At 30.9% G+C, this 144,179-nt stretch overlaps 13 protein-coding genes across 19 annotated transcripts; 7 read left to right on the plus strand and 6 right to left on the minus strand.

Annotated features, from left to right (window-relative positions):
• Positions 1-4,712: 4,712 nt before the first annotated feature.
• On the minus strand, positions 4,713-76,123 carry LOC115709616 (probable inactive purple acid phosphatase 27). 2 transcript variants are annotated; one of them, XM_061111225.1, is made up of 13 exons: positions 75,984-76,123; positions 11,213-11,523; positions 7,899-7,990; positions 7,649-7,724; positions 7,433-7,555; positions 7,247-7,339; positions 7,028-7,157; positions 6,867-6,948; positions 6,659-6,794; positions 6,367-6,569; positions 6,154-6,279; positions 5,685-5,994; positions 4,713-5,192 (listed from the first exon to the last, which is right to left on the minus strand). In XM_061111225.1, exons 2-13 carry the CDS (start codon positions 11,423-11,425, stop codon positions 4,887-4,889), a joined length of 1,890 nt encoding a protein of 629 aa, XP_060967208.1. In that variant the 5' UTR covers positions 11,426-11,523; positions 75,984-76,123; the 3' UTR covers positions 4,713-4,886. The 2 variants fall into 2 exon arrangements, with proteins under 2 accessions (XP_060967208.1, XP_030493615.2); XM_030637755.2 differs by lacking the exon at positions 75,984-76,123 and having other exon boundaries at positions 11,213-11,541.
• On the minus strand, positions 30,668-36,137 carry LOC115711370 (probable inactive purple acid phosphatase 27). Its single transcript, XM_030639705.2, has 12 exons — positions 35,773-36,137; positions 35,126-35,217; positions 34,926-34,995; positions 34,715-34,837; positions 34,406-34,498; positions 33,759-33,888; positions 33,421-33,502; positions 33,203-33,335; positions 32,160-32,365; positions 31,939-32,064; positions 31,318-31,627; positions 30,668-31,200 (listed from the first exon to the last, which is right to left on the minus strand). Exons 1-12 carry the CDS (start codon positions 35,956-35,958, stop codon positions 30,895-30,897), a joined length of 1,857 nt encoding a protein of 618 aa, XP_030495565.1. The 5' UTR covers positions 35,959-36,137; the 3' UTR covers positions 30,668-30,894.
• Positions 46,179-50,437, minus strand: LOC115710164 (probable inactive purple acid phosphatase 27). 2 transcript variants are annotated; one of them, XM_030638499.2, is made up of 12 exons: positions 49,977-50,437; positions 49,764-49,855; positions 49,604-49,670; positions 49,409-49,531; positions 49,224-49,316; positions 48,618-48,747; positions 48,329-48,410; positions 48,107-48,239; positions 47,809-48,014; positions 47,330-47,455; positions 46,880-47,183; positions 46,179-46,592 (listed from the first exon to the last, which is right to left on the minus strand). In XM_030638499.2, exons 1-12 carry the CDS (start codon positions 50,193-50,195, stop codon positions 46,287-46,289), a joined length of 1,881 nt encoding a protein of 626 aa, XP_030494359.2. In that variant the 5' UTR covers positions 50,196-50,437; the 3' UTR covers positions 46,179-46,286. The 2 variants fall into 2 exon arrangements, with proteins under 2 accessions (XP_030494359.2, XP_060967207.1); XM_061111224.1 differs by having other exon boundaries at positions 49,604-49,855.
• On the minus strand, positions 50,581-53,197 carry LOC115710165 (uncharacterized). Of its 2 annotated transcripts, none has more exons than XM_030638503.2 (6): positions 52,748-53,197; positions 52,327-52,575; positions 52,159-52,194; positions 51,932-52,019; positions 51,042-51,120; positions 50,581-50,937 (listed from the first exon to the last, which is right to left on the minus strand). In XM_030638503.2, exons 1-6 carry the CDS (start codon positions 53,075-53,077, stop codon positions 50,877-50,879), a joined length of 843 nt encoding a protein of 280 aa, XP_030494363.2. In that variant the 5' UTR covers positions 53,078-53,197; the 3' UTR covers positions 50,581-50,876. The 2 variants fall into 2 exon arrangements, with proteins under 2 accessions (XP_030494363.2, XP_030494362.2); XM_030638502.2 differs by having other exon boundaries at positions 52,327-52,578; positions 52,748-53,188.
• LOC115711603 (protein phosphatase 1 regulatory subunit INH3) lies at positions 57,608-60,538 on the plus strand. 2 transcript variants are annotated; one of them, XM_030639970.2, is made up of 2 exons: positions 57,608-57,743; positions 59,984-60,538. In XM_030639970.2, the coding sequence occupies exon 2, from the start codon at positions 60,068-60,070 to the stop codon at positions 60,413-60,415; it is 348 nt and encodes a 115-aa protein (XP_030495830.2). In that variant the 5' UTR covers positions 57,608-57,743; positions 59,984-60,067; the 3' UTR covers positions 60,416-60,538. The 2 variants fall into 2 exon arrangements, with proteins under 2 accessions (XP_030495830.2, XP_030495831.2); XM_030639971.2 differs by having other exon boundaries at positions 57,653-57,743; positions 59,962-60,538.
• Positions 67,595-69,399, plus strand: LOC115711442 (cytochrome c-type biogenesis protein CcmE homolog, mitochondrial). 2 transcript variants are annotated; one of them, XM_030639784.2, is made up of 2 exons: positions 67,595-67,776; positions 68,304-69,399. In XM_030639784.2, the coding sequence occupies exon 2, from the start codon at positions 68,334-68,336 to the stop codon at positions 69,108-69,110; it is 777 nt and encodes a 258-aa protein (XP_030495644.2). In that variant the 5' UTR covers positions 67,595-67,776; positions 68,304-68,333; the 3' UTR covers positions 69,111-69,399. The 2 variants fall into 2 exon arrangements, with proteins under 2 accessions (XP_030495644.2, XP_030495645.2); XM_030639785.2 differs by having other exon boundaries at positions 67,615-67,816.
• LOC115711418 (urease accessory protein G) lies at positions 72,258-74,940 on the plus strand. Its single transcript, XM_030639751.2, has 6 exons — positions 72,258-72,625; positions 73,065-73,125; positions 73,390-73,591; positions 73,896-74,017; positions 74,102-74,206; positions 74,648-74,940. Exons 1-6 carry the CDS (start codon positions 72,360-72,362, stop codon positions 74,729-74,731), a joined length of 840 nt encoding a protein of 279 aa, XP_030495611.2. The 5' UTR covers positions 72,258-72,359; the 3' UTR covers positions 74,732-74,940.
• A 4,337-nt stretch (positions 76,124-80,460) lies between the features above and the next one.
• LOC115711272 (F-box protein At5g50450) lies at positions 80,461-82,230 on the minus strand. The gene is made up of 3 exons (XM_030639607.2): positions 81,886-82,230; positions 81,635-81,797; positions 80,461-81,534 (listed from the first exon to the last, which is right to left on the minus strand). Exons 1-3 carry the CDS (start codon positions 82,041-82,043, stop codon positions 80,806-80,808), a joined length of 1,050 nt encoding a protein of 349 aa, XP_030495467.2. The 5' UTR covers positions 82,044-82,230; the 3' UTR covers positions 80,461-80,805.
• Positions 82,231-91,387: 9,157 nt separating this feature from the next.
• On the plus strand, positions 91,388-94,022 carry LOC115704796 (uncharacterized). 2 transcript variants are annotated; one of them, XR_009686620.1, is made up of 4 exons: positions 91,388-91,854; positions 91,917-91,983; positions 92,705-92,917; positions 93,675-94,022. XR_009686620.1 is itself a non-coding variant. In XM_061111226.1 (3 exons), exons 2-3 carry the CDS (start codon positions 92,750-92,752, stop codon positions 93,843-93,845), a joined length of 339 nt encoding a protein of 112 aa, XP_060967209.1. In that variant the 5' UTR covers positions 91,406-91,983; positions 92,705-92,749; the 3' UTR covers positions 93,846-94,022. The 2 variants fall into 2 exon arrangements, 1 of the variants encoding a protein (XP_060967209.1); XM_061111226.1 differs by having other exon boundaries at positions 91,406-91,983.
• Positions 94,023-100,995: 6,973 nt separating this feature from the next.
• LOC115709996 (ubiquitin-like modifier-activating enzyme 5) lies at positions 100,996-107,702 on the plus strand. The gene is made up of 14 exons (XM_030638284.2): positions 100,996-101,219; positions 101,536-101,604; positions 101,695-101,808; positions 102,232-102,360; positions 102,747-102,815; positions 103,248-103,400; positions 103,521-103,557; positions 103,801-103,883; positions 104,061-104,135; positions 104,361-104,435; positions 104,665-104,751; positions 104,858-104,973; positions 105,264-105,310; positions 105,822-107,702. Exons 1-14 carry the CDS (start codon positions 101,130-101,132, stop codon positions 105,956-105,958), a joined length of 1,281 nt encoding a protein of 426 aa, XP_030494144.2. The 5' UTR covers positions 100,996-101,129; the 3' UTR covers positions 105,959-107,702.
• A 2,640-nt stretch (positions 107,703-110,342) lies between these two features.
• On the plus strand, positions 110,343-112,924 carry LOC115711282 (exocyst complex component EXO70B1). Its single transcript, XM_030639622.2, has one exon. The coding sequence runs from the start codon at positions 110,734-110,736 to the stop codon at positions 112,687-112,689; it is 1,956 nt and encodes a 651-aa protein (XP_030495482.2). The 5' UTR covers positions 110,343-110,733; the 3' UTR covers positions 112,690-112,924.
• A 1,800-nt stretch (positions 112,925-114,724) lies between these two features.
• Positions 114,725-118,164, minus strand: LOC115711284 (SNF1-related protein kinase regulatory subunit gamma-1). Its single transcript, XM_030639623.2, has 6 exons — positions 117,849-118,164; positions 117,391-117,563; positions 116,514-116,693; positions 116,140-116,415; positions 115,885-116,048; positions 114,725-115,251 (listed from the first exon to the last, which is right to left on the minus strand). The coding sequence occupies exons 1-6, from the start codon at positions 118,027-118,029 to the stop codon at positions 114,957-114,959; spliced, it is 1,269 nt and encodes a 422-aa protein (XP_030495483.1). The 5' UTR covers positions 118,030-118,164; the 3' UTR covers positions 114,725-114,956.
• Positions 118,165-126,422: 8,258 nt separating this feature from the next.
• Positions 126,423-129,222, plus strand: LOC115710156 (uncharacterized). The gene is made up of 6 exons (XM_030638491.2): positions 126,423-126,736; positions 127,564-127,609; positions 127,915-128,041; positions 128,219-128,292; positions 128,653-128,756; positions 128,900-129,222. The coding sequence occupies exons 1-6, from the start codon at positions 126,449-126,451 to the stop codon at positions 128,936-128,938; spliced, it is 678 nt and encodes a 225-aa protein (XP_030494351.2). The 5' UTR covers positions 126,423-126,448; the 3' UTR covers positions 128,939-129,222.
• The last annotated feature ends 14,957 nt before the right edge of the window (positions 129,223-144,179 follow it).

Consider the following 144,179-nt stretch of genomic DNA (forward strand, 5'->3'; position numbering starts at 1 on the left):
TTTATTAAGGGACCAGCTAGATTTTCATATTTATCTATTAATTTATTTTCTTAGACAATTATGAAATTCCTAAAAAAAAAACTTGTTTGTTGGTCTGTTTGTTTTAATGAAATTTTTTTCGTTTAGCAAAAAGAAAGAAAAAACTTTAATAGAAAAAAACAAACAAAATAAAAATAAAGCATATTCCTTTTCGAAGTAATGGAGGGGGTAATTTATTCTCAGAATATATAACAACATTGACGATCGATAAGGTCTTTCAAGAAATATTAATATATAATCATTATTTCAAAGACTCAAAACAAACTACTTTATATTAGTGAAACCTGAAATGATAATCACACCCCACAAAATAGGATGATAAAACACTATTATTACAACAAATTAAAAAACAAGACACAACAAAACTTATGGAGTCGAGTTAGAAAGGGAATTAACACATAATAATCACAGATTTACGAGAAAATCATTATATGAAAAATGATTCTAAAGTTTCTTTTTGATAATCACTACAATAAATACATATCTATTCATCATCTTTATTATCATATGTACTAAAGGCTCGTTTGGAACGCCGTATTAGGTCGTATTGTATTGTATTGTATTATATTAAATTGTATTTTATGCAATATTTTTATGTAAAACTATATGTGGTATTAACTTTTATGGACACCTAAATATATAATATTTTAATATAAATTAAAGTTTAACATAGTAATATATAAAAATATGATATATGATCCAATTCAATATAATACAATACGACATAATACGGCGTTCCAAACGAGCCTAAATATGATAAATTATACATATATATTATTATATAAATAATACATATAACTCTATGCATAAAAGTATAACTCTTAAATAATTCTATTGTCAATTAATATAATGTATGTTACTATATAATCAAATATATAACATATATAATATTAATTATATACAAAACTATATATGTTACATATTTTACACATACTTAAATATAATTATGTATTATATACACATAATATTATGTTGTGTGTTGGCCAAATATCAAATCTTTTCCCTAAACTACTCTTGCAGTACCGAATATAACCGAATTAATCAACTGCAAGAGAGAGAGAGAGAGAGAGATTTATAGTGAGTTGTTTAGAAGAAAAGAGATGAGTTGCCCTTGAGTGTTTGTAATGGTGTGATGCATTGTTTGTCATCATCACCACTTGTAAGTCGTTCAATTGCAGAAGCAAAGCTTCTCAAGTTGTGTAATAAGAACTGTTGTAATTTCTCATTAAAGATCAGTTAATAAAGACTCTCTAAGGCCCTTGTTGTGGCTGTTTTCTGGCCGGGAATGTAGGCAAGGTGATTCACTATTACCTTGTTCGAACCTTGTTAAGTTCTTGTGTTCTTTGTGTGTGTTTAATGATTTTCTACTGGTTTATGATTGTTGTCATTATAGTGCATTGTCTTGAATTGGTTTCATTGATTATTATTGTGTTTATTGTGTTGTTACCGAGGTGTTCTTTCACAACAATTGACATCAGAGCTCAGGTTTCTTGAAGTAAGAACAGAATCAAGAAAGTGATCTATGGCTTCCGCACGATTTGAAGTAGACAAGTTCAATGGAGCAAATGATTTTGGATTGTGGAGGATTAAAATGAAAGCAATTTTGGTTCATCAGGGAGTATACCAAGCCATTGACAAGGAAGAATTGAAAGAGTTGGGAGATAACAAGAAGAAGATTAAAGAAATTGAAACAAAAGCACATAGTGCCATCTTGCTGAGCTTGGGAGATGAAGTGTTGAGAGAAGTTTCAAATGAGAAAATAGCTTTGGGATTTTGGGAGAAGCTTGCCTCGATTTACCTGAAGAAATCTCTTGTGAACAAGCTATACCTGAAGAAGAAGTTGTACACTCTCAAGATGGAAGATTCAAGAGAACTCAGAAAGCATCTTGATAAGTTCAATCAAATCATCTTGGATCTCAGCAACATAGGTGTGAAAATAGAAGATGAGGATCAACGTATCTTATGGATCAACTCACCACCTAAATCCTATGAACATTTTGTGGACACTATCCCACATGGTAGAGAGACCTTGACCATGACAGAGGTCAAGGCGACACTCAATTCTAAGGAGATACAGAAAAAGAATGATGAGAGGTCTGATGGTGTTGCAGACAGTTTATTGTCAAAGGCAGAAGTGATTCAAAAGATTTCAAGGGTGGATACAACAAGATAAATTATAAGAACAATCAGAACAAATGACACAATTAAGGGTACAAATCAAAAACAAAATCCAAACCAGGAAAACAGTATTACTACTGTAAGAAGGAAGGACATTACAGAGATGAATGTAGGGCACTCAAGGCAAAATTGAACAGAGAAAAGGGAAAGGAAAGAGGTGATGCAGGCATTGCCTTTGATGGTTATGAGTCTGCTGAAGCTTTGGTTGTGACAAGTCAAGAAACATATGTGATTGGATTCTTGACTATGGGTGTTCATTCCATATGACACCAAGAAAAGAACTGTTTAGTGAATTTAAGAAAATTGAGGGTGGATCAGTTCTGTTGGGGGACAACAAAGCTTGCAAAATCTCAGGAATGGGAAGTGTGTTGATCAGAATGCATGATGGTCAAGTCAAACTCATACAAGAAGTCAGGTTTATCCCTGAACTCAAGAAAAATTTAATTTCAGTTAGTGAACTTATATCTAGAGGTTGCACTGTTAAGGTAGACAATTCAATGAAAGTAATGAAGGGTTCTAAGATAGTAATGAAGGGAGACATCAAAAATGACATTTACTATCTGCAAGAAAAAACTGTTGTTGGAAAAAAAATTAGTTGTTAAGAACAGTGATAGAGACAATACAAGACTGTGGCACATGAGGTTAGGTCATGCTAGTGAGAGAGGTCTCTATGAATTGGAGAAATAGGGCATTATCAAAGGCAAACTTGGAAAGAAATTGGGATCCTGTGAAGAGTGTGTGTATGGTAAGTGCAACAGAGTGAAGTTCACTCTAGGTTTACACACAACCAAGGGCAAACTGGATTATGTGCACTCAGATCTCTGGGGTGCTTCAAGGACTAAGACCATTGGGGGTGCTAGCTATTTCATGAGCATTATTGATGACTACACCAGAAGGGTTTCTGTGTTTCTACTCAAAACAAAAGATGAAGCCTTCAAAACCTTTGTCACTTGGAAAAGATTGATAGAAAACAAAACTGGTAGGAGAATTAAGAAGCTATGAACAGATAATGGTATAGAGTTTTGCTCAGATTAGTTCACAAAGTTTTGCCAAGACAATGGCATAGCAAGACACAAGACAGTGATCAAGACTCCGCAGCAGAATTGAATTGCCAAAAGAATGAATAGAACTTTGCTTAAAAGGGTGAGATATATGCTAAGGGGTGTTGGCCTAGACAAGAAGTTTTGGGGAGAAAATTTGCAAACTGCCAGCTATCTCATCAATAGATGTCCCTCAACAACTCTCAAATCTAAGACTCCTCAAATTGGGCCTCATCTCTTTGGAATGTCTTTGAATCTACCATTGTCACTTATTTCTTCTGGTCGTGTTTTAAGTCTGTCGTTAGTTATTATTCCGAGTTATGGACTCCTATTTTGTCCTTTCATATTTTGTCGTTTTATGCTTTATTTTGTCTTCTTGCAACTTCTCGGGCTTTTTGGTATTTTATCTAGTAGTGGGCGGCTTTGTTTTTTACGTAGGGGTGTTCACAAAGTATCCGATCCAATCCAATCCGCACGATCCAATCCAATCCAATCCGCAAAATGCGGATATCCGCACTTGTGCGGATTGGATTGGATTGAAAAATCTAAAATCCGCACTTGTGTGGATTGGATGTTGTTTGACCTCAAAAAGTAACCGATCCAATCCAATCCGCACTTAATTATATACATTTTTAAAAAATTATAATATGTAATATATATTAATTAAAAAAAAGACACAAACTTCTAATTTCTTAATCTTTTTTAGTAATATATTAAGTTGGTGCATTTTATTTATTTTGTAATAAAAAACACAAGAAAAATAATTCTTATTCACATAGACACAAAGTTTAAATATATATATATACTAGTTTATTTATTTTAGTAATTAGATACATATATATTTTAGTGTAAATCTAAAGATAAGTATATATATATTGATATATATATATGTATATTGGTTTAATTTGTATATAAATAGAGATGGAAATAGATTAGTATTGGAGATTAAGAAACAATAGTCTTTTTTTAATTTTTTTTATGAAATATTAAATAATTTATTATTAAAAAAGTAACCGATCCAAAATAACCGATCCAATCCGCACTATTGCGGATTGGATTGGATTGGATTTAAACTCTTATGCGGATCGGATTGGATCCAAAATATAAAATTCGCACTTATTAGTGCGGATTGGATGTTGTTTGACCAAAAAAATGCAGATTGGATCGGATGAACACCCATATTTTTACATGATTGTTGGGCTTTAACGTTACGGGTATGTCCGATTGGACTTTTGTATCTTTTCATATACCTAATTGGGCCTTCATGTTCTTCTCCATTTTTTCCCCCAAACAATTGTATGAGTGAGTTTTGAAGAGTAAAGGTGTGAGACAGTGAGAGTGAGTAGCATATATGTAATATTGAAGTTACAATTAAAATAGATATCTTCTAGTGGGATTATTTTGCTCATTTACCAAACCCACTAGAAGAGATCTATGCCGCTATTGAAAATTGTCTTTTTCCCAACATTTTTTTTTTCTTGTTGTTGCTAGCAAGTGTTTATTACATATTATGAACTTGTACATCCTTAAGATCACACTTTGTTCATACATATATATTGATATGATCCTTGATGAGACAATAATACACAGCAACAACTTACACCATAATTCATAGTAAATAAAACTGATCTAATTCGCTAAAGTGGTAGGCTCACAACTATCATGGACACAAGCCAAGACATCCTTATACTCCCTATAAATAGTGAAAGAGTCATAGACTTCACCATCACGGCTTTTCTTGTACTCAAATAGAAGTGAGGAGTGATTGAATGCAGTGAGTTTGACAAAGCCAAAGTCATGATCTCTGTACACACTCCAAACTGGGATGAGTGAGCTGTAGTCTGATAAACTCCTACCTCCCCCACCAACCACCACATGGATTGTTCCATTTTGAACCCCTGAATACTGAGATTTTTCTGTGTTTACACATTGGCTCTGCACCAGTACCACAAACATAATCAAGATTAATTAGTACTAATTAAGACTCAAATAATGTATGTACCATATTATACTCTTCTTCTTCTGGAACTTTATTGTAAAATTTCTAAAAGAATCAAATTTCATTCACAACAATTTATGAGGAAAAAAGAAACCATGATGAGAAACTAGGATACCATTCTTAAGACTCTTTTAACATTTCTATTTACCATTTGTTTTTCATTGTATATTAGTGTGTAATCAACTCCTAAGATGCCCCTTGTTGTGGACATTGTCTCACATAGAATAAATAGTAGAAAATTGAACTATAAGAACATGGACTACTCCACTCATTGTAAATTGATTTTAAAATGGAATCACATGATTCTCAACATGGTATCAGAGACATATACAGATAGTGACCACCATGTCCACCCCATGATTCTCAACACCCCCTCAACATAATATTTAAGTTAGGTAACTTAACATCTCTATTCTAAATGTGCATACCTGGTAAATTGGGCAAATCCTTTCATAGTTATGAACATGTCCAAAGAAGGCAATGTCCACTCTGTACTTCTGCCAAAGCTTTTGGAGATCATCCTTTCCTTCGGGTTCCGAAAATGTGCCTTCTCCACCATACCAAGAGTTAGAGGAATATCCAAGTACACGATGAGCCGCAAAGATCAACCAAGGCTGTTTGCGTCTATCTGCTGATGCAAGGCATTTCTCAATCCACTCATACTGTTCTGAGCCTTTCCTCCAGTCATGTTCAGTGTCAGCTATGCAAAACTTGAACATCCCATAATCCGCCGAGTACCTAAGAAACAAAACAACACAACACAAACAAATCTACTTTGTTCAAACTAGCATATACATAACAATCTCAGTCTTAGATTGACTAAGCATGTCCTTAGATTAAATAATGAATTTTATTGGATGGAAAAATACCCCTCCACCTTTTGTTGAAAAGACTTACCAAAACTTAGCTCTATTTTCAGCTGGAACATAGTACATTGTCTCAGCTACAACACCACATTCCCCTCCTGAATCCAAAGGTGTGAAGAAGGAACCCGAATCGGGCCAATCTCGTTCATGATTACCACTGCAAAGAACCAAACCAAAAAGATTCAACAACCAAATCAATATGCATTTTTGGTTGTAATAATTACAATAAATAAACCAAACCAACCTTGCAACCATATAAGGCTTAGTTGATGCAATAGGCTCAACTTGTTCAGTAAATTGGTCCCATTCAGCAAGGTATCCATCTGCATAGGCCATATCTCCAATGTGGAAAACTATGTCATAGTTTTTCAAGTCTCTGACAAGTTGATCAGTGGTGTTAAGTGAACCAGGCTCAATTGAGTACTCATTAGAACCATCACGCTCTGCCTGAAAACACATTATGAAAAAGAAAAAAAAACACACCTCAGCATAAGACATTGACATTATCAATATGGCTCAAAATCTCTATTTACTACCTTTCCCATGTCACCAAATACAATAATTCTCTGTAAAGAGTCTTGTCCAGGATATGGGGAGCCTTTAAATGAAAAGGTCTTCTTGCTCCATATATATGTTCCATTAAATAAACGATGACCCAATCTATATGTGTACCTGCATTGGTATAAAACTACTGTTAATATATTGCTATGGAAAAAGCTTAAAATTCTGTTGAGAAAAGCTTACTCAGAATTTGGCCACAAGTCTTTGAGGAAACTTGTGTGTGTAAAACCAGGATCACGCCACCCAACAGTTCTTGCAGGTTCACCTAAAATATAATCATAATCACATAATCAAAATCATAATGAAAGAACTCAAAAGCTGATATTAGTATATATATTACTTACCACACATGCTGCTCCTATCATATGTCAAAGTCCCAGCTGGGGATCTCACTTTGGATTCTCCCTTAAGACCCCACTCAACAAATGGAACAGCCTCGTCTATGTTGTATCCACTTGTCCAAGTTACTGTCATCTAATTAATATTACCAAAAAACACAAAATTAGACAAAAAAAGACATGGCTAGATTTATAGTTTAGAAGGAAAATTTGAAGTTTACTTACTTCATCCCAAGCCTTCCCAAGAGCAAGACGTGGATAGAGAGGTGCTTTTGGATTGGCAAATGAAATATGGTTTGAAATTGCCACCAGTTTTGGCTGTAGAACCAATAACATATATTATGTTTGTGTAAATTTTAGTGTTATAAATATTAACATAACATAACATAATGGCAAAAGAAAAACACAAACATTTGAAACACCGCCTGAAAACAGAGCAAAAGAAAAGTCTGCCCGCTGATTTATGAGCCGGAATTTCAAAGAAGATTTCCCAGTATTTGCATAATTTGGGTTGGAATTATTAGCGTACTTGAACTGAAAAATATAATAATTCAAAGTTAATTTATTTAAAAAAGGAAACTTTAAAATTTAGATAGAAAATTTAGTGTAAATTAATTAAGAGATCACCTTGATTGGGGCAGTACACATGTAAGGTTTTCCGATTTTCCAATTATCTGGGTCGATGGGTGGACAAGTTGATGAGCTGCATGTATACGTGTTGTGTATATATATTAATACAGTATATAATATATAAGTGGCTTAATATATAGTAAGCTTCATATTCCTTTTTCAACACTATAAATTGGTGAAATGATTAGTATAGATAATATATCATATATGTATAGTTATTAATATATATGTATATATGTGTAGTTACTTGAAATTTGCAGGGGAGAAAACTCCAACCCAATCTCCGGAAGATGGTTCAGGGTGTTCTAACTCCACTGTTACCCATTGGGTATCTTCACCCTGTGTCAACGACATAAATCATTGTAATAATCAGATTATTGCATTTGCATAATTTATTGTCGTTTGCTTAGAAAATCTTGTTTTTTCTGCTTAAGCTGATGTCGTTTAATCATACGCTATTGTTTCAATTAGACGCTTTGCTAATGACTTTGGTGTCCAATTTTTGAATTTTGGTTGGTACAGGAAAAGATGCGAAAAACATACAAAACGACATGAAGTGTGAGAAACGACAGTAATTTTGAAAACACGACAAAAACGTGTAAGACAATAATTTAAAACGACATAAAGACAATGTAATAAATGATAACAGCTTACAAACGACAAGATCGGAAATGACATGTCAAAGTCGAAGGTTTATTACTATTTCACTATTTTTTTTTTGAAAAAAAAAAAAAAAAGAACTATTTTACATTGATTATATTTTCTATCCTCATTACAAGAAATCTCCAGCTTTTTTGGTTATATCTTTTACAACTTTCTATTAAGGTTTATTTTGAAGCATATATAATTATAAAATTTGAGTCAAATATAATATTAATTTATTTTTTAATTATATTTTATATAAAATTTACACCATTCATAGTACTGTATTTTTAATTTGTAATGGTCAATCCAATTCATTTTTGTATATAATATAATTGTTTATTAACTGAGTGGGGGAGTGGGTGTGAGTGGAGTAATTATTTAACAAAAATTTATATAATAGATTAAAAAAAAATTTAAAAAAATTTTAAAAAAAATTACAAAATTTTATTTTTACATTTTGAATTTTTTTATTTATAAAAATATTTTTTTCAATAAAACTAATAAAATTGTTCCTTTCAAAATAAAAATAAAACTGTTTGTTTTGTATTATAGTTGTCATGAAATTATTTTTCTAATTATTTTTTATTATTATATAATTTATTTATAGTTGCTGTGAGATTGATTTATCGTTGTTTTCTAACTTTTCGTTAAAAAAAAATATATTTTTATAAATAAAAAATTTTGAGTCGTAAAAATAAATTAAACATAAAAAAATATATTTTTAAAAATTCCCACTTATTTAAACTATTTTTTTGTTTTATCTTTTCAATTAAAAAAATAAAATTAATTTCAAATAACATATTTTTTATGGAAATTTCAGATGACATTTTTTTTTTTGAAGAGTTCAGACAGATGACATATTTGGTAAAACTACTTTTATATTTTATTTTTAAGATTTTTTTTTTTTTTTTGAAATCCTAAAAATTAAAAATTTTGAACATAATCTCCACCCAATAACATATGTCGAGCATTTCATTTTTCTTTCCAATTTTTTAATAACTTAGTTCATTGTACTTTATAACATTATCTTTGTAAATTTTATGAAAATTTAATTAATTTACTGTCTCACAAATATATTTGAATTTTTTTAAATACACATGGTATTATTGCAAAATATCGAAAAACTTTGCTATTAATGTTAAAATTTACAAAAATAATATTATAGTTATAATAAATATCGTCATAAAAAATAATTGAAAAAAAATTAGAAAAGGGGTTTATTAACTTTGTTGTTAATATAAATGTTAAAAATTGGTGAAAATAGTCGTTTTGTGTAAAAATTTCACAAAAAAAAAAAAAAAACTCTCATAAATGTGATTTTGAGAAAAAAAAAATTGAAATATAAGATTTGATGGTAGGACTCCTTTCAATATTCATTTTATTTTTTTTTTCTCCTCACTTAAATTAAAAACAAAAACTAATAAAATACTTTCAAAATTTCTTCAAACAACTTTTTAATCATAATCTTGTGCATTTGTTTTAGGCTAATTAACAATTTTTTTTCCCGAACTTTGACATGTATTAAATCATGCCCCTGAACTTTTTTGGCCGTTAAAAATTCCCCATGAACTATTAAGATTGTTAAATTTAAGAATTTTTGTCTAATTTTAGTAAAAAAATTCTAACATGGATGAAAATTCAAGGGGCATTATTTAGTACATATCAAAGTTAGGAGGGCACAATTTTGTAGATATCAAAGTCTGTGGAGTATGGTTTAGTACATAAACAATTACTGAAACAGTAAAATTAAATGAAATTAGACAAAAGTCCTTAAATCTAACAATCTCAATAGTTCAGGAGGAATTTTTAACAGCCAAAAAAGTTGAGTGGGTATGATTTCGTATATGTCAAAGTTCGAAAGAAAAAATTGCTAATTAACCTTTGTTTTATCACTTTTTTTCACCTTATTTTCTCTCTCCTCACCTTAAAAAATTACCACATTTTTATTCTTTTTCAAATATCAAAAAACAAAACTATTTTTTTCAATTTCTATTTTAAAATTTATTTATAAGCCTTTGTTATTTTCGGTTTTTTTAGCTTTGTTATTACCTTCTATTTTCTAATTATTACTCCTTTTCCAGAAAAGAAAAAAAAGAAAAAAAAAATCTAATAACTAGTAACATGAAATATTTTTTAGATTAAATTAGACTTTTATATATTAAAAAAATATTCGTGCTAAAGTTCACCATCTTTGTAATTGTAACATAATGAAAATCTAATGTGATTTATGGTGTAAATTAAAAATTTAGAAAGAGAATATTTTGGGAATAAAACCCATTTTTGATAATAAACATACATTCTAAAAGAATTACAGTTGTAGAATCTATAAAACGACAAGATTAATATTTTAATATATTTTAAAAAGATAATATTGTTTAATCTTTTCTTCGATCTCTAATATATCATATTTTATGAATAATAAATTAATAATTATCAGTCAATAATGCTACAAGTAAAACGCCATATAAGAAAGAAAGCAACCTACTAACAAATAATAATAAGTTATAAAATAAACAATTATACCAATAATGCATATAATAAAAAAAATGCATCATTGAAATTAAATATCTCACTCTCCTTCACAAAAAAAAATTAATATACATATATATTTCACTATCTCTGAAAAATAATATGTATTAAATATTAAGTGAGGACCACATTATAAATTATTATTGTGTCATTATATATAAAAAGCGTGCATAGTTAGAGTGTGTCAAAATGATTATTCCATATGAGATATAACGATTAATATGAATAGTTTTTTTTTTCTTTTCAGTGTATTTATAGGATAATAAAATTAAATAATAAAGGTCATAATTAAAGTAGCATATTTACTTATGGTTTGGTTGGTAAATATGGTAAAAATTAATGAATAAAAGAGATATAATAGCACGTGAGTGGTCACGTGGGGGGTACCTTCAAGCCAAGAAGAGCTGGTTTAGCTTCTATAGAGGCAGAGATATGAAGAGCAAACTGGGTTTTGTGTATGGCTATTACGGATAATGGGTGCTTATAATCATCATCTCCATATGATCCACACACACTTATCCCCAAAAACAACACAAAATATAATACTGAATAAACCCTCACACCATCTCTTATTTTTCCTACAAATTCACTCTTTTCCATTTTTATAGAGAGAAAAGGAGAAAAATAGATGAAAATGGAGGAAGAGAGAGACAGTCAATTCATTATTTTGCTTGATAGAGTAATACCATATGGAGTGTCTATATATAGAAGTGTTAATGTGCTTGGTAGATAGAAGTATATTTAGCACGTGGACGTATATATCAAAATAAATATAAGTAGGGCATATATGTGTACGGCTGTAATAATTTTTTTTTTCATAAATATCATTTTAGATTTTGTGTTTTGTAAAAGGTATTAATTGAACATTCTCTTTTGTTAAATGACAAAATAGACCATCTGTTTTGTTAAATGTTAAAAATAAAATTCTGAGCTCAATTTTCAATAATTTATTTTTTTAATATTATCAATTTTAACACAATTTCTAACACGAACAGATACAGAAAATGTAATTAGTTTTGTCATAACATCTTTAGATCGAATTATTATTAAGTTTTATTTTGACAAAAAAAATCAGTTCAGAGTCCTATTTGTACAATTTTAGAAAATACATGGTCAATTTTGTCATTTAACAAAACAGATGGTCAAATTGGTAAGTTTTACAAAATACAGGATCCAAAATGGTATTTATCCTTATTTTTTTTTTAGTAATTTGTTTTATAAATACTTAAGTTTAATTTCGGTTGCATATAAATATTTAAATTTTTAATTTTTAAAAATAATATACATAAGTTATATTTCTAGAATTTCAATTTATAGTGGTTAAGTGTCAAATTAATGGCTAAGACTACGAGTCAATTTTTAATTGGTCCAAGTTATTAAATTTAGTTTTAGTTAAAAATTAATTTAAATATATTAATAAGAAAATAATACATAGATAATAGCTTAACATTTAACGATCGAATATCTACAGAAATTTTAGAAATATAACTTGAGTATTATTATCGTCAAAATTAAACTTAATTATTTATCTGCAACCGAGAGTTAAATTTAAATATTTACGTCGTAAATTATTCTTTTTTTAAAAAATTTTACACAAAATGCTTATAGTGACACATTTTTTTATCTTTTAAATAACTTATAAAAACAACATAGTTGAAACGTTCTATCAAAACATCTATCTATATTTTTATTAAAAAAAAATAAAAACCCCAATTTCTCCGTAAAAATACTTAAAAAATTGTGTTCTCATACGTGTATAAGTATGAATAATGACATTGAGAAAAAATTGGAAGAAAAGGAAAAATCTAAGGGGTTGATTAGTTTGTTATTAAGAAATTAATGGTTTTTTTTTTTAAAAAAAAAAAAAAAAGTAATTTGGAAGCAAAAATTTAAATTTTATATGTGAAATAATGTGATTAGTTGTAGTGTGATTTGATGGTTTTGAATTTTAAAAAATTAAATTTGTGATTAGTTAGGAATTTCAAAAAAAAAAAAACAAAAATAAAATAATTGGAAAAAAAATCCGATTCCATGATTTGAAACATAAAAAATAGTGTTTTTATTTTTCAATCTAAAATTCAAAATAATACCCAGATTTTGTTTTTGAAAATATTTAACTAAATCAAGAATTTTTATGTAGACCCACCTTTTGAGTTTATAAAAATTAACATAAAATTGTTTTCAAATCTTAAATCATAAGAGGAGTCACTCACAATTTTTCTGGTTTTGTTTTTATTGTTTTTAAAATTGTTTAAAATAATGATAATATAAAACATACTTTGAAGTTTTCAAAAAATAAAAAATATTTGTTTGATGTAATTTTCTAAAACAGAAATTATTTATTTATTCTTTCTTTTTTTCTTAGAAAATAAACTTCAATAAAAAAATTAATAAATATATTCATAAAAAAGAAATGCATTTTAAAAGTTTTTTCAATAATAATGAGATAAAGTAATTTGAAAAAAAAATGATGAAATTAAATTCTAACAAATAACTTTTTGGTGTTCTCAAAATTTTATATTTTTTGTAATTTTTTTTTTTTTAAAAAAAAAAATTCTTCTGAAAATATTGTCAAACACTTATAATTGTATTATTAAAAATAATTTTTAGTTGTTAAAAATAAAAATTATTTTTTAATTATAGTGCCAAAACACCATCTAAATAATTTGTCAAAATAAATGTTTGCCTTCTTTTTTGTTAAATGTTGTACATTAATATAAATTTACTAACCTAAATTTAAATAAGAACACAAAATGTTTCTAAATAAAATAATATAAAAAAAAAAATCAATATTAATTGTTATACATAAAGATCAAATGTGAGGTACCATGCACCATATGCATTAAAATTTAGAATTATATAAAGTTACTTTTGAGAAAAAAGAAAAAAATGAAACTGCATTATATGTATTAAAATTAAAATGTTATAAGATATTGATATAAAATCATGGTGCTCATTGAATTAATCCTAATTATTTTATTAGAAATAAAGTAACTATATGTAGGATGTTTGTCTATTTATAGAGATCAAAATATAAGGTACATAGAATAGAACATTACAATTATAATAAATAATAAAAACAAGTTTTTTTTTTATAATATTTGGCACAATACTCGAAGAATTCACGTGACATGTACGATTTTTTTTTTATTTTGGTCGGATCCCACACAACACAAGGAGTAATTATTTAATGAATACTTTGTCATATAAATATTTAAATTTAATTTTTAATAGTAATAATATTTAAATTATATTTTTATAACTAGTTGTTAAATATAAAGTAAATTAGCACGTGTCAATTTCGAATTAGTCAAAGTCATGAATTTTTAATTTTTTAGAAAAGAAAAATTTATATATACTAATAAAAAAAATAACACGTGAATAATGACTTAACATTTAACGGTATTAAATATAAGTATTTATCTACAATTGAGAATTAAGGTTAAATATTTATGCCGCAAATTTCTCTTATTTAATTTGTTTTGTGTAATGAAATACTAAAAATTATCTCTCATTGTAGAGGGGACTCGGTGTTACTATAGGGATGTGCTTTCCTTTTCCTAGCTCTTTCATTGTTGAGAACCATAATAGGAGACTTAGGGAACTTTTCTCGTAAGAAGTTAGCAGCAGTCCTTTGTTTTTGCCCTGCTTGTTTTGGACTTTCGGGCAGTCTTTTTTGTGTTTTGGAGAGTTCCTTGAAGTTATTCTATCTTATTTGTTTACTTATTTTTTGAATTTTAGTTTAGTTAGTTTTTTTGGTGTTGGTCTTTGGATTTTTTTGGAATTTATTCCTTTAAATGTTTCTGTGTGAGTCTTGAGTTTTTTGCTCCTTTCACCATCAGTGTGTAGTTAGCTGTTATTTATGTCATCTCCTAATAAGTTTGTGTTATTCTTCTACCGAACTTGTAAGGTTTTAGTCTTTTTTTTAACTTTGAATAAAGTTCTGTTTTCTTCAAAAAAATAAAAATAAAAAATAAATAATAATAATAAAATAAATTAATTAATTAAATTAAATATCTCATTATAAGATAATAACTTATTATGTTTGGTACGGTGAGTGAGGACATTTTTTAGGCTAACATATATCCCATATATTGTTTTAGCTTTTATCAAATTGTAAATGTTTGGTAAGATTGTTTTATAGGCAGGATCTCTTTGACTTTGATAACGGCTTTGCTTCTTCTTCTTTATTAAATTACTATTAATTTATTACAAATAAAACTAAAATATTAATTTTAAATAAAAATTTATATTATAAATTACTATATTAAATTTACATTTCAAATCATTCCAAAAGTAGGAATATTTTTTTTTTTTGAGTGAAAATACTCCAAAAGTAGGAATATAATAAAATAGTCAATCAAATTTGATTGCACAATTTAATTTAATTCAATCTGCAAAGTGTGGATATTTACACTTGTGCATATTAGATTAAACTAGATTCGAAAATTTAAAATTTTGACAAATTGGATGTTAATTAACGTATAAAAGTAACCTATCAAATTCAATTCACATATATTTGTATAAATTTTAAAAAATTATATATATAATTAACATTTTAATATAAAAATGTATATTTTATTCTTATATATAATTTTTTTTCTACATATAATTTAAAATAAATTAAATATTTCTATGTACAATTTTTTTCTTTAAATTCGTTATTTTTTATTTTATTTATTTTAATTTATTGTTGGAGACATAAAACAACAATAATTTATTTTATTTATTGTTAGTTATGTAAAAAAAATATTTTTTTAATAATTATTAAATAATTTAATATTGAAAAGCAATCAATTTAAAAAAATCGATCTAATCTGTACTTTTGCAGATTTGATTGGATTAAAACTCTTGTACGGATTGGATTGAATTCAAAATATAAAATATGTATTTAATGTTAATGAGATGCACTATAAATAAAATATTACATATTGAATTAAATAAAACCATGTCCAAAAAATTAAAAAAGAAAAAAAAATGTTATTGGTGCTCTAGTCTCTAGACAATTTGTTTTGCATATTATCTTAATATAAGAGATCTCTAACTAATAAGGCATGATTAAAATATTGTATATAGTTCAAAATTTGGCATCATTACACTCTAGAGGTTATAATGGGTTAAGGCGGCTTTGATAAAAGTTTTGCTAATTAAGAATGTACAATATAATATCTTTGTAAAGAAGTAATAAAACAAATAAAATAAAGAGATTTTTTTAGTTGTATACCATACAAGATATATAACAATACATGTTACTAATATTACATTAGTATATATAATCATATAACTCAATTTTAAAATAATTCTTATGTAATCAATACCATTAATAAAGAAACATTCCTTTTCTAATTATATACATGAATTGCAAAGTTTTCCTTTTAGTTTTAGTATTAATATTAAGTGAAGTGATATTATTTAGGAGCTCTCATCTATTTTTTCTATTTTATTATTTTTTATAATTATATCAATTTTTGTTATTATTTTATTATTTAATCACTTAATTAATGATAAATGAAATTTTCACCCCCCAAACTAGGTTGCTTGTAGAGATTTTCCCCCTAAATTATATTTTGTAAAAAAAAGCTCTGAACTATGAAGAAAATTACAAATTTACCACTTCATTTGCATTTCATTTATTTTTGCAACAATTTTAATGTAAGACTAATTTATGAGTAATCTACTATAATTCGAGTGTCCAAGCAAAAATAATTACATAGATGATACTCTAGCTATAAAATTTGGAATTGTGTATCCGTATATTTAGAGTTAATTTGAATGTTTAAAGCTATTATACTTGATTTCAATTACAGTAGAACCTCTATCCAAGAATACACTTATGACCAAGTAAATTATATTCTAATTGGGAAGTTGTAATTAAATAGAGTTACACTAGAAGAAAAAAAATTAAAAAACCAAAAAATATCAATGTAACAATAATAACAATAAATAATTATTAATACTATATCATAATAGAAATATTTTAGAGTAAATATAATTTCATACATGTATTATAATTTAAATAAAATTATTAATTTTACATAAATAAATTTACAAAATACATGTATATATTTTATTAAGATGTAATTATTCTTATATAGCGGTATACTTTGTTAATACGGGACTTAGAAAATGTATAACTAGAGGTTATTCTTATTTATAACTGGCTCAAATCGGGACTTGATTTTCTTATAATAAATTAGAGGTTATTCTTGGATAGACTATTCTTAAATAGAGGTTTTACTATATTTTAAATTAGTTAAATAAATCCTTATAGTGTAACTTATCTAAAAAAAATTAATGAAATGCAACTGAATTAATAATTACAATAATTTAGATAGAATGCTTTACAAAATAAATATGAGGGAAATTTTTAGAAAAAAATTCTTATATGTTTCATTTTAAATTTTATATAAATTGTTTGGTGGGAGAAATCCCTATAATGTTTATTTTGTTGCACTCAAACTCTTATGTAAATTATTTGGTGAAAAAAAATTCTTATATAGTTCATCTTTAGCGGTAAAAATCTCAACTATTACAAATTTGATGCAACAGTAGTACTTAAGCTGGTAATAATAAATGGGCTAACATTGTAACAAAATAATAATATAGTGATTGTTTTTCGCTAAAGATGAACTGCATAGAAATTCGTGTCGCTAAAAAATTTACATAAGTGACTAAGTCATTTTGCCGAAAAGTGAAAATATGAAGTTGTGAATTTTACTTGTCTAAATCATATCTCTCATTTACTATGAAAAACTAGACGAACGTTTGAGACAGGCTCAGAATCGAATAAGTAAAACCCAGTGCATTAAGTCATACGTAAACCTGGTCGCTGGGTGCTCTTTCTGGAGCTTCAAGTATGTCGTTTTGATACTTTCAAGGTTCTTGAAATCGAACACAAGGTCTCCTATCCCATTTTTGACCATTCCAAAGAGAATTCTTAGAGCGTAATTTGCATTTAAATGATCGAAACCAGCAGACCACGTTGATTGTCAACCTAGGCGCTAGGCTCAACTTTCAAGCCCTCGAAATTCCCGTTTTCTCCTCGAGTTTACTTACTTGTATCTTTGTTATTTCTAATGGCGGAAGAAATGCCCAGAATATTTTTTGGAAATATGATTAGAAACAGCCTAAGTTGAAAAAATGTCAACTTGGGAGCTGGGTCCAGTTTCAGGCCACTAGACAACTATGTTTGATTCGCAAAAATACGTGTATCTTAATCTTTGACAAAAACAAAGAATATGCCCAAAAGACTTCTTGAGAAAACACTTTGGAAATGACCCAATTTGACAAAATTTCAACCTGAGCGTTGGGCCCAGCACCAGGTGTGAACCTGGGCGCTAGATCCTCATTCTGGCCTCCAGATTAATCTGTTTCTTCCTTGAAAGCACTTGTTTTCTCATTTTTGACGAAGATGAAGAAAATGATCAGGATTGTTCTTCAGTTTGATGCTTGGAAGTGCCCCAGGTTAACAAAATATCAACTTGGGCGATGGGTGCCTAGGGAACTTGGTGCTCTGAGTGCTCAAAAACAAAAGTGCTCTGAATCTGATTCTAATACCTCAAATATGCTCATGATATGTCTAATTCATATCCCAATACAAAAATTTAACCATTTGCACTAAGACGATCCCAAAAACCAAAACACTAGTTGGGTTGTCAACTTGGGTGCTAGGTGAAACCATATGCGCCCGTGTTGACTTTCAAAGTGTTGTTTCATGTATTTTCAGCTCTTGGGCCTTGGACTTGGATGCTTCATGTCTTCATGGTATAGAATACTAATAGATAGTGAGTTAAAAATAACTTGACAGGATCCAAACACCCATTTCAGAGTTCCCAAAGTCAACCTAGGGGCATGGCTAGGCCTTCCCAGGTCGACTGCTATGACTCAGAATATCTCAATTTCGGGATGTTTTCTTTCTTGCCATGTGTAAAATATTGATGTCCATGTCACCAAGGTCAATTTCCAGGTTAACATTTACCCCCAAGTCAACTTTACACTTGTGAGAGGTTGACTTGATAACGTGAACTACGCCTGTTTCTCTCGAAACTATTAGCTGGGCATCAATTTTGGCAATCTTGAGCATTTTTTTTCCTGTTTCAAACATTCATAATAGGATTAGGATTTCAAATCCCATTCCCCTTAAGGATAAAGAATTCAAAATTTTTGAGTTAAGGAATAGAGGAAAACAATTATTATTTTTCATGTATCTTTTATCTTTCCCTTTAAAACTCAAAATTTTTATGAATCCTAATGATATTAAGATTAAGTAAATTTCCAAGTTTTATATTCCTAGTTCCTTTAGTATAGGCAATTCAAAATTCTAAGTGTAAAAGGAGAAGAGAAGATATGATAATCTTTTACTTGTCATTTATCTTTTCTTTTTGAACTTTGAATTTGCTTGAATCCTAATTGCATTAGGAGTTGAAGTGTCTTTTAAATTTTGAATTCATATTCCTCTTCTAATGAGGAATTCAAAATTTCAAGTAGAAAAGGAGAAGAGAAAAGATAATTATCTTTTACTTATTTTTGATCTTTTCTTTTTAAATTAAAAATTTAAAAGACTCCTTATTACTTTTGGAATAAGGGACTTGGACCACCATAAATAAAGGGAGATCTTCATTCAATTCTCCCCACTTCCTTTATTGCTCCACACACATGTGGCTTCCTGAGAGCTTTGAGTGTTTTAACTTCATTAGTTCTTTGAGTATTCTTGAGATCTTTAGGTAAAAAAGTTTTTTCAAAATTTTGTTCTCTTTTCTCTTGTTGAGTTTGGTTACAGGATTCTAGAACTAATTGGATATCCTTAAACTCCATTGATAAGACCTTCAAAAATCAAAAATATAATTTTATGTGAGCCGTTTGAGCTGAAATCTCCTTTTCCTACAAGTTGCAGTCACCTTGACTTTGTCTTAACAAGGTTGAAAGGAATTGATCTGAGTTGCGATTCAGTTGTTCTTAGTTGAAATAAGTTGAACTTCAAAGCTGCCATGCCTTGTATGAAGAGAACTCGAAGAATGCCTAATGAATGTGACCCACACGTGGCTCAGTTCATTAGGGCTAAGCTGACAATGCCCAGTGCCAAAAATTTAGACAAGGCGCGTGGTGGAAAAGTGATAGCAACCAAACTCCTTAAGGCTGCCATTGAGAGTGATGATCTGGGAGATCGAGCTTTCAAGTTAAGACTTCTCGTCTTTAGTACTATCTCTGAACATCAAATTGAGTTGATCAAAAATGACTATTTTATTCCTCAAATTGTCGTTCAAAAACCTCGAACTGGATGTCCCAACAGTTCCAAGAATCTGTGTTGTAGCGCTTGTCCCTACCCAATAAATCCAAATAGCTAAGAGTTTTGTCAACCTTCTTCATCTTCTATCGTGTAAGAAATTAGTTTGTCCTTACTCCTCACAAGATCAACTCCCTATATGATCTGAAGATAAGTCCTATTCGAAAAGACAGATTTTGTCACTTCCATTAGTTCACTCTGTACATTGAGAATGTGACCAAGAGTAATTGTGGCCTCTACCATCAAGAATACTTTTATACCTCAGTTCTCCCTTCAAGGCACATTCCCTTTCAGAAGGATGGCCCTTTCAAGAGATATGTTAATTGACATGAAGAGGAGAGTAAATGCAATGTTTATTGACATTAAAGTAGTAGAGAAAGATGGGAGGACTTTGTTTCTTTGTTTACCACTGACATCCCCATAAAGTTGGTTTGTTCCAAGCCTCCGCATGGCATTGCCCAAAGATGTTTCACTAATATCTTTGAGGTAATAATCTATAATGTCCTCGCTTCAAGCCTCCATTGGGCCCTTACACTCACGAAATGATGGCTCTTATACACGAGTAAGTCACTTTGGTTGCTTCATGGAATGATGACTGACCCTACAAACCAACACGAGTGTTTCCAGCGTGCTTTGTCCTCACTCGCTTCCTCGGAAAACTTCACAAGAGGTCACCCATCTTGAAACTACTCCAGGTCAAGCACGCTTAACCGTGGAGTTCTTTCGTGATGGGCTACCGAAAAATAAGATGCACCTTGTTGATATAGGTAGTATCAATCAATCCATTTAAGCCTTCTTCAACTGTGTAGTCCAATACCTACACATTCTCAGAATCATCACACTTGACCTTCCCTAGACAATTGCAACAGTCAGTAGTCCCGTGATTCGTAAGAGGAAATACCGGGTAAGCTGTGCAATCCCTCACAGCCTGGGGGACCCACTTCGAGTAAGTTTTAGCTTAAATTCGTAACTCCCTTGAGGACGAAATTTGGACTTGATACCTTTAGAATTGCGATTAGGGTATGAGACATGACTTGATAGAGCATTAAAATAGCTTCAAAACGCAAGTTAAATCGCATGAATCAAATCAATATTGAGTGAATTATGACTGTTTTACTAAATGTTACTCTAATAGCAGGGCCCAGATTGACATCACCTGACATATGATGGCAACTTGGACGTTGGGCCAAGGGAAAAACATGTTGAGGGTGTATTTTTTAAGGCTTAAGTGATATTTTAACATCGCTTAGCTAGTTTTGTGTTTTGGTGAAGCCATTCACCAGTTCTCAAAGATGTTACTATTTCATGGAATCAAGAGACTCGAAACTACCTGATTTACGTCAGTCACTCTGCTGGAAAAGTGAAAATATGAAGTTGTGAATTTAGCTTGTCTGAGTTCATAGCTCTCGTTTACTATGAAAAACTAGATGAACGCTTGAGAAATAATTGTAATCGGATAAGCAAAACCCAGTGGCATAGGTCATACGTCAACTTGGGCGCTCGGTGCTCTTTTTGGAGCTTCCAGTATGTCCTTTAGGGTTCTTGAAATTGAGGGCGAGATCTCCTACCCTGTTTTTGACCATGCCAGAGAGAATGCTCGAAGTAGAATTTTCATTTCAATGGTCGAAACCAGCGCACCAGTTTGGTTGTTAACTTAGGCGCTAGGCTCAACTTTTAGGCCCTCAAGATTCTCATTTTCTCCCTGAGTTTACTTTTATCTTTGTTATATCTAATTACAAAAAAAGTGTTCGGAACACTTTTTCAAAAATATGATTGGAAACAGCCCAGGTTGACAAAATATCAACCTGGGCGCTAGGCCCAGCACTAGGTGTCAATCTGGGCGCTAGACCCAGCACCAGGTGTCAACCTGGGCGCTGAGTTCAGTTTCAGGCCACCAGAAGACTCTATTTGATTCCTGGAAACACTGGTATCTTAATCTTTGACAAAAACGAAGAATATTCCTGGAAGACTTCTTGGCAAAACTCTTTGGAAATGGCCCAAGTTGATAAAATGTCAACCTGGGTGCTAGGCTCAGCACCAAGTGTCAACCTGGGGGTTGGGTCCTCATTCTGACCTCTTAATTGCTCTGTTTCTTCTCTAAAAGTACATGTCTCCTCATTTTTTATGCTTGGATGTGTCCTAGGTTTACAAAATGTTAACTTAAGCACTGGGTGCTTAGGACACCTAGTGCTCCGAGTGGTCGAATATGAAAGTGCTCTGATATGATTCTGATGCCTGAAATATGTTCGTGACATGTCTAATTCATGTCCTAGTACAAAGTTTTGACCCATCTGGACTATGACAGTCGCAGAAACTGGAACCTTAGTTGGGTTGTCAACTTGGGCACTGGGTGAAACCCTAGGCGCCTGTGTTGACTTTTGAGGTGTTGTTTTGTCCATTTTCAACTCTCTAGCATTGGACTTGGATGCTTCATGTCTTCATGGTACAAAATAGTGAAATATAGTGAGTTGGAAACAACTTGGTGGGATCCAAACAACCACTCCAGAGTTCTCAAAGTCAACTTGGGCGCAGGGCTAGGAACCTCTCCCAAGTTGACTGCTATGACTCATGATTTCTCAACTCAAGGATGTTTCTCTCTTGCCACGTGTCAAACATTCATGTCCATGTCACCGTGGTCAGTTTCTGGGTTAACACCTAATAATAATAAGAAAACTTTACATATTAGACCAAAAATTAGATAAAAAAATTACAAAAATACATCAACATGGAAAAAATTATTTTTACGCTTTGAATTTTTTATTTACAAAAATATCTCTTTAGTAAAAATAATAAACTGTTTTTTGTTGTTTTATAGTTTATTTGTAGTTGTATTATAGTTGTTATGAGGTTGTTTTCTGGTTATTTCAGTTGTCGTTTAGTTGATTATTTGATATTTTTTAGTTTTCTTATTTTTTTACTGAATAAAATGTATTTTTTTAATTTTAAAATTTTATAAGTATATTTTTATAAATAAAAACTTTAATCCATAAAATTGTAAATTAAATATATATAAAAAAAGTAGTTTTTTCAAAAATTTTATAATAATAATAATAATGGGCTATACTTTGTGGTCCTTAGTAAAGTTACCTAAAACATAGAGAATTTATTGTAAGATAAATAAATAAGACATCCTCATTGTTTAGGTAACACATTGATAATATGTGCCTAACACTACTTAGAGGTGTTGTTCTGTGATTAGTTAAATATATTCTCTAAAAGTTATTATCTTAAATTAAATGGGAGGTGATACTCAATTATACCAATAGCGATATAATATTGAAGAGAGTACTAAGTATACTGATATATATGTAAAAGCATCTCCAATTTAAATGAGTAATGCAAATGTAAAATATAGCTCACTTTGTTAAAACTCTACTCCAATAGTGTGTCAAATTGTGATACAAATATGTCACATCATAACAAAAAGTGATCTAAATTCAAATCACAACATAGCATGATGTAAAATTTTATTATTAATTTTAGTTAACAAGTTTTTTTACATTAAATGACTTGTATAATTATTATTAAATTTTATATTTATCTTCAAATTATTAGTATTATTTTATATATTTTTTTAATAAGTTATTAATTAGATAGGGAAATTTGAATTTCCATTCTTAATAAACTCATAAATTGGTCCCCTAAACTAATACTATGCATAATTTGTAAAATGGGATAACTTTTTCCTAAACCCCAAAATACCCCTCCCATTTTTCCCAACCGTCCCTCTCTCTTCCTCTTTTTCCAAAAAATTGACTGACCATCGGGCTGGCCCCATCGGACGGGCATCGGGCCCGATTTTCAAAACCTAGAATTAAGCCAAACTGGTGTACAATCGGGCACACCATCGGACGAGCATCGGGCACCCCATCGACGGGCATCAGACCCACATCGGACCCGATTTTTAAAACCCAGAAATAAGCCAAACTGGTGTACCATCGGACGGGCATCAGGCACACCATCGGACCCGACCTTCAAAACCCAGAAATGAGCTAAATTCCATGCCGGTTGATTCTTCAGTCGGTCGGTACGTCGATCGGGGCAGCGTGGACGGTTGGGGCGGTTAGCTGTGGGTGATGCGGGTTGAGGGTTTGGACGGTTGGGACGGTTTGGGTGGGGAATGTTGGGTTTTATGCCCTAAATAAAACTCATTTCATATAATCAGATTTACTTATTAATAAAGATCAGAAATAACATTTTATGTTGCATGGTTCACATGATTTATTTCATGATTATATGTATATAATGTATGAATTCTTTTTAAGTCCAGAACATATGGGTTGGTTAAAGATTATAGTGTTGTCAGCACAGTGGAATATAATCTTAATCATATGTTCAAAAGTTTATTCCCTGATTTGTCAGAACATTGGATTTAGACTGACATGGTATAATCAGCGATAGGTATTCTTACACATTGGAAAAGTGTTATGTCATTTCCAGGACATTGGCAAAGTTTACCAGTATCGGATGTATGGAGTATACATCGGAAGGGACCGATATTGAACTTTGATTAGATATGTTAAAATTTACCGTAATATCTATTCAATTCAATATCACCTGTTGATCCTAGATCACATGATCGTAATCTTGATATGGTTAGGTTCAATCTCAAGAGTGTTATTCGTGTTCTTTGATTTGTTAGTTAAGCCTTCTTCTGAGTCAAGGTAATACGTACATTTTGGGAACACGGTAGTGCAATTGAGTGGGAGCGCTAACATAAATATGGAATCTATAGCTTCTATTTGGCAAATAGAAGTAAAGGATGATTTCCTTCGAGCTTAACCAAACGAAGATAAATGGTGGAGATCTTATTTCACTTAGGTGAAATATCATTTATACAGGGTTAAGTGTTTTAAGGGTAAAATACATTGTAGGGTGTTACGGTAATTTGATCCCTTTACAGTGTAAATCATCTATATAGAGGATCATTGATCACATTAGGGTTATAACAATGGATAACTAATGACGTGTCTATATCGTGGAACATATAGAGCGTTCTATATGACTGAGAGTGCAATTCCAAGTTCTAAGTGTGGATTCAATGAGGAATTAATAAGTTAGGGAATTTACTTGGTAAATTCGGTTCGACTTATTGGAAGCTCGGTTATATAGACCCATGGTCCCCATACTAGTTGAGACCATACTGCTTGTAAGACTCAGTTAATTGATTTTAATTAATCAATTATAATTCTAAAAGTTAGACTATGTCTACTTTATGAATTCTCACAGTTTAAGGATGAAATCGTAAAGAAAAGGGTTTCTAGGTTTAATTATTAATTAAGAGACTTTGCATGTCTAATTAATAATTATTTTAAATGACAATATTATTTAATAATCTATTTTAGTTATTAAATAATTAGTTTTGGCATTTAAATGATTAGAATTGGAAAAATGGTATTTTTGGAGAAATAGAAATAAAATTGAGGAAATTGCAAAATTCCATGTGAGGCCCATATACCCTATGACCGGCCACCTCTTTGTGATTTTCCCAATTATTAGTTTCATTTTTAATTGCCATGTAATTGCTAATCAAAGCCTAGCAATAATAGGAAAGTGGTGGATCACACTAAATAAGGCAGTTAATCAATTACACAGTAAAAGAGGAAACTGTTTATTTGGAAAGTTGTGCTCTCCCTTCTCCCTATATAAAGCAACCTTTGTTCTCTTCTCTTGTATGCTTAAAGCCACGAAATTAAGAGAGAAAATTTCAAAATGCTTGTGAGATGAGTAGTGCCCACACACATCAAGTGGTATCTCAATCATAGTATGTAAGACTATGGAATTTCTGCATCAAAGAAGGAGAAAAGAAGATCCAGGTTCAGATCTTGGTGATGCTCTGCTACAGAAAGGAATCAAGGGCTAGAGATCTGAACGGAAGGAGTCATATTATTCCGCTGCACCCACTGTAAGGTTTTCTAAACTTTATATGTGTTTATTTTCATTGTTTTAGAATTCATATTAGGTTGTTAATCCAACATACTTGTTAGTAAATCTAGATCCTGGTAAAATAATTTCCAACAGGGCGGCGAAGTGATGCCGAGACAGAGAGAGAAATAGAGATGCGAGAGGGGAAAGAGATGGTTGGGGGCGGTCGGTCGGTAAGTCGACCGGGGTTGCATGGAGGGTTGGGGCGGTCGGTGGGTGGGTGGGTGATGATGGTTGAGGGTTGGGGGTGGTTTCCTGCGATGGGGTTTTGGGCGAAGAGGCAAAGAGGCATAGAGAGTTTGAGGGAAGGAGAGAGAAAGGGTTTGAGTTTTTGAGAGGGATATTTTTGGGATTTTGGAAAAGTGGTCATATATTTTCAATGTAGAAAAGTATTAGTTTAAGGAAAAATTTATTTCCTAATGCATGCATAGAAATTCAAATTTCCTATTAGATATTAAATAATATATTAAAATTTACAATTACAAACTGAAATACATAGATATAAAGATAGAGAAATTTGTAAAACTATCCATAAAAATCTTTAAAATTATTTCCTTAAATCTATACCTATTAAAATTGCCCATATATGACTCCATGTGATTTTTCCCCATAATATACCCCTCCCATTTGAAAAACAAAATCAAAAATCAATCTCTCTCCCTCTCGGTGACCACGCAACACCACGCCGCCCTACCACGCCCGGCCACCGACGACCACCCACCACCACCGACAGCAGCCTCCGACCACCGTCCGACCATGCACAACCGAGCTCAGCCCCCCTCTCTCCCAATCGGACCCAGCCCCCTCTCTCTTCCTCTCTTTCAAACTGAAAAAAAAAGAACCCAGGGTCCGATGGTCGGACCATGGATCCGATAGGGGTCCGAACCATCGGACCCATCAGACCCTGGGTTCTTTTTTTTCGGTTTGAAAGAGGGGAAGAGAGATGGTGGTTGGATCCGACGGGGCCGATGGTCGGACCATGGGCCCGATAGGGGTCCGAACCATCGGACCCATGGTCCGACCATCAGACCCTGGGTTCTTTTTTTTTTAAGTTTGAAAGAGAGGAAGAGAGAGGGGGCTGGGTCCGATTGGGAGAGAGGGGGGCTGGGCTGGGTTGTGCGTGGTCGGACGGTGGTCGGAGGCTGCTGTCGGTGGTGGTGGGTGGTCGTCGGTGGCCGGGCGTGGTAGAGCGGCGTGGTGTTGCGTGGTCACCGAGAAGGAGAGAGAATTTTGATTTTTGATTGGGATTTGTTTTTCAAATGAGAGAGGTATTATGGGAAAAAATCAAATGGAGTCATATATGGGCAATTTTAATAGGTATAAATTTAGAAAAATAATTTTAGAGATTTTTAAAGATAGTTTTTCAAATTTCCCTAAAAATATCACAAAACTACACTACAGTTAATTTTCTACATCTTTTATTGGAGATATTCCCTTTAGCAATGAGTTTGAAGATAAAACATGGTACAACGGTTTGATTGGTTGAAATTAAGCTCTGAAAACTGAAAAGGTTTTTCTTTTTATTCATTTGATAATGTATAAATTACCAGTACCACACACATCCACCAAAAAAAAAAAATCTAATAATAATGCAAGCTATGTTCACCACGTGTTCTAATCACGTGGCTCTGTTATGCTGGAGTTCATTCCAATTGGTGGCCTTGTATTGTATTCTATCTACAATTACAAATTTAGAACCAAACAATCTTTACACCTATTACTCCCACATGTTAAATGAATACTAAATTATCAACTTTTAATTTTACCAATAATCATATACGGATTCATTTGTTGCCTCATATTTATTTAGTGGTATTAAATTATATTTTATATGATTTTTTATGTAAAATTATATAAATATATTATTTTTATTAATATATAAATATATACTATTTTAATATAAATTAAAATATAACATAATATTGTATAAAAATATAATATATAATTTAATTTAATATAATATAATACAATATACAGTATACTAAAGGAACTAATCACCAGTACCACTAAAGTGATGTTTAATTTAGTATAACATAATGAGATTGAGAATTTATTATAATATTTGATTTGTTGTTGAAACGAGTATTGTAATTAAAATTTATGATTTTGTGCATAAATGTAATAGAATAAAATATATATGAACTAAAATATCTCTATCACTTTTATTTTTATAAGAGTAATTTATATTACAAATATTTAAGTTTAATTTTTGGTTACAAACGAATACCTAAGTTTAATTTTTGGCGGTAATAATACTTAAGTTATAATTCTAGAACTTCTGTAGTTACCTGAATGTTAAGTGTTAATTAAATTGCTACGTGGCAATCCTTGATTGGTTCAAGTCATTAAATTTTTTATCTTTTTTTTAAAAAAATAGTTTAAATATACAAATAAAAAATGATACATGGATAATGACTTAACATTTAATGGTTAGGTACCTACAGAGTTCCAGAAATATAACTTAAGTATTATTACCGTCAAAAATTAAATTTAGGTATTTATTTGCAACCAGGAGTTAAACTTCGTTATTTATGTCGTAAATTACTCTTTTTATAATTATCAAATATTTAAATGAAAGAATAGAATGGATTTTTGTGTTTTCTTTATTATAATTTTATATTAGCTTTGTGATGAAGTGTAAGAGCAACTCCAATGAGACTTTAAATTTGAGGTTGCAGTAGAAATATCACTCCAACGTAATATTATTTCATCATTATATATGCAGTTTTAGCTACAGTGGAGTGTACTGCATATATGCAGTAGTACTATAACAATTGTATTTTTATTGATATTTTATAGTTGATTTGTGTATATATTCATTATTTAATGTTAAAATATCTTATATTTTATTAATATAATAATAAAATATAATTTTTTAGTGTAAATTTTCGTGTCGTGGTTGAACTGAAAATAGTTTTTGATATTAAATTTGATAATAGTGTGACACTAAATTTAGTATATAAGTTGAAAATACTTTAAATATAATGAGATACAGAATTTAAAAAGTAAAAAGAAACAAAGTAATGGATACTTGATTACCGCTACAATTCTTATTATTATAAATCAAACATCTCCTAATCCCGATGTCTTTTACATTCTTCTTGTTTGATTTAAAGTACATACCATTGTTTTCCTCTAAATTATTATAAAATAATAGCATAAGCTCAATTTTTGCTTTTGCTTTTTTTTTTTTTTTTTTTGAATTTAGGTGGCTAAATCCTTCTAACAATTATTTAACTCTTTAAGCTAGAATTTTGGTAGTAAAGCCACCAAACTATTAAACTCTTAACAAATTTAAAGTATCAATATAAATATATCACGTGTACAAAATAGTATACATATAAACAGTTCATATTGGTAGTTAACTGTGACAAATGGATGTCACAATAAATTTGTTAGCGGTTCAATAACTTTGAGGGTTTTACTACCAAAATTTGATATTAGATAGTTAAATGTAAGTGAAATAGTTTTTGGCGGCTAAATCCTCCCAACTGTTGTTTCACTTGCATTTAACCATCCAAGCTCAAATTTCGGCAGTAAAATTCTCCAAACTACTGAGATGGTAGTAAATTTCAGGTGTCATTCGGTTAATTATCACTATGGACTGTTTATGTGTACTCTTGTATACATGATACGTTCATATTGATACACCTTATATAATTATTTAAAAATTATTTTTAAAATTCATTCTAAAACTAAATAAAATTATAAAAATAAAATGTTTAAAAAAAAATATTATAATTTTTAAAATAATTTCATATTTTTTAAATAATAATATTAGGTGTACCAATATAAATGTGACACATGTACAATAGTACACATAAGCAGTATATATTAACAATTAATTGTATAAAATGAATGACACCTTAAATTTACAAGCAGTAGTTTGGATAGTTTTACCGTCAAAATTTAAACTTAGAGGGTTAAGTGCAAGTAAAATGATAGTTGAGAGAGTTTTGCTGCAAAAAACTTGCAAGCGAAATGATAGCTAGGAGGGTTTAGCTGTCAAAAACTTTTTTTTAATACAACCAACCCAAAGTTATTTCAAGCACCAACAGATAAAAAAAAATGTAACATGTGTAGTCATAACACCTCCAAATCAAGTTATTATTAAGTTTTAATTTTACCAAAATTATTTTTTCTTCTTTTGAAAAGGTACAAAAATTAAATTTAAGTACTACTTTGTACTATATTAAAAAATATAAAATTGAATTATCATCTATTTGATAACTTTTACAAAATATAAAAAGGGTAAATAATATTTTAGACCCTGTATTTTGCAAAAGTTACAGATTGAACCCTGTATTTTGTTAAATGATAAAATAAACCCTGTATTTTCCAAAATAGTAAAAATAGGACCCTTAGCTTAATTTTTGACAATATTTTTTTTTTAATATAATTAACTTGAAAACAATTCTTAATACAAACAGATATAGAAAATGTAAACAATTTTGTCATAACAATTTTAGATCGGATTATAATTAAATTTTATTTTGACAAAAAATCAATTCAGGATCCTATTTGTAACATTTTAGAAAATATAGGGTACATTTTGTCATTTAACAAAACAGAGAGTCCAATTAATAACTTTTGCAAAACACAGGATCCAAAATTGTATTTATCCCAATATAAAATTCAAAATAATATTCAGGTCTGAATAAAATAAATAAATAAATGTATTCAGTTATTACATGCTTCCAAATAAATAATTTTGGCATATTTTATTATGAAGCACGAGTTTCATGCTGTAATAATAATACTTTTCTCTCCACCTAATTTTCACCCACTTTTGTACAAATTATATGAACTGTAATCCTAAAAATAAAAAAGAAAAATAATAAAAATAAAAAGTATTTTCAAATCAAGATGCCAAAGTGGATGGTTCACAACCATCAGGGACACAAGCCAAGACATCTCTGTAATCTCTTGATATTGTGAAAGAGTCATACACATTTCCATCTCTGCTTTTCTTGTATTCAAAAAGCAATGAAGAGTGATTAAAGGCTGTCATTTTGACAAATCCCCAATCATAATCTCTGTATACACTCCATTTGGGTCTTACTTGGCTGAACTCAGACAAGTGACTCCCAGCTCCTCCTACCACAACATGAATAGTCCCATTCACAACTCCTGAGTAATGGGATGTCCCTGTTTTTACACATTGATTCTGTAAAACAAAAACAAAAAACATAGATTAACTTGTTTGTGAAAAAAAATCCCAGATGATGAATATGGTATGGTGAGTGTTTTTGCAATAAAGGAAAACCCAAGTGATTATATGGACCTGGTAGATGGGACATGTCCTTTCATAGTTATGGACATGGCCATAGAAAGCAATGTCAACTTTGTATTTCTGCCAAAGTTTCTGCAAACTTTCTCTTCCCATGGGCTCTTCAAACGAGCCCTCCTGACCGTACCAGTAATCAGAGGAATACCCGAGTACGCGATGAGCAGCAAAGATCAACCATGGTTGTTTCTGTCTATCTACAGATGCAAGGCATTTCTCTATGAACCTGTATTGCTCTGATCCCTCTCTCCAATCATGCTCACTGTCAGCTATACAGAAGTGAAACATGCCATAATCTGTTGAATACCTGTATAGGGATGGAATAACACTTTATGTATTAACTTGATATGATTACTCTTAGATGTGAAATTTACTTTAGTCAACTAATGATGCATTTAGTGACCGGAAAGCAGAAAAATGAGAGCTAGTCGACAAGGCTTTGTAAACTTTTTAGTTAGGTGAGACAACCCCTTTTTGTTGTTTAAATTTTTCATGATGATTTCTTAATAATCAATTTTGTAGGCATCTATTTGTCACGGGAAATTTTGAGCCTCATCCTATTAGTTACATAACAGTATAAATGAATGCAATTAATGATAAACAAGTTAAGAATTTTACCAAAACTTAGCTCGATTTTCCGCTGGAACATAATACATGGTTTCAGCTAACACCCCACATTCTCCACCTGAATCCGTCTTGTCATAGAAGGACCCCGAATTCGGCCAATCACGTTCGTGGTTACCACTAGATTTAACAAACTAGAAAAATCAGTATTCACAATCTTGATTATTTCAAAATACACATGAATATTATACATGCATATAGGATTTCATACTAACCTTGCAACCATATATGGTACAGTTGATGCAATGGGCTCCACTTGTGATGTGAATTGATCCCACTGGGAAAGGTATCCATTTGCATAAGTTATATCTCCAATATGAAAAACTATGTCTATGTTTGGCAAGTCCCTGATCAATTGGTCTGTAGTGTTAAGCGAACCTGGTTGATAGTTACTATACTCGTTTGAACCATCACGCTCTGCCTGAAAGATTCAAACATCATAAGTTTAATTTTCTCAAGTCCTTGTATGTGAATGCAATTTATGATTGGAACACTGGTATACTGTGCCAGTCATGTACAGGTTGTTGTAGCTTGATTTGGGTTGTATTCCAGCCTATTAGCTGAGTTAGTTGCTAGATTATGTGGTTAGTAGAGAGAATAAAAGAGAGTTAATTAAATGAGATTACGTATGTTAAGATTGACAAGAATTATGGAGTAACATATGTTCTTATAAAGACTCAATATGTTTACATTAAATCTATTGTGGGATAATATTGTTCAATATTCTCTTCAAAATGGTGGTTATTTTTTTATCACCAATCTTGAAACACCATATCACAAGTGACCATTTACTCACTTTGTTCGGATCTCAAGTGTCCTTTTGCACTATGCGGATCGCGGATCTCATGCAGCGTACTTTTTTTTTTTGGCTAACTATTTAGATAGGTGTAGATCGAGTGACTATTAGGGATATGGTTTTGATACTACGGGTTCTATTTTAAATCTAATTGGTAATAAATGGAGTAATTCATGTTCTTATAAATAGCTCAATATTTTTACACTTAATATACGTGGAACAATATTGTCTAATAAAAATAGGTGAAAGTAAAAAAAAAACTGGTTAATCCTAAGGCTTTCAATAAAGTCTTCTATTCTACAACGATTTCAAGAAGAGCATAACAAAAACAGATGAGACGAGATAAAAATTGTAGGTCTTAACCCTTAGAGCAAGGTACATTAAGCAATCATAATAGAAACACGGTTCAGGAATCAGTACATGAAAGCTCAAATTATAAATAAGTTTGAATCTGTTAACTACCTTTCCCATGTCCCCAAACATTATAACGCGCTGTAATGAATCCTGCCCAGGGTATGGCGATGACTTGAAGGAGTACATTTTGCTCCAAATATACGTACCGTTAGATAAAAGGTGACCCATCTTGTATGTGTACCTGAGTGACCATCATTACAAACATTGCATGTTAATACTTTATAACATGTAACAAACGAATAAGAACTATCTCTTCTTATACATACACTTTATTAGGCCACAAATCTTTTAGGAAACTTGTGTGTATGAAACCAGGATCACGCCATCCAACTGTTCTTGCAGGTGAACCTGAATACCAATGTAAATCTTATTAAGAATAATGCCTACTTACTACATAATAATATCAAATGCAGAAAAATGGAATGTGTTAAACAGGAAATGGGAAAGGGAAAAAAGAAGCTTAAAATGAAAGTTTGTAGTAATCCGAAATAAGAAATAAACAAGGATTTGCAATTAGCTTTTCTGAGTTAGCAAAGTAAACAGAAATTAATGGAAGAAAGAGTTGATAAACCAATACAGTAGAATCTATAATATTGAATCCTACCACACATGCTGTGTCGACCAAATGTCAATGTTCCAGCTGGGGATCTCACTTGATTTTCTCCCTTCAGTCCCCACTCAACAAATGGAACTGTCTCATCTATGTTGTAGCCACTTGTCCAGGTAACTGTCATCTGCACAACATATTTAAAAGTTGTAAAGATTTCAGCTAGTAACTTTTCTGCCTTCGAATATAATTCTTTAAAAGGCAACTCTGATCGTGTCCAACTGTGAATACTAGCTAGGCTTATCCTCAGTCAAATAATCTCTCTTGTCTAAAGTGGATGTGCTCCTAAAACATATTTATTTGAATTTGATTGAAATGAAGTTTTAGAAACAAAAGAAGGTAACATTATTGAAGGTGTATAAGGAAATTATTCTCTCAGCGCATGTCAAGTAGAGATGGATCCTCTCTATTTCAAAATCAGAAATCATAATTTGATACCTATTACAGGTTACAGTGGAAATTGACTCTTCACCCTTTTACATGCTACTTCAGGATTAAACAATACAGAACTTGGAACAAATAAAAAGAGAAAAATCCGAATCAGACTAGCAATGTCTGATTTCAAGCTCAGAACATTAAACAATACTTCTAATTGTACATGAAAACAGCCTGCCAAGAAGCCTCAGTTAAAATGAAAAACTTACTTCATCCCAAGATTTTCCCTGAGCAAGACGTGGATAGAGCGGTGCTTTTGGATTGACAAATGATATAAAATTTGAAACTGCCACAACTTTTGGCTGCAATATAGTACAAAAAAGTTAGTCATGTGATGGAAACATCAATAGTACAAAAAGTTTTATAATCAAGATGGTACATAGAAGAGAATGTGTGAATGATAAGTGGGTAAGCAAATATCTATCATAGAATTTGATAAAAAAAAATGTAAATAAATCTTCAAAGCTGAGACGAAGAATGTAGATTCAGCATAATAGCAGACAGGGTCACAAGCTTACATTTGACAGCCCACCCGAAAATAATGCAAAAGAAAAATCTGCTCGCTGATTTATCAGCTGGAACCTCAAAGAAGCTTTGCCAGTTTTTGTATAATGTGAATTGGACTCATTTGCATACTTGTACTGAAAAATAAGGCATAACATATCAGTATGTTGTTGTATAAGTTTTCTCCAAATTACTTCAGTGTCAAGACTAAACTTTCTTAAATACCTTGATTGGGGCAGAGCATATGTATGGAGTCTGCTCCTTTGGATCATTTACAGGTGGGCAAGTTGATGAGCTGACATATTAAAGCAGAAATACATCAGTTTTCACCAATGTGAAGCAATATTAACAGTACTTGCCTCATTCAACCAAATCTCGAGTAAATGAAAACAGTTTACAATCAATAAGTGAAAAATGTAAATTACTTGAACTTTGCAGGAGAAAAGACAGCTACCCAATCATCAGCAGCAGGTTCATTGTGTTCCAAATCTACAGTTACCCATTGGGTATCTTCTCCCTGTAGTTGTACAACATAAAATTCATGCATCATCAACTCCCAAGTCTCTAAAGCCCAAAAAACTAGAAAAATATTAAATCTAAAAAGTTCTAGGATAAAGTTAGTGCTACTTATAAAAGAGCATTGCTATTAGCAAGCATCACATTGAGGTAGTGTCCTACAAATAGTTAGTGATTTTTTATATTGATTATTACAATATAATCCTTAATTCTTAATCCTTAATAAATGGTGGTATTAAGCACCATAGCCCTTTAGCATTAATCAAGTATTAACACTATTCTATTGACCTAGGGAGTAAACAATATGCATGCAAAAATAAGCTAATTTTCAATCTGGAATTCATCAAACCTTTTAAATAAAAACAACAATTCATTGCATCATCAAAATCCAACTATTCTACAAAACAAATTTTGACATGATTTAAGTTAAACTAGTCTATTCTCCAACATTCAAGTGTTTGATACCAATTAATTAGAGAAACCCATTTAAAACAAACAAATACATATAAACTTTAGCCAAAAATAAAAAAAATTGTAATAGAAGTAACATTGATACCTTTAAACCCAGAAGAGTAGGGTATGCATTAACAGATGCAGAGTCACGAAGAGCAAAAGTGGCTTTGTGTATGGCAATCTTGGATAGTGGCTGCTCCCCAAAACCATTACCGTGAGCCCAAACCGATCCAAAGTTGGCCAAAACTAACAAGTAGACTAAAATTGAAATTCTACACATTCCCTCCATTCCCAAAAATTCAAAATATGGAATTGAACTAGCAATTTTTCAGTTGAGTATTAGCAGAGTCCATACAAAGTTAAATTTGAATGAAACCAAATTGGAAATCGTGAGTGAGATCGAGTTTTGAGTTTTGACTGGTAGCTGAGTAGAAATTAATTATTGTTTGATTTGGTTTACGTGTTAATTCAAATCAGCCGCATATGCCTTTTATAGATTCCTCGGCTAGAATATAAATAAATAAGAGTCCGGCCAATTAGGCATTTTGTTTTGGTTTTGGCTAATTTGTAATTTTTCACTCCAAATTTAAACAGTAGTAAATTATGCCCCTGAACTTTTTTGGTCGTTAAAAATTCCCCTCGAACTATTGATATTGTTAAATTTAAGAACTTTTGTCTAATTTCGTTCAATTTTATTGTTTCAGTGATTGTTTATGTACTAAACCATGCTCCCCAGACTTTGATATCTACCAAATCATGCTCCTCAAACTTTGATATGTACTAAATCATGCCCCTTAAACTTTCATTCATGTTAGAATTTTTTTACTAAAATTAGACAAAAATTCTTAAATTTAACAATCTTAAATTCTTAATAGTTCAGGAAAAATTTTTAACGGCAAAAAAATTCAGGGACACTATATAGTACATGTCAAAGTTCGGAGAGAAAAATTACTAATTAACCTTTGGTTTTTCTTTTTATTTATCTTTTTTTTTTTGAAAAAAAAAATTAAAATTTAAAAAGGCACTCATTTTTAGTTTTTTTTTTTTGCGGTCGTATAAGACAAACTTTGTAAAAATGTAGAAGGGAAATTTTATTTGCATTTCAAAAAATTATAAATGCACCTTAAATTAATTATTTTTATTTTAGAAGTTTTTTAATTTTTAAATTTTAAAGAAAATTTTTTTGCATTTATAGGAAAATAACGGAATAACAATCCACATCGCAACTTACGCAGCAACTACTGTAAAAATTAAAAAAAAATAGTATATAGGATAATTTCTTTTATTTTACATAGAATATATATTTTTAGTTACATTAATTTTTTTATATATATTTTTCTTCTATTTCATATCTTATAAATATACTTATCAAATAAAAATAAATTATATTTTAAATATTATAACAAAAAATTAAAATAAAAAATAGGGTTTTTTTATTTTTACACTTCAAATCAATTTTTTTTTTTTTTGTATTTTTACCGAATTCTACATAGAATCCTTATTGCAACTAACGGAGCAACTTAAATCGCAACCAAAAATCGTATAATAACCCACATAGAAAGTTAGAAACCACCGGAGAAATCACTTTAGAAATCCAAACCGTAAATTTGAAAAAAAAAATTAAAAAAAAAATAGTATATGGATTAATTTCCCTAAAAAATATGTGAAATTTATTAAAAAAAAAATAAGTTTTACATTATTAAAAAAAATTAAAAAATAAAAATAAAAAATTATTGAAATTAACACAAAATGTGAGAACAAAATTAAAAAATATTAAAACTTATTTTTAAAAATTATTTTAAGCTTAATTTTTTAAATATTGGGGTGTATATATCATTTTGTGGAGTGCGCATAGAATTTCTCAATGTAAAAAAATAAAAATTCTATTTGCACCCCATAAAATGATAAGTACACCATAGCATTTAAAATAATTAAGCTTAAAATAATTTTTAAAAATCACTCTTACTATTTTTTTTTTTAATTTTTTTTCATATTATTTTATGTTAATTTTGATACTTATTTTAATTTTATTTTCACAATTTTTTTTAAATGATGTATAATTTTTATTATTTTTTTCTAATAAAATTTCACATAATTATTTTTTATAATATTTAAAATATAATTTATTTTTATTTGGTAGGTATACTTTTTAAGAATATGAATTGAAAGAAAAAAAATAAAAAAAATACTAATATAATTAAAGATATAATTTATGTAAAATAAAAATTATTAAAATAAGGTGCATTTATAAATTTTTTAGGTGCAAATAAAACTTTATTTTAACAATATAAGTATTAAAATTGTGCCAAAATGACATTTTGTGTAGAAGCCCCCTTTTTTATCTAGAAATATAAAGGGAGAAGTTGAAGATTATCCTTTTTTTATATATTAACCAAATTTATTTTCAAATAAAATTTAATTCAAATATACTTCTTTTTACGAGTATTGTACCCAAATTATCCTTACACACTCACATAATTAAAACATAATTTGAAATAAAATAGATTTGTACTCTTTTGTAGATGGATGTGTAGGCTTGTGGGAAAATTGGGGCCAAATTTTGATTAGAGAAAATAAAAACTATCTTGAAGTGATAGGAGTTAAATTGGTAGAATGATTGAAAAAAAAAAGATAAATAAAATAGATTTAAAAAAAAATGGTAAAAATTAAAGACATCAAGTTAAAAGAGATATATAGTGTAATTTTCTCAAATATAAAATACCCGTTTGGTAGCCATTAAGGAGCAAAATAAATATTGTTAAGTGTGTAGTGATTATTATAGAAAAATTATTAATTTATTTTTGAACATGTAAGATACTATTATGTCATGTTCCTTAAAATGTACAACCTATTAAAATTTATCACAAAACTTTTTTATTTACAGAAATAGGATCATTATGTTAATATCACTATTTTTTAAACACTGATATGGTATTGGTTTTTTTAAGGACTAGTATGGTATTGTAAATTAGTGTTTCTACCGTACTAATTACCACCAAATTGTACTCTTTTTTTTTAAAACTTCAAAAAAATATTTATATCTATAATAAAAAATTCTAATTCAAATCTTAAAAGAACAAGAATATAAAAAATAATAATAAATAAGTAATTTTTTACTGAACATTGTGTCTAATAAAATCATGTCCCTGCATTATTAGCAGTTAAATATTTTCCAAAACTTTGAACATTAATAAAAGAGATTATTTTACAAAAATATAAAAACAACAAAAAAAATTACAAAAATACGGTTTCACAAGATTTTAAATATTTTTACGGATTTTTTGATTTTATTTACAGAAAATACGGTCTTTTTATGTTGTAATCTTGTTAATTTGTTGTTGATTTTTTGTTATCTGTATGTTATTTTTTGTTGTTATTTTTATGTTACTTTTATGTAGTTTTCTTGTTAATTTTAAGTTGTTTTCGTGTTATTTTTTGGAAAATAGTAAAAATGTGAAAAAAAAAACATTCTTTGAACGTAAAAATATAAATATTTTAGAAAAAATTGTGTCTTATGTAATTATTTCTTAATAAAATATGATTCTGTGAAGCCCATGTTAGACTTCATAAGATTTTTGATAAGTAATTAGCAACTTTATCCATGAAATATGATTACTATCATATTCTATCTCTTGAACTTTTACTACTGCCATACTTTTTTTTTTATTTAAGAGTTGCAGTTTGGCAGTAATAAAAATTGAGAGCAAAATATGATAGTAATCATAATTTCGAGAAGCAAATTTTTTAATTTTAGGAAAAATTATCAACCACCAAACACCAAGAGCAACAAGCACTCTATCAAAAAGGAATTGGGGAAAATGCTCTCCGTACGATTGGGAATTTCAATTTTGATTTAAGAGGGAATTGGTATTTCCGTACAGGAATTTCAGTGTAACTTTTGTCGTTATATGCGAAATTCCTTCTGATCCTTGGTGTGATCTAGGGTTTCTCTTGACATCCTTCAGTATCTCTGGGTTTTCGCTCTGGGTTTTGCTGCAAAAAGGAAAGGTTTTTTCTCGGGTTCTTTGCTCTCTCGCTGCTCTCTTTGCTGTTTAAGGGGTGTTTTCTGGTTATTACTGGTTATCTGCTTTCTGTCTGTGTTTCTTTTGTTTTCTGGGGAGATCTTTCTAGTGATGGAGAACAAATCTGAGGAGACACAGGTGGAACAGGTGGAGCTCTGTGGGTTGGAGGATTTCAAGATCTCTTTAGAAGCAGATCATGAGCTTGGGGTGGAGGCCATCGAGAAATCAGTTGTTGCTAAGCTGTACACTAACAAGACTGTCTTTATGGGTCTACTACGCTCGATTCTGGGAAGGAAATGGAAACTGGCCAAGGGGTGGAAGCTTCAAGAAGTGGAGCCAAAAACCTTTATCATAAGGTTAACAAAGAAACAGGAGGCGCTGCAAATCTCCAAAAATGGTCCGTGGCCTATGTGTGATGGTTTTCTGGTGGTTAAACCCATGCCTGAGGACGGTATATGGTCAGCTGCGGACTTAAATTCATCCCCGGTCTGGGTGCGGGCATATGAAATACCTCCTAGATATTGGACGATTAAAAATGCAACAGCGCTCGCGCAGAAGATTGGGACGGTAAACTCTATAGACCGACTATGGAGGAACGGTTTTCCAACTAATGAATACATTAGATTCCAGGTGACTATACAACTGAATAAACCGATTATGGTAGGTGTTTTTCTCCCAATGGAAGAGGGGGTGTGCTTATGGAGTTATTTCAAGTATGAGAATTTGCCATGTGTTTGTTACAAATGCGGGGTTGTTGGTCATGAGGAATCTAGATGCAGACGTAACAGAAGAATGATTGCTGATGATTTTAATAGAACGGTCCCCATGTATGGTCCTTGGATTAGACTGGGAGCCCGGAAAAAAGATTGTTTTTCGGACTATGAATTGTATGAACAGGAAAGGCTAGCACGGGAGTTGAGAGATGTTCGCCTTCAAGTCGAGGCTAGAGACAATCTTATTCCAGGGGAAGGAAACTTTGAGCCAGCGCAGATTGGCACTGACTTGCACATGGAAGCAGTGATAGAGGCGGCTAGAAGGCAAAAAGAAGCCGAACCGGAGACTGGAAATAGTTCGAAAGTTCCGGTGGAGGGTACTGTGGCGGAAGGCAGTATGCCGTCTTCGGAAATTCGAACGTTGGAGGAAGGGCATAAAGGTCCAGGGTTTGGTACGAACGTGCATGGGAAAGATTCCACTGCAGGAGGGGAGGTGGTGGTGCGCAATCATACGGATGAAATTGGTGGTCCCAGCACTACCCACACGTCAAATGGAAAAGGAAAAGAAATAGCTGAGGTGGAAAAGCATCACGTGGATCATTTAGCTATGGTTTTCAAAGCCTCTTTGGGCTCTAATCCAAAGCCGGCCCATAGACCCTCCAGACCTCTTAGATCCAGGAAGGATTTGGGCTCAAATGCAAAGAGTGTTACAAGGAAGGAAATAAGGCCTTTACAAATTGGAAAAAAAAGGAGATTTGATTCTTGTGAAGAAGATTTCTCTAGTTTGGGCTCCTTCTTACCTGGGGAGGAATCATCTAATAAAAAAATTTGCCCAGAAGACAGTCTTAAGTCTTTGAAGTCTCAAGAGCCTCACTCAGGGAGTCAAGGAGTTCCAGACGATGGAGAGGGTATTGGGACGGCAGATCATCCTGCAGAAAATTGCAATGGGAGTGAGGAAAATTTGGGTGTGCCTATTACTCAGCAGGCCTTCACCCAAAACACAATGTCATCGACGGAAGGGAAGAAGAAGGAGGATTTTACCGTGGCCGAGGAGGCGGGCCTTTACATGCCCCCCAAATCCCCATGTTAGTTGTTGCTTGGAACTGCCGTGGGCTCGGCAAACCTGCGGCAGTAAACGCTCTCCGAAGTCTTATTCGGAGTGCCAATCCCGATGTTATTTTTCTCATGGAAACTAAGAAAAATGCATTGGAGATGGAGGGTATTTGGCAAAGTCTGGGATTTAATAATGGAGTGGCAGTGTCCTCAGTAGGGGCCTCTGGTGGGCTTGCTCTGTTTTGGAGACAAGGGTGGAATATTCAGATTATGACTATGGATATCAGTAAAATTGTTGCTAGATTCAGTGGAGACAGAGTCTCTTTGGACTGGATAGGTTGTTTCACGTATGCCCCCCCAAGACGAGAGGATCGCGCTGAGTTCTGGAATGATTTGGGTAATTTTTTTGATGCCCAGGTGGACCCGTGGATAGTGATGGGGGATTTAAATTCGGTGCTTTCTTCTATCGAAAAAGTGGGGGGAAGACCGGTCACCCAGGCGGAAGGAGAGGGCCTAAGAAATTTCTTGTTTAACCATGGTGCAATTGACTTGGCTGGAGTGGGGGCTTTCTTTACGTGGACTAATGGACAGGATGAGGACCATATAATCAAGGAGAAGTTGGATCGAGTTATTGTCTCTTCGGAGTGGTTAACACATTTCAAGAAAGCTGGAGTTCGAAATCTCTCTATCCGTCATTCTGATCATGCCCCGGTTATTCTAGATACCCGTATGGAAAGAGAATTCTTCTCTACTCCTTTTCGTTACTTGGATGCTTGGAGTAGAGATAGCTCTTGCAGAAAAGTAATTGAGGATTCTTGGAAGCTTGGGGTGGAGGGATTTCAAAGCTTTATCCTTTGTCAGAAATTAAGGATCACTGCTAAAGCTCTTGGTGAATGGAATCGACTGGTTTTTGGCTTCTGTCAATCGAAGATTAAGGCGCTTGAAAAGCTTTTGATTGAGGTGCAAAATCGCCCTCCTTCAAAGGATAATTTAGAGCTGGAAGGGTCGATAATGCTTGAACTTGATGAAGTGGAGGATCGTTTAGAGTCGATTTGGAGACAAAAATCGAGAGAAAATTGGCTTCATGAGGGGGATAAGAACTCTCGTTTTTTTCATGCTTCAATTGTGGTGAGACGTAAAAGAAATCATATTTGGGCAATCAGACAGGCGGATAGCTCTTTGATTGAGGATAGAGCTAGTATTGCACACTATTTTCGGTCTAACTTCCAAGCTTTGTTCACTTCTAGTGGGGATAACGTGGATAATGATCTCTCTGACTTAATCACGGCTTCTATCACTCGGGAGGAGAATTTTCGATTGTGTAGCTGTCCTTCGGAGGAGGAAATCAAAAAGATAGTGTGGGCTCTGCCTCCTCTGAAATCACCTGGCCCTGATGGCTTCCCGGTAAAGTTCTTCAAGCAATATTGGGACATCGTTGGGAACCAGGTGGTGGATTTTGTAAAAGAATTTTTCATCAATGGAAAATTTTGTTCTGAGGTTAATAAAACTTTCATTGTGCTCATCCCCAAGAAGTCTCATGCGGAGAGTTTTGATGATTATAGACCAATCAGTCTATGCAACTCAATATATAAGATCGTATCCAAACTTCTTGCGAACCGATTGAGTGGGGTGTTGGATAAGCTGATCTCCCCAAATCAGGCTGCCTTTATTAAAGGAAGGAACATTGCTGAAAATTCTATTATTGCCAATGACATTGTTCATGACATGAAACGGAGAAGAGGAGGTAATGCTTTCGCTTGCATCAAATGTGATATGTCAAAGGCCTATGATAGGCTTGAATGGAATTTCCTCCTAAAGGTGTTAAAGGCTTTTGGATTCGGTAGGCATTTTTGCCAAATGATTATGCATTGTGTGTCCTCTGTAAGTTTCCAGGTGCTTCTTAATGGGGGAATTACAAAGAAATTTTTCCCTAAGAGGGGGGTGAGACAGGGAGATCCTTTATCCCCACTTCTCTTTATTCTTTGTGGAGAGGTTCTTTCTAGAATTTTTCTGGCTAAGGAGGAGGAGGGGTGTCTCAAGGGTTTCCCAATTGGCCAATCGGGGCAGTCCATAACTCACTTAATGTATGCTGATGATCTAGTGGTTTTCCTAAAGGCTGAGAATGATGTGCTGGATTCATTTCTAGAGTCCATGGAGAATTATTGCAGATGGTCGGGGCAATTGATCAATGTTCGGAAGTCAAAAGTCTTTTTTTCCAACAACTGCTCGAATGATTGCCGTGAAGATTTCCTACACAAACTGGGGTATGAAGAGATGAAACGGGGAGAAAAATTCCTGGGAAATCCTTTTCTTATCAAAGGTAGAGGCTCTGTGGATTTTGATTTCATTACTGAAAAAATAAGTAAGAGGCTTGAAGGATGGAGGGCTAGGCTTCTTTCGCAGGCGGCGAGATCGATTCTAGTAAAAAATGTCTTGGCGTCAATACCACTGTACTCTATGTCGACTTTTCTTCTTCCGAGAAAGACGACTGATGCCATTGATGGCATCCTGAGAAAATTCTGGTGGAAAGGAAATGTTCAAGAGGGGAGATTTCTTGCATTAAAGGCCTGGGATTCGATGTGCAAGCCTAAAACCTGCGGAGGACTCGGGTTTAGAAGAAGTGCGGATATTAATTTCAGCTTAATTGCTAAACTGGGTTGGGACATGGCTTCTAACACTCAGTCCCTTTGGAAGTCGGTTCTTCTGGAAAGATACTGTCCTCACTCTGATTTCCTATCTACGACGATCCCCACATCGGCTTCCTTAGTGGCGAGAGGCATCTGGGCAAACAGAGACTTCATTGCAGATAACTCTATCTGGGCAATTGGAAAAAATTCTCAGGTTAATCTCTGGAGTGGTTTATGGTCGAGTAAAGATGGAGTCGTTTGTGATAGTGGGGACCTTAATCCGATGTGCAAAGTGGATATTACTGTTGGGGATCTCATGCTGAACTCTGGGGAGGGATGGGATCATAATAAGCTTGTCTTGTGGCTTAGACCTGAGGCGATTAATCGATTGGAGGGGGTGGATTTTGGCACTTTACTGAATGAGGACATTCTGTATTGGAAATCCTCTCCAGACGGTTCCTTTAGTATTAAGAGGGCTTATTGGGACCTCAATCGGTCGCGATTCTTTGAGAAAGATGCTATTGGTAGTCGGATTTGGAAGTTGAAGATGCATGAAAGAGTGAAACTTTTCCTTTGGAAGTTGTATCAGAATTCTCTCCCTTTTGGCTGCAAATTCAGAGAGATTTTTGGTTCTCAACCTGGCCTTTGTATGTTATGTGGGGAAAGTGAGGGAGACACTGTGAGCCATTTTGTTGCCAATTGTGCTATTTCTAGACAATTGTGGTTTTCCAGCTGCTGGAACATTCGGATCACTAACTTCTCTTTGGTTAGTGGAAAGGATATTGTATCTTGGCTTATTGATCCTCCCTTTGCCCAGGTAATGTCGACTGAGGAGAAGGCTAAATTCTCTTTGTTTGGGGCAATTCTGTATTTCAAGCTGTGGAGGGTTAGGAATGACAATTACCATAACAAGACTTCGATGCCATATGAAATGATCCAAAAGATGGTGATGAGGAGCTACCGGGAGCACATCAATATTATGACTCTGGATATTGTTCAGGAAGGGACTAACAGGGGTCCTGCTGCAATCCATTGGGGCCTTCCGAGACCAGGAAGAATGAAGTGTTTTGTTGACTACGCATCTGATAATGATACAGGTGTAGTTGCTGGTGTCATATATGATTGGGAGGGCTCGGTCAAGAGATTTGGTGCTAAGAAGGTAACTGCTGTCTCTTCTTTTCAAGGGGAGCTGGAGGCGATTGCCTTTGGTGTGGAACTGGCTCGGGCTTACGCAGAAGTGGGGGTGGATTTCCATTCAGATAATTGGCAACTGGTGAATTCTTTGAGCACAGGTCGAAGTCTTTGGTGGAATGCAAGCTTCTCTTTCAATAAAATCCTTAGGGAGTTAGATGGTTTTGATTGCTCTGTATCTTGGATTTCTCGTAGTTTTAATGATTCTGCTCATACTCTAGCTAGGTGGGGTTTGTCCCATAATTGTAATGGTGCACTTCGTTTCTGGGAGGTGAGTCCCCATGTGCTCACCAAAATGCTTTTTTCGGCTTAATGAAGTTGTTTTTCTCAGCAAAAAAAAAAAACAAGCACTCTATTAAGGTGAGAGTGAAAATTTATTCAATTATAACGTCCGCTATTATTAAGTTCTGAATACAAATAGGATTCCCTAACCACTAAATTTCACTTTTTCTTTTGTCAAAGTAAGTTTAGCGCAACACCATTACAAGATCTGCTACAATGTACAAAACTAACATCTTCAAGCAAGACTAAAAATATCATTTAAAACTAGACCATTTTGGACAGCAAAATCATAGGGCATGATTTTTTTGGTCAACTTTTAAGAAAATACTAAAATTTTAAAATTAATGATTTAATTATTGTTGTTTAAAAATTTTCAATAATAAAAGATATATTAAAATTTCAATTTGATAAAGACACGCTTGAATAAGTTTTTTTTTTAAAAAAAAAAAAATAGTTTGATTAAGTAAACTTAATTTTCTTTATTAGTCTAGTACAAAAATCAAATCATGAAATAAACACATATTTAGCATGTAATGCACCCCATCATTTTGTACTATAAAATACTTTTATTATTATTATTTGTAAAGACTTTTATATCTTTTATAAATTGAAAAGATCTCATTTTTCTTACCTCATAAGAAGAAGAAAAACTTATTTTCAACATAAAACATTACATAGTAATAAATTTCAGTTTTCACTTATTCTTTTTCTTTGTAGAAAAGAAATTGTTCATGAAGCTAAGGTAGTGGGTTCACAACCATCATAAACACAAGCCAAAACATCTCTATAGTCTCTTGAGATGGTAAAGGAATCATAGACATTGCCATCACTGCTCTTCTTGTACTCAAACAATAGCCATGAATGGTTGAATGATGTAAGTTTGACAAATCCAAAGTCAACATCTCTATATATACTCCATGTTGGTTCTGTTTCCCCAAATTTTGTTAAGTGACTCCCACCACCTCCAACCACTACGTGAATTGTTCCATTAACTGTACCAGAATAATGTGATTTTTCACTATTCATACATTGATTCTGCATTACAAATTAATCATCAAACAATATATATGTTAGTTGGGTTTGGTATATCCTTCAGACAATTTTGGTTAAATTTGTTTGGTGTAATAATATGTGCATGAAAAATAAAAGCTTTGTTTCACTATGGAATTTTTGCATGGGACAAGGGCATGGTAAATCGAGATATCAAGAACTTTGTTTCAGTGCTAGATACTATTAAAAAAATATTCCGATATATATTTTTAGAGTCGGAGATCGAGAAAAATGTTGAAATAGATTGACCCTAGCAGTAGCAGAGTACTTACCTGGTAAATGGGACAAGTCCTCTCATAATTATGGACATGGCCAAAGAAAGCAATGTCCACCTTGTACTTCTGCCATAGCTTTTGTAAGCTCTCCCTTCCCATGGGCTCCCCAAATGACCCATCTTTCCAGTAAGACGAAGAATAACCCAAAACCCGATGAGCTGCAAAGATCAACCAAGGCTGTTTTTGCCTATCTGCTGAGGCAAGGCATTTCTCTATGAACTTGTACTGTTCTGAACCTTCTCTCCAGTCATGTTCACTATCAGCTATACAGAAGTGAAACATACCAAACTTTGTTGAGTACCTGAAAAAAAAAATAACATTACACATCACACACCACAACATGCTTTTCAAAAATCCCAGATGATAAAAGAAGCATTCAACTGTGTTAACAGATTGTTAAGATAATTAGATGAGAAAGAAACATGTACATTCATGTATTGTTTTTACCAGAACTTGGCTCTGTTCTCAGCAGGAACATAGAACATGTTCTCAGCTAGCACACCACACTCGCCACCTGAATCATTGCCATCGTAGAATGATCCTGACCCCGGTACATCACGCTCATGATTTCCACTGAATTTGGAGTTTATTCAACAACATGCAAACAAGCTTTTAATCCAACACACAAACTCAGAACCTGAGCATACTACAAGAGCTACAAACTACAATATTAAATTCTAAGGCACATAAGAACCTTTGTTGATTCAAAGAGAAAAAGAAGAAGAGCAGCTCAATATGGCCTCTCTTAGTTTCTCTCTAAATGGGGAAGGGGTGAGTTAGGGACCATAACCCTAGTATATTAGTTATTAATAGTTTTAATTTGACCCCTCACCAAATAAGAAATGCCACATAACGTATCTATGCAATACACCAATGACATTTTAATACCTAATACATGTCAGTGTGACAGAACAAGGATGTCAAACCTTGCTATCATATATGGCAAAGTTGATGCAATAGGCTCTACTTGAGCTGTGAACTGGTCCCATTGTGAGATGTATCCATTTGCATATGAAATATCTCCAATGTGGAAAACTATGTCTATGTTGTCCAAGTCCTTGATGATTTGATCTGTGGTGTTAAGTGAGCCTGGTTGATAATTACTGTACTCATTTGAACCATCTCGCTCTGCCTGCAAAATAAACAAGAAAAAAAATACTAAGAAAACTATGTAAAAGACCATATAATAGTTATTAAATTAAACTTATTTTCTTCTTGGTATACTTTTCCCATGTCACCAAATATAACCACACGCTGTAATGAATTTTGTCCAGGATATGGGGATGATTTAAAATAGTAGGTTTTGCTCCAGATAATGGTACCATTATGTAACATATGTCCAAGCTTGTAAGAGTACCTGATCAAACAAAGAGTCATAACCATAAGAACAACAATGTCAATTGATTTTTTGCAGTTGCAAGCATTTCTAGTACCGAAGAATCTTACTTTGAGTTAGGCCACAAATCCATCAGAAAACTTGTATGGATGAAACCAGGATCACGCCAACCGAATGTTCGAGCTGGTGTGCCTGCAAATTTAAGTGAGCTTGGTTGATAAAGTGGTTTCGATTGCAATATCCTATTCTTTTCCACAAGCTAATCACAAAATCGCCTCTCTCTGAGATTTTGTGTTTCTAGAGTCTAAATTGAAGATGTTCCTGCTAAAATTGTTTCTCCTAAACTATGTTTGAACTTCTTATTCCTCTTAAAAAGGACATAGATGAAATGATTAGTACCACACATGCTGTTTCGACCAAAAGTCAATGTTCCAGCTGGTGATTGAATTTGAGGCCTTCCTTTGAAACCCCACTCGACAAAGGGTACAGCTTCATTAATGTCATAGCCACTAGTCCAGGTTACTGACATCTGCATCAAAATAAAACATCATTCTAAGAAACTTGATAGAGTATAAGCCTTTTACACTAATTTTCCATAGCTTCATAATTGCATATTATAGATTAATACTGAAAACAGTTACAAATGGTCGGTGGTGTAGGTTACCAAGGGCTTTCAATGCATTATCAGCAGCTAAATGGCTGTCCAAATGAAATTTCAGTAACCAAATAACCTGGTGTCAGTTACTGAGAGCTCTCCTAGTGCATATTAACTAACAAATCGTCTAGTGTGGGATACTCATGATTATGCATTTTCAGCAACTAAATGGTTTGTCTGGGATACTCAAGGCTATCCTAGTCCATATGCAGCGACTAAATGTGCTGGTGTAGGCTAATGTAACAGGTGTCGTAATAAAGTCCCAAATGATATATTGGACAGGTCTTCACACTCATAAGAATGCTATATAAGTTTTTTTTTTTAAGAAAAAAAAAGAAGCTTAAACTTACTTCGTTCCAAGACTTCCCTTGTGCAAGACGAGGATAAAGGGGGGCCTTTGGATTTGCAAAGCTTATAGAATTAGAAACTGCGACCAATTTCGGCTATAAATTTCAAATATAAGAGTTAGGCAACGAGTAAAAGCTAAACCAATAGAATATTAATAGAGCTGAAAGATAAGAGTGACCCTACATACATTTGATAACCCGCCTGAGAACAATGCGAAGGAGAAATCTTCTCTTTGATTGATCAACCGAAACTTCAAATTGGCCTTACCTGTCTTGGCATAATCAGTGTTGGAATCATTTGCAAACTTGTACTGAAACAAAAACAACAAGCTCAACAATGTTCTTTAAAGAAATTTAAATAACTCTTATGCAATAACTCATACCTTAATTGGAGCCGAACATATATATGGAGCTTCTTCCATAATGTCTGTAGCTGGACAGGTAGAGGAGCTGCCATAATAGAACAAACAAATCAATAATTTACAATGAGCCTTACAAGAAAGTAACAAAACAACAAAAAAAGTCAAACAAAGAAGACAAAACTTGAAATTTGCTGGAGAAAACACAGCAATCCAATCATCATCACTAGGATTAGGTGATTCAAATTTGACATCGATCCATTGAAAATCTTCCCCCTGCAAAACAATCCCATCACCTAAAATCATTTCAGATGATGTTTTACATATAATTACCACAGTATCAATGATAAATATATATATAGACAAATATACATGTTCAGTTATAAAAGTACAAAACCTTGGTGCCAAGAACAAGTGGTAGTGTTTTGACAGACGCGTTTTCATGAAGCTCATAAACAGCTCTGTGGATAGCAATCTTAGACAGTGGCTGAACTCCATCTCCATCTCCACCATGGCTGCCTCTGGAGTGAGCCACTGGAAAATGTACTAATCCTAATAATGTAATACTCAGCCATAAATAGTTCAAGCACTTCATTTTTTTCAGCTGAACTCTCATAATTATGCTATTTGTTGCAGATAAACTGTAATGATACACAGCCCTCTGTTCTTGGTTTCTAGTCAACTTTGGTTCTATCTATATTATTTTATCAGTTTCCTTTTGTTTATTCATATTAATTTTCAAGTTTCAAAGATTATGACCCTCTTTCAGATCAATACTAATTTTAAAAGGAAAAAAATAGTTGTAAAGTCCAAGCCGGCCTTCAGCAGTGGGCCAGTGGCAATACAATCAATAAATTACTAATTTTAAGAGGCAAAATAAAGAACTCCATATTCGTTTCCGGGTTCTTAATTACTTTAGAAGGACTACACATACACCTTTGACTAATTTGAATCTGAATGCAATCAAACAAAGCAAAATAAGTACTAAAATTCAGAACTCATTTAGTCAATGAAAACCAAAATAATAAGTTAAACTAAATGTATTAAAATAATCTAATAAGTACTACATTTCTTTTCTTCCTGATTATCATTAGTTAGCAAATCTGGCAATTTCAGTCAAGGAGGAGGGAAAATTGGGGACAACTCGATATGGCATTCAGTTTTCAGCCTTAGAATGCTTTTTAAATCTACAGAGAGGCTAAACATACAAACTTTGGGACCAGTTTTTCTAGGTTCAAAGTATGATTATCAAACAACTGGATCTTGGAAACCTTTACATGCTGATACTCAAAATTCTTCATTTGATTAGTTCTTGATGCTTCAAAGATTGGGAAAGTAACTTCTCCAACTCCACTAAACTGGTAGGACGTAAAAAAAATCAAGAAGTTAATGAAAGGTGATAATTTTTTTTCAAAACCAAATGCAATCAAAACGACAGAAACAAGACTATTGCCCGGCATACATCTCATATTTCTGCAATGCTTCCTTTTGCTTGGCCAAATATGCATCACTATCTTTCGGTAGATCAATTGCATTGTTGCCTGCAAAATGAAGCAAGAAAAAGTAGGTGGAACAATGTAAAATTATTCATAGCAAATATTTATTTTAAAAGGTGACATTAAGACTCTTAATGAGCTTAGAAAACATAGAATTAACAAGGGAAATATGCTACAAAAAAAAAACAAGGGAAATATTGAAAAAATAAAATATTTACAGAATCAGATTGTGAGATCAATAAATTACTTGATCAATGTTTATTATTTGAGATGCAGATGGTTCAGACAAGAATCACGTGTTGAAATTTGTTAGACTATCAATTTTCTACAGACATCTCTTTAATTTAAAGTCAATAAAACAGATGGATGATAAAAATGTGAAAAACCAACTTGAAACTCCTGACAAAAGTAATTAAGTACCCCCTGCTAAGTATTCATAAACACGACTATAATTTTAACTTGAGTACAACAACACAGAGTTCATAGGCTAGATAAAGAATCAATCAGACCTTTGTAGTTGGGGATATACAATCACTTGAAACCAACTGTACTTACGAAAGGATAGATAGACAGCAAGCAAAAAGTTTCTACGGCTAATCAAAGGTGGGACACATAACACACAAAATCATTGACAAATAATGTTTATATGTGTACTGTACATATCAATTTCTTTATTTTTTAGCAAAAGAATCTTACTCCAAACCCAAAATTAACAGAGAGGTGTGTGTAAGAAAGTGAACCAGTGGCTGCACATGGCCTTTTGTGTTACGGAAAAAATTAAATGTAATATCTATTACTAAAATAATCATTCAAACGTGACCTGCAACATTTAAAGTAACAATGCAGATAGCCATACTTAGATGCACGACTGGACGGGTTGGTTGTTTCATCACCACATCTTTGTTAACCTTTAGAGACACTGGTTTCTCAGACTGCTGCAACCCCTGTTCATACAGAATTAACAAGCTTTAATTAGCAGCTTCATAATTTACACATAAAAGAAGTACATTTTTAAGAAAACGATCATTTAGTGGTGCACTAATGAACTATAGACTGAAAATTCAGCTGCCCATTTTCACTAACCTTTTGAGATGCTGGTTTATCAGTCTGCTGACTCCCCTGTTCATAAAAATCACACACTATAGTAAGAATCAGTTTGAAAGAAATACACATAACAGAAGTTTATAAGACAGTGATCATTTAATTTAATGCACCAGAAACTAAAATTTGAAGTCTCCATTGAACCCTCACCTTCCTCTTATCCTTCCTCTTGAGGATCTTCATATGGCACTTTTTTATGTAATGCATCAAATGGTACCTAGAATGTCTAGAGCATAACTGTTCCTGGACTTCTGGGTTCTCAGTAAGCCAGTCAATAATATCTTTAGATTTAACCACCTCATCTTTGTCTAAAGATTCCAGCCACGAATAAACTGGTCTCCACTGATCAGTTCGTTGAAATCTAGCGTGTGGGATATCAGCTTGATTATCTTCTTTTTCCTGCTAGACGAAGAAGAACACAAAAATTACCATATTTAGCTTCATTTCAGGTCTCAATGAAGCAAGTGAAACAACTCACATAAGTAACCCAATTCACCTAAGAATAATCAGATTCCCAGAATAACAACAACAAATTTGAAATTTCAAAAAAGAAATAAAGAAAAAGAGATACCTGAATGGGGGTGGGAGCAACGGGGAGTCTTATGCAATTTTGAATAGAAATAAGTCTTTGACAGAGATCAGGACGAGGCATTGATTTAATGCCTTCAGGAATAGAATCAAGATTAGAGTCAATCCATGCCTCGACTTCGGCCATGGACACAGCTTTGGCTTGGGCGAAGGCACAGAGCCAAGCTCGAGCCATGGTGGCCCACTCGTGTGATAGGTCACTGTTGTCATCGTTATCAGAGCTTCTCTGTACAACTCCTCCTCCTCCTCCTCCTCCTTCTTCTTCTTCTTCTTCCATTTGTGCTAGGGTTTGGTGTGCATAATTATTGGACATTTTTGTTTCCTTATTTCTTCAACTACTGTTGTGTTGCTCTACTGAGGCAGAGAAGAGAAATGTATTGATGACATCATTGTCAGGTGAGAATTGAGATGAGTTCCTTTGAACTTTTCATAACAAACAATTAAGAGAAGTAATTAATTATTTTAATTAATACTTATGAGATGTACTTAAATTAAATTTACATTTTTATAATTAGTTTCACTAGATATTTTTATAGTTTGTTTTTAATTTGTTATAAACTGTATTTTTTGTCAGTTTTTTTTTTTTTTTTTTTTTTGAAATTGGGAAATTTTAGTGGACTTACTCATATATTATTTTTAATTTTTTTTTTTTTAAAATTTACAGTTTGGATGGCTACTATGATTGCTTGGGTTGTTATATAAATTTCGATTGCAATTTAATTGCTTCCTAAATTGTTATGTGGTTGCTATGTAAAAATACAAAAAAAAAATACTTTAAAATATAAAAATAAAAACACCCATGTAATAGAAAAAAAGTTTGTATGATAAATTATTAGATAACTACCACTTTGTATCCTCTTAATATTTTGCAAAAGTTACCAATTAGACTTTCTGTTTTGTTAAATGACAAAATGGACCATGTGTTTTTCAAAATAGTACAAATAGGACCCTTAACTGATTTTATGTCAAAATAAAATTTAATAATAATCTGATCTAAAGTGTTATGATAAAACTGTTTATCTTTTTTGTAATTGTTCGTGTTAGGAATTGTCTTCAAGTTAGTTATATTAAAAAAAAATTGTCAAAAATTAAACTCAGGGTCCTATTCTTACTGTTTTAGAAAATACATGATCCATTTTGTTATTTAACAAAACAGATGATCCAGTCGGTAACTTTTATAAAACACAAAGTCTAAAACGATATTTACCCTAAATTATTTCAATTTTATAAAACCAAGCAATAAAGCCGCGTCTAAAATTTTTGTTAGTATTAGAATAAAAATAACTATTTGTTAATGTAAGAAATAGTTAATTAAAAAATAATTTTAATATACAATAATAATAAAATTATATTATTTAGTTTTGTATTATTAATTATTATTATTATTATTTTGAGTTATTTATTAGAGTAATTTGCGACATAAAAGAATGGTTGGACACTCAATTCGAAATAAAAGACTTGGGTGAAGCTAATTATGTTCTTGGAATTCAAATCATTAAAAATCAGAAAAACAGATCACTTGCTCTCTTGCAAGTAGCTGACATTGATAAGGTGCTAAAGCGTTTCTCAATGAATGACACCAAAGGGGCAGTTATGCCTTCTAGACCTAGTGTGCGACTATCTAAGGAATAGTGTGTTGGGTTTTATGCCCTAAATAAAACTCTATTTCAATGTAATCTTGATTATTCAATATCAATAAAGTAACAGAAGTATTTTTCATTCATTTGTGTATGTTTTGGTTCACTTAATCAAATTGTTTGTCTGTTTGATTTATAAATTCATCCAAACCTCTTTCACATACTTGATCACGTTTATTGTGTTGTCAACACAGTGGAAAGTAAACATGACTATGTGAATAAAGGATTCCTAGATTTATCAGAACACTGGGTTTTACTGATATGACAATCTACAACAGAGTTTACTTGCATTTGGAGAAATGCTATGTTCTTTCCAGAACGTTGGTTAAAGTAAAGCTCAGGTTGGATGCATGGAGTATGCATTGGAATGGACATATATTGAACTTTGAAATAGATTTATAAAACTTACCGTAATATCTATTCAATTCAATATCACTAAGTTGATCCTAGATCACATGATCGAAATCCTGATATGGTTAGGCTTAATCTCAAGAGTGTTATTCGTGTTCTTTGATTTGTTAGTTAAGCCTACTTTTGGGTCAGGGTGATACGTACATTTTGGGAACACGGTAGTGCGATTGAGTGAGAGCGCTAACATAAATATGGAATCTATAGCTTCTATCTGGCGAATAGTAAGCAAAGGGTGATTTCCTTCGAGCTTAACCAAACGAGATAAATGGTGGAGTACTCATTTCACTTAGGCGAAATATCATTTATCCAGGGTTAAGTGTTTTAAGGATAAAATACATTGTAGGGTGTTACGGTAATTAAGTCCCTTTACAGTGTAAATCATCCATATAGAGGATCATTGATCACATTAGGATTATAACAATGGATAACTAATAATGTGTCTATATGGTGGAACATATAGAACATTCTATATACTGAGAGTGCAAATCTAAGTTCTATGCGTTGATTCAACGAAGAGTTAATAAGTCAGTGAATTTAAGTAGTAAATTCTAGATCTGCTTATTGGAAGCTCGGATATATAGACGCATGGTCCCCCCACTAGTTGAGATAATATTACTCGTAAGACTCATTTAATTGATTTTAATTAATCAATTATAATTCTCAAGTTAGACTGTGTCTATTTGAGAATTTATCACTTATTAAGGGCAAAAGAGTAAATAGAGATTTTGAAAGGCATATTTATTAATTAGGAAACTTTAATTAGTTTTATTATTAATAAATAAATGACAATATATTATTTGATAATTAATTTTAATTATTAAATAATTAGAATTGACATTTATGTGGTTGAACAAAGGAATTGGCAGTTTTTGACAAAACATGAAACTATCAATGTAGGAAAAGGAAAGTTGGAAAAGTGGCAAGCCTTGTTTCCACAATGCCTAGGCTGGCCACTATGCTTCCCTTTTCACATTGATTTTTCAATTTTTAAATGTCAATTAATTCAACCATAGCCCTAGGTGGTCTTCTATAAATAGAAGGTAAAGGCTTCAGTTTTGAAGACACATTATTCTGACAGAATTTTCTCACTCAAAACTCTCTGAGCCGCCACCCTCTCTCTCTCTCTCTCTACCTTCTCTATTTCGAAATCTATGAGTGATAGAGTAGTGCCCACACACATCAAGTAATACCTCAATCATAGTGAGGAAGGATGTGTAGACTTCAGAAACAACAAAGAAGGACTATCGGGCTTAGATCTTGATTATACTCTGCGACATAAAGGAATCAAGGGTTAGAGATCTGAGTGGGAGGAGACATATATTCCGCTGCACCCAATGTAAGATTTCTGATACTTTTATGTGTTTAATTTTCCATCGTTTTAGAAATTCATATTTAGGTTGTTAAATCAACATACTTGTGAGTAGATCTAAGTTCATGGTAAAATAACTTCCAACATAGTGACCCAGTGATCCCCAAGAGATAAAAGATATGGGAAGATTTCTTTATATTTCAGCAGTTGAGAGTTTAATGTATGTTATGCTATGCACTAGACCAAACATTTGTTATGCAGTGAGAATTGTGAGCAGGTATTAGTCAAACTTAAGAAAGGAACATTGGACATCAGTTAAGCATATTCTGAAATATTTAAAGAGGATAAAGGCATATGTGTTAGTCTACAAAGGTGGTGCTTTAAATCCCGTAGGCTATATCGACTCAAATTTCTAGGCTTGTCTTGATGTCAGAAAGTCTACATCTGGGATGGTATTCACTATTGGGGTGGAACATTTGTTTGGAAAAGTGTCAAGCAATCCGCAATATCTGACTCTATTACGGAGGTCGAATACACAGCTGCCGCTAAGGTTGCTAAGTAAACAATCTGGCTAAGAAAGTTCTTCACAAAACTTTGTGTTATTTTAGGGATGGAAACCCACAAGTGTTACTTTGTGACAACACTGGTGCTATAACCATCAGTAAAGAGCCTCGAAGCCATAAGAGGAGTACACACATTGAGAGGAAGTGCCACATCATCAGAGAATATGTGGCAAGAGGAGACGTACTGGTATAAAAGGTTAATACTGAAGACAACCCAGCCGACCCATTCACCAAGACTTTGACCGAGACTGCATTTAAAAAGCACAAAGAGAATTTAGGATTAATTGAAATGTACTGATTGTTTTATATTAGTGCAAATGAGAGTTTGTTAGATTTTGTGCCCTAACTAAAACTATATTTCAATGTAATCTTGAATATTCACAGTGACACCTAACAGAGCATTTTAAACAGAAGGGATAAATAATTAATAGAAGTGATGTTTGGAGGGTTTTACCACCAAAAATCAATTTATGTGATTAAGTGTCACTAATTATATAGTTGAGGTAGTTTAGCCGCTAATATCTCAGTTTTTTTGTGACTAAACCCTCTCAACTATCATTCCACTTGTACTTAACCCTCTCAACTATCATTCCACTTACACTTAACCCTCCAAACTCATATATTTAAAAATTATAAAAATTATTTCAAAATTTATAATATATTTTTTTTATTTTTTAAATATTTTATTTTATAATTTTAATATGAATTTTGAAATAATAATATTAAGTTTCCCAATATAAACGTGACACATGTACATGTGTGAGTGAACACATAAGCAGTCTATAATAATATTTAAGCAGAACAAAATTTTAGTTAGATACGAGTAAAATAATAATTGAGAGAATTTAGTGCCAAAAACTAAAAAAAAAATAAATAAATAAGATCATGTATTTTAGATTAAAAAAAAAAAAAATTAGCATAGAAACTCCATATATTATAAAACCAAACTATTTAAATTGGTACAAACATTCCTTCTAAGTAAAGTTAAATAATAGATTAGGTGAAAACCTCTCTCTCTGCCTCCGACACCAACTTCTCCGATCATTTTCATTCCCGCCGGTAAATTTCTCATTTCTATTTCCTTACTATGATTCGTGTATATTCCTCTTTGATAGATTACTATTGCAATTTCCGTAATCTATCTGTTGAATCCAAGACCTAGATTTTGGGCTTTCTTATTTCTGGTCAAGGGTTTTCATTTTTGGTTTGGCTTTCTTAATGGCTTTATCTGATTTTTTTGGTTTTTGGTTGTTTATAGCTTTGATCGTATCTTTTTATGGTGGCTGGGTTTTATGTTTAAATAAGTAATGAAATATGCCTTAATCAGGAATAAATTAGGGTATCTGTTTCTGAACAGGAAAACTATGGAGTTTGTCATAGTCCACAAGCTTTTATTTTTCTTTTGAGAAAACATAAATGATGAAAAAAGTTTTTATGGTAAACTATTGATACTAGGGAAAATTTTATATATGATCAAATCAATTCAATCAACCAGATTCCTGAAGTACTAAAACTAAAACCAGAAACTAACAACTGATTTGTCATTTGTCTCAAGGGATTGAGTGATCATTTATGAATTGTTAGAAATTTACCTCCAACAGAATCTGGGTTGTAGATCTCTAAATTGAAGATTGAACTAGTTTAAATTATAGTGTTCTTGTTTGATAGATTTTGTTTGAGTATTCTTGAGTTTTTGTTAGTTTCTGGTTTGGTTTTAGCACTTGATTTAGATGTTATCTAGTTAGCCGAATTTGAAGCAAACTTAATTAGAGGGGAGGAACATAAACTTTATGCAAAGAGCAATAGATCTATCTAATATCCTCTTTATGATCCCTATTGCTATTTAAAAATTATTTTAGAGAAAACAAAAGACGGAAGAAAATTTTCAACAATCACTTAACAACAATGCTCTATACAATTATTCAAAAGAAGAAAGAAATGTCTGTTAGGCTAATTAATTTGAATGAAATCTCAAAATCTCGATAAAGGGGAAGCATAAAACATTCTTAACTTGCTCTGAAGTTGCCATTACTATGTACATGCCAAACTCATTCTCTACTTGGTGCAGCTCTCCATATCATATTTAAAGTCCCCACAATTTCTTTTCCTAACATATGAATTATAAGCTCAAGAATATAGTTGATCAGTTATTGCATAGGTGGTGCCCAAATCTAACTGAAGAGAAAGAACTGTGTAGTATACCTATGTTGTGGCAAATGCTGACATATTTACTATTCTATTTTTCCTTCTTCCTTACATCTCTGTTCAACTCTGTTCACTATGTTGATTGAGGCATTATGTATATTTAGTAATCTATCATCTTATTTATTTCCACAATAACACCGTTTCAGTATTTATTTCAGAACGATTATTGCACATGAATACTGTGATAAGAGAATATTGGTTTTTATTTTAATAACATAATTTGCAGAAACTGGTTCTTGTACATATATATAGGCACAGAAATGTGAGTAACATATAAATTCTTTTCATTAAATTAATATCATCATCTCGGTATAGACAATGTGATGTATAAGTATATAATATTTAGGTCTTAACTGTAGCTTCTGAAAGATTTTGAGCTAAACCAATCACAATGATGTCTCCTTCTTCTAGATTAGTACTATGGTGTGATTTCAATTTTAATGTTATTGCTGTAGTATGGTGTGATGTTTATTTCTTATACTGGTTATATTAAGACCTGTTTATAATTCAATATTATGTAATATATGGTACTTTTTTCATTTATTTTCTTGAAAATTTACATTTAAGCTTGAAAAGTTTATACTGATTTATAAAAACTGAATCAATGCAATTCGTAATTGTATGGGACGATGAATTGAATTGGTTGAGCCTAAAAAGCTTGAATTAGATTAGATGAGCACTCATATACTGTAGTGTAGCTATTGTTATGTAAATAGCTAGGAGAAACTCGAACATATCAGACCTTGTTTGTAAGAATTTGAGCTGCACCTGCTGGATTTCAGCAGCTTTGATATTATAAGCTTTGGAATGTCAATAAATTCATCCAGAGTTGTTTCTATTAGTTCATATGAAATATAAGGAAGAAACTTTAATGTTAGGCTATAGTATATCTGCAAGTAGCTAGGTGATCTGAGGATTAAGCTATAAGGTCATAATGAGTTTGATTAATTCTATGCACATAATTATATTCTTAGCAAAATATGCATTTTGTGAAGCTTACAACATAAAACTTTACGAGATTTTTTGAGGTTTCATTTCACTATTATAGGTTAATTGATTTTGCTGAGAATAGATTCTCGATTCCATAATTGCAGATTGCCATTTGTCACTGAAGTATAGGAGGAAAGTCCCATTTTCAATACAAAGAAGTAAGAACAGAAGAGACAAATCTTAACATCATGGCTAGACCTGCAAGCTCCGCCACCAGAGCAGCAGTAGCATCGTCATCTGCCACCGTTACAACAACCGTTACGCTGGAGAAACCCGAAGAATCCACGTCTTCTTCTTCTTCTTCTTCTCAGCCGCAGACTCTAACAATTCGCCTTAACCGAAAGAAGAAGCAAGTAACTTGGAAAGAGGGGACTGTGGACAATGAGTTTATGCAAAAGAAAAGTTCCAAAAAGTGTTGTATATTCCACAAGCAAAAGCCGTTTGACGAGGACGACAGCGATCAAGAAGATGAAGATCACCATCTTCACAACAATGACAGCAAGGGATGTTGCTCCAAAGATCATGATCAGTTGTAGCTTTCTTTGAATTGTGTATGTAGAATTATCTGAGTGATTAATTTTTGGGATTTTGTTTGTAGATACTTTAATTTTGTACCTGAAAATAAATTGAAAACAGAAAGAACACCAGTCAATGACTCATTGCTGCATTGTTGAACAGTTATATTTCTTATTTTTCAACATTCTGTCAGTGTCAACTTTTTATTAAATAGAGTTTTTAGTAAAACACTCCATTTAATTATTTTATTTTGTATGAAATACATATTTTTAACTTTTGTTTCTTTCTTTCCTTTCAAATTCTAACAATAAAATTAAATCTACACTATTTAAAAAAATATATTTGAAAATAAGACTAAAAAGTTATAGAAATTAACACAAATAGATATGAAAGAAGCATTTTTTTTTTAAAAAAAAAAGTAGTAAAACTAAATTTTAAAAGTAAATTTAATATTAGAGTGGCTTATATAATTTATTGGAGTGTAAATGTAATATTTTTTTCAATCCTTTGAAAGATGTAGTGATGTACCTGTGTTTTTTTCTTTTAATTTTGTTAAATTATATTTTCTTAACTTAATTTTAGTAAAATAATTTTTTAATAATTTGATGAAGTAATTTTAGATTTTTATCGAACTATAATTTCACTTAAGAAATATTTTGTAAATGGCCACAAACAAATTTAGCTTCTCTGGTTATTTTATTGGCAAAACGATAATTTGCTTGTTAGTCTTGGAGACAAGATAACAATTTCTATGGAGCACCCTTTTGAGTTTTGGAGAATGATTTTAAAATAGTTATCAAAGCTCTAAAAGGGAACTTGCTTTAAATGAGGTACATATATTAATGTAATAGATTCTCTAATTTACTTTGAGTTGTAATTTTTTTACTCTTAAAATTTATAATTTTACGGCTCATAATATGACTAAATTAGCGTATGCTCAGAACTTTATTGTACGGTTGAGTTATCAACCATACTGAAAATCATTATTTTGTAATGACTTTGAGCTCTAATTTTCTTTTTATAAACCATTTTTTTTTAAAAAAAAAAACTATGACTTCAAATTTAGTTATATTAAAACATTATTTGATGGAAAAACTAAATTTAGAGTGTCAATTTAATCCATTTTATAAACACATAATTTAAATTTTCATTTAACACAACACAAGAATTAATCACATATAATCACGTTAAACTCAATACACCAATTAATTTTTTTCAAATATATATTAACTCAATACTTAAAGAGGCGTTAAGTTAGATTAAAGAGCAAGGTTGGTCGAAGATAATACTAGTTGATTCTCATAAGCAGTATCACAAACAGAGAAAGAGAGAAAGAAGGAAAGGGAAAACAAGTGATCTTTTCATTTTTATGAAAGGAGATACAAGCAACATATATATACTGAAGAGAGAGCCCATAAGAGAGCTGAAACAACCTAACAGAAAAGCCTAACAACCTTAACTAACTCTGACAGTTAGTTGCTTAATCACAGCTATCACTAACTTCCTCAACATGCCCCCTCAAGGTGTTCGGGAAGTATTCCATGGACAACTTGCTACACAGAAAATTAAATTTAGGAAATGTGAGGGCTTTTGTGAACATATCTGCAGGCTGCTCTTCAGAAGGTATATAAGAAACTTCGATTTGCTTGTTTAAAACAAGATCACGAACATAGTGCACATCCACTTCTATGTGCTTTGTTCTAGAGTGAAAAACAGGATTAGAGGCAAGCATTTGAGCTCCCTGATTGTCACACCAAAGTTTAGGCTTTTGAGGCAAAGTGAGCCCAAGTTCATTGAGAACTGATGTGATCCAAACTAACTCTGTGGCAGTAGTAGATAAGGCCCTGTATTCTGACTCAGTGCTCGATCTAGACACTGCTTTTTGTTTCCTGGAAGCCCAAGTAATTAAATTGCCTCCTAACATAATACAAAAACCAGTAACCGATTTCCTGTCAATGATGTCACATGCCCAGTCGGCATCAGAAAATCCCTCCAGAGAAAGCCACTTAGCTGGTTTAAAAACAAGACCCCGATTTAATGTTCCATGAATATATCGTAGAACCCTCTTGCAAGCACACCAGTGAGCTAGAGTAGGAGATTGCATATACTGACTTAATTTATTAACAGCAAAAGATAAGTCAGGCCGAGTGAGAGTCAAATATTGCAAAGCACCTACAGTACTTCGATAGAGTGTGGGGTCTGAGAAATCATCACTAGGTGTTGTAGTTAACTTGTAGCCAGGGGTCATTGGAGTGGTACACGACTTAGAGTCCAACATATTTGTTTTCCTAAGAATGTTATGTGCATATTTAGCTTGACACAGATGAAGTTGAGAACCTTGTCTTGAGACTTCAAAGCCTAAGAAGTAACTCACTGGTCCAAGAATCTTGAGGGCAAATTGTTGATTCAAATGAAGAATCAATTGTTGGATAGTAGTAGAATTAGCACCAGTGATAAGGATGTCATCGACGTACACAAGAACCAAAGTCAGTTGACTGTTTTTATTTTGAAAAAACAATGAACTGTCAGCAACTGAATTTGTGAATCCCCATGATTCCAAGACTTGTTTGAGCTTGTCATACCATGCCCTTGGTGCTTGCTTAAGCCCATAGATAGCTTTATTTAACTTGCAAACATGATTAGGGTAGGTCTCATCTACATAGCCTTGAGGTTGATACATATAAACAGTTTGTTTGAGGTCTCCATTCAAGAAAGCATTGTTTACATCCAATTGTTGAATTTCCCAACCAAAAGTGACAGCAAGAGTGAACATAATTCGCATGGTGCTGGCCTTGACCACAGGACTAAAGGTATCAAAGTAATCCACTCCAGGTGTTTGCTGAAATCCTTTGGCAACAAGCCTGGCTTTGCATTTGTCCAAAGAACCATCTGCCTTCAACTTCTTCTTGTAAACCCATTTGTTCTCAACAATGTACATATCATCTGTGTAAGGTACAAGGGTCCATGTACCATTTCTTTTAAGAGCATAGTATTCATTATCCATAGCTTTATTCCACCTTGGTGATTGCAGGGCCTGTTTAACACTTTTTGGTTCACTAAAATCATCATTAGTCATAGTCAATTCAGCTGCTAAAATTTTTGGTTTAGTGATGCCATTTTTAGAGCGAGTTTGCATAGGATGTATGTTGGATATCTGTGTAGTGGCAGTGGGTAAAGCAGGGATAAGAGGCAGGTTAGAAGTATTAGGATGGACATGTGTGGAATTAACACTGGTGGTATGATGACCAGAAAAGGGAGGGTATATAGGATGTGGGAAACCAGGAGGATGGGAATGAGATGCAAGAGAAGTGTTTGGTTCAGGGGTCATAGATGGTGTGATAGGATTCTGGTGTGTTGCTTGTGGCAGTGGCAGAAACTGAGGCATACAGATGTTGTTATCTGGTGTAGATGTAGGAGTGGTAAATAGAGATTTGTAAGGGAAACAAGTCTCATCAAAGGTAACACTCCTACCAATATACAATCGGCCAGATGGATGTAAACATCGATAACCTTTGTGAGCAGGGCTATAGCCTAAAAATAGACAAGCTGAAGTTTTGAAATTAAATTTGCTAGAGTTGTAAGGTCTGAGAAAAGGAAAGCAAACACACCCAAAGACTTTAAGGAAGTTGTAATCGGGTCTGGTGTGAAAAAGAAATTGATAAGGGGTTGTATAATTTCATTTTTGAATAGGTAATCTATTGATTAGATAGGCTGCAGAGGTGACAGCATCCCACCAAAACTTTAAAGGTAAATCAGCTTGGGCTAAGAGAGTGAGAGCCATCTCAGTGAGATGTCGATGCTTTCGCTCTGCTTTCCCTTGCTGTTGATGGGTGTGTGGGCAGGGATGTCTGAACACAAACCCGAGTTTAAGTAACACAGGTTTGAGGGGGCGATATTCACCACCCCAATCAGCTTGTAGGGTCTTAATCTTGCATCCAAATTGCCTCTCGACATATGCATTAAATTGCAGGAAAATGCTGGGAGTATCAGACTTAAGTTTGAGGGGAAAAACCCAAGTATATCGTGTAAACTCATCAAGAAAATGTATATAATACTTGTACCCTTCTGTTGAGGGCTCATGAGAGGGCCCCCATAGATCTGTATGGACTATATCAAAGGGAGCTTTGGGCATATTTGCAGAGGAATGAAAGGTAAATTGGTGTAATTTGCCAAGTTGACAAGCATTACAAAAATCAATGGTGGAATTGGAAATGTGCAAATGACTAAGAATTTTACTCAAAACATGTTTATTAGGGTGGCCAAGTCTTTTGTGCCAAAGATTTACAACAGATGAATCTTTATTACAAGTATTCGAATGAGAGCTAGTAACACTCGGTTGTGTCATGAAGACTTGAGCTGAAGGGGAAGGCTTGGTTCTACAAGAAGTGTTTTGGGCAGTAGACTGATTTTGGAGATGGTATAGTCCATCTTTAAGAGTGCCCTGAAGAAGATGCTTCTTCGAATCCTTGTCCTTGACAAAACAAAGATCAGGTGTAAATTCAATGGTTACATCATTGTCTTTGGTAAATTGGGAAATGCTAATAAGGTTCTTGGAAATGGCAGGCACATGTAAAATATTTTTAAGATAAAGAACTCTATCAGCAGTAAATGAACTATGACCAATGTTAGAAATGTGAAGTTTAGAGCCATTACCTACTACCATCTTTTCTTTGCCTTTGTAAGATGTTCTCTGCAGGAGATTGGTGGCATCTGGTGTAACATGATTTGATGCCCCACTATCAAGATACCAGCCATCATCGGGAGGAGCTGCAGAGAAGGCAACATTAGCTTGGGGATTTGATTCAGTGGGAGGGGAGACATTGTCATCAAGCCCTGTGAAACTAACATCAAAGCGTCGATAGCAGCGCTGTACAGTGTGGCCAGATCTACCACACAATTGACAAATCACTCGAGAGTTACTCGAGTGCCCTCTACCTCTAGAGGCTCCATTGCCTCTGCCTCTGCCACGGTTGGAATTGTTCGAGTTACCAGAGGTAGGGGGTCGACTGGTCTGGGAATAGCCAGTTGACTGTGACTTCTTGACTTGAGTAAGGTGAGCTTGAGGTGCATTGAGATCCAACAAGGCTGTAGATTGAGTTAACTCAAGACGCATTTCATGATTTTGTAACATAAACTGCACTTCTTGAAGAGTGAGTTTATCTTTAGAGGTCAAATTGACCACAACAGATTCGTACTCATGGCCAACTCCAGCAAGAACATACAAGATTAATTGTTCTTCAGAGACCGAATTTCCAGCAGCTCGAAGACCATCAGCATAGCCTTTCATCTTGAGCATATACTCATCAATGGACAGAGATCCTTTCTTTGTGTTTTGGAGGAGAGACATGAGATGAATCATGCGAGCCTTGGAGCGAGTATTGAATAATTGCTCCAATGTTTCCCAGATATCAGCAGCCGATTCACAATGCACAATATGACCAATCATTGGTTCAGAAATCGATGACATAAGCCAAGATAAGAGAAATTGATCCAGACGCATCCAAGTATGAAAATCAGGATTACGTACCATAGTAGAAGAACCAGGAGACTCTGGTACGGTTAGATTGGGTCGTGGATGTCTTCGGAGTAAGATATCTTCAAGATCGTGAGCTCTAATGGAAGGAAGCACCTGCGACCGCCAAAAAAAAATAGTTGCTTCGATCTAATCTTAATGGAGGTAAGAACATGGTGGTTGGAACCACAGTAGGACTGTAGAAGGTATTTGCAGAGATCGCCATGGTCGCCTGCTCTTGATACCAAGTTTATTCTCATAAGCAGAATCGAAAACAGAGAAAGAGAGAAAGAAGGAAAGGGAAAACAAGTGATCTTTTCATTTTTATGAAAGGAGATACAAGCAACATATATATGCTGAAGAGAGAGCCCATAAGAGAGCTGAAACAACCTAACAGAAAAGCCTAACAACCTTAACTAACTCTGACAGTTAGTTGCTTAATCACAGCTATCACTAACTTCCTCAACAATACTAAAAACAGATAGTCTTTTCACAGTCCAAGCGGTTCGTAGTGAACTCATTATGAATTCTATTTTTGATTTTCTAGTTCGTGATTGCCAAGTTCTCCTTTCTTCTTTAAATTATGTTGATTTAAAATTTATTAAACGGTCTGCCAATTGTATTGCTCACTTTGTTGTTAGGGGCTCTCAATTCTTGCCTAACTGGCTCTTTTTGTATTTAGATTCATCCATTTAAATGAAGATTTTTTTATTTAAAAAAAAAAATTGATATTTTCCAAATATATATCAACTCAATAATAGTTGAATACTTGAAACAATTAAAAACATTATTACATTCAGCTAGAAAAAAATTAAAATATTATTATTATTTTTAAATTAATCAAATATGTTACATTTTCTATCAATTTATTCATAGAAAATTAAGTATTTAATTGTAGGTAAAAACTATTTTGGATACTGTATTTTGTAAAAGTTACAAATTAGACCTTTTATTTTATTAAATGATAAAATGAACCTTGTGTTTTCTAAAATTTTATAAATAGGACTTGAACTGATTTTTTGTTAAAATAAAACTTAATAATAATAATATGATCTAGAGATATTATGATAAAACTGGTTACATTTTCAGTATCTTAGAAATTATCTTAAATTTAATTATATTAAAAAATAAAATTATTGAAAATTAAACTTAAAATTTTATTATTATCATTTTAAAAAATATAAAATCTATTTTATTATTTAACAAAATAGAGATTAAAATTAGGGAAATTTTATTTACACTCCAAAAAATTCTAAAGGCACCCCATTTTGATAATTTTTATTTTATATAAAATTTATATTTTTAATTGTACTACTTTTTTTTTAACTTTTTTCGTTCAATTCATATTCTTAAAAAATATACCTATCAAACAAAAATAAAGTGTATTTTAAATATTATGATAAAAAAATTAAAATAAAAAATTATGTGAAATTTTTTAAGAAAAAAATAAAAAAAATACACATGAGTTAGAAAAAATTATGAAAATGAAATCAAAATAAGTATTGAAATTAACATAAAATAATGTGAAGAAAAAATTTTAAAAAAAATATTATGAGTAATTTTTAAAAATTATTTAAGTTTATATTTTTTTTAATAATGGGGTGTATTTATAAGTTTAAGGGGTGCAAATAGAGCTCCCCTTAAAATTAATAACTTTTACAAATACAAAATTACATTTAGCGTGCTTATATTTTGTAGTATTTAGCGAAACTTGTCTGACTTTTGAAAAAACGAAACTTGTGGAAGTTGAACGCAACTTCTCTTCTCTCCTTTACAGATCTCCCAACCACCCACAGTCCTCCGCTCACCGCTCGCCGATCTCCGCCGCCGCCGTCATCTGAAGAGTCGAGATTTTCTTTCATCTAAGAGGTTGGTTTGCTGGATTTTGAACTCTTTAAATAAAATTAGGGTATACAATTTCTTAAACCCCATTTCTCTGTAATTTTTCATACTTGAAATTTGAATGCTTAATTAATATTCATGTTTGAAGAATTAAATCCAATTCAGAAAATAGACAGAAAGGGTTTGTTGAGGCAAACTCTAATATATCATTTAAATTGCTTTTAGTTGATATCTTCTTTGAGTTGAGTGATTTATGGAAAATCCTTTGGTTTTGATTAGTTAGAATTTGATATTCTGGTTGATTTTGTGAATTTCTTATGGTCTTACAATGAATTTTTTTTTTTTTATTTTCATTGAAGTAATCTAGTCTTTAAGCATGATTTTTTGGCAAGTTTCTCACGATTATGTTTTCCTTGATTGTTCAAATATCATTTAGAGAGCCAATCTCTATATTGGCTTGAAATTAACATATTAAAGTACCAATTTTCTTGCCAAATTTATCATTTTTTCACACATATATATGTATAGATAACTAATTCAGTCGTGGTTTTTAGTTGAGAGAATTTTATCTTCGGAAGAAAACTATGGCGGCTAGCCTGGCACTCCGTCTCAGAACCCATCTCCTCCGAGCGACCCTAACCACAACCCATATAGCCACCACTACCATCTATCGCCAACCCATCTTCCAATCTCCATTGATTCTCTCCCGGCATTCCCTCAACCGTTCAATTCCGGAAGATCTGTCCCTGGGGCTTCGGTTCCTCTCAACAGCCCGACGCAACCCAAAACGGGCTAAAACCGTCGACATTGGCGCCCGAGCCCGCCAGATGCAGACTCGGAGGCTCTGGCTCTACGCACTGAGCTTTAGCTGCGTTGCAGGCTTCATTGTGTTAGTCCTCAACTCATTCCAAGACAATTTAGTATTCTACGTGACCCCAACTGAAGCTCTTGACAAGTTTATTGTAAACCCTAGCAAGAACAAGTTCCGGCTCGGGGGTTTGGTCCTGGAAGGCAGTGTAGTCCACCCGGCTTCCTCACCGGAGATTGAGTTCGTTGTCACCGACCTAATCACTGATATTCTGGTCAGGTATCAGGGAGCTTTGCCCGATTTATTCAGGGAGGGGCATTCGGCGGTGGTAGAAGGGTTTGTTAAGCCTATCACTGATGAGATTAGAAATGAGGTTTCGGCTAAAAACGTGTCTGAGAAAGCGAGGAGTGGTGACTGTTACTTTATGGCTACAGAGGTTTTGGCTAAGCATGATGAGAAGTATATGCCTCAAGAAGTGGCTTCGGCCATTGAGAAGAATAAGAAGAAGATTGAGGCTGATAAAGCTGCTGGGGTCGAATCCAAGGAAGCGTAGATTGATGGGTATGTTTCAAAAATTTTGAATTTCTTATTGATATAGAATTTTGAGTATATTATACATTGGAGGAAAGTAGAATAGTTTGGTTAAATTGATATTTGATTAGTGTTTAGGTGAGGAATGCTCATTATTATTGAGACACAGGGTTTAATGACATAAGGGAGAGAATCATAAGATTCCAATTTTTGGTATTTGTATTCATATTTTCATTGGTGAATTTGTAAAGTAACCTCTTACTTTTCAATGAAATAAAGTCATGAATTGGGCATGGCAAATTATCAGGAAATTTTTGGCACTGTATATGTGTGTGCTTAATTTATGTAATGAACTTTGTTGCCATTAATGATTTGCATTCATCTAATCCAAGTATCATAAAAAAATTAGTTTTTACTGGAAAGCCATGTAAAGATGAACATGTTAGTGAAACTTTATTTGGTTTTAGGAATATAGTTATGGGAACATATGCATTTTGTAGAAGATTTGGGCACTTACTTTCTCCCTACTTAATATCAGTTCAAATTAATCATTGTACTTTACATTTAAACGTATGAAAGTTTCAAGGTTTGTACAGTTGAATCATATTTAGTTTAATTCAATGATATATAATCCACTAGAATCAATGTTAGCAATTTGAAATCTCAACAGTTGCGAAAAAAATCACATTCATGGAGATGTGCTATATATATAAATAAAGCAAAAACTGTATTTCTGCTGATTTGTTTATGAAGACTCAGATCCTAAACCAGATCATAAAATAGTTGAAAACAGTTGAAATGGATATTATATTATTATATGTGTTGTTCATTTCATGATTAACTACAGGGTAATCTCAATAATCATGCCTGAGCCATGTGGTTGCAAGAGAAATGCTCTTATCAACTTGCTTGATTAGATTGGGCCTCTTTTACCTTTTTATATAATTTTTTGCAGCATGAGTAAGACTTACTTTTTTTCATTTTGAAAAGCCTGAGATTGTCTTTAATACTAATAAATGGAAGATAGGAGATTGTTTTCTTTTTTCTTTTTGTCTTTCTTTTTAAAATGCCATCCACGTGGTGGAAGTATTATTTTTTATATTATTTTCCACATACTCTTAGATGGTAAATTAAAATGGAGGAAAATTAGCATATTGTTCAATGGTATATATATAAACTACATAATAATTATAGAAGTTTATACAGTAGGTAGTAGCAGGTGCATACTTTTCTCCTAATGTAGAGAACTGTTTTGTTTTTATTGGAAAAATTATGATGTATTTTATTTTATATATAATGGTGTATAGTTATGTAAGAAATCTGTGAAATTTCAAATAATTAAGGTACCAAAAACAAGCTTTTAACATAACTTGTTTTGTATAAAACAAGTTTCAAAATAACTTAATTCGTGTTGGTAGAAATTATTTCAAGAATTTTTGATCAATTTTAAATAACTATATCAAAAAATTTGAGAATTCACTTAAACATATATCTTTCAAATCAACTTATGATCGGTTAGAATTCTCTCTTTAAGAATATAATTTTATTGTGATAATGTATTTTTGGTTCTAATTTAGTTAAATACTTTTTTTGTACTCTCCATTCTAGTAAATCTAAAAAGAATTTTTTTTTATTATTTTTTAAATAAATCATGTAATTTTATCAATAGCAATGAGCTAAAATAATAGCTTATAATTTAACTAGGACATCTCTTTTGTTGGAGATACAATTAGGAATAGAATTAGAAAAACTAGTTAAATATTCAACCGCCTAATTCTCATATTGTTTGACAAAAAAATTAAAAATAAAATCAGATTTAAAAAGAATTGTAACATCACAAATAACCTTAAAAATACTTATATTCATTTTCATGTGTCGCTCAGAAGATACAACTGCAGAAACTATTGCAACAGGTTCATTTAACCTCATAGCTTGATAGCTTGAGCATTCAATTATTTTGTAAGTTATGTAACTGCACTACTAACAACCCCTTCAATTTTCAGTCGTAAATAACTTGTTATTCCCAGCCACAAATAACGATTTGATGGTGAGTCATCGAAAATAAAAAAAGAACCAATAACAAAAAAAAGAAATAAAATCATGTCACACAAACAAGACTAAAACACTCAAAATCATGTAACAGAGACAAGACTAATTGTGGTAGCGAAAATTAAATCGCAATAGCAAAATACAATCCCGATCAAACTGCATCTATGCCTAGGGAAGGCCACTGAACCTGGCCGAAGAAAAAAGACAATCAACACGGACTTGAGACTTGAGAATTCCTAAAAAGGATCTTTTAATTATTAAAATAGTGAAAAAATATTCCTTAATTATAATTTTAGTCAAATATGATTTTTTTATTAAAAAAAATAATTTAATATAATTTTTTTATGTAATTTTTTTTAACATTGTAAATTAATTAATTTTTTTTTTTAAATTTACAAGTGGTTTTAAATAATTATAACATACACGATCATCATGAAAATTATTCTATATAGCAAAATAGATAAAAATCTACGAAAACACCCTTTTTAGAAAAATGTAATGTAGACTTATTTACCAGAATTATAAGGGACTAAAATTGTATTATTCTATTTTTATATTAGGTGATGTTTGGTTAGAAGGAATAAAAATATGGAAATAAGAATAGAATAAAATTTAAAATACATAAAAAAATTGATAGAAAAATTATTAAATTTTTTCTCATGTTACATTGGAATAGTTTTTTTTTTTTCATTTTAAAATGGAATAATCATTCCACTAAAATAGTAAAAAGAGCACATTTCAATACTTTAAAATGCAACAACAAAAAAATAGAATTAAATTTATTTATTTTTCATTCTATTTTATTAACTCTAACTCGACGCCACCTTAAATTTTGAAGTGGGGAAGCCAAGTGATGATTTTCTTTATTTAATTATTTATTTATTTTAAAAAAATAAAAAATAAAAAATAAAATAGATTCGCTTTTTTATTACCTTGCAAATTTACCAAATGCGAATGCCGCAAATTGATGAACAAACACGTACGGTAAGAGTAATTGGCCTAAAACGAGTTGTTCAATGCATCAAAACGCAGGTCATATGGTGTCGTTTGGAAAGGGTATTTCTGTAATTTAACTGATGTTATCTTCACACTGTACTACTTTGCTTTCCTTAAACAGACGCATTGACTCTCAGTGGCTCTCTTATGCTACCTATAATAAACTCTCTTCTTTAATTCCTTCAGTTTGTGAGTATAATAATTTAACAAAAAAAAAAAAAAATTAATGGCTTCTCACGATCACCCTCATTCCCATGATCACCCTCATTCCCATGATCACCATCACCATGAACATGGTCATGGAGATTCGGGAAGTGGGTCATGGGTAGGACCCGACGGAAAGGTCTACCATAGCCACGATGGACTTGCACCACACTCACATGAACCCATTTACTCACCTGGATTCTTCACCAAAAGAGCTCCTCCACTTCACACTAGGGATTTCAATGAAAGAGCTTTCACTATTGGTATTGGCGGACCAGTTGGGACTGGGTATATCACTATGTTCCCTCTTTTTTTTATCTTTTTCTTTTTATGTATAATTCTTTTCATGATGACTTTCTTTTGAAGCATTCTTAGCTTTGACTTTGTTTAGATATGATTGACTCTTCTAAAGGGTTTAAGTATTTTTTGGTATGTCATTTTTTAGGAACACTTGAATTTAAAAAGGAAAAACTTTTAATTTTGTATAATGGGATTAAAAATTAATATATATGATAATTTGAACCTTGTACCTTCTATGAGTGAATGCATTGAAAACTATTAAATAGCTATATAGTATATATTGTACCTAGTAATTGCTATAGTTACTTTGGTCCACAAATATATTAAAATTAGGTGGGGAGGAGCCTAATTAAAAGAAAAAGAAGAAGAAAATATATTTAATGGTTTCTAATGACATTTTTCTTTCCATTTTATTATTATTATGTAGGAAAACAGCTCTAATGTTGGCTCTCTGTCAATTTCTAAGAGACAAGTATAGTCTTGCTGCAGTAAGTGACATTTCCAAAATCACTCCTTATAGTTTTTGACTCTGATTCTAGATTTTTATGATGTTATAGCACTTTTGAAAGGCATAAAATGGTTCAAAGTCTTTGTATTCACAAAGGGTCTTTCTCTCTGGGGTCCATTTTGGGGGACCATTAATTAAACCATTTATTTTGGTTGCATATTCTTCTGTGAAATATGTTCATAATAATGCAACATAAAACATGAAGTTTAGTAGTTAGTTTAAGGATTAATTATAATAAGCTCAGGTGACAAATGACATATTCACAAAAGAGGATGGTGAGTTCTTGGTGAAGCATGGAGCACTCCCTGAAGAGAGAATAAGAGCTGTTGAAACAGGAGGCTGTCCACATGCTGCTATTCGCGAAGACATAAGTATTAATCTCGGTCCCCTTGAGGAGCTTTCGAATTTGTTCAAGGCAGACATTCTTCTTTGTGAATCCGGTGGAGGTATTTTTCAAACCAACATAACAGTTTTAGCAGCTCTCATACGAGTAATTTGAGCAGTTTTTATAATGTTGACACTTTGCTAACATAACCAAAAGGAAAAGTTAGTAATAGTGATGAAGTTTTGCAGTTAGGTCATGTTTGGAATGTAGGGTAAGAGAGAATGTTGTGAAAACAAGGAAAAAGGAAAAAGTTACAAGTTTGCATCCAATATGTTTTACTTCTAATTATTGTTGATAAATGATCAACTTATTCCTTCTTTTATGTTTGTTAAAATAACAATCTCTTAAATTTGTTTGGTTTGCAGATAACTTAGCAGCTAACTTCAGCAGAGAGCTAGCTGACTATATCATCTACATAATAGATGTATCTGGTGGTGATAAAATTCCTCGAAAAGGCGGTCCTGGCATCACTCAAGCTGATCTTCTGGTTTGTTCTTTGCCTTTTCGTTAGCCTGCTGTTGCTGGTGATGATATCTTGGATGCATACAATTTGATGTAAATATTTCTGTAGGTGATCAACAAGACCGACCTTGCAGCTGCAGTTGGAGCTGATTTAGAGGTCATGAAGAGGGATGCACTTCGTATGCGAGATGGCGGGCCTTTTGTTTTTGCTCAGGTTGGTTGGTAACAACTTAATTGGTTCAACAGCATTTTGTTCAGTATTCTCTATGAGTAGAATTTTGTTCTTGTTGTTGGAATTGCACAAAGAGTAATCTACATAAACATATGATTCAAACATATAGAAAATGTTGAAGGGCACCTGTGGTGTCTAACTCGCTTGGTGGCCCTGAGAAATTGGAGGCTTTAAGTAAGCTAAAGTAAAATTATAGGACCACCAATGCAAATATTGTCTGTTTTTCTTTTATTAAGAAAAAAAGGAAAATTCGGGGCCTTAAGTTCGGGTCTGCTCTGCCTACAGCCATGGTGCCTAGTACTACACAATACTACAAATTAGTCTTGTCATGTTAAATTTATAATTGGTTTTCATGTTTGTATTAGTTGTGGTGTTTTGTACTAGTAATAATGTTCTTTTACATATCTACATGTATTGACATAGGTAAAGCATGGAGTTGGCATAGAGGAAATAGTGAACCACATTTTACAGGATTGGGAAGCTACAACAGGGAAGAAGCGCCGCTGATCTTTACTCATGCTCGGTTCAGCTCATCTCTTTTTTTAAGGCTTCTTTTTAAGTTTTTCTTTTCTTCTTTCATCATCCAATGTTTAGACCTTAGCTATATCAATAAATGGGGCCTTAACCTATCCTTATTTCTATGATTTGTATGTTGAAATGTTGAAGTCATTGATGATCTTTTAATTTGATAATTTTAGTGTGTTTTGTGACAACAAGTTTAGGAGTTTATAGAGTAATACACTCATAGAATGTGGTTATGTCTCAATCTAGATTAGTGAAGTAGTGAGGTGTTATGTCTCAATCTAATGTGTAATCATAACTAGATTTGGAAAATCATTGCATTAGAATGAAAGTAATGTTATAAACTGGAAAAAATGATAGAAGAAAACTAAAATGAATATCTGAGTTTGGGGTATTTTGATAAAAAGAAGAGAAAATTGTAACTTAATTGATGTTATCATTATTTTCTCAAGATTAATCATATTAAATATTAAACTAACTATATCATAAGACAATGACTTGTTTTCTTTTCCTCTGTAAGCTAGTATTTTGTGTGAAACAAAGTGGTTTCTAGAAGCATATGATGTCCTCTTAAGATTTAAAAATAACAATAATATAGGTCAATCCAACAAAATCAAAGTGTGACCGTACAACTACAACCTAATGAAAAGTCAAAATTTATTAAAATGGGAAATACCATTCCATTATACTAGAATAGCATAGAAATAATATCTCAAACCCTTAAGTAAACTTTCTTTAACATAAGTAAACTTTTTTTTTTAAGTAATAAGATATGTAAACTTAAAAGAATGAGAATAAAATTAGGAATAAAATGAAATAAAATTTAATATTTATATAAAAATATATGTTTCTTTGAAATAATTTTTCTTTTTACATATTTTAAAATATATTATTTGGTTCTTTTATTTCATTCTTTTTCAATATTCCCGACTAAAGTACAACTTAACAAAGTTTAGATTGGCAAAACAAAAAAATAAGAATAAAAATATAAATAGAATAAAATAACATAAAATTTGATATATATATATATAAAAATATTTTTTAATCTTGCATGAGAATTTTTTTTATTATTATTTTTAAATGGAATAGTTAATTTAACAAAATTATAAAATAAACTAGCTATATTATTTAATAAAGCGTCTAATTTATTACAGAAAGTGAAGCATTTGAATAAGTTAAGATTAAAATTAAATAATAAAACTCAATTAAATGAATAAGAAGCCTCAACATAAGTCACTAATCTAGCTGTATTATCAAACTACTTCTTTTGTTTTTGTTTTTTTTTTTTTTTTTGTTATGTTTATGCTTGAATGACTGCAAATCTGCAAAACTCATTCATTTATATATGTTATTAATTTATCTTGTAACATCAAGTATACTAACTATAAGAATTCTTAATAAGAAAAATTAGAAAACAAACTAATAAAATTATCTAATAAAGCTCCTAATTCAGTAAAGAAAGTGAAACATATGAATAAGTCGAAATTAAAGTTAAAAATTCAGACTTAATAAAATGAATAAAAAATCTTAGCATTAGAGACTAATCTAGCACTACCATCAAAACTGATGCATGTGCTTAAATTTCTTAAAACCTCCCTATAATAACAACCAAGTTAAGAATGAGGTCTTTATAAACATCAAGCATACTAACTATATAGGAAAACAATCAAAAAATGATAAAAGAAAAAGAATCAACTTAGTATAGATCTCAAAGGGATATATGTGTCTCCCTTTGGCAACACAAACTCTATTAAAGAACCTCTCAAAATGTGATGTGGGACTATAGTAGACAACTTTAGACTTGTCAACTATTAGAGTATTTTTTTTAAAGAGAATTGCTAAAAAGTACTACTGGTGCCTATGACCCTTCTCGGTGTTATACTGCTTAGGGATGTCAATTATACCTGCGGGTTCAGGTACCCGCGGGTACCCGCTCCTAATGGGGTGGGTACGGGGTAGACTTTCGGGGACGGGAGCGGGTATGGGTTTAAAGATTCATACCCGAGTTGGAAACGGAGCGGGGGCGGGGGAATGGATACCCGCCCCGATATAATATATGTATATATTTAAATTTTAAAATCATAATTACTACAATTAAAATAACTTCATGCTTTAGGCTTTTTATTGATTATACATTTTTTTTTACTATATACACTATTCCACTTAAGTTTATTGTTTTACTAAGTTTTTTTGATTATTTTTTTTATGCATCATTTTTTTTTTCAAAAATATATATGTAATGGGTACCCGATGGGGATCCTTCCCCCGTCGGGTAATACCCGCCCCGCCCCCGCTTTAATTTAAACGGGTACTGGGACGGGTATGGGGTGAATTTAAGAAGCGGGTATGGGGGTGGGAGAGCAATCCCCGCACCCGCCCCGCTTTGTTTACATCCCTAATACTGCTATTGGTATAATTAAATATAAGGTCTCAAATAACTTAAAAAAATAATTTTTAGGAATATCGCTAACTAATCATAAGACACCATTTATAAAAAGTGTTTGGCACTACTGTTGTATAGTAACAATATTTTTCTTTTGTAAAAGAAGATGACAAATTTTATGTGGATGAGATAAAATAAAAAAAAAATAATATTTTAGAATAGGGTAAATACCATTTTGGACCCTGTGTTTTGCAAAAATTACAGATTGGACCCTGTGTTTTGCAAAAATTACAGATTGGACCCTGTGTTTTGTTAAATGACAAAATAGACCCTGTATTTTCTAAAATAGTAAAAATAGGACACTGAGCTTAATTTTTGACAATTTTTTTTTTTAATACAACCAACTTGAAGACAATGCTTAATACGAACAGATACAAAAAATGTAAACAGTTTTGTCATAGCACTTTTAGATCGGATTATAATTAAACTTTATTTTGACAAAAAATCAATTCAGGGTCCTATTTGTACTATTTTAAAAAATACATGGTCCATTTTGTCATTTAACAAAAAATACAGGGTCCAATTGATAACTTTTATAAAACAGAGGGTCCAAAATGGTATTTACCCTTTAGAATAATATATATATTTCAATAACTATAAATATTGCACAGCTCTAAAGATAAAATAACACTTGATTTTCTTTGAAGTATCTTGTGATTGTCCCAATACCAATACTGTTAGAGTGAACATCTACCTATGCATTAAATATTTAGGAAATTTGCTAAAAATAATTTAAAAACATAATCCTAAATTCAAATCAAATTTCCTAAAATATTCAAATAAAAAAACGTATAAATGTATTTTTTCTTAAAAAAATAATTAAAAGTAGATTTTTTTATAAGGGAGAAAACAATTGTGATGCCTTACCAAAACAAGATCGGTTGTTTTTCCAAGAAAAACAAGATTTGTTTTATTTATTTATTTTTACAGAAAGAAAAAATAGAAAATGAAAGAAGGTTCTAGGAAATTGCTGAAAACATTTTGGAGAGAGAATACGAGAATTGCTAAATAACATTATTATTATCTGGCAATTTTATTAGTGTTATACTATTATTGTTGTAATTAAATAGCGGATTTTTTATAATTTAATAAAATAAATTTAAAAAAATATCGCTAACTAATTCTAGAGTGACACATATAAAAAAATATTGAATACTACTGATACCCAATAATAATATTCTACATGTGAATCGTAGAGTCCGTGCAACCGTATCAACAATCAATTGGACAGTGTTAGTGTAGAGCAAAGCAAAGCTGACTCATATATTCATAAGACATGCGTGCAAGACCTGTTAATTCCTCACTCTACACGCTTCACTATCCAATTCCAAACATAATTTTATAATTTTTATTTTATGATTCTTCTTTTTTTCTAAATAATAAATATTAAAATTATTAAAATATATTATTGATGCTTAGTACCTTTCTTAATGTCACATCACTATTAATGTAATTAAGTATTAAATATTATATAATTTAAAAAAATAATTTAAAAAAAATATTAATAACTAATATTAAGACGTCACTTATAAAAATTATTAGGTAACACTAATACCTAATAACAATACTTAATAAATATATCCAAATATAATCAACAATAACTTTTTTTTTTCTTTCTTTAGTATTATTAATGAACGTTATTTTAATATTTTTTTTTTTTTGAATGAAAGTAACGTGATTATAATCTTAAAACTAAATATTGTTGACATAGGACTTCCACCTTTTCCATGTTAATACTTTTTCAGATTTGATCTTTTAGATGTGGATAAATTAGTATTTAACGATCTTTTATTTTTATTTTCCAAGAGAAATACTAAAGAGTAGGATCACCAGGTCATTATTAGTAGTGCAACTAAAATTTCGATCTCATATATATACGTATTAATTTAAAATTAAAGTAAATCCAATTTTTTTTTTTTTTGAAATTTTAAATTATGCGTTTCTAAAAATTTATTGATGACTTGCCATTTCCTTATAGTTGTTTAATGAAATGTCCGGTTCTCAAAAAAAAAAAAAAATTATTTTATTAAATGATAATTCAAATTAGGGTAAATACCATTTTGGACCCTGTGTTTTGCAAAAATTACAGATTGGACCCTGTGTTTTGTTAAATGACAAAATAGACCCTGTATTTTCTAAAATAGTAAAAATAGGACACTGAGCTTAATTTTTGACAATTTTTTTTTAATACAACCAACTTGAAGAAAATGCTTAATACGAACAGATACAAAAAATGTAAACAGTTTTGTCAAGCACTTTTAGATCGGATTATAATTAAACTTTATTTTGACAAAAAATCAATTCAGGGTCCTATTTGTACTATTTTAAAAAATACAGGATCCATTTTGTCATTTAACAAAACACAGGGTCCAATTGGTAACTTTTGTAAAACAGAGGGTCCAAAATGGTATTTACCCTTCAAATTATGTATTTTTTAAATGGTTAAAAATATACTTTAAATTCAATTTTCATCAATTTTTTTAATATAAAGATTAATTTCTAGTATGAACAGAATACAAATAAAAAGAAAATGTAATCAATCTTGTTATAACACTTTTAAGTTAAGATATTAAATTTTAATTTGATAAAAATTAAGTTTGGAGTCTATTTTTGTACCATTTTAAAAAATAAAGAGTTTGAATTGTCATTAAGTCTACAGTACAACTCCTAAAGAAGTGTTTCGATAGACTCTTTATCTGTTATGTGATACAACTTTTTAATCTCTCTATTTTTTATAAGTTAGAGTTAATTAAGACTATGTAAATTTTTTGTTCGCGGGTGCAACTATTTTTCTTATAAAGTAGTATTTAAATTTATTTTCAACACTATAAATTATTCGAAAAATTCAAAATACATAGCTACAACATACACAATAAAAACAAAAATTTAAACTAATTTTTTTTAAATGGCAACACAGATAATTTTTTTTACCAAAACTACCCTTTAGATGGTCTTATGCAGGAATTTCCAATACTATTTACCCTACAAATTATGATAAAAAATATTTAGATATGACTTAAATGTATATAAAAAAATAAAATTCCCAAAAAAACCTATACTAGTAGGGTTTTTTCTTGATAGATCTTAATCCCAGGGTCGTACAAGTGGACCCTCGTTTTGCATGCTTTTCCCCCAAATTGACCATACCCACCACACCATTCAAATTCTCTGATTCTGATCCTCAGACTAGATAGGATACCCTTCCTTTTACTCCAACAAATTTCAAATCTTAAATTTCATTTTTCCAATTAATAAAATCAATGCATCCATCTACCATAAATAATCTTTAATATTTATTTTCATTTACACTAAAAAAAATTAATATCAATTTTTGACAAATTTGGAGGGTATCATGCATAATGCATGTGCATCAAAAACAGTAACTAATTAAATACTAAAATAATTTTAAAAGATGTATATACATACACATATATATATGTGATCATTTCCATTTTGTGATACACCATTAATTTTTTTCCAAAACTTTTTTTTTTTGGGTTGAACTGTACAAAAGAAAAGACAACAAATTTCTCTCAACTAAAATTAAATATTCTAAAAAGAAACAAAGTAAATTTAATTCTTTTTTTTTTTACTAATTTCATTTTTAAATTTATAATTATTCAAACAACACATTCTCACCGTCTTCAACCTCTGCCATTTCTCCTCCACCACCGTCGACGTCGGCGCCGTCTTCTTCAAGCCACCGTTCTCCGGGATTACACTCAGCTTTATGCCGAAGTTTCCAATCGAGCGCTTGACATCCACGCGAGCAGTAATTCACCTTCCCACACACTGAGCACCTTCGAAACTCGTGCGGCCGTGTCTCTGGTCGACCGCACCCGCCATGGGCGCAGAGTCTGAGCTTTTCTCCCACCGCGCCGCGGCCTGACTCGAACCACTCTTTCAGGAACCGGTTCGCCGGATGGAGCTCTCTCTCCGGCACGATGCACCCGAAATCGCTCAGGAGCGAGCAACCGACCGGCACTGGTGGAGATAAGCACCGGCGGTAGTAATTGGACATCCACACCGGAGAACGGAGACCGGCGGCAAGCTCGCGCGCGTTCGCCTGAACAAGGAGGCGGCGTCCCTCTGCAACGTTTTGCCTGGTTCCGTAACCGTCCTGGAGGCAATGACCGAGCTCGCGTAGTGCGTCGATGTGACCGAGGAAGGCGGCGCGTGCACACAAAGCTACTCCCGCGCGAAGATCCTTGTCGCTCTTTGAACCGCCGCTACCGTTGAACTGAATCACAGCGAGTGAGTAAAGAGCCGGCGCGTGAGATTTCATCGCTGCCTTTGCCATGAGCGAAGCACCACTCCCTGGATTTTGTAAGCAATAAAATCGGATCTGATAACAAAATAAAAATCAACAACAAAGTCAAATAATTATTATTATAAATAAATACATAAATAAATCAAAAAGAGTAAAGCTGTTAATTGAGACTAACCATTCCGAGTGTATAAGAAGCCTCAGCGTTACCGGAGTTAACGCACTCTTTCAAAAACCGGTGAGCAGAATCAGACCACTTTTCAGCTTTAATATCAAACACTTTCGAACAAGCTTTAGATAAGACCAACGGATGAAGACCTAACCGATTCAATCTCTTACATCTACATCATAAAAAAAAAAGTTCATCAAACTCACTTTCTATTCATCCAAACAAGAAAACTTTCCAGGAAAAAAAAGAAAAAAACTTACGTAACAAGAATGTTAACGAAATCAGAAGGAGAAGAAGCTGAGGAACTAAGCTTAGCGAGGATACACGTTACGATATCGTCCGGTAAGCCATCAAAGAAATCTACTCTCTCTTCGATTCGACGGTGTATTTTGAACTTTTTTTTCCTCTGAAATGCCATTATTTTTTTCTTCGAGAGTTAATTTTTCATAACTGACTCATAGAGAGAGAGAGAGAGTGTGTGTGTGGATTTGTATACGATTGGTTTTGGTTTTTGTTGCTGTGATTTGTGTGAGCTTATCGGTAAAAGGCGAAACCAAAGGAAGAGGCTATATATATACGAAGAGGACGCCAAAATCAAGAAAATGGAGATGTGGACCCCAATTAAATGCAAACAAAGTTTTATATATATTTTAATAATAAATTAAATTTAGACAATAAAATAAAAATATATTTACTGGATTTGCCTTGTACTTCAACATCTTGGATTTTGATTCTTTCTAAATTTTGGGTAATTGCTGAGTTGGATTGTGTAATTATTTTAGAATAAACAGAAATTAATATTAGTCATTAATGTATTTCATTATGGTAATTTTGTAAATAAAATTTGAATGTAATTTAATTAAATTTTTTTTGAAATGAATGAACTTAGCATAATTGGGATAGTTGGATTCTAGCTAGGTTAGATCTTACTCTAACTCGTCTTTAAATTAGGGCTTGTTCTAAGTTAAATTAAATTCTCGATAATGATTTTTTTTATCGTGAATATTTTTTATTAAATAGAATTGCATGTATCTCAGTAAAAATTTGAATTTAGAGTTATTAGGATCTGGTTGGACTCTAAGGTTATGTTTGATAGGAAGGAGGAAAAATATATAAGATAGATGAAAAGTTTAAAAATGATAAGGAGTATCAAAGATAAAGAGGATAGTTGTTCTCTTATTGTGTTGTTTGATATGAGAGTAAAATTTAAAGTAAAATAAGTATTTTATTATTTTAATACAATTATATATTAATTTTTAAAGGACAAAATAAATATTTTATATAATTTTTTTAAATTTTTTTTTGGATCCTCATTTTCAGAAGGATTAAGATTCATCTCTTATCTCTTTTTCTCTTTCTCTTGCCAAACAAAGAAATTATTTAATCCCTTCCCTCCATTCTTTTTATCTTTCTCTTCCCTTTACCAAACAAAGTGTAAACGGGAGTTTGGCCTACTTATATTCAAAACCGACGCGTAGTTACTTCATTTAATAAAATGAAAATTAAATATAGTTTAACTTATCTTAAATTACGGGGTTCTATATCAAATTAAATTCTTAATAAAAAGTAATCGCAAGTACTTTTTTAATAGATTTGTATATATTTTAGTAAAATTTTAAATATGGAGTTCTTGGAATCTAGTTAATTAGACTGTAAGCAAGAGCTCAACTTGATGTAAAAATTTAAATTTATAATTATTTTTTTAAAAAAGTATATATTATTGGAATTAACTATAATATAAATAGTTTTTTTATTTTTTTTTATTTTTAATCCAATACATAACTAAACTAATGAGTTTTTTTTTTTTTTTGAGTGAAATAATGAGTTAATATCACCATAGTGATAGGGGAAAACAACTAAGTAACCCCACCCCTCCCTTTTCCCTAATATTAGGAAGATAATTCGAAATTAATTGTGAAGAGAAATTCAAGCTTACGATCACAACAAGTACTTTTGTTTACAAGGAATAATTACAATTTTATTTTATTGTAAAAGTATTTTACATTTAATAGAAATTGTAACCAAAATATGATAATTGAGTGTTAAACGGAATTTCAATTTTTTTTTTAAAAAAAGTGAAAAATTGTAATTTTGAGCTTATTAATGTGTTGATAATTAATGGGAACAATAATTTTAGTTAAAGGTATGGAAGATTCCACTTCCACATTTAGTTAAGCAATAGAAGACACCACTTGACGATTCTCCATTTTTGCCTTGAAAATAAGCTTCAATTATTATTTATTTTTCTCTTTAATTTGTTAGGTGTATGACACATTTCCCTCTATTTTTTCAACTTGTTATGCTTATGCATGTGCAAAGCACTTGTTATTTCCCATCCATATTTTGACAAAAATCACTAACATTATGAACGCAATAACATATATATATATATATAAATTAAAAGCTACACAAAAAAATTAAAAAAAGAAAAAAAAAAGATACTTATTATTATAAGTGATGAATGATATGATATGGAGAACCCATACTATAATACAATTATGGATTATAATTGGTTATCAATTATATGTGTAAACATATTTATATATTACTATTATTAAATATATTTTTGGATAAGTTTATTTTTTCAAAGTTAGGCCTTTTTTTTCCAAAAAAATATTCTGTTTTTTTTATAGGCTCTAGTTAATTTTGCACTCTTTTATCTTCATATTCCCACTAAAGTTATGTACTAGCTAATAGATATTTATGAATAGCTTTTCTTCAAAGTTTTAACCTTTTTTTTTTCTTTTTTTCTAACGTATAGATATTAGTATACTTAAGATAAGAAGCCTAGGCCCTAGATTGGATTAAATTTAAATAACAACAAAAGCTAGCTAAACTCTCTAGAAAGGGTCAATTTTGTTAGTTTTGGATTTTATATATTAATTTTGTTTAATTATATTTAATTTAATTTATAGAAATGAAAATACCATGATAAACGTGTTGCCCAACCACAATTTTTTTTGTTCGTGTCGTCCCATGAGTAACGGGAAAGCCAAATAACCTTAATCCTAACCTTGTGGAACTATTAATCTCCATATATAATTAAACACTTTATAGTAAGATATAAGTATATACAATTGCATTGATCGTATATAGGTAGTTTTTTGAATATAATTAATGAGAAAAAATTGGTAATAAAGAGAAACAAAGTGCTACACATATACAACTTTGAAGAAAAATTTTGGGTTTTTTTTTTTTAAAGTAACATTTTGTAATTAATAATGGACGGAAATTAATTTTGAAATAAGAAATAATGAAGCATGTAATTAATCACGTGAGTTGCACGTGGAAAACTATACGTTGGGACAAAAGTTGGCCGGTGTACATGTGTACTCAAAGCATGTCCTATTGTATCATCATCATCATGAATATTTTAGTTGTACAGTGCTGTTGGTACGATTCCAACAGAGTTGTTGAACAGTAAATATTATCATCATTATATATATATATATCTATCTGTGTGTACGTATTACTACTACATACCGTATAATATATAATTGTGTGTTTATGTGTCACCAATCCAAACAGAAAAAATCTCATTTTGCATAAAACTTTTAAATATATATATATAACTAAGAAGTAAGAACTATCTATACGCATATATGGGTTTAGAGAGTTCAAGTTGAGACAAACAAGTTGAGAGGAGTTTTGTAGATCAAGTTAAGCTAAATGAGATTTTTATTATTATAACAACATGAGGGGTCAACAAAAATCATATTTTATTACAATACAAGAATATGTTTTCAATTAAATAATAATAATTAAAAGAAAAAAGGAAACAAAGAGGGTCTCTATCTCTAATATATATATGTACCACTTGTGTGTAATTTATATATATTTATATATATGAATTTTTAGGTACGAGTGTTTTTGTATATGCAAAAATTATAATTCAATTATATATATATATATATTCTTTGTTTTAATTTGAAAATTTTAAATATTTACAATTTCGAACAAGAGTTATTGAATAATATTGTCCTAAATTAATAGATTAAAAAAAGTAAAAATATTAAGCCATATATAAAAATAAGAGTTACTCCATTCATTACTAATTAGTTTTAAGATGAAACCCTATGATTCTTAATATGGTATCAAAGTCTTATTTTTAGTTAGCGAGCTTTCGATCCACATTTATTAGATAGTACTTAACCATCCGCAAATGAGCAAATAGAACTTGTAGCCACGAACAAATGACACTACTTATGATAAGGTGATTCAAGAACAAAATATAGTTACCATCTTGAGGAAAAATATTAGATAATATTATCCATGTGGATCAAATGTAAAAATATTGAGTCTTATATAAAAAGATGGATTATTCTACTCAATACTAATTAGTTTTGAGATAAAACTCCATAATTTTCAAATATTTGTTTAAAATTTTCCTAAAATAAATCAGATATTTGTTTATTATAATAATATACAATACTAAATAAAAAAATATAATTACTCTAAATATGACAAAAATTAAAACATATTAAAAAAAATTCCTAAATCAAATAAATGGAGGAGGGTTTTTGGATAAGGGTTGAAGATGTGGAGTTGGTGGAACACAAATCTTATAGCTTTTTCCTCTAAACCCACAAAAAGGAGATGAAGTAGTACTATACAACCGTGACATGGATTTGGTAGAAAATGTGTCCTGCATTGCTTCTTAATTGCTTGTCTACCTATCATTTTTATTATTATATATATATTTTTTTATTTTTTTTGGCTAGCTATACTCAACTTTATTTTCCATCATATGCATATAATATTTTTTATATACATAATTCTATGTGCTATGATTACTTGATTTATCGATTGATGTGAAAATGAAAGTATGTTTAGAAGTATACAAGTATATATCTTAATTTGAGTCAATTAGGCAATTTTGCACAACAAATTGATAATAATATGGCTGGCATATTAGAACAGAAGGAATTGCATGATTGCTTATTTTGACTAATAATAACAATAATAATAATAATAATAATAATAATAATAATAATAATAAATCTGGCTAATATTTTAAAATCTGACCTATAGAATGTAGACTACATAACATAACCACTACTAGATTCTCTGTATAATTTAGTATACATATTATGTAAAAAGTTATGCAATATTTTTTTTATACACTACGTATAACTATATATTTATATCAAATTAAATAACATATATATTGTTTATCAAACTCTTCATTGTATTATATATTGATTTTTATAAAAACTTGTTTTTCAGCTTTCAAATGAAATCCATATAATTAAATTCATGATTCTCTAGAACAATTGACTAGTAAATGTACATATATATTGAATCAGTTTTTTATTATTTATATATATATAAAAAAAAATATATGTGTATAACTCGTTTCTCATACACTTTCGTGGACGGCAATATATATTGAATTATATATGTATATAAATCATATAATATAATTAATAAGTGCATTTATTTCACGAACTGTACATATGAAATTTGAAATTCTCATCAAATCATATAATAATTTCATTTCAAACCCCACAAGGAGTCATCACTATATGGAAAATATAAGCAAGCTAGCTACAGACTTAGCCATCTGTTTTCTTATCAAAATAATCAAAAAATAATATATATTGTAAAGATAATTACATTTATTGATTTTTTTGCCGCCTACTGTAACAAATTATATATATATGTTATTGTTGCGTGTTATATAAAATTGTTATATAACTATAAGTATTCATCTTGTGAAGCAAGTAATCCAATTAATATACAAATCAAACTCATTGCAGCCACACTTATTTTCGAATCTTGGTATTAAACAGTAATTAGTTTATATGCTTGATTAAATATAGGTATATTTTAGCTATTAATTATGGAATGAATTATATATATGTGTGTATATAGTACATCATATGATATATCAAATCAAAAGAAAATTACGACAATTACGCACACATGTTCTATTCATGGACAGACATACCCATGTATACATGTGTTCTATATATTATGACTAATTAGAATTTTCTTTTGCACTCAAACTTTCATATATGTACCAAATGGTATTTTTGAATTCTTCAGTTATTAAAAGTTTTCTCCAAGCTGTTAAAATTATTTAATTGATTTAGCATTTTTTCCCCCGAACTTTAACATATACTAAATTGTGTTCTCTGAATTTTTTTTACCGTTAAAAATTCCCCCTGAACTATTGTTAGATTTAAGAACTTTTATCTAATTTTAGTAAAAAAAATTCTTACATGGATGAAAGTTAAGAGGCATGATTTAATATATATCAAAGTTTGAGGGGCATGATTTGGTAGATATCAAAGTCAGGGAGCATGATTTAGTACATAAACAATCACTGAAACAGTAAAATTGAATGAAATTATACAAAAGTCCTTATATCTAACAATCTCAATAGTTCATGAGGAATTTTTAACGACCAAAAAAGTCCAGAGGGCACAATTTAGTACATGTCAAAGTTCGGAGGGAAAAAAATACTAATTAGCCATAAAATTTTTGTTTAATTTTACAAACCTACGTCTAACGTAGTAATTATATATAAGATTATTTCACAAATACATAAAAACAAAAAAAAAAATTACAAAAAAATACGATTTCACAGAATTTAAAATATTTTTACGATTTTTTTTTAATTTTATTTACAAAAAATAAGGTCATTTTATGTTTACTCTTGTTAATTTGTTGTTGATTTTTTGTTATTTGTATATTTTTTTGTTGTTGTTTTGATGTTATTTAAATGTTATTTTTATGTAGTTTTCTTGTTGTTTTTGTGTTATTTTTATAAAAAAACTGTAAAAAAGTAAAATAAAATCTTTAAATGTAAAAATATAATTTTTTTTTTTTTTTACAAAAAGTGATGCGTTATGTAATTATTCCATTATTTATCTTGTATAAAATGGTGCTCTCCAAATTTTAACATATGTACTAAATAATATCTTCTAAATTATGTCTATGTCAAATGCCCAATAGTAAAATTGAACAACAGAATTTAACAATCTAAATAAATCAAGAAATTTTTTCACAAAACACAATTTAATACATCTTAAAATTTATTGAATTTTTTTGTCTAATTAGCCATACATTATTTACCTAATAACAATTTTTTTTTATAAATAAAAAAAAAATAAAAGGGCTGGAAAGAGTACTGTGAGTTGATGAATTAATTAGCCATGAAAACAAGCAAGCTTTGCATCATCCTATGTTATTTTCTTCTTATTTTTTTAACTTTCGAACATAACTTATTGGGATGGAGATTGATCTCCATTTGGTCACTATCTTTGAGTTAAATTATTTGACACACACATATAATTCTATATATATTATTTATTAATTATTAAAAAAAAATGCACTACTACTCATCATCATCATCATCATCATAGGTTTAAGTCAATAATGTAAAATAGTTTACACATAATTAAATTGCCGTTTTTGACATTGCAACTTAGGAAAATGAATGAAAATGACTAATGTTTGTAAAGCTATATGTTTAATAATATAAATATATAAATATATAAATATATAAATAATGCCACATAGGAAAACTTGTGAAGGAAAATATAGGGCTTTCCACAAGAAAGTAATGAGAGATTGTATTTGTACATGTGAATTGTGATAACTCTTTCAAGGCTTATAATTACAGCACTAATTGTCTTCACATGCATATGCTTTGTTGATACATAACTACTTTTATCTTCTTCTTCTTCATTTTTTTTTTAATTTTTTTGGAAAAATAAATATTAACCAAACTAATTAATTAACTTCACAGTACAATACTTACTGTTGTTTGGAAATTTTCATTCCAACCGTCCACACAACTTTATTATTATATGCTTCTTTTTTACGTGTCATTTATGGTCACATGCTAATTAATTAGCTATATATATAGTGTTAGTTAAAAGCTAGCATAATATTTGATATAAAGGAGTTTTTTACAAACAAAAGTAAAAGTAAAATAATTGTTTTCACTTTGAATGGTAAATTAATAATAAGACTTTTATTACCAGCTAGACCGTTATTGTTAACGATGTCGGCAAAAAATGATCTGATTATAATAAGTACTAAACTAGGTACCCCACTTTAGTCAGTCATTAAAAAGTTAGCTAGCACCAAATGATTTTAGTGTAGTATTGGTTTTGAAAAGTTTGGAGTGTTTTGTTAACTAGGGTTTGGAATTACTCCGACTCTTTCCCTTGGGTTTGCCCTCGCCTCGCGAAAGGCATTCTTTTTTGAAAGCGTAGTGTATGAATTGCCGACGATGGAAGATCTTCTATCTGGCTGACAAGGTGGGTAAGCCTTATTTCATGGGTCGTCTCTGCACTAATTAATCGGGATTATAGTAGGGACTCCTTAAAAAATCACCTATGTCGATTATGGAAGCTAGAGGAGAAGAATTGGTAGGTGAAACTAAAGGTCAAGACTAGAAAGTTTTTGATTCTAGCGCTATCTTTTAATGAGGAACAGATTCATCACATGGTCTTACAAGACTCCATGGTTCTTAAAGACTGGAGTCCTGATTCTTAGAAAATTTACAGTCATTGACCTGTTGGACCAATGTGATGGACCGATTTCCTCTAAATAAGAAGATGAAAATGAAAAAATTTCTAAAAATAAAAAAAACCAAATAAAACACAAACCTTGTTCTCGGGATCATTAATGGCTGCTCTCTCCTCTTCCTCTTCTTCTTGTTCGTGGTCTCGGGGTCGGGGTCTTTAATGGTTGCTTTCTCCTCTTCCTCTTCTTCTTGTTTGTGGTCATGGGGGTCAGGATTGTTAATGGAGGTTTTTCAGATGAAAAAATTGGAAAGGGAAGATAATTATGGGTCGTGGAAGAAGGGGATACGGGCTTTAAATGCAAAACTATTAGGGGCGACCATTAGGGGCGAAAAAGTTGCCCCTACTAGTATAAGTGTGAAAATTCCCGCCTTTGGGCAATGGGTAATTTTCAATTTATTAGAGGCGATTTTTGTCGCACCCCTAATAGTAACTTGTCACATCTAATACTTTTAGGGGTTATTAACAGGTCATTGCATAAGCCAATGTCACGGCTCGCTGAGGGAGTTAGGCACTTATGAGAGTTTTTAAACCCTAATTTTGAAGGAGGAGGAGAGCTTTTGGATTTTAGACTTTTGGGATACGAAATTGGAGGCAGAAAGCGACTGAAGAGACTACTACCATTGTTTATCTACGAGTTCTTTTCTTCTTATTTTAATTTGATGTTTCCAATTAGTTTAATTCAATTGTTCACCATGACAATGGGTAGTTAAACTTTTAATTAGACAATTAATGGATATTGTTTGATATTTCTTGATGGTTTAATACAAATTAATTCTTCTCCAATTTCTTATTTGCCTCTATTTTATTTGTGCTTAATTCTTATAGCTTGATCACCAATTATATATTTATCATTTCAATGCAAATTAAATCTTAAAAAGTGTGTTGATTATTCTATTGTAAAATAGATATAGACTTCGATATTAGAAGAAAATGTGTAGTAATTAGAATTTCTATACTTAATACAAATTATATGTGTAATTTACTATAGAACTTTCACATATAATTTAAATTCTATATATCTTTATAAGAATATAGATTGAAAGTGTTAAATCTGCTATTAAATATATAGTAATTAAAATTGTATTGGACCATAAGACATTAATACAATTAAGTACACTAAATTTTAATTATTGTTATTTGCCATTCACTACACCAAAAATTAGAATTAGTGACATTTTTATTAGTGACATTTGTATAAAAATGTCACAGTAATAATGATTTAATAACGTTTGTATAAAAATGTCACTTGAATAAGAATATATGACATTTTAATTACTAACATTTTTTTTGAAATGTCACGGCTAATGTATTTTAGTGACATTTGATAAAAAATGTTACTAATTTGTGAATATTTACTTTTAGTTTCATTTATAAAATGTTACTAAAATAGATGAATAGTTACATTTGTGAAAATGATACAAAACATTGAATTTAATGACATTTGAGAAGTGTTACTACAGTTAATCGATTAAGAGCTTTAGAAAAATTGGGATTAGGTCAACAATCGATTAAGCGCCATTTCTCCTTGGCCGAAGTTCAGCAGTTACTTCCGTGCTATTTCGAAATCCAGCAATGAATCTGGTGCAATTTCGTAGGTCCTGGTCCTCGACGATTTCTCAATTGTGCACCAGTTGCTCCGCCGCTCATCATCCTTGCCGTCCAGCAACAACCACTTCCATTTCTAGAGTAAGTAATATTTGTCTCATTGATATTGTGATTTTTAAACTCTGAATTTATTAAAATTGCAGAGCAACTCCAACTCTCTCTGAACGTAACCAAAGGGACTCAAGTCTCTCTCTCACAATAGAATTCAAGGTGAGTTTTCATCCACTTATGTGTTTATAATATTTTAAGTAATTGTTAGTTTATAATATTATTATTATTGAAATTATACTCCTTGGAATCATTTTTGTCATTTTATAGATCTATGTCTATAGTGTTGAAGTTGTATGTATATTGTTTGATAAAATGCATGTGTGAAGTCAAAACCACCATATCATGCTCCTAATCCAAGCCACATACCACCACAAATGTATGTATTTTGTTATTAATTTCCTCCAGGGAAAGTTTCCAACTTTATGTCTTCGTACTTTAGATTGATACTCTATTGCTCAAAAGAAAAAAATCTCAATGTGATTTAGTTTAATCAGTAGGAGATGAATAGTTTGTTATTACTAATCTTATCAAAATTTAAATTTTAGTGCCAATGATTTCGGGTATTATAGAGCTATTTAAATTCAATATGATGTTAACTTATAAAATCTTTCAGCATAATTTGGATGATATGACTAGTGAAGTATGCATGATTATTAGATTCATACAAGAAAATCTTGGATAGGATGATATTCAACTATATTAATTACTGCAATTTTGATTATTTTTTTTTTGAAACAAACTGCAATTTTGATTTGGTTATAGAAGATTTCTACATTTGATTTACTTTGAATTTAAATGTTCCTGGTTTTTAGGATTCAGACTGTATTAACTAATAACATGTGAGTTATTGAATAGACTTAAATATTTTCTATGGTTTCAGATTGTTCACTGCATGGAACTCTTGGGACTACAATGACAGCCAACAATGGACTTGTTGGAGGAGTGGAAATTCTTGTTTCCAATCTCAGCAGTCTTCAGGTCTCCGCTGCTTCTCTGGAGCCCTTCCACTAAACCCATTTTCTTCCATTACCTGGATGAGCTATTTGAACAAAAGGGTGAGGTTGCCAAATTTGTGTCAGATGAACTTGAGAAGGTATGGTGAAAACTCTTCTTTGGTATTTTTGTAAAACTTCAAATACATTTTGTGTAATTACTTTTATCTTTTTTTTTTTTTTGACGTGCTTTTATCTTCTTTTATTAAGATTCATTACAAGATAATTCTTTAGTCTCTCTTTAAAATAAAACATTGAAGTTTCTGTTGAGTGTTGCGCGTATATGTCAAAATGCTATTATATTTTTGACTAAATAGTCATTTTAAGAACTTGTAAACATGATTTGTAAGAATTATAGTAAGACAATACAATTATTTTTTTTTGTTTTTAAAATATCATTTCTAAATTTGATTTATGTAGAATGGGGGGAATACAACAGGCACCCCAACCATCATGGCTTCCATTTTGTTCCGTTAGTAACTTGTATGGTGTAAAGATATATGCGTGCATATCTATGTATATTTGTCTTAGATATTCAGTGGTAAGTTGGTACCATTATTTGATAGTTGTATCTCTTTCAATGCTTGTTGTTGAAAATGGTATGCATTTGTGGTTAGGTCCTTTAAAAGTTTCATACCATTTTCATTGTCATTTGGATCGGAGATGAGGATCATTTTTGTTATTTTCTCTGCATAGTAATTATCAAAATTTATTTGTAGTAGCAAATTTGGTATCTTATAGCCTATGATTTTGTTTAGTTTTTCTTGTAACTAATATTTTTAGTGTGTTAACTCTTGTAATAATACATTTTTTGTAACTCTTATTAATATTTGATTGTTGGTTTTGTGTTGGGTGTAGCTATACTTGCTGGAAGATTTCTTATTAGGAGCACATTATCTTGATCTTAGCTACTGTATTGAAATCTTTATGTTGAAATGTTTGCTGCTATTGCTGCCATATCAAACAGAACAAGTTGCAGAAGAGGACTTACGTCATCGGGCAAGTTACAAAGTATTGAAGAAATACTAAAAAGCTAAAAGGCTTATTTGGATAAATGTTATTGCTAAAAAGATGGTGATGTTGAGGGATCATCTAGTTATTTCTTTAGAGATATGAAAAAGAGATTATATCCATTTATTTAGAATTATTTTTTGTATGTACATTAATTATGTTAATAAAATAATTATAAATTTGTCTGTTTTACCATTTTCATTATTCTTTCTAATAATAATAATTATTATAATAATAATAATAATAATAATAATAATAAATCATAATTTTTTTTTTTTTAAATAATCTGGTTTATAGTAACATTTGAAAAAATGCTACTAAATTTGTTTATTTTTAAAGAATTAATAATTTTTTTAATTTAATTTATAAATAACACTGACATTTTTAAAGTGTCACTAATATAAAGATATTGTGACATTTCAATATTTACTCACACTGGAATATCTTACATTTGTGTAAAATGTTACTAAATCAATAAATGTCACCTAATGTAGGAATTAGTTACATTTTCTAATGTCATTTATTCCCATTTTTGGTGTAGTGATTTTTTCTTTTATTGTTTTCAATCTAATTTTTCTTAATTTCTAAACTTCTTTAAAAAATATAATTTTGTAACCAGATAAATTAAAATTAGAAATTTAATTATTTGATACTTAACTATAATTTTTGTAAGATCATGATACTTAACTTTTATTATTATACTTTCACTTATGTATAATTTGAAAATTTCACAACAATAAGCATGGTTATTAATTAATGTTTACATATAAAAACCGTACTAAGGTATAGATATATTTATATAAATCCATTTTCAACTTCACTTTTTTCGAATCAATAATACATATATATATTATATTATATAGAATAGACATTAGAGATGATATGATGAGTAGTTCGACCCCATGCATGAGGCTGCTGACTACAATGCCATAATTCATGTAATGATGTTCTACGTTTAAATTCCCTCCCAATCCCATGCCGTGACCTTATTTATTAATTCATATATACCTCAAAATATAAATAAATAAATAACTTTTCTTTTTTTTTTTTGGTGCTGCACATTGAAAACTGACAAGACTATGTAAATAATGTGAGTGATAATACATTTTTGGCGTATAAGATTTTCCATCTCTCCAAACAAACATTACATTTTCTCACATATATAAATCTTCGTGTACACGTTAAGGTCATATATATATATATATTTACTAGCCCTAGTTATGATGTGCTACTATAGTACGCTATCAGTTTTTATTATTGTATCCTCTAAGGTTACATAACTATAATAAGTGACAAAGTAGACTATAAGCTTTCATCTGGTCAAACCCAAAAGGTCTTCACTCAATGGAATTTAATTATAACTACACCACCATTATAATATATATTACCGTTTTATTTTTCATATTTTGGAATTTGGGTATATGTAATTATATATGTTTTTAATAAAATGATCATAATAATTTGGATTTTTTTTTTCCAACTTAAGCATGAATGATACGATGATACTTTTCGAGATCTGTGTGGTTTTAATTAGATGTTTGAAAATATTGATTTTGTTAGAGATTTTGGGGTGTTTTGACAAATTAGGGAGGTGTGTGTGTTTGAATAATTGAAATATGTATATCTATTCTATTCAATGAGACAAACATAAGAATTTTCCCATATTTTTGTTAATGAATGAAGGATTGATTAATAATCTTTACAAATTATTACATGGACCCACTTTATGGCTTCATGTGATTAGAATTAAGTTAAACAAAGACTAAGCAACTTAAAACTCATGAAAAGATAGAAGCAAGAGTAATGATTCTTCATGGTGGTATAGTTAGGTCTACCATTAAACAAAACAAAACAAAACCAGATATATATATACCCACTTCAATCAAAAGCAAGAAAAGTGAAATATTTTGGTTGAGAAATATATAAATATATAAAGATAAATATTATTTTGGACTTTATGTTTTGTAAAAATTATAGATTTGTTCTTTTATTTTGTTAAATGATAAAAATAGACTATGTATTTTTTAAAATAGTAAAAATAGGATCCTGAGCTTAATTTTTTATATATTTTTTTTTTAAAATATAATCAACTCTAAGACAATTCCTAATACGAACAGATACATAAAATGTAAACAATTTTGTTATAATACATTTAGATCGGATATTTATTATTAAATTTTATTTTGACAAAAAATCAATTTAGGGTTCTTTTTGTACTATTTTAAAAAATACATGATTTGTTTTGTTATTTAATAAAACAAAATGTTTAATTAGTAACTTTTACAAAATATAGGATTTAAAATAATATTTACCATCTATATATAAACTTGAAATTTTCAATTATATATAAATTATAATGAGGACATAAGAAATTATAATGGATAGACTTAATTAGACCCACTAAAATGGAAATATGAGGTTGACAAAATGTGTTGGTTGGGTGGCGTATCAAACTTATTCTTATTCCTCTACTGAATATTTGGCTCTCATATATTATGGACCAAGTTTTGATAGATTGCATTGCATATCATAATTATTTATAGATCTATGTATGTAGTAGGAATTTCATTTTTTTTTTTATCTCAATCGAATAGATATTTAATTTTCATTATTTAGAAAAATAATATTATTTATTTTTATTATTTTGTATAATTTCTTACATTATAGTTATAGTAAGTATTTTATTAATGTTTTAAAATTCTTATAATTTAATTTGCCTAAAATAATGATTTTAATAAATAGTTATATATATTAAAAAAAAACCGAGTACAAGTGGAAATATATATATATTTTAAGGAGTGAAAATAAATATTTGAATGCATGTTCATCAATGATTAAAGAATTTTTTCTTTCTAAAAAAAATTATTATATAGAGAATTTGAATTTGCTTTTGTTTGTATGGGCTCCACTTTTCTTAATTTCCTTACACACATTGGTGGGAGGGAGCTTGTGGTGTTATACATAGTTTTATATTGTGTTATGAATGAGTAAGTAAAAAAAGAAGAGAGTTGTAGATAAGCATGAATTTTTGTGGGATTTTTTTTTTTAAAAAAAATAAGAATAAAATAAATGTGATGCATACCTTTTTCACTAATATATATATAATATAATTTCAATGTGGGCTTTTGATTTTGTCCGCAGCTTTTATTAGGTGGGCTTTTGTTTTCATTTTTTGGACCCATCTTCAACATAGATATGTGTTTTTCTTTTTTCTTTTTTTTTTTTTTTTTTTTTTATTTTATTTTTTTTATTTTTTTTATTGAAGGTTTTATGTTTGAGAGAAAGATAACTTCCTATTCCTAATGGTTATTTTTTTTCCTTTTCTTTTTTCATATGATAGAGAGAAAAAATTGGGACATAATACCACAATTATGATTTTTATTAAAATAAAAAAAAATGTAATATAAAGGTTAAGATTTTTTTTTCCATGCTAAAATGTTTATTATCTAACCCAAAAAAAGAACATGTATAATTATGTTATGAAAGATTTTATTAAAGTTAGACAAGCTTAAATAATTATATACAAATGCACAATATATAATTTCAAAAACTTCAATAGATTCTATGCATTCGCTAGAAAATAATAATAAAAAAAACTTAAGTAACTAATACAATTCCTTAGCAAAAGAATAGGGATTATGTCAAATATTTTTACAATTTTTAAGATTTTATCGTATTTTATCGTATTTTTTTATTTTTTTATGTTGTATTCTTGTTATTTTGTTATTTATACATTATTTTTTTATGTTGATTGGATGTTGTTTTTTCATTATTTTTACGTAGTTCTTTTGTTATTTTAGTGTTATTTCTATAAACACCGTAAAAATATAAAAAAAAAAAAAATTAAACGTAAACATGTAAAAAGTTTACCAAAAATAATAACTTATGTAAATTTCTCAGAAAAAAAATAATATTGGTTAAGTAATAATATTAATAATAATAATCTTATAAAAAGTGAGATAATATTATAAAATAAGATTTAATTTAAACACCCCTTTTTGTCCTATACTAAAAGAAAAAATAGTTTATTGAGTGTTTGGTGTGGTGCTCATCCACAACATAAAAGAGAGATTGGGCATATCGTTACCATTTTTAATTTTTTTTTAAGGAGTTTGAACTAAAGATAACAACCGATTTAGGTTTGGATATATGAGATTAATTATGCACTTATAACTTCACGAATACTTTATAGACTTCAAAGTTGAAAAAGTTAGGGTTAAATTAACTAGTTAAATAATATTATATCCAAAAGAGATTACATGTTATATATTTCTTAGAAAACAAACAAAACAAAACTATAATATCACCAATTAATCTCTTTCAATGAATTTGAGCCAAAATGCTTTTTTCTAAAATTGTTGACAAATGATCTTTGGTGTCAACAAGTGTCACCGTATTTGTGACTTTTAATTACTCTATCTTAGCAAATATATTATGACATCACACATAACATAAGTAGTAGCAAATTTTATGACAATTCTTTCTAAACCATATATTTTTTTCAGAAAAAAAAGAAAGTTCTACAAAAGATATTGTGCCCATAAAACAAACTCTAGTGTTAGTTGGTTTTGAATATAATTATTTTAGATTTTATGGAAATTTTCACGGGTGTTTTCTAAAAGATATATTTATAGGATCATCAAAATAAAATACAATATTTTTGTACTAAAACAAATTAGGATGTTCGTAACTGTTATGACCTAATTAAACTTAATTTGTTTATATTATTAGTGGAGAATTTTTTTATATTTTAAATTTTATACACCTATTTTTTTTTCGTGGCAATACATTCTTAATTTTATTTTTATTTTGAAATTGAGACGTTAGAAATTTTACCAGTGTATAAAAATATGGAATAATTACATAAAACATAATTTTTTGTAAAATATTTACATTTTACGTTCAAAGAATGTTTTTTTTTTTTTACATTTTTATAGTTTTCCAAAAAATAACACGAAAACAACATAAAATCAATAAAACTACATAAAAGTAACATCAAAATAACAATAAAAAATAACATACATATAACAAAAAATTAACAAGATTACAACATAAAAAAGACCGTATTTTATGTAAATAAAATCCAAAAAATCGTAAAAATATTTAAAATTCCGTAAAACTATATTTTTGTAATTTTTATGTTTTTGTGAAATAATCCCTAAAAATATTTAACTATGAGGAAAAACTCTAGCTATCCAGCTCAAATGGAAAGGTTTGGGCCACAGCAACGTAGGCTATGCCGGATGCACGACCCAATATATGGTAACTAGTTACTCATTTTCGCTTAATTGTCAAATCTTAAAGCTTTCCTTTTAAAAAATTTGAAAGGGATGTCACAGTAACCAGCTAAAAGTTATTAATAAGATAATTAAGTGTTACCAATACAAATAATATTTAAGTAGTTAATCCTCCAACGTTAAAGTTACCACTAACATAATAGAGATGGCCAAGATAATTAGTTTTATCTATTTAGTCACTAGTTTTATCTACTTAGTTACTAGTTTTATCTATTTCCAGATTTCGTGGTAATAGCCATGTCACAAACAGGATAAATTGAATTTTTTTTTTATTATTATATATTAACTAAATATAAATATAAGTGTAAAATAATTTTAATTAATGAATACCTTTTTTTATAATCAAAATATTAAATATAACCTCACATAACTTATTAGAATTTAAGTCTTTAACGTACATAAAAGTAATATAACTTATAAAATTGAGCATAAATTAAAAAGTAGTAACAAAAAATAGAAAATAGAAAAAGGAAAAAATTACATTATATACTCATTTTTTATTTTCTATTTTAATTTTTACCTTTATTTTATTATTCTTTAATTTATACCCAGTTTTTTAAGTCTTATTCCCATTATGTATGTGTATTAAGAACTCTAATTTTAATAAATTATGTGAGGTTATATTTGATACTTTGATTATAAAAGAGGATATTTATCAATTAAAATTATTTTAGAGTTATATTTAGTTAAGAATAATTAGCTTTTTTAGTCCCTGTACTTATGACACTATACTATGATGCCCCTTAATTTATAAGTGTAGTTAAAAATACCTACTAAAATATATCAATTGGAATAGTATAATCCTTCTATCTAATTCTGTTAAAATTGACTAAAGTTGACTGTTAAATTAATAATGTGGCATTATACATAGATAGTAGTTGAAAAATTATATACCATTAGGAAAATAAATTACAAGTCATAAAAATTACAATCACAGGAAAAAAAAAATGAAAAATAACATCCCAAAAAATAGAATATCATTACCTTAATTTTTCAAAAATCCCATGTTCTTCCTAGTGATATCCATCTCTTCAAATACTGTAGAATCCTAATTTTACACCTTTTTCTAATTTGAACTGCTAAAAAACGATTGGAATTATTTTAATAAAATTATTTTTATTAAATTTTTTTAAAAGGTTATGAAATCATTTTTTAATCATCTTTCATTGTCAGTTATTATGCCACCTCATAGTCAATTTTCCCTCTAAAAAGAGATGAAATTACTACTCTATCCTTTGTTATAATACCACATCATCAATACAAACGGTATTTTTAAACAAAATAGACAAAAGGACTAAATGTATGCATATAAAATTATACAAGGACTATTTGTAACAAGCTGAATAGATTAAGGGGCATAATAATATAGTGTCATAAGTACAGGGGTAAAAAAGATAATTATTCTTTAGTTAATATATAATGAAAAAAAATAGTTTTAAACTTATCCCAATAAAAAGTTAGTATAGTCTAATTTCCTTAGCAGACATTAGAGAGTATTGATAGGAAACTTACAAAAATATTAGAAATTGGGTTAATTTTTATAAAAATACTGTTATACGGAAAAGTTTTCAAAAATATTGTGTTTTTATAAAACACTAGTAAAACACAAAACAGAACAACTCAAAACAACAGTGGAACAACTTAAAAACACTAGTAGAACACTAGTGAAAATTTAACACAGTATACTGCAGTATGAAACTTATAAAAAAATATAATAAAAAAATAAAAAATACCGCCTGACAATATTTTTGTAAAAAAATGACAAAAATTAGTATACCATGTAAATTTCCCATAGAACCCTTGATATTAATTGGGCCTAAATGGAGCCCAAGTTACGCAAATTATTGGGCCTAAATGGAGCCCAATTAGTTGCTCTCCTGCCGATTTGGGAAAGGCGCGTGCTGTAACAGAGAAGTACGAACTCGTGTAAGGAAGGAATCGACATACAGTGAGATCGGAGAGAGAGAGAGAGAGAGAGAGAGAGAGAGAGAGAGAGAGAGAAGCAATGGAGGAAGAGCTGAAAGAGGTGCTGAAGGAGCTCAATTCTCTGAAGCAATCGTTCACTGATCCTTCTCACCGAGCGCCAATTGACAAGGTAATAGTTCTCAATTCGAAATAGCTACACTGCGGGATCTAATCGCGAAAACTGATAATCTCTTTCAATTGTGATAGAATTTGGATCATTTGGTTTCTAGCATGAGTACTTGAATGTGTCAGAAATGATGAAATTCAGAATCTTTGAATGTTAATCTTAATTGCTAATCTTATTTCAAGTAATAATGGCATATAATTCAATTTCAGTTTCCTTTCAAGTTTAGTAGTTGGTTTGTATGTGATAAAAAAAGAATGAGTTACGAGGTTTTGAAGATTTTGGTTCTACTTCATTGAATTTACAGTTCAATTGTTTGTAGATACAATTGCATGTGGAACGTATTGCAAATCTTGGAAACTCTGGACTTGTTCGGCGTTCTAAAGTAAAGGTATTTTGGACATTGTAAGTTTGAATCATGACTTGTTGTGAGGTAATCATACCTATTGTGGTGACTTTTGTGTTTGAATTGTGGTGGCAGGATATGAGTGCGGAGGTTGTGGATAGCAATCCATACAGTAGGCTCATGGCTCTTCAGAGAATGGGCATTGTGGAGAACTATGAAAGAATACGGGATTTCTCTGTTGCCATTGTTGTCTGTATTCATCTCCTCTTTCAAAGTTCTTTACTTTTGTTGGAAATACAAGTTTGAAATTTCCTATACGTGAATGTTTTGGCAAATCCAATTTTTTTTTTTTAAAAAAAGAAAAAACTTAATTTTGTGATAATGTATGCCCATAAGAGAAAACCTTGAATTACGTGGATATCTTTTGTAATTTGCGTTTATAAAAGGAATAAATTGGCAAAACGGTCTCTTTTTGAAGGTCATTTTGCACTGCCGTCTGAATATTTTAAAACAGAATTTTGTAATAATTGTGCCTCTAGGAGAAAACCTCAAATGTTAATCTAGTCAGTTTATGGCTTTTTGAGATATGTTATGTGTATTCTGCATAAGCATTCTTGTATTAATGGTTTTTTAAAGTAAGTTTATTGTTTGGTCATTTCCATGGGATTGCAGGGAGTAGGTGGTGTGGGAAGTGTGGCAGCTGAAATGCTAACAAGATGTGGTATAGGTCGCCTTTTGTTGTATGATTATGACAAAGTGGAGCTGGCTAACATGAACCGGCTATTTTTTCGTCCAGAGCAGGTTATCATTAATGTTATTTCTCATTATTTATTCTTCTGGCTTTGAAGTTCTCAGACAGATTTTGCCTTATTAAAACAATGTGGAATTTATATGCTACAAAGTTATGGAAGCTTGTTCTAAGATTCATACTAAAAGTCTTCTTTCGTTTTGACTGCCAGTGTCATACTTTCATCAGTCAATCATCCAAACACTGTACGCACTAGCAACTAGTTATGGTTTATAACTATATTCTGCAATATATTTTTTTTCTCATCATACAATGTATGAATATTCTTTCGGATGAGCAGCACTTAGCCACAGAATACTTAACATGTTTTCCTTTTTAGTTATTTTTAGTTTTGTTTATTTGTATGCTGTAACATGCATGTTGTGTTATGCCTTATCAGGTTAACATGACAAAGACAGATGCTGCTGTACAGACACTTTCTGACATAAATCCTGATGTTGTACTTGAGGTAAGATTTTCTCCTCATTTTTTTCATGTTCTAATTTTCCACAAACATTTTTAATATGTGATGGACGAGAATGCCTGAGTGCTACCATTTCGCTGATTTGCTTTGTATCAGAATTTAAGTGATTTTTTTGTTCAAAATAAAAAGAATTTGAGTGATGTCTAATTAGAAAATTGGCTCCCTACTGGCATAAGAAATAGAAACTACAGGATGTAATATTTATTTGCTGATGTCTTTATATTTTTTTTAAATTTGTATGGTTGTGAATTTTGTGACAGCATTGCATCTAATGGTCTTGAATTTTGACATTTGTTATTTTATTATTTTAGAGAATTAAAATTCAATATAGCTTAAACTTGTCAAGCATTTCTGAGAAAGAAAGTTTATTTATTATGCAGTCTATTTTGCTAATTGTACAATTTACTTGGTATCTAGAGCTATACGCTGAACATCACTACAGTGCAAGGTTTTGATACATTTGTATCAAGTTTGAAAAATAAATCTTTTCGGCCGAACAAAGAAGGTAGTGGAGTGGATCTTGTACTTAGCTGTGTGGATAACTATGAAGCGAGGATGGCTGTTAACCAGGTAATGGTTGTAAACAACTATCTGATAATTGTGTCAAAAGCTTATATCGAACCTTTCCCTTCAGTTATTTTGTTACTTTGAATAAAATTTCAAATATGATTATTTTATGTTTTGATACAGGGTTGCAACGAACTGAACCAGACATGGATGGAATCTGGTAAGCAACATAATCCTATATTTTTGTATACTTGTGATTTATGACAATTAGAACACTTAAAATCGCTTTGAACATTATGCTGGACCTGCTTGTACCAAACATTGTTTCATAGTTTCAAAACATAATCTTGTTAGATGTTTGTGCCCATGTTTTTGGTCGCTTATGAACATATTTACACATTTGGCTTTTCTATGTACCACCTTAGAATTAAATTCAGTTGCAAAACCGTAAAACTTGTTTCAGGTGTATCCGAAGATGCTGTGTCAGGTCATATTCAGTTGCTGATTCCAGGCGAAACTGCCTGTTTTGCATGTGCACCTCCTTTGGTATGCCTTCCTTATTTATGTGATTTTGGACTAAGTTGATGAATGTTCTTAACATTTTTATGGAGATAGTGATTTGTTCTGATGTAAAAAAAAGTGACATGAATGTCTTTCATGTCTCACATTGCTTATATTGGATTGTTAAAGATAGTTTTTGTTTTTGCTTTTATAATATCATAGGTTGTGGCATCTGGAGTAGATGAACGTACGCTAAAGCGTGAAGGGGTTTGTGCTGCATCTTTACCTACCACAATGGTAAGTTGTTCTTTTCAATCATATTTTAATGGCTCTATAATTTCACTTGATAATATTAACTGTTGATTTAGAAAAGCTAGATGAGTTTTGATTTTGTGACTTGGTTACTCTGTTGTATACAATATAGACTTTAATTGATTGAATGAAATTCAAGTTTATGGTGACTCATTGTAGCGGGATAAAGCTTAGCATTTTTATAGCTGCAAATTCTCTTCTATTGTGCAGGGAGTTATTGCTGGGCTTCTAGTCCAAAACACACTTAAATTTTTGCTGAACTTTGGGCTGGTCTCCCCATACTTGGTAAGTTTTTCTTTAACTCTCTTTTCTAGACAAATCATAAAATGTAACTGTAGATGTAACTGCATGTTTCAATTCATTTCATGAATGAATCGTGTTGTTTTCACCTTGCTGTTGCTTATCAAATGTGGCAGAACCTACAAGTAACTTATGCCTTAGATCTTTGTATCTACTTCTGTTGCAAATGTGAAGGTTCCGTATTTGATTTCGACGTTACATTTCATGAACACAGGGATACAATTCTCTTAAAGACTTCTTCCCAACCATGGAAATGAAGCCAAATCCTCAATGTTCAAATGGAGCTTGTATGGAACGGCAGGTAATTTAATTGGATCGGATGTGTTGGTCTAGCAATTTTCTCTCATTATGTCCGCACGCCGTTCATTAGGTTGTGTAATGATTCTTCAAACACTTCTTACTTGCAGAAAGAGTACTTAATTTTAAAGCCAGCCAGGGATGCTGCAGCTAAAGCAAAAATGGAAGCTGAAACATCTTTGGTTGTTGAAGCCCCACTTCATCTTGATAATGAATGGAGTATAAGGTGCTTTCCCTGATTATTGATTGGTTTTGAACAAGATGAGTTGATGCCTGTTTTTTTTCTTTTTAATAGTAATATGCTGTTTGGAAAAGAAATGTTTGCAAACTGGGATGGTTAGTTATTAATAGTATTACATTAGTATATTTGACATAAGTACATGAAATTTTTCGAATTGCATGGAGTTCTTTTGAAAGTGGTACTGGCTTACATTGTATTAATGATTCCTGTTCCTTCCTTAAACTATGTTTTTTCGGGAGTGTTAAATTTTCATTATCCTTCTCTTGACATTTCAGTGTTGTCGATGAAAGTGAGCTGGATAAGGTGGACGCCAAAACTTCAGGTAATTCATCTTTCTTTCCAGAAACCTCAAGTAAAGGAACTTCGACTGTAATTCATTTTACAGTTGCTTGCTATTGTATTCTCTCCATTTATCAACAACGCAATTGGTAAATGGCGTACAACATTGCACAGACCTTTTTCTAAATTTGTGACAAGTGGTGTGTAGTTAAATTTCCACTAGCTTATTAATGAGACATGCTAAAGCTAAAGCTCAACTGGAGGTTGCAAATATGTATATTCTTATTGAAATCTCTCCAATGGTGTTACAACCGAAAGAAAGCACTTAACTGGCGATTTTATTTTGCCACCAACTGATTCAAGAGAAGTATGGATAAAAACCATCCTTAAAGAGAGTGAATGTAGCTTATGCATAATATTTTTATTTCTTCATATTGGATTTCTCCTGTTGTTTTAAGTTTCAAACAAAGTTTAGGATCATGAATTTTCGAAATCGATATAAATAAACATGTTTGCATCAAACTCAGGTTTCTTATGTTGTCATTTAATTTCAGATGCTCTACCAGATGGTCTTATTAGGGAGCTTCCAAGTGCAGATGATTACCAAACACAGCCCAATGAAGCATCAGCTTCTTCTAATATTGACGATTTAGAAGATCTTCGAAAGCAGCTTGAAGCTCTCAACGGTTAATTATGGTTACAAAACCCAGACAAAGCACTCTTGTCAACCCCAATTTTCATTAAAAAGATACGCATAAAGTTTAAGCCAAGCCAACATTAATTTTTCTTTTTTAATTTATTTACTTTCAGTCTACAGAAAAACTCATACAAAACAATTGTGAAAAGTAGTCAAATTTTGGAAACTTTTCATCAAAGAAAGAAAGAATTCTGAAGCTCCACATCAGCAAAAAAGCACATGACCCTGGTTGGTGGTAACTACCTAAAAGAGTAATGATATGACACTAAAATTATGCACCAAAATATTAGAGACTCATTTTGGTGTATAACTACCTAAATTAACGATCGAATCAAAATTTCTGAGGAATAGAAAATAGGAGCTTGTTTGGGTTTTCAGATTTTAAAATTGTGTTTTTAAAAGTGAGAATAGAAAACAGTTTTTTGTCATTTTAAAAATTTAATAGTGTTTCTCACAAATTTTTAAAAACTATCTTTAGATTTTTTTTTAGGAAAAAAAAAATTAACTTTTTAACACCATACCATGACATTAACCCATTCGGGTCCAAGTTTGGGTATGGTTTCAGATTTGGGATCTGAGTATGTGAGTAAAATACAAAATATAATATATTAGACAAAAAAAAATGTTTTTGAAAATTGAAAACAGTATTTTGATGTTTACTGTTTTTTAATTTTTTAAAACTTTAAAAAACTATTTTTAAAAAATTTTGCCAAACGACCTCTATTAGTTTTTAAAAATTGTTTTTAATTTTAAAAAACAGAAAATAATTTTTAAATTGTAAAGCAAATAGCCTCTTAACTTTTTTCCACTATAATCTCAACTTTGATCCCATTTCCAAGTCATAGTTGGAAAGTCTTAAGATATGTCTAATTCTTTAAAAAGAGGTACAAAATATGCTATGCTATTTATAATTGATGAGTGGTCCTTTAGTTGGGGCTTGAATTGAAGTGGTCAATAATCAAAGGAAGAAAGAGGAATAGAATAGAGGCTAGAGAAGAGAGGGAGGCTTTAAGTTGATTAATATAATATTACTGTGTTAAGATCTTACGTAATTCGAATTGCAACTACCCAAAAATAAAGTGGAAGTTAGTGCCCATAAAAATTGGTCACCAAATATTTTTAAACCATCGAACTACCTATTGAGAAATTCTTTCAATACAAATAAATAAAATAAAAATACAAAGGGAACAATCAAGGACTATTCTAGTCGACCCACTTTAATTTCTTTTGTTATTTAATGGTCTTTTCCTTTTCAATAAAATAAAATCTGTAGGGTAGGTATTGTGAGTTAAGGGAATGAAAAATACAATTGACTTTTGTTTTAAGATCATTTGATTAGCCACCTTTAAAGAAAGAATCATTTTATTATTTTTAGTTATTCATTTAATATACATAGTCTGATGTTGAACCTAATCTCTAGGATTTTTTTTTTAATTTTTTTTTCTCTTTGAGGAGATATATATACTCTAGAGTTTGTAGACTTAATTTGTGTCTAATTAAAAGAAATTATTAATAATAATATCAACTTCTTATGTGTGTAGTATAGCTTATATATATATTGTTTGTAGATAATGTGCACCATCACACAAAAATGATAGAGACAAATACAATGTTTACTACATCAATCTTTTCCCCCACTTTTTAAGGGTCCTTTCTAACCAAAAAAATATTATACAATAATTGATATTTTATTAATAATTCTGTTTTTGGAGTGTGAACATGAGAAATTTCAAAGAAAGAGAAAGAAGATTTTAGTTCTTTTGGTATACCTAGGTAGTCAAATTCTTGATGTGGGATATGGGACTCACTGAGAGTAATTAATTTTTAAAATTTAGGGTATTTATTAATTTTTTTTTGCATAAGAGAGTAAGAATTGATTTTTTTTTTCTCGATATATAAGAGTAAGAACTTATGTTTATTTAAAAAAAAAAATTAAAAATAGTATATGAGGTAATTAATCATATTTTTTCATACACATATGGGATATAAGATTTGATTCTGTTATTTTTTATTTTGCACTATGGATTTTGCTACAATATTAGTATATCAACATTTGCATGATCTTATTCGCGTTAATATTTTTTAAAATTAATTTTTAATTTCCCACATGTCTCTCTCTCGTATATATTATTTGAAATGACTAACAATATTATAAAGAAAAATACATCTATAAACTGATTTAAAATATATTAATATAAAATTAAATTCCTTATATGTAAAGTAGGGAAAGAAAATTAAAAATTTGATGATACATAAGATTAAAAAAATATATATTAAGGTGCTCTTAGAACTTGTTTAAATTAAAAAAAGAAACATACAAAAATTACAAACTACTTTTATCAATCCATTACAATTATGTTTATGCTTTCAATATTGAATAATGTAATATATTTTTGGGTAAATATTTTTTTAGATTATTTGTTTTGTAAAAGTTATTAATTAAATACTCTATTTTGTTAAATGACAAATAGACTATGTATTTTTTAAATTTGTACAAACAGGACTCTGAACTGATTTTTTGTCAAAATAAAATTATATAATAATTTGATCTAGAAATGTTATCATAGTTACATTTTTGTATCTGTACATATTTAAAATTGTCTTAAAGTTAGTTATAAAATTGTTTAAAATTGAACTCAGTGTCTTATTTTTACATTATCATTTAACAAAATAAAAAGTTCAATTGGTAATTTTTACAAAACAAAAAGTCTAAAATAATATTTATAATATATTTTTTTTTATATAAAATTAACATTAATTTTCAATTTATTAATAAACAATTAAAAACTAATTGAGGAGTAGAGTAGCTATTTTTATACTCTAGTTTTAATAATACAGTACTATAGAAAGCTATTTTCTCACTTTAATTAAAATTACGGGAAATTTGATTTTCTATACTTACATATACCAAATATTTTATTTCTAAACTAATACATATCATCATTGAAAATATATGACCACTTTATCTAAAATCCAAAAATACCCCTCTCAAATTTTCCATACTTTTTTTTAGTGCAAAAAAAAAAAAAATTGGTAGTCCGATGGGGTCCGATGGTAGTCCGATGGTGGTCCGATGGTCACCTGATGCTACTTTTGTATGTACAAAAACATAAAAAAAAATTGGTAGCAGATTTGGTCCGATGGTAGTCCGATGGGTCCGATGGGTGGCCCGATGGGTGGTCCGATGGTGGCCCGATGGGATGGCCCAATGGATGGTCCGATGGGTGGTCCGATGGTGTTAATGAGGTGATGTAAATGGGGGTATTTTAGGGATATCATAAAAATTGTCATATTTTACAAATATTAATTATTATTTGTTTAGAAAAAAAAATTTAACCAAATGTAAGCATAAAAAATCAAATTTCCCCTTATTAATATGTTTGTGGGTAGTGATGATATCATGATAAGAACACATACTTTTGTACATATATATATACACAAGACATATCATAAATATGTATATTCTATAAACTGGGGTCATCAGACTCATCACCTAAGATAGTTAAAAATATTTTTTTCCACAAAAAATAAAATAAAAATGTTTTATGTTAAAAGTGTCCTCATGAATCATAATAGTATGAATAGTATAAATAATAGTGTTTTCTTGTTAGTGAATAAAAACTCATCAATTCAGGGTGTTCATTGAACTACATTCAATATTTTTAGGTCAATCTAGATCTAATCAAATTATATATTGGATGTTAAATTTTATCATCCGATCTGATTCGATCCAATTAGTTTCAGTCATCCAATCGATCTAACATCTATTGTATGTTAGATTTGATCAATTCTATGTTAGTTGACATTGGATTTAATCAATTTATGTACACCCTTAAACATTAAGAGTAAAAAATCATTAATTGTGTTAAATTTATATAAATATGCAATTGGTATTATAGATTGTTACTTTACTCTTGTGTTTTAACTTTTAAGATAATCAATTCAGGATATATTTGTATCATTTTAAAAAATACAGAATTTATTTTATTATTTAAAAATAGAATTCAATTAATAACGTTTGAAAAATACAAAATCTATTTTATCTTAATTTATATACGTTGTGATGAGTTAGTAATTTTTTATATAATTTATTAAATTAAAATGTCTAAAACCGATTATAAAATTTTTCTAATAAATATGTTAATATATCTCAAAGCAAATTCCCTCTAATAACGCTAATCATGCAATAATTTTCTATTCCAAAATATACGCAATTTGCCTTTAAAAAATATCCAGCACGCAATTCTTTCCCTTTTAGCAATTAAATATTAATTTATTTAGCAGAAATTCAATGAACGATGAGGTGTCACGATACTATTGGTTAATCGAAGAAACCGCAGGGTTTATCACCGCACAGTAGTGTAATCTTTTCCAAGTCCACACTTGAGAGTTCAGACAAAGCAAAGCTACGATAAGAAAATTAAAAATAAAAAGAGTTGCCTTGCGAAAGTCTCTCCCTCATTTCTTTTGTTTCAAAAAAAAAAAAAAAATTAAAAAAACAAAAACAAAAACAAAATCAAAATCAGTCTTTGCCGGCCGAAACGAACAGTGACTCGTTTTCGGTCTCAAAATCTCAAACCCAAAAACAGTTCTTTTCTCTTCTTTTTCCGATTAATCGTTGTTGAAAGCTCTAATTTCTTGGAGTTAATCCGTTTTCGGAAATGGTATCTGACTGTTTTCGAAATATCAGTTAGTGTTTGAACTTTTTTCCAAATACTGTCTTTTCTTTTTTATCAGTTTGACTCAGAAACCCTAGAGAAGGTGGAGGAATGACCACGACGACGACCAATATTGGCGGCGGTGGTGCCGGTGAGGACAGAGTGTTGGCTACTGCTCAGCAGATCGTGAAGAGGCTCAATCCGTCTAAGGAGGTAAGAGAAGACATGCTTTTGATCTTGCAAAGCTTTGATAATCGGCTATCGAATATCACTGATTTGATTAACGGTGAGGATTCGAGGACGGAAGATCGATTTGAAGTTGCTGAGAAGGTGATTCTTCGGTGGGATTCGAATTCGGAAGCTTCTAGGCACTCGATCCCTTGGGAAGACTCTCCGGATGAGGCTGCTGAGTACTTATCGGCTGTTGATGATATACTGAATATGATGGATGGTCTTTCGATCCAGTCCAGTAACGAGTTTGTGGACCGGGCTGAGAACGCGGTTCAACTCGCGATGTTGAGGCTTGAGGAAGAGTTTCGTCATATCTTGATTCGGAATACTGTTCCTTTAGATGCTGAGGGGCTATACGGTTCGATCCGGAGGGTTTCGTTGTCGTTTGCCTCGAACGACGGTGAAATCGATGATGAGTTTGAGAGCTTTGGGGAAGATGACCGTGACGCCACTGGGCGTTTTCATGAGAGAGGAGCTAGCTTGGGAGATGACCTGTGCGTAGATTTGATTCATCCTGATGCTGTGGTTGAGCTTAAGGAGATTGCTGATCGGATGATTAGGTCTGGGTATGAGAAGGAGTGTGTTCAGGTCTATAGTACTGTCCGCCGTGATGCTTTGGATGAGTCCCTTGTGATTCTCGGTGTTGAGAAGCTTAGTATTGAGGAGGTTCAGAAAATCGAGTGGAAGATTTTGGATGAGAAGATGAAAAAATGGATTCAAGCTGTGAAGATTGGCGTTAGGGTTCTCCTAACTGGGGAGAGGAAGCTTTGTGATCAGATTTTCAGTGGCTCTGAGGAGACTAAAGACATTTGCTTCAATGAAACTGCAAAAGGGTGTGTGATGCAGCTGTTAAATTTCGGGGAGGCAGTCGCTATAGGTAGAAGATCGCCTGAGAAGCTGTTTCGAATATTAGACATGTATGATGCTTTGGATGATGTTTTGCCTGACTTGGAAATAATGATGACTGATGAGTTTGGAGTTTGTGAGGCTAGAGGAGTATTGGGTGCACTTGGTGATGCTGCAAGAGGGACCTTTTGTGAGTTTGAGAATGCTGTTCAGAATGAGGCTTCTAGGAAGCCCATGCTTAGTGGGGAGATTCATCCTTTGGCTCGTTATGTGATGAACTATGTGAGATTGCTTGTAGATTATAGTAAGACTCTGAACTTTCTCTTAGAGGATGCAGATGATGATGGGTTTACAAATGATGATGCTGAGAATGGGTTGGAGTTAGAAAATGTGTCTCCTATTGCTCGTAGATTGTTGTTGTTGATAACCACACTGGAGTCTAATCTAGACGAAAAATCAAAACTTTACGAAGATGGTGCTATGAGATACATATTCCTGATGAACAACATTCTTTATATAGTGCAGAAAGTGAAAGATTCTGAACTAGGAAAGCTTTTGGGAGACCGCTGGGTTCGCAAGCGACGTGGGCAGGTGCGCCAGTATGCTACGAGTTATCTTAGAGCTTCATGGAGTAAGACATTGTCTTGTTTGAAAGATGAAGGGATTGGTGGGAGCTCAAGTAATGCTTCCAAAGTTGCTTTGAAGGAAAGGTTTAAGAGTTTCAATGCTTGTTTCGAAGATATTTATAGAATTCAAACAGCTTGGAAGGTTCCAGATTCTCAGCTTCGAGAAGAGCTTCGAATATCTATATCGGAGAAGGTTATTCCGGCTTACCGTTCGTTTATGGGGAGGTTCGGTAGTCAGCTTGAAGGTGGAAGGCATGCTGGGAAGTACATAAAGTATACACCTGATGATTTAGAGAACTATTTGTTGGATTTGTTTGAAGGAACACCTTGTGTTATTCACCATCTGAGAAGAAAAAGTACATAGAATGAATACAGGGGCTAATGTAACAAACAGGTAATCCCCATTGCTTTATCTGAGGTTTAATGGTTACACAAATCCCATGTTGAATGTAGTTGATCTATACGCTATTTATGTTGCTGGTGTTGATGTTTTAAAACACAGGTTTTTTTGTTAAAAATTATCCCCCATGCCCTCCTTTATATACTGTAATAATTTTTGTACATGGTTTATAGATTCTAGTTTTTTTCTTTCTTTCTCATTTTCCTTTCTTTTGGCCTTTTTTTTTATGTGTGTGCATTTTGATGGTACATGTATTTTACTGACATGATTTGCCATCAGCTTTGGAGTGATTCTTGGCTTGATCGGCCTCTGTATATTATAATCTCTCCCGGAAAGAACAACCAAAATCTTTACTTTGTATATTGTGATATCCCAGAAAGAATCACAACAAGAACCTTATACTGTTTGGTTTGGGTTTTGTCTTCTTAAACCCATTATCAGTCATTTGTAATAATTAGTTTTCTTAATAATGGTATCTAAAGAAACATCCAAGATATGTAGCTTGTTCAATTTGAAGAAATAATAGTGTAGTTTTCTTGTCCCCAAATATTGAGAAGTTTTTATAAACTTCTTGTATCTAATTGTTAGATCATACTAGAGAGTTAGAGATCTATTTTTTGATTTAGTCATATAACCCATGATCGGAAATTCGAATTTGGTATTTGTTAAGAACAGAGCAAAATATCAACAAAGGGCCTACTTCAAGTGGAAAGCTATGGAGTATGGAGTCTTATTTAGGTGAAGAGGGGATAAATATAAGTTTCATTGTTTTGCTATAACCAATGATGAAGCATATCACTTATTTGAATTGAAAATCTACCTACCAAGTTACATAATTGTAGTTTGGCAGAAAAAGAGAAAGAAAAGTTACATGATTGTGCTAATTATTTCTAATCCCACGTGAATCTGTCTGTGCTCTGTGGTTTAAGATGATTATATATCTGTATGTGACCTTGCTATATAGTACGAGTTTAGATATGTAGTCTTATCCAATAGTACACCTTTCTCAATCGCTTGGTAATAGGATTAGGACCAGTCTAGCTGTGTTGAAAAAGGCAATTCTACACCATTTTCTCACTTCTCTCATAGCCCAACAACATGGATTAAGCTACAAAACCCCACTTGGTTGATTCAAGTACTAACAAAGAAGTTCCCATGTCTGGTACTGAAACTGATAACTCATCAAAATTATGTTGTTAGATGGTTTTTACAGTTGGGATTAGACAATATGGTATCATTGTTGGTGTGCTTGGTTTGGTGGGCTGTCTGTGATTTGTTTTTAATTACATACCAATATATATAGTTGTGGCTAAAATAAAATCAAGACCCATTTGTAGCATATAGCAGAAGACCAACCAAGGCCCCCCAAACTCAAAGATTTACTCATTAGGTTTGATTGTCAGGCCATAAGTCGTTTTGGTGGTTAGTTGGTTTTCTAAAGACATGAGAGTTTGCACCCCAAAAAATGAAAAAAAGTACTTTGCCTAAAACACTAGATTATGCTAGTTGACCTTTCATAATGAAATGTTTATTATACAAGACAAAGTCTCAAGACTAATGACCCAACTAGAAACCAAATTAATGACTATGATAACTCCGTATCAGGTAAGTTAAGAGACCCAGAAACCCATTATTAAAAAGAGGAAAAAGGTTTAGATAAGTTTTCCCAAGTCTCCATTGGTTTTGATGAAACTTTGTCTAGTCACACCCGTACAATAAGAAAAGTTGGCTTCTTACTTCGAAAGCATTATCCTAATAGAGATTTCACATCGTCCAATACGTTTGAAGATTCATTAAATGGACTATTAGGCCAATTAGCATTTGACATCAACAAAGTATCTTCTTAAAGTCATCGTCTTAAAGAAGAAGTAGATAAACTTGGAGGTTGTAACCTGTGAGGAAAAATATCAAAGATTCACGTGAAAAGAAAAATACCAGAGCCATATAAGTTAAATGACACAGAACAAGGTGAATACTTTTATATATAATATAGCATAAATGAAGATGGAAGAATGTTCCTCTTATTATAAATATAGCTTAACATACAAACATTTTAAAAAGAACCATATTGAACATGGATGGCTTAATTACAGGGGCCCTTCTATGTTACAGTGATGACCATACTCAAGCCATACTCAATATTCACCTAACAAAACAAGCACAGGTCAAAAGCAAAACCAAAAAAAAAAGAAAAAGAAAAATTAATCATCAGGGAAATGATTTGCTTCCTCTTAAACCCTGCTGTTCTGGGGCAGGGGTAGAACACCATCGAAGAAATCACCGAAGTAGCCTCGTGGTTCATGAACTAGCCTTGAGATGATATCTCTGAGTGTAATTACACCTCCTATGTTTCCGTCATCATCAACAACGTATACTCGATGAATCTTCTTGGCGTCTAGCAACAAAATTAGTTCTTTGATTGTCTGATCTTTTTTGCATGTAACCATTTCACTTACTGGCGAAGCCTCTTCGTGCTTCTCCATGTAGCTCCGAACGGCTGTTAGGAAGTTCTTAGCCGTTATAGATCTGTTATTACAAGCCAAATCAGTGTCAATATGAAACACAAGTGACTAAGCAAAGAAACTTAACAAGGCTCGGTGTCTTAAGTGAAAGAGAAGGGTTTTCAGAACCAATGCAACGAGATCAGCACAACACTCCATTTTAAGCAATGACCAATCCAGAATCAGAATCTAAACAATACATAATGGACTAAAAGTGTACTGATTAGACGATTTTTCATATAAAAGCAGTTTTAACTCTATAGTTGCTTCTCTTTTATTGAACTTAAGAGAAAGGAGTCAATTTGGATCATGCAATTTAAGCCAAGTTCAAGGTAGAATGTAACGAAAATCTTGTCATAAAAAACAGACGTTTCTGAAATTTGGTGGGCCTTGAAAAAAAAAAATTGGGACCTTTATAAAAAATATGTACTACAAAATTATGTATATTTTTAAAAGGAAAATATTTTCTTTTTGGGCTAGGTGGGCCTTAAGTGCAGGCCTAGTCCACCTTAGCTCAGGCACGACCCTGATCAAAAAGCTCCTTCATAACATCAACAATTGTTTAGTGTTCAAGTTAATAGGTCCTTCTGATTCCTATATCAAAAACAAATTCAATGACAAAAATATATAATTTTGAGCTTATATTTCAGCTACTCACCTATAATCATGGTAAATCTCAGGTGCTGTAAGCAAGAACTGAATATCTCTTAAGCTTATGTTTCCTACTGCTTTGTTGCCACCATTTTCAATTACAGGTACCCCACCAATCCTCTTTTTCCTCATCAGCTTAAATGCTTGTAACACTGGTTCATCTTCATAAACCTATAAGAAGAACAACAACAATCAGCATTTGAAATAAGAAAACAACAAATACTGTAAATCTTTTTAGTTTTGAGAGAGAAAATTTGTGCACCTTGATGAGACGATCTCCAGTCACCATTGGGAGACCCACTTCAGAGAGTTTTTTTGTACCCCAATTTTCAAACCAATGAAGACCAGCACATTCTGCTAACATGTGAATCACCGAGGATTGCGTGATGACATTTTCAATCTTACCTTCACCCAAATCAACTACGAAAATACTCTTCATCTTGTACTTGGAAAGCAGCAAAAGCATTGTCAGGAACGAGTTTGATGTCTGCAAAGCAAGAAATGGAGCCCATCGGAATGACCCCGAGATGTCTCGAACCTGTAAAATAGACAAATATGCATAATAATAAGAAAAAAGCCTAAGGTATTAATTCAACAATGAAAATATATCTCGGTTTGAAATGTTAGTAATATAACCGTTGTATTCTTATAATATTCAGATGCAGTCAGATGCTCGAAAAAGTTTCCAGAGGTTGTTGCAGCCGAGTCAGGGCCTAAGACTCCAAGTTCAAACAAAGAAGTCACTCCATTAGCTGCTGCTGCAAGTGCAGTTCCAGTATTTGGACTATGTGGACTCCTTGGAGATGGAGGTTCCGACTGATACACATTAAACACAATATTTTTACTTCTCATGAAGAGAAAATATCAGGAAAAGAAAAAGACACTACCAGTGACAAAGCCAGTATGAAAACATTATAGGGGCCATTTTTCTTTCATAAGATTATAAATATATAATAAATATAGTGCATGATAATACCAGTAAAGACAACAATGTTTTCAGCATTTGAAAAAATTATAACCAAGTTTTTTTTATATAATGGTTTACATTATAGTTGTAGTAAGCATTCCACCCGTTTTCGAAAAATTCTAAACAATTTACAATATCAAAAATAGAGTTTAAACATTCAGTTGTAAGCGTGCTTTGTTTGTTTTTGTATCAACTTGTTTTCGACACTAAAAATTATTCTAAATTTTTTGAAAAATAGGTGGAGTGTGTGCTATAACTATTAATATTCACAGTCATATAAGAAAATTTGAATTATAATTTCTCTAAATGCTAAAAATAGAGACATCCCTAGTGATATCCCTATGGCTACCCACTTTCCCCCTAGCTCAACTATGCCCCATGATAATGCAACTATATGGTTGCTATTTTTCAATGCAGAATAAAGAAAACTTGAGCAAGAAACAATATTTATCAGCATCGAAATCACTCTTCTGCAACAATTTAAAAGAATATGTAGATTGAAATATTCAAGAGTAAATGGCATTTAAATTTGGTAGGCTTGCTAACCTGATGCAGAATCCATACAACAATTCCAGCAAACTCTACTACACCAATGTATCTATCAATCCAACTAGCATCCTCAGCTGCATCAACATCTACAACAGGTGCACTAAGGATTTTGTGTTCGGACAAAATCTGAACAGCCTCAGCCAAGGAAGTATCTGATTTTATCTCAATCACTGTATACAACGATAGCAATTCAAAACATGAATTAACATCATAAACAAGTACAACCCATTAGAAACTTCTCAAAACAATAATAATCCACTTTTGGGACCCCAAAATCGTTACAGATCACTATGTCTTCAGCTAATCAATAATAATCCCAGATCAAATTTTCTTTTCTCAATATCTATATTATTGTTCAAATTCGGAACTTGATCATCAATCAAGAAATATTAACCAAACCCAGTTAGCATAAAACATTTTTAAGTTTAAAAGATGAAAAATTGATGCATGGTTACCTTGATCAGAAGGAGCTGGAGGAAAAGCTGAAACTGGTATGCTCTCAAAACAAGCATTGAGTTTGTCATTAGGACTGAGCTGTGGCTCCTGCGTGTCCCATAGATCCTCCACTTGCATACCCAATTTCGCTTCTGGGCTTCTCGGACTCGGACTCTGTTCACCCACCACCGCTTCACCCATCTCTCTCTCTCTCTCTCTCTCTCTCTTCTCTCTCTCTCTCTCTTTCTCTCTCTTTTTCTCTATTATGCGATAGTGTGAATCAGACAAAGGTAGAATCCAATACCATTAATACACTGAAATAAATAAAAGGGGGGGCTAGGCTATCGTATTAAAAGTACAATGGGGTCCACGTGTGTAATTGTGAACCATCGATCTAGACCGTTGAAAGTGCAGAGTTTTACACGTGGCGGGTTGTTTTGATGGGGTCAACTGTTGTGAATTATTGTTCCGCTTATGTTTATCCGATTTGTCTTATTATAATAATTATTGTTTTAGAGGAAGTATAGAGCTTATCCGGATTTCAATCCCAGCCATAATGGTGGGCTATTCTATAGGGCGGTTCTCATAATACGGTGGACTATGACAATATCAAATTTCACAAAGTAACAGACATTAAATAATTAATTTTCCACCAAAACAAGATAATAAGGCTAATTAAAATTTTTCTCAGTTGAATTTTAACATGTAGTAAATTATGTCATTTGAATTTTTAAGGTCGTTCAAAATACCCCTTGAATTATTGAGATTGTTGGATTTAAGGATTTTTGTATAATTTCATGCAATTTTACTATTTCAGTGATTATTTATATACTAAACCATGCTCTCCGGACTTTGATATCTACCAAATTATACCTTTCGAATATTGACATAAATTAAATTATGGCCCCTGAACTTTCATCCATGTTAGACTTTTTTACTAAAATTAAAAAAAAAATCCTTAAATCCAACAATCTCAATAGTTTAGGAAATATTTTTAACGACCTTAAAAGTTCAGGAGGCATAATTTGGTATATGTCAAAGTTCAGGAGACAAAAATTATAATTAGCCAATAATAATAATAAATAAATTATGAAATAACAAATATAAGTGAGTTTAAAAATATTATTACCATTCAAAAAAAAATATTATTATATATTTTTTTTTTTGATAAATCTAAAATTTCATTGCACAAAGTCTAAATTTTTTTTGACAAACTATAAGCACTAAACCATACTAGGTAAGGCCTTTGATGTCTATACAAATTTACAATGTATGAATCCACTCTTCATTTTTTTTTTGCTAACTTTTTTTTGGCCGTACAAGTTGTTTGACATTTTCTTTTAGGCTAATTATGATTTTTTTTCCCTTGAACTTTGACATGTACCAAATCATATCCCTTGAACTTTTTTGGCCGTTAAAAATTCTCCCTGAACTATTGAGATTGTTAGATTTAAGGACTTTTGTCTAATTTCATTCAATTTTACTGTTTTAGTGATTGTTTATGTACTAAACCGTACTCCTCAGACTTTGATATCTACCAAATCATGCTTCTCAAACTTTGATATGTACTAAATCATGCCTCCTGAACTTTCATCAATGTTAGAATTTTTTTACTAAAATTAGACAAAAGTCCTTAAATCTAACAATCTCAATAGTTCAGGAGGGATTTTTAACGGCAAAAAAAGTTTAGGGGACATAATTTAGTACTTATCAAAGTTTCGGGGGAAAATCATAATTAGCCTTTCTTTTATTTGTTTGGTCACCTGGACAGCATTTGGAGTTTTCATGTGCCATATCACCTTATTTCTGCTTTTCCAGATGTTGTAGACAAGGCTGGCAAGGGCTGCAGCCATGACTTTCCTCTAAAATTTGCTCACTTTAATTCTTTGCATCCACCTAGTTAGACTAGGTAAGCTTAGGGCTGTGCATGGGTTGTGCTAGGCCGACCAACCCGGCCAACCCAACCCGAAAGTGGGCCGATCAGCCTATTTTATTATGGGCCGAAATTTCATTGGGTGGAAAACTTATCAACCCGCATAGAATGGGTCGGAATCGGGCTGGGCTTTTTGTGGCCCAACGAACCCAACCCAACCCGTGTGTCTCTATTAATAAAAAATATTATATATATAAGGAAATCTTACAAACTCAAACCCCTAACCCTAACATACTCTTCATCTGCCTCCTTCCCTCTCTAAGGCCAACTCACTATTCCATGACCCCAACCAAACTAGATCGACGTCTCACACTCACTCTGCCTTCGTTCCTTTCTATCATCGACACTAGCCATACCTGAAGCATATTCCATCTCTCATCGCTTCTATCAATTCCCTCAATCCCCTCTCTCGTCTCTTCAACTTCCAACTTGAGCCAAGAAAGCGCATACACACACATGCAGATTCGTCAATGGCATAGGTAAGCATCTCCTCTATCAAATTCCTTCTTTTATATTTTTTTGGGTTTTGTACATTTGTTTTGATTTTCTTTTTGTTGTTATGTTTCATCGAGAAAAATTGGTTTCTTCAGATCCATTTAGCCAATGGGTTCTTCTAACTTTGGGAGGAGAAGAAAGTTTCTTACCGGAGCACCTCGTCAATCTCAATGAAAAACCCCAATGGTATATCAAAACTTCATAGCTACAAAATACGAGGGGGAAAGTAATTTTGGGTTATAGAAAATGAGAATTTTTGAAACATGGGTTTTTATTTTTCTCTGATGATCTGTAGGTTTTTGCAAGTGAACCCCAAAGGAAGTGTGGTGATGTTTGATGGCAAATGGGTATCTTATTGTGATGTTATAGTTGGTATTCTTGAGGAAAAATACTCTCAATTTTCTTTCACTGCTAAATAGATATCATATATAAATCCTTTACATTTGATATTTGTGTTTGTCTTGTGAATGTGTAACTGACTTATATTAGAATGGAATTAGGGTCCAAAGCATCAGAGAAGATAATGAAAACATAGATCACTATCTAATTGTTTGGACTTTGGGTAGTGATTGTATTAATTATTTTTGATGTAATTGCTTTTTGTTTGAATTTTTTTTTTTTTATGTTTTTGTCTTATTTTGAATTTTATTAGTTTCTATGTTTAAACTCTAAATTTTTATTGGTAAAAACAAGGGTTTTAACCCGACCCAACCCAAACCAACCCATGATATGTTGGGTTGGGTTGGATTGGATTGGGTTATGCAAAAAGTTTATAATGGGTTATAATTTAATAGGCAGATCTCATTGGGTTGGCCCACTAAAATAGCTTCAACCCGGTCAACCCAACCCATGCACACCCCTAGGTAAGCTCTTATCTAATTGCCTCCAATCTAGCCATTTTGCAATCTCTAAGAAACAGTGCATTGTCCAGCAGCAGCCAAAGAAAAGGTGATCCTTTGTCTCCTCTTGATTGCTTCAGAATATACAATCAATATTATCTTCAATGCCAAATCTGTACAATCTATTTTTAGCCTAGGTTCTGGGTCGATTTCATAGTTGTTTTCTCTGTTAATGTTACCTTTTGGAATCGTTTTACGCTTGATTTTCCTTTTAGGTCCCCGAGGCATTAGAGTTCAAATTGTATCAATTGTTGAAAAGACAGGGCATTCTAGAGAAAAATCTGTTGAAACTGTCAAAAACGCTTCAGTAGTCGCGACCACCATAACCCATGGTCGCGACCTAGGTCGCGTACGCGGCTAGGTAGAGAGCTTGTTTTTTTTTTCTCACTTTGCCTATGGTCGCGACTAGGCTTTATGTAGTCGCGACTATGGGCAAAACACAAGAAGACTGGCCAGTTTTGAATTTTCACCATTCAGAGGTAGCAACCCTAACTTCTATTTAAGGGACTCACGTTTTAGAACGAAAATCATCAAAGATTAGCCCCAAAAAGTGAAAGAAGGAGGAGAGGAAGCTATTGTGATGATCCAAAGCGCAATCACCAACTAGTTCTTTAAACTCTTGATTTCCATGTTAATTTTTGTTTTAGATTTTATTATGAATGTTATTATGGATTTTATAAACTAAACTCCTATTTGGGGAGATGATGAATGTTGATTGACGTTATCCTTAGTTAATGTTAATTGTTATTCCTTCTTTCTTGTTTGTGAAATTATTCATATTTGTGTGTATTTACATGTTTAAGATTGATCACCTTCCACATGTTCTATGATCTCAATTCAAAATCTGAAAAGTGAGAATTGAGAATGCTAAAATTGGATAATTTAAGTTTTTATGTGAAACAAAAGTATTTGCATAACCTATGTGACATTTAGATTATCGCTTCATGCTGATTACATGTTAATCTAATTCAGAGATGATTAGATAACATGTGATTTAGGGCCTAAAAGATTTAAAAAGAGTTAAGTTAATTTGTATAATCTGTCATTCACATTAAGAAAGAGAATAGTAATTAGCATTAATAATTAGGTAATTAAATCAACATGATTCTCTTTCCTAATTTACCATCTTAATTAAATCTTGTTATTGCTAATTTAATTTTCTTGTTAATCTTTATTTTTTTACTTCAATCATAAAATTATTGGTTTCCAAACATAAATCTAATCTAGTGGTATTCAGTCAAATTCTCTGTGGGATCGACCTCACCTGTGTGAGTTTATTACTTGAGCAACGATACGTGCACTTGCGTATTAAAATTGACAACAAATAGTTGATTAATAACATGCTCATTTATTAGTGAATTACATGTCATACATAGAAATCTCACATAATTTATATTATCATGCATCTCATAGTAAAAACATGATATATTAGGATTATCCTATGTGTTTATGTGTTTACCCTTTTTGAAATCCAAAACATGTAAACTAGCTAAGATTAATTTAGAATTAACTTGGTAATTTAAAATTAACCTATTAATTTAAAATAATTTTAAATTATGAATTAAAGAGTTAATTCAAATTTAATAATTATGACGAAAAATTTATTTATAATTTAAGATATTTATTATAAATAAATTAATCATAATTATTAAAGTGGTTAATATGTATTAATTTTTAAGAATCAATAAAATAAACACATTTTACTTAAATAGTTAGAGGGAGAAGGAGTACATGTCAATGTAACTATGACCTCTATTATTGATCAACACTGAGGGAGTATAGACTAGCCTCGAGACGACTTTGTTTTCGTTCCCCTAAGGAAGGTATGTGTCTATACTGTTGCTCAAGGTTGATATCTTGACTAAAATAAGAGGAAGTGATGTATTTTAGTGTAACACCGACTCTTAAGGCGATGCACTAAGTTAAGGCATGAAATTTGAAATAATAGATTACACTCACAAAGTGCAACTAAGCTTCATAGTGGTTAGTTGTTAACTTGGTCAAAAAGCGGTACTTTATATTTTGATATGAAAATATGAGATATTTAGGTTTCAAAATAATAAAGATGAGAATTTTCACATAGGCTTAATGAAATTGACTTGATATTGATCCTAAGACGGCGATCAATTGTTAAATAGTTTTATTGTGAAATAACTCAAACAAAATTTTATGTGTTTTACTTAGGAGTGTTCACGGTGCGGGTGGTGCGATTTTTGACCATTTTTTCAAACCAACTGGCACATGCAGTTTTTCTAATTTTCCAAACTGCACTCGCACCGTGAAATTAAAAAACTGTAGAAACCGCATCGCAAAAAATGGTGCGGTGCAATGCGATATTGCGGTTTCTACGGTTTGGAATATCACAAATTATTAAACTATTACAAATACAACAAAGCTTGAGCAACACTTGTCAAAAATACTATAAGGCTTGAAAATAAATATGAAAAAAAATAAGTTTCAATAATACAATAATTAGTGGGGTTTTGGTTGGACATTTACATATTGGATCTAAATAAATATAAAAATTAGTATTTTTATTATGTGCAGTGCGGTACAATTTGAACTGCACATTAACATTTCAAAACTGCAAACTGCACCGCACCGTGCGGTTTAGGAAAAATTTAAACCGCGACCGTACTGTAAAGAATTTCAAACTGTATTTTTTCTTTTGCGGTGCAGGCGGTTTGAGCGGTTTGATGAACACTCCTAGTTTTACTTGTATGCGCTCATGCATCATGTTTGCTGTAATTCCAAAATAATATTTATTATTCATACATAATCATTATGTTACTTTGCTTATTTCATTCATGTCTACTATGCCAAATCCCCTTATTACTTTACAAGCACTTGATAAGCTGAATGGTGATAGCTTTTATAAATGGAGATCAAATGTGAATTTAATGCTGGTTTGTGAGAATTACAAATTTGTCCTAACTGTGGAGCGTCCTAAGGAGCCCGCTGCCAATGCCCTAAAAATATTCGAAACAGATATGATGCTTGGATTCAATCCAAAAATAAGGCCAAATGTTTCATGCTTGTAAGCATGGACGATGTTCTGCGTAAGACGCATGAACATATGGAGAATGCATCTCAAATAATGAATTCTCTACAAGCCATGTTTGGGCAGCAATCTATTCTAACAAGACATGATGCTACTCATAGCTACATGAATTGTAAGATGAAGAAAGGTGTCCCTTTTTTGATCTCATGTATTGGACATGATTGAGCTAATGTATGAGGCAGAGACACATGAGGCTATAATTGACGAGAGGACTCAAGTGACTATGATCCTTGAGTCGCTATCTCCTTGCTTCAAGGCTTTCACCACAAACTATGTGATGAACAAGCTAGAGTTCAACATGACTCAATTGTCGAACAAGTTGACCATGTTTGAGAACCTTAATAAGGATAAGTCCAAGGAAGGGGAATCAAACATTGTTGAAGTGAAATTCGACTCTCCTTCTTCTTCTGATAAGAAAAGGGAGTGGAACAGTAAGGACAACAACGGTGGAAAGCCCAAAGGCAAGAAGTCACCCAAGGCCAAGAAGAACTAAGCCAATCCCAAGTCCAAGGATAAGAAGGCTAAAGGCAAGTGTTTCCATTATGGTGTAATGGGACACTGAAGAGAAACTGTAACAAGTATCTCTCCAAGCTTAAGAAAGGTAAATATGATTTATTTGTTCTTGAAGCTAACTCAGTGGAGGATGATAAATCCTTATGGATTGTTGATTCTGGAGCCATTAATCACATTTGTTCTTCTATGCAGATACTTGAATCGTCAAGGGAGCTTGTCGATGGGACTATGCATGTGGGCAATGGAGCACGAGTGTCTGCCAAGGGTGTTGGCAAAGTCCACTTGAAATTTAATAATAAATTTTTGTTATTGAACAATGTTTATTTTATTCCTGAATGTACTGGGAATATTATTTCTTTATCTCTTTTTCATGAATAATTTTTTAATTTTAATTTTATTAATAATGAGATTATTATTTTTAAGAATGGTACGCCTATTTATTTTGCAAAAGAGAGTAACAAACTTTATGTGCTCAAGCCAAGTGAACAATTAATTTTAAATAATGAATTGTAGAGTAACATTGTCTCAATCAAATAAAAGGCAAAAGATTTCTGATGATGATGAAATGTATCTATGGCATCTACGTTTAGGCCATATAGGCCTAGACAGGATAAACATGTTAACAAAGGATGGTTCTTTGAGAGAACTAAAAGTTGGAACTCTTCCGGTATGTGAATCTTGCTTAGAAGGCAAGATGACAAAAAGACCTTTTTCTGCAAAAGGCAATAGAGCCAAAGAACAACTTGAGTTAATACACACTGATGTGTGCAGACCTATTAATATTCAAGCTCGAGGTGGTTATGAATACTTCGTCACTTTTGTTGACGATTATTCTACATACGGTCATACTTACCTGATGGCCAAGAAGTCTTAAACTTTTGGAACGCTCAAAGAATTCAAGGCTATGGCTGAAAATCATATATGTAAATTATTAAAGACACTTTAATCAGATTGTGGTGGCGAGTATTTGGATTCGAATTCAAAGACTATTTTTTGGAAGAAAGGATCTTGTCCCAACTTACAGCACCTGGAACACCTCAACAGAATGGTGTTGCCGAGAGAAAAAAACCAGACCTTGTTAGACATGATCAAATTAATAATGTGTTACTCATCACTGCCATTAAACTTTTGGGGATACACACTTTTAGCGACTACCTTCATTTTGAATGTAGTACCCTCTAAGAGCATAAGCAATACTCTAATGAACTTATCGAATGGGACAAAACTCATTTTGAAATATTTCCGTATTTGGAGTTGTCATGCTCATGTTCTTAATCCCAAGTCTGAGAATCTTGCTCCTAAGATTGAAGTGTGTATATTTGTAGGATATTCAAATAAACTCGAGGTGCCTACTTCTATAGTCATAAAGAAAATAAAGTATTTGTGTAAAAAAAAAAATACTACTTTTCTTGAACATGACTATACAAAAAGTCACAAAAAGCCACATAATCAAGTGGTTATCAAGAAAATAAAAAATGAGATTTCTAAAGCAACAATTTTAGCACCATTAGTTGAACGACCAATAACAGTTACCACAGTTCCAAAAGTGAATTGAGAAGTCATACACATCTATTATTAGAGGTGAGGGTCTTATATTGGCCTAATAATATTGATGTAAATTAAATAGTTAACTTACATTAAACATGTTAAAACTATATTATATAATTTATAAATAATATTACTATTATGTAGTAAAAATAAAAGATAGAACTGCCCACTATGAGAGTGTGGCATATAAATAGGGGTGAAAAGGCGCTGCCTTTAGTCGGGAAAATAGGCGCGATTTCTCCACAACACCACTCTCTTCTCTCCTCTTCTACTTTTGTCTTCGAGGGTTCCTTCCTTTCTTCAAGCCCGGTGGTGGTGGTGGTGGTGGTGATGGCGGCCATGGACGGCTCTTCTTCTCCACCATCTGATTCGAATCCATCATCTAATGGTGCTTCAAAGTTCCTCTTAAACCTTCCCTCTCGCGGCCTCTTCTCCTCCACCGTTCTCTCTTCGAATCCGGTGATCTCTTTTCTCCCCTCACTATTTTCTTTACCACGAAACAAAATAAGAGTTTATGAATTTCACTTAATTTAATTTTATTATCTTTGTTGAATTTTTTTTTTGTTGATGTTTGGATAAATATGTGGAGAATGTGGGTATTGAGAAGTGTTACAGTTGAGTTTCTAGTAGTTTTACTCGATTGATATTCGAGATTGATGAAAGCTTTGATTTTTAGTTTGAATGTAGTTTAATTAACATGTATTTGGTGTAGAAAAGCTGTTGATTGAGAATTTCTTTTCAATTATTTATAAGTGATATTTGTGTCAGTACATGTATAAGAAGCGAAGAATGAATGATGGGGTTTGCTTAGATTAGCCAACTTACTGAGTATTGGGTTTTCAATTGTTTGTTTAGAAGAATAAAGTTTTGGTGGATTGATGTGGCTTTAGTTTTTCAATTTGAAACACATCAAGATATGTATATCACCAAATGCAGATGTTTTGCATAAGGTGAATTGATGTGGCTTGAGTCTCCTATATATCTAATAGCAATAAATCACTTTATATATTGAAGAACATGTCTTTTCTTCCTTGATTGAAGTCAGTATATTTAACAGTTATCTCCATGTCCATCCCATCCTTGAAGATTATAATATAGAAATTGTCTGAGTACAGCTGACCTTCTAGTTTTTGATGTTGAATTTTGTGAATATATTTGTTAATTATTTGTGCTAGAAGTAACATTGATGTTTATTATACCTCTTTTTTTTCAATGAATAGATTTTTACAAATTTGTTTTAGGCATGTTGAAGTATATTGAACTTAGTTTGTGCAATTTTTTTGTAGGGTGGAATGCGGGTTTATGTATGCGTCCATGACACATCGCCCCCAGGTTTTCTTCACTTAATTGAATCCTCAGCTTGTGAACTTAAATATGGAGAAATTGCTAATCCTATTATATATTTCATACATTATTTTTTTCTTGGAAAAAAAAAAGAAAAACAGAAATTTTTAAAGCAATGTGTGAGCATTTTCAGTTTGAATGATAACAATTACTATGGTCTCTTGATTTTTTGTTTTTCTCATTCTTTCTTTATTTTCAATATGCAGGTAACAGACGCATAATGAAATTTTGGCATGAGACTAGAGCTTTTTATTTTGAGGATTTCTGACTGATGAGTGTTTGTTCGCATCCAGATGATCAACAGATCAAGACAAATCAACAGAACATATTGATCAGATCGCTTACACTTAGGAACAAGAAAGGTGATTCCAGTTCAAAGGATGTGAAAAGTGCAGGTGCAACTGAAAGTTCTAGAAAAAGGTAATGCTTCCAATAAGCTTGGATTTGTCTTCCTTCTGTTCCCTGCAAATGATAATTTATCTGGTAGTTGTCTTGAATGGAATTTAGTGCCTGGATACTTGAGTGTGCATAGTTGATTGTGGTCCTTATTTTCTGTTTCAGTCATCACATTTTTTTTTTCTCTATTGTTATTGTTAGGCCTGCAGAAAGAACTTTGGATAGCAGGGCTTCTGCGAAAAAAGCTAATAGTCAGAGTAGCACTTCTCGACAAGGTAGTCTTGATATTCTTGTTTGCCATTTCTGGTTTGTTAGACCTCATTGATCGTAAAGGCTGAAGTTATCCCACAAAACTATAATTTATCGAAGAAAGCAATCGCTTTCTCAATATTAGTTCAGATTGGTATATTGTGACTCAGAATGTACTATTACCATTATTGAGAGTCTCATAGTTGAGAATGGTATACTCACATATTCATAGACTTGTGTCTGCGCACACACACAAAAAAAAAAGTTCTAAGTGTAGCTACTTATTTCGGTTGGACCTATCCTATGCTTTTGATCGTTAAATTTCCTTTAGTCTAAATGATTACGTTGTCATTATTGTTTTACGAGTTTAAATGGCTTTCTTGAAGAGGGATCAAGCAATCAGGCATCAATTAAGGATTTCCAAGGTCTGACTGTAGAGAGACTTCGTGCACTTTTAAAGGCCAAAGGACTTTCTTTGAAGGGAAAGAAGGCAAGTATTAATAAAACCATCTAGTGATGCATGCATATATTGTCAACGTGGTGTGTTGAGTGTTGATCGTTCGAAGGCATTTTCTTTTCTTTGTCAGTGAAGAAGAAAATTTAGCTTCGTGACATGTTTTATTTCATTTGCAGGAGGAACTGATTGCGCGCCTCAAAGGTGCTAGCAGTTAAGCATAACGTAGAAAAAAGGACCAGGGAAGCAGCCGGGGAAGAGATTAGAGTGTGTTCACAAATCGTCGCCCAAGAGTAGCAGTCACTTTTCTTGATTTTTCGAGTGAATGTAGGAATGGAACGGTTTAGACTGGATATGTCCATAATTTGAACATAAAAACTTTTTTGTGAAGACAAAGGATTATATATTGTATAATTTTGTGTTCTTAATGTTTTTATGCTTCAAACACTTTATTATAAACTTAAAAAAGTTATTTGATGGCGTAGTGCAATTTTCTTGATCATATGCGATGAACATTATTGACATTACAAAATTGTATTATTATCAACTTTCCAGTTTCCATCATACATGGAATGAAAATGGAGTTTAGTTTAATCAAATTGACTTAGTTACTGAGGAGGAAAGGTCACTTGCGATTGGCTAGGTCTTATCCTCATCTAAAGAAATATGAGCATGTTTGGTTGATTGGAATCAAGATTGTAATGGAATTAAAATCGCCATTACAATGTTTGGTTTGTGTTTCTAACCTTTGTAATAGAATTCCATTATAATGGGCATTACACCAATCCTATGAATTCTCATTACACTCTTACACCTCATGAATGAGGATTACAATGACAACTAAATAATAAAAAGACAATTTTACCCTTTCTTTTTCTCACTTTGAAAATATAAAAAAATAAATAAAGCAAGGACATTTTTGTCAATTCAATTCTAATTACAATGTTCATTACAAAATAAACCATACATGGTAATAGTATTCCCATTATTATTACCATTACATTCTATTACTATTACACTTATATTCCGGTAAACTAAATACCACCTACAAGTACACTGTTTTCAAAGTTTGGGAACTCTTTGATGAAGATTGGGTTGAGTGATATAAGAAATTATAAGGTGATTGGTGTGTGTCCAGTTAAGCTCAGAAGCAGCAGATGAAGAGTTTCTTTTTCTAGGCACTGCTCCTCATGAGTTTTGTTTTTACAGATACACAATTGGTAAAGAAATATTCCAACAAATTTTCAAGTGTTTTTTCATATGATTATCATACAACATACCAATGTGATTTACCCCTTGTCTTTCCCCTTCTTCATCCTCCCATCCCTACCAAAATTTCCATGCTTCCACCTCTCTAATTTTAGTATTTAGTTAGGAAAAAAGAGAAACAAAAATTATTTTATTGTTTTTTTATGATATTTTTTTAATTTTAAATAGTTATTTATTTGGACTAATAAAATTATGTAACTTGTATAATGTGTCCATGTGTTTACTATGAAATGTTAAATTGCTAACTAAACACAGGTTTGGGATTTTAACTATTTTTAGAAGATTAATTGTTAGTAAGGTGAGACTTTTGGCCGTTTTGGCAATGCATGAAGAATAAGGATATGGAGTGTATTCATACAGTGTTTTTTCATATTTAAGAAAAAATTGTTGCTTAAATACTTATTTGTTTATTTTAGAATAATTAATAATTTTGTTTTTTAAACTTTCAATAATATTGATTCTGTCTCTTAAAATATATGACTTGTTCAAAATTACCTTCGAACTTTTATCGTGTCTTTGTAAATTAGCAAATTTGTCCCCTAAATTTTGACAACTATCAAAACACGCCCCCCAAAATAAAATTGACAAAGATTGAATATTTTTTTTAGTAAATTTTAAAAAATTAATTTAAATCTAAAAAATAATTTTGAATGATTAAGAAAATTAAAATTTTAAAATTAATTAAGAGATTTAAGAAATTTATTTAGATATAAAAAATATATAAAAAATTTAATTTTTGCAAAAATTAAATTTTACCGGAACAAGTTTGAGTTTATTTTTTTTTTCTCCAAAAATCTAAATTTGTTTAAGTAAAAAAAAAAAAAGAAATTTATAACATTTTTTCCAAAATAAGTTTAAGTTTTATTGAAATTTTAATTATTTTTCTTTATTTTTTAAGATATGAGTTTATAAATATAAATAAGTTTGATTTTTTTTTTCAAAAAAATCTTAGTTTGTTTAATTATTTATTAGATTTTTAATAATTTTAGTTTGATTTTGTAAGATATGTGTTTATCAATATACTAGAAGAAAGTTACGTGCAAGGCACGTATATTTAGTTTTATGTTATGTGTTCTATAATTTAATTAAGAAAAATTCAATAAATAATCATATAATTAAAATGATTTAAAAACTAATTTTAATTAGTGTGTGGGGTTATTTGAAAATCAATAGTGAAAAGTCAAATTTAAAATTTGCAGAAAGAGAAGAGGAGAATGGAGATTAGCTTGAAATATATTTAAAAAATAATAATGCTACACACTTACTATAGATACTTAACTCGAGCCGGTAATAATAAAATTATAGAGAATAAAGGTAGCAGGCATATAACTGGACATATGAAAGAAAGAATATAAAAAACAAGAAATATGATAGCGTCCAAATAATATTATAACAAAGCAATGCTCTCCAAATTTATCTTAATATCATTCTTCTCTTGAAGCCTCTCATCAATCTCATAGCACTCCATGATAGATTCAACAAAATATATGTGTTTTTGTATATTTGGATTCAACAAAATATATGTGTTTATGTATATTTATTTTGAGCAAATCAGTAAACATATATTTTCAACAAATTAACCCGATAAACTCAAGATCCACATATATATATATAGCTAAGTATTCAAATACAATTGTAAAATCTAAACTTAAAACAAAATCAAATGGACAATTCATGCTCAACTAATAAAGCTATATATATACTGTTATGATTACATCACCCCAAATATTCTTACTTGCTATAACCGAATTATAAAAATTAAAAAGTATAATTTGAGATATATAGACTAAAATCATCCAAATAAACAAATAAATTAGTTCCACATAGAATTATAAATGATACTTTTTTTAGAGTGTGTTTGAAGCTTATGTGAAATTTTTTAGATCTCTTCACTATTTTTTATCTTTATTTTTTTTTTTGTATAAATATATATGTATATAGAAAATTTATATTAAAAAAATGAAAAATATACGTACATATATTTTATTGTTGTTAATTAAATTCAAAATGGTATAGTAATAGAGAAAATTTAGAAATTAAATTTTTATTATGAATTTTTATTTATTTAAAATAATTAACTTTAATAAAAAAAAATTAGAAAAAATGAGAACGTACAAGATTAGGTATATATATTTTATTGGTTTTAATTAAATTCAAAATATGATAGTAAATTTATGTTTAAATAATATCACATGAGAACAATATATAATATTGTATATATATAAATAATATCAGTTCAAATATCAAATATCAGTTTAAATTTTTATTTTATTATTTTATTATATATAAATAATATTTTATTATTTTATTAAATATAAATAAAAATTCACACCCATGAATTTTTCATAAAGCAAAAATTTAGTTATATAGGCACACTTTATATAGAATAGAAATAATTTTGATTTGATTTTAGGAATAACTTAGGGTTTTTTTTGGTGAATGAGATGAGTATATGTTCCAACCACAACTTGTTATATACAAACTAACAACACCCTTGGGCCTGAAAAGATCTATCTATATACACAATCGAGTAATCCATTCTTTATCTATAACATGAAATGAATTCCACTCCTTATCTCAAACTTAATTTACATGAAAAAATTGCACACTTTAATACTAAAATACTTGATTCCTACTTCTCCAAATGTGATAAGTCACAGCGGCTACTAATTATATTTTTTATTTTCTTCGCGTGTCCTTCTAATATATGATGATAATTTTTGTTTGTTTATACATATAAATATATATGTATATAATTGATATTAAAGGTTATAAAGAATAAAAAAGTGGCCATATTTTTCAAATTTTTTTGGTAACTACCGGCCGGAGAGGTATTGATGGGCCAGTGGCCTTTCAACTTGATTTACCTAACGATAGAGAATTATTAGGGTAACTTATAAAAATATTAGAATTTGGATTAATTTTTATAAAAATACTGTCACGCGAAAAAGTTTTCAAAAATACAGTGTTTTTATAAATACCAGTAGAACATAAAATAGAACAACTCAAAATTACTGTAGAACAACTAAAAAATACCAGTAGAACACTAGTGAAAACTTAACACAGTATACTGCAGTATGAAACTTATAAAAAAATACAGTAAAAAAGTAAAAAAATACCGACTCTTTAAAAAAAATAACAAAAGTTAGTATACTATGTAAATTTCCTAAATATTATCGGTGCTTAGTAGGTATCATACTGTTATTAGTGTAATTAAGTATTGAGTCCATATAACTTAAGAAAATAACCCTAACGAATCGTATAACGCCACTTATAAAAAGTACTAAGTATTATTAGTATTTAATAATAATGCTCTGTGACTATAGTATATGATTTCGTCACTTCACAGCCATTAATTATGTATCATTCACTAAAAAAAGACTTGTATTATCAATTTATGTATGTACCAACATGATAATTATGTCCCAAAAATTAGAAATGATAGAGCATAATAATAGTACTACTATTTTTCAAGTGTATTATTCAAATCTCAATTCATAATAATTTGAGAATTATTTGGTACTACTTGTTTTTCAATTGTGAATAACAGTCTTTTTTTAATAAGGGTTGTTGAATAAGTGTTGATAATTGTAATTTTTGTAATAGTGAGAGTGTTTTTTTTTTTGCAAAATTAATATTCGCCAAAGATTAAAATTTTAAAACAATTACTTTCTTTGGTTCTTTTCTTTTTCTTTTCTCTTTTTTTTTGTTTTTTTTTGAAAGGGAACAACCACTTTCTAATTGTTTGACATTAATTAATAAAAAAGCAAAATGTTCAAAAAACGTACTTAGATTTTTGGTTCTAGAATTTCTAATTGAGTTCAAATCTCCAACTTTTATAGGAGCATCCGTCGATTTTAGGTTTTAGTTTTACAATATGATTGTGTTGAAGACCTTATTAATTTTATTTAGAACGTCAAACTAAAATATTAAATACACTTAACAGCTACCAAGCTATGAATATATGATATGTTTTCATAAATATAAGATATGTTTTCGTAGGTAATTGCATGAATATGTCTCCTTTTGTACTAAGTCTTCTCATTCTTTCATGTGTTGTACCTTTTCTAATATTAGTAAGAACTGTAATTTTGCGGCTCACAATGTCGCTAAGTGGGCTTTTACCCACCAAGTTTATGGATCGATCCCGATCAATTCTGTACCGGTAAACATTTTATGTAACGACCAGGAGGTCTAGCTTTACTTGTTATAATATAATCCTACCCTTGTTTTCAAAAAAAAAAAAAAAGGTAATTGCATGAATATGATGTTTAATGTGATTTTATTGAAAAAATAAAATTTTTGTTTGTGTGTGTTTGTCTTACATTGCTGTACGTACACTTAGTGGCTATTAAGCCTTAACTCTATAATAAAATTTTAGTAATTTGATAAATTAAATTTGTGTGATTTTATAAAAAGAAAATATATATTAATTTATTTAATTAAATGTTATCAAATAATGTATACTTCCATTTTAATTACAATTAGAGATAGAGCATTGCAATAAAGCATCAGTGGTGCATAGCACCTTCTCGACATGTCGCGTTGCGATTGGCTAGCGATACTCTCTAAAAGCTATTATATTAAATTATATGAGACTCGATACTTAGTTGGACCAATAGCGATATTAACACATAGGAAGGTGCTAGACACCACTAGTGCCCTTTAGCATTTCTATTAAAGATATTGTAAATTTGTAACTAATGACAATTATAATTAACTTAAAAACTACCTATAATTAATTAATTAATTTAAAAAATAAAGCACAGACAAAAGTTATGCAACATAAATGTTTTGCTCATGTTTTATGAAGTGCACAACAAAAGTCTCTCTTCCCAACAAAATTTAGTAATAGCGATGAAACTAATTAATTGGAAAAATGCTGATGAAACATTATTGATCTAAATTTATCGATTCGTCCAAGTTTTTATCAGCAGTAAACTTTATTCTAATGGCACATGGTATTTTCTCGCGGGATATGTAACTACTTTACCGATAATAGCCTAAACACATTGACAAAAATGGTATCTAACACGTTTCAATGTTTACACTCTATAATTTGTTTTGGAGTAAATATTATTTTGGATCTTGTATTTTGCGAAAATTATTAATTAGACTCTGTGTTTTGTTAAATGATAAAATAGACAAAATGGATCCTGTATTTTTCAAAATAGTAAAAATAAAATTCTGAGCTTAATTTTTGATTATTTTTTTTTTAATATAATCAACTTGAAAATAATTTCTGATATGAACAGATACAGAAAATGTAAACAATTTTGTCATAACACTTTTAGATCGGATTATAATTAAATTTTATTTTGACAAAAAATCAATTCATGATCCTATTTGTACTATTTTAGAAAATACAGGGTCTATTTTGTCATTTAACAAAACAGATGGTCCAATTAATAACTTTTGCAAAACATAAGTCCAAAATGGTATTTACCATTTATTTTATAAATTTTTCGATAGTTTATTATAATGTGAAAATAAGAATTTAAACAACCTAATTATTTAACACTACTGAGTGTAAGTTGTTGGAAAATATTATAATTCAATAGAAAAATTAAAAGGATAAATACCATTTTGGACCTTGTATTTTGCAAAAGTTACAGATTGGACCCTGTGTTTTGTTAAATGACAAAATGGGCCCTGTATTTTCTAAAATAGTAAAAATAGGACCTTAAGCTTAATTTTTGATAATTTTTTTTAATACAACCAACTTGAAGACAATGCTTAATACGAACAGATACAAAAAATGTAAACATTTTTGTCATAGCACTTTTAAATCGGATTATAATTAAACTTTATTTTGACAAAAAATCAATTCAGGGTCCTATTTGTACTATTTTAGAAAATACAGAGTCTATTTTTGTCATTTAACAAAACACAGAGTCCAATTAGTAACTTTTGTAAAACAGAGGGACCAAAATGGTATTTATCCAAATTAAAATAAGAAATACAACTCTATGACAAGAATAATACAAAGACACAAATATAAATTAAATAATATTACAACTTTGTTGCAGAAATATACATAAAATTGAAGATATATTTGGACATGAAGAGAAATACCACATAATATATATTAAACTAGAAGATAATAAATAACATGTAATTTCCATCTACAAGCACTTAAGAAGAGGATAAATAGAAATAATTTTCAGTATTTATCAACTCTATATAATTTATAACAAAGTATTATTACCGTATACAATCAATTCAGCACAATGAAAACATATATAAGAGTTATTAGCCATATGACCAAATTAATGTACATAAATTATATATACCGTTTAATTAGTTCATTTCATAATATTTTTTTTTTCAAAAAAAAAATAGTTGATTTCATCATATGGAGTAATAATTGACGTGTGCATTATTAAAATGCCACGTTTTAATTATTTTTTTCTTTTATTAAATTGATGTGCATACATTTTCTAAAATCTTTTTTCAGGGACATATATTTTTCAAACTTTGAATATGCTTTTTAGTTTTTACTAATAAATATATCATCAACACTTATAATCGATATAGGGGATCTTCTAAACCTAATTAACACATTATTAACTAATAATTGTACTAGGTCCACGAAGAAAAAGAGCAAAGATTTTATAACATCTAAGGTAACTAATATAAATTAATCACTAATACATAAATATAATATGAAATAAAACACACACAAATTATTAAGGGGAATTATTTTATATACTATTTTTTTAATTTTTTTTTTTAAATTTATTACTGTTTGGGTTTCTAAAGTGGTTTATCCAATAATTTCTATGTAGGTTGTTATACGATTTTTAATTACGATTTAAATTGCTCTTTAGTTGCAATAGGAATTTTCATATAGACTTTCGTAAAAATACAAAAAAAAAAAAACTATTTTAAAGTATAAAAATAAAAAAAATCTCAATTAATAATCACACCAAATTAACCTAATGTCATTAGTAAAAAAAATTTAGGGACGTGCGTAATTATGTGGCCGCAATTTGGACGGTGTGGCTAGTTGCTTTCACCTTTGAGTCCAAAACTTTCATATTTCAATTACTCATGAGTCATGATATCATTACACATGTCAAGTCTTATCTTCTTCTAATTAATTAAACAAAAGAAAATTTGATTAATATTTGGAGAAGAGGGGGACCTAATGTTCATGTTGACATTTAATTTTGGCAGTTATATATGTGTTATTATTACGGCGCCATATGTTTTGTCAATGTTACAAAATAGTACTTCATCACTTCATAATAATACTATAATTGAATACAAAATTAAACCCACGTGCTATATACTTATTTTACGCAAAATGGATAATGTTTTCAGCTCACTAGCAATAATAATAATTTAATTTTATTTACATTCTGTAGGATGATAATTATATTTATTATTAAAAAAATAAATTTAAACTATTTTTAAAATTAATTTCAATAGTTATTTTGATTTTATTTTTATATTTTTTAAATTATGTATGTGTATTTTTATTTTTCTTAAAAAAATTAATTTCAATAGTTATTTTGATTTTATTTTTATATTTTTTAAATTATGTATATATATGTATATTTATTTCTTAAAAAAATGAATTTTTTATAATTTTTTTGTCATAATATTTAAAATATGATTTATTTTTATATTATAGAAATATTTTTTAAGAATATAAATTGTAAGAATAAAATTTAAAAACTTAGTACAATTAAAGATATAAATTTTATATAAAATAAAAATTATTAAAATAAAGTGTCTTTAAAATTTTTTTGCGTAAATAATTTTTTTTTTTAGAAATTATCTTTCAAATCAAATAAAATAATATTTATATTGAGCTAACCGGCCAGTGCCCTTCATTGTCACATTGAATTTATTGGATGGTGGCAAGGTGGGCAAGTTGTTCACTTGTTCTTAAATTGTTAAATTGGTTGTAGCTTTTACAATATTTATGAAAAAAAAAATGTTCAAGAGGATGTGTGTATTAATATATTATTTTTATTGTGGTAGCTTCTTCTTTTTCCACTAATTAAATTATCATTATTAATGTTACTTCACGTATATTGTTTATGCAAAAATTAATTAAGCTAATATATGGTGCAATTATTTGCCAAGACTTTGTGCGCAGTCTTTTATTTTAATTAGTCAATATTTACTCTTTGTTTGAATATATATATATTATATTAATATTTATTTATTTAAATTTCTTGCATGGCCAACAAACAAAATGACATCATTGACCTCATAAATAAATGATCTGATCAATGATGCCATTATTTTTTTGTTTAGTTGGAACTTTTTAATTAATATTATATTTATTCTATATAGATGATCATATTTTTCACGTTTAATTTGTTTTGAAATGGCCGGACGCCGGAGCCCTCTAGAGTGCTGGCCCACTCGTATGGTCTTCACTACACCCTTCAAGTTGATCTTCCTATAGCTCGTCGACATTTATATGCCCATTAATTTATATTTTATATATATGTATATAGTATTAATTTTACCAAAATTAAAAATGAATAACTTTGTTAAAAAAAAAAATTAATTACTCTTAGCTATCACGAGCTTAAGAGTACAATTCATATGGATCTTTCGTTCTCAATTAGTAAATTTGTTCCAAAATTTATGTCATTACTAATTTATACCCCTTAAAATATGAGTTGTTAAGGTTTTGCAATAAGTAAGAAACACACATAGATTTACGACAAGCGAAAAATCTGAGAAAGTTGGGTACAAGAACTGTGAATGGGGAAGAAAGGGGTTTGTTCGTCGATGTCCCATTTTACGGTAAGTTTTTTGGTTTTTATTCTTCTATTTTTTCTTCTTTCTAAAACAAGGTTTGTAGTGTGCGTTCTAAAGATTAGGGTTATTACGATGCTAAAAATTCAACAAAAAATAGATACTTTGATTAAAATCCCGTTTGTACTAACTTTTATCTACATGTAAAAATTAGAGTTTTTAGTTATTTTCTTTTGTTTGTTTGGTTATGGTCAGAGAGCAGATGGGAGTTATACTTTGTCAAAGTTTTTTGGAATCTTAAATGGGGTCGATAAGGTTTGTAGGGTATATCTTGAAAATTACCTTGATAACGTAGCATGGAGTTATATGACACATGGCAAGAATGGTCAACGCTAGACGAATAAAAGATGGACAAACAGGTTACTCGAAAGGAACCAAGCTGAGTATGCATGCACAAAGCCCGTCCAGCCAAGTATAAGTGCTGAGCAGAACATGTTGTGTACCCTTTCAGGTAGCCGAAAAGGTATTATGCGAAAGAGCACCTGACCAGTACATTGAGTGACCAAAGATCCATCTCACAGAGAACGTTTGACTAGTAAATTCGCGAGAGAAATATCCAGATTCATTCCTTAGTTGATTCTCCCAAAAATTGATTGAAGAAGATTCATATTTTCATGGAATTAAATTAAGAGAATTGTGAGATTGCTCAAATCTCCATGATTTTCTCTCTTTATTTCATAATTAAATGTAAATATTCTACATCTTCTTTATAAATAGTGAAGTTATTTCACTAAAAGGGAAATCGAACTCTGTATTCTTAAGAGAGCAATTACTTTGCTAAAATATTTGTAATAATTTTTAGAGATATTGAGAAACTCACTTGGTCGGTCCTTGTGATCATGATATTATTTCATAAGCAATACAACAAAAAAGCGAGTAGGCTATTACTGCTGAAAGGGGCTGAACCTCTATAAATTTCATGTTTCGTTTATAATTTTTTGTAATCTTTATTATTAGGGATATTGGCGGCTAAACCACCTGAACTTTACGGTTTGTAACACTTAACCACAAAAATTGAATTTTTGGCGGCTAAACTACCTAAACCCTGGTTCCGTTTTGCTCTGCACACCTCCGTCCAAATATCACAGTTAAGTGCCACGGTGGACTGTCCACGTGTACACACTTGTACACGTGGTAATTTTTTAGTGGTTCACGTAATTTTAATTTTAAAAATACTAAAAATAATTTAAAAATTAAAAAAAAAAACAATTTATAAAAATTAAAAAAAAATATATATTTTTTTTGTTTATTCTCTTTTTCTTTCTCTTTCTCTTTCTTACAGAACCCCCCTCATTCTCATCAATCCTACCTCCCCCATCGTTCACATTCTCATCAGCTTCGTCAAAATTCATAGTCAATCCTAACCCCATTTTCATTCTCTGCACCCAATGATCCAAGCATATTCTCTGCATTGAAAAAGTAATTCCAGACCATACCTTTAGACACTGGCATCAGCGGAACCGATTTCATCAACTCCGGTGTACGTGGCGGCGAAGAAGACGAAGACGGCTGCGCCGCCACTTTCTAGCCAACATTCCTTCTTCTTCTTCCTCATCTTCATCTTCTTCAGTAATGGCGATGGAGTGATTTTTGCGTCCTGGTTTCCAATGCATAGTTGGGATCTCGGGCAAGCTTGTAGCTCGCTTAAGTTGTGGGCTTGGGGAGAAATTGGGAAGAGGAGGCGACAGAGGAGGAAGGTTATCGAGCGGAGGAGGAGGAAGGTTATCGACGTCGATCTGTAACACCTTCGCGCCCGAGGGCTTCGACGAGGACATCTGCGCCTTTTCGTGGCTCGTCGGGACTGAATCGAGAGACGAAGGTGTCGGGGTCGGAGTCGGAGGAAATGGCGGTGGGGGTTGGGGTTGTTACGGCAGAGGAGGAGACCGGCAGAGGAAGAGGAGGGCTAGGGGTTCGGTTGGGGAATTTGGTCTTGCACGCAGCAAAAGAAGAAGAAGAAGAAGAAAAGAAAAAAAAAAAGAAAAGAAAAGAAAAAAAGAAAAAAAATATTTTTTTTTATAATTTATAAATATTTATAATTATTTTTTTAATTTTTTTTTAATTTTTTTAAGTATCTATAATTATTTTTTAAAACTAATATTACGTGGACCACTAAAAACTTGCCACGTGTACAAGTGTGTACACGTGGACAGTCCACCGTGGCACTTAACTGTGATTTTTGGACGGAGGTGTGCAGAGCAAAACGGAACCAGAGTTTAGGTAGTTTAGCCGCTAAAAATTCGATTTTTGTGGTTAAGTGTTACAAACTGTAAAGTTGAGGTGGTTTAGCCGCCAATATCCCTTATTATTATACAAACACTTTTAATATTTTTTTATTGACTCCACGTCAAGAAGAGTCAATTCAGGCTTAGAATAATCTCTTTCCTAATGAGGTTTTTATTTAAAAGTGATAATTAAATGTATCACAGGTTAGGTACCTTAATAAGTGTGGTACAAGAGAAATATTAGATACATGTTTACTGAGGTAATTAGGCTAGGTAGCCTATCAGCTAGCCTTAACTCCTGCGTTTTCCAGAGTATATAATGTGTTTCATGTCTCCATACTGAGAAAATATGTATCAAACTCGACTCATATTCTGAGTTGTGATGATATTAAACTTCAGACAAATTTATTATATGGGAAAAACGTCTTGTCTAGGTTTTGGATTAGAAAAATGAAATAAGACAATTTCACTAGTTGAGAAAGTGCTATAGAAAAACAGCAAGATAGAAACAACAATTTGAGAGTTAGAATCATAAATATGGGGGTAATATCCCGAATTGTATACATAAATTTCGAGGACGAAATTTCTATATGGAGGGAATGGTTGTAATATCTCGATAAGCCTAATGGTAAATAATTAGGGTTTATATTTATATTATGAGTTAATCAGGTAATAAGTGGGATTATGATCCTACTAATTTATTTCAGCATAAAATTTAAATTTTGCTATAAGTGAGTAAATAAGCGTAATTTGTTAATTATGGAGATTTATATAGCATGTGTGAATGTAATATGAGCTATATGTGGAATAAAAATATTTTCAGGTTCGGGGACCCTGAAGACTCGATAAGTGGATATATAAGCGTAATTTGTTAATTACAGAGATTTATTTGAAATACCTGGATATAATATGAGTTATTTGTGAAATAAAATTATTTTCAATTTTGGCTACCCTGGAGACCCGATTGGAAGCCAAAAATTTCACAACAGTTTTAGTTAGAATATTGATAAGATTATTGAGATAAGTTAATTTTAGAAATATCGAGGTATTTTAGAGTACTCGAAGTTGGCCAAATACCCTAGAAATAGAGATTTCTTAGTAGCTAAGAAATAACAAGATAACTATTAATAATAAATTTTTATTAATATTATTATTAATATTATATTATTATTATTAATATTATTATATATATAAAACGAAACTTCGTTCGTTTGTTTAATATATATATACTAGGTGAACGTACGTGCCGAGCCACGTATTGCTAATTTTATTTAAGATTTTAGTCTTTTTAAGATTTTAAATATATTTTATTTTTAAAGATTACAAATTTTTTTCTTGAAAAAATTAAATATTTATATTCGAAATATCTTTATATATTTGAAATATCTTTATATTTGAAAAAATTAAAGATAGAAATAGTATTTCTGCTAAACCATGACACTTGAATTATCGGGGCGAATTAACACCAACCAATAAGAAAGAAAAAAAACAGAGAACGGTTTCAAGGTGGAGTATTGTGTTTAATATATGAGTTTGCACGATCAGATTTAGAACAATTACAAATAATGAGAAAGTAGATACAAAATTAAATCTAATCAAATTTAAATTTAAATGGTATATGATTTAGATATTTTTAATTAATCTATTTAATATTTAATAATTATTTAGTAAAAAAAAATATCTACAAACATCATAGTGAAAATAATAATAATAATAAAAAAATAGTTATCCTTATATGATAGAAAAATAGAAAAATTAAATTTTATCATCAATTAAAATTAATAATTATACCTGTATAATTAATAGGTTAAAAAAAAAGTAATGACCTATATTATAGATAGATATATAGATTATGGAGTGCAAACACTTGGACTAATTTGATGACTCTCTATTGCCAAAAATTTATTCACATTAGAATAGAAAAGAAATTAATAAAGCAATTAATATTCTCCCTATATAGGTTTGTTAGAGAGATATGTGGCTAAGATGATTTTTTAAATTTAAAAATAGATTATTAATATTTAAAAGATTGTTTAATTTTTTGGGTTTAATTATTGGGTTTATTTGTTAACGGGATATCAAACCTAATCGTTAAATTTAACAGAATATTCTTTTATTTTTAAGTATATTCTGTTAAATCAAGAAATGCCGTTAGATAGACACTTTTAATATATAAAGATATTAAGTTTTAAATTAACAGTAGAAAAGAACGAAGGAACGAACAAACAAACTCTTATTTTTCTTTTTTAGACAAAATTTTTTCCTCCTATATCCATTTTTCTTAATTTTCAATCCAAAACTTAGCGATCTAAGCTTTGGTAGTAGCACGATAGCAAATCCTTAAAGAGGGAAAGTTTAAGGTATGGTTTAATTTCGTTTTAAGTTTAAAAACAATTAGTTTCGTATAGGAATTTTGTAAATTAGAATAGTTATGAAGGTTCTGACCTTATAGAATTGTTCTCGGGTAGTCATGGACTAGTTCCGATATTTTCTTGTTGAATTTGAAGTGATTTTAAGTTAGAAATCGAGTTTGGAACTTTTTAAAGCTCAGTCTGAACGTTAATGGCGTTTTTCATTTAAGGGGTCGAGTTTTATTTCTGTTACGTAAGAATGGTAATATTTATGGTATATATGCGCCTTGTGAAGTTTGGAGTGATTTGGATAAGTTTTGGTAGTGTTTCGGTGAGTGCGAAAATTGGGATTTTCGAGTTTTATAGTTTTTTAGAAATTTCTAAGAGATCATAAATCGTATTTTTATCAGAACTTTTGACTCGTGTGTCCGTTTTGGACATTCTATATACCATTTTGAAGCTTGCAACGAGCTTTACAATATGGTGAGCCAAAATATAAGTTTTATTTTAGTGTATTTATACCGCGGAGTTTGGTAGAAAATCCTAGATTGTCTTATATTAGTATTAAGCAGTGTTTTGGGGTAAACACTTATTGGTTTACTGTTGTTGTGACATAGGGCCGAGATCATCGGGGATAGTTCTCCACTTGGGTTGGCCGAAATGTATGAACCTGGATTAAAGGTAAGAAAAGTATATTGTACTGCATAGTACGTTGTATGTAATACAATTAGTATTGTTATGAATTGATTAATATTGAGATATAGTTAATATTGTTATATAATGAGAAGACTAATTGGCTGAATATTGATAATGTGATGTTCTTATGCATGTGA

This window comes from Cannabis sativa, chromosome 3 (genome assembly GCF_029168945.1).
Source record: "Cannabis sativa cultivar Pink pepper isolate KNU-18-1 chromosome 3, ASM2916894v1, whole genome shotgun sequence".
Lineage (NCBI taxonomy): Eukaryota > Viridiplantae > Streptophyta > Magnoliopsida > Rosales > Cannabaceae > Cannabis > Cannabis sativa.

Coding starts and splice junctions, on each gene's coding strand:
- LOC115704796 (XM_061111226.1), top strand. CDS start 92,750: ATGGACTTGTTGGAGGAGTGGAAATTCTTGTTTCCAATCTCAGCAGTC. Junction 92,918..93,674: donor TGTCAGATGAACTTGAGAAG/GTATGGTGAAAA, acceptor TGTTGGGTGTAG/CTATACTTGCTGGAAGATTT.
- LOC115711284 (XM_030639623.2), bottom strand. CDS start 118,029: ATGGGTGAAGCGGTGGTGGGTGAACAGAGTCCGAGTCCGAGAAGCCCA. Junction 116,694..117,390: donor TTGTATGGATTCTGCATCAG/GTTAGCAAGCCT, acceptor AATGTGTATCAG/TCGGAACCTCCATCTCCAAG. Junction 116,049..116,139: donor CTGGAGATCGTCTCATCAAG/GTGCACAAATTT, acceptor TTCTTCTTATAG/GTTTATGAAGATGAACCAGT.
- LOC115711370 (XM_030639705.2), bottom strand. CDS start 35,958: ATGGAGGGAATGTGTAGAATTTCAATTTTAGTCTACTTGTTAGTTTTG. Junction 32,065..32,159: donor GTACCATATATGGTTGCAAG/GTTAGTATGAAA, acceptor TGTTAAATCTAG/TGGTAACCACGAACGTGATT. Junction 31,628..31,938: donor GAAAATCGAGCTAAGTTTTG/GTAAAATTCTTA, acceptor ATCCCTATACAG/GTATTCAACAGATTATGGCA.
- LOC115711282 (XM_030639622.2), top strand. CDS start 110,734: ATGACCACGACGACGACCAATATTGGCGGCGGTGGTGCCGGTGAGGAC.
- LOC115709616 (XM_061111225.1), bottom strand. CDS start 11,425: ATGGAAAAGAGTGAATTTGTAGGAAAAATAAGAGATGGTGTGAGGGTT. Junction 7,725..7,898: donor TTCTCCCCTGCAAATTTCAA/GTAACTACACAT, acceptor GTATACATGCAG/CTCATCAACTTGTCCACCCA. Junction 7,556..7,648: donor TGTGTACTGCCCCAATCAAG/GTGATCTCTTAA, acceptor TATATTTTTCAG/TTCAAGTACGCTAATAATTC.
- LOC115711603 (XM_030639970.2), top strand. CDS start 60,068: ATGGCTAGACCTGCAAGCTCCGCCACCAGAGCAGCAGTAGCATCGTCA.
- LOC115711272 (XM_030639607.2), bottom strand. CDS start 82,043: ATGGCATTTCAGAGGAAAAAAAAGTTCAAAATACACCGTCGAATCGAA. Junction 81,798..81,885: donor TTCGTTAACATTCTTGTTAC/GTAAGTTTTTTT, acceptor TTTATGATGTAG/ATGTAAGAGATTGAATCGGT. Junction 81,535..81,634: donor CTTCTTATACACTCGGAATG/GTTAGTCTCAAT, acceptor TTTTGTTATCAG/ATCCGATTTTATTGCTTACA.
- LOC115711442 (XM_030639784.2), top strand. CDS start 68,334: ATGGCGGCTAGCCTGGCACTCCGTCTCAGAACCCATCTCCTCCGAGCG.
- LOC115710156 (XM_030638491.2), top strand. CDS start 126,449: ATGAGAGTGTGGCATATAAATAGGGGTGAAAAGGCGCTGCCTTTAGTC. Junction 126,737..127,563: donor CCGTTCTCTCTTCGAATCCG/GTGATCTCTTTT, acceptor ATTTTTTTGTAG/GGTGGAATGCGGGTTTATGT. Junction 128,293..128,652: donor GAGTAGCACTTCTCGACAAG/GTAGTCTTGATA, acceptor GCTTTCTTGAAG/AGGGATCAAGCAATCAGGCA.
- LOC115709996 (XM_030638284.2), top strand. CDS start 101,130: ATGGAGGAAGAGCTGAAAGAGGTGCTGAAGGAGCTCAATTCTCTGAAG. Junction 101,220..101,535: donor ACCGAGCGCCAATTGACAAG/GTAATAGTTCTC, acceptor AATTGTTTGTAG/ATACAATTGCATGTGGAACG. Junction 103,558..103,800: donor CCAGACATGGATGGAATCTG/GTAAGCAACATA, acceptor AACTTGTTTCAG/GTGTATCCGAAGATGCTGTG.
- LOC115711418 (XM_030639751.2), top strand. CDS start 72,360: ATGGCTTCTCACGATCACCCTCATTCCCATGATCACCCTCATTCCCAT. Junction 73,126..73,389: donor ACAAGTATAGTCTTGCTGCA/GTAAGTGACATT, acceptor TAATAAGCTCAG/GTGACAAATGACATATTCAC. Junction 74,207..74,647: donor GGCCTTTTGTTTTTGCTCAG/GTTGGTTGGTAA, acceptor GTATTGACATAG/GTAAAGCATGGAGTTGGCAT.
- LOC115710164 (XM_061111224.1), bottom strand. CDS start 50,195: ATGAGAGTTCAGCTGAAAAAAATGAAGTGCTTGAACTATTTATGGCTG. Junction 48,240..48,328: donor GATTTGTGGCCTAACTCAAA/GTAAGATTCTTC, acceptor TTGTTTGATCAG/GTACTCTTACAAGCTTGGAC. Junction 47,456..47,808: donor TTGCCATATATGATAGCAAG/GTTTGACATCCT, acceptor CTCCAAATTCAG/TGGAAATCATGAGCGTGATG.
- LOC115710165 (XM_030638502.2), bottom strand. CDS start 53,077: ATGTCCAATAATTATGCACACCAAACCCTAGCACAAATGGAAGAAGAA. Junction 52,195..52,326: donor AGAGGAAGGATAAGAGGAAG/GTGAGGGTTCAA, acceptor TTTTATGAACAG/GGGAGTCAGCAGACTGATAA. Junction 52,020..52,158: donor ATAAACCAGCATCTCAAAAG/GTTAGTGAAAAT, acceptor CTGTATGAACAG/GGGTTGCAGCAGTCTGAGAA.